General features: G+C 39.3%; 2 protein-coding genes and 3 pseudogenes across 7 annotated transcripts; 1 reads left to right on the forward strand and 4 right to left on the reverse strand.

Moving 5' to 3' along the window:
* Positions 1-17,579: 17,579 nt before the first annotated feature.
* Positions 17,580-64,355, reverse strand: SLC35D2 (solute carrier family 35 member D2). Of its 3 annotated transcripts, XM_080820085.1 has the most exons (12): positions 64,062-64,355; positions 55,222-55,255; positions 52,852-52,938; positions 49,162-49,229; positions 40,937-41,008; positions 39,961-40,029; positions 34,278-34,380; positions 32,883-32,975; positions 27,657-27,724; positions 20,085-20,163; positions 18,968-19,050; positions 17,580-18,276 (listed from the first exon to the last, which is right to left on the reverse strand). In XM_080820085.1, exons 1-12 carry the CDS (start codon positions 64,211-64,213, stop codon positions 18,174-18,176), a joined length of 1,011 nt encoding a protein of 336 aa, XP_080676211.1. In that variant the 5' UTR covers positions 64,214-64,355; the 3' UTR covers positions 17,580-18,173. The 3 variants fall into 3 exon arrangements, with proteins under 3 accessions (XP_080676211.1, XP_080676212.1, XP_080676213.1); XM_080820086.1 differs by lacking the exon at positions 18,968-19,050 and having other exon boundaries at positions 64,062-64,343; XM_080820087.1 differs by lacking the exons at positions 17,580-18,276; positions 18,968-19,050; positions 20,085-20,163 and adding an exon at positions 24,207-24,396 and having other exon boundaries at positions 64,062-64,343.
* Positions 64,356-66,865: 2,510 nt separating this feature from the next.
* ZNF367 (zinc finger protein 367) lies at positions 66,866-90,503 on the reverse strand (the record flags this gene model as incomplete). Its single annotated transcript, XM_080820274.1, has 5 exons — positions 66,866-69,418; positions 72,047-72,185; positions 73,792-73,911; positions 76,418-76,568; positions 90,099-90,503. 5 exons carry the CDS (start codon positions 90,501-90,503, stop codon positions 69,196-69,198), a joined length of 1,038 nt encoding a protein of 345 aa, XP_080676400.1. The 3' UTR covers positions 66,866-69,195.
* Positions 90,504-110,343: 19,840 nt separating this feature from the next.
* Positions 110,344-110,848, reverse strand: LOC308353340 (mitochondrial import inner membrane translocase subunit Tim17-A-like; annotated as a pseudogene). Its single transcript has one exon. The product of its transcript is annotated as a mitochondrial import inner membrane translocase subunit Tim17-A-like (transcript).
* Positions 110,849-111,584: 736 nt separating this feature from the next.
* Positions 111,585-127,055, forward strand: LOC308353341 (chloride intracellular channel protein 1-like; annotated as a pseudogene). The gene is made up of 2 exons: positions 111,585-111,624; positions 126,372-127,055. The product of its transcript is annotated as a chloride intracellular channel protein 1-like (transcript).
* A 7,213-nt stretch (positions 127,056-134,268) lies between these two features.
* On the reverse strand, positions 134,269-134,818 carry LOC308353342 (large ribosomal subunit protein uL6-like; annotated as a pseudogene). The gene has a single exon. The product of its transcript is annotated as a large ribosomal subunit protein uL6-like (transcript).
* Between the last annotated feature and the right edge of the window lie 9,361 nt (positions 134,819-144,179).

Below are 144,179 nucleotides of genomic sequence, written 5' to 3' on the forward strand. Positions count from 1 at the left end.
CTATCCCAAAGCTTAGTCCTTTACTGTCTTCTCTTTCCTATCCACGCTCACTCATTTGGTGGCATTATCCAATCGCTTGACTTCAAGGACTCTCTGTATGCTGAGGACCTACAAATGTATAATTTCAACCGTCACCCAGACAGGGTCATCCAGACTTGCATATCCAGCTGCCCACTTGACACTTCCATTCGAATGCGTAATACGCATCTCAAATTTAGTATGTATAAAACTGGCTTCTGCTACTATCTCTAAACGTCAAAACCTGCTCTTCTTACAGACTTTCCTATCTCAGGGAATAGCAGCTCTAATCTTCTAGTTGTTTAGGTTAGAAACCCTGGACATATCCGTGGCTCCTCTCTTTTGTTCACATACTACAACCAGTCTGTCTCCTATTGGCAGATGACTGGATTTATTTTCAGTTTTAGATTATGCTGACCAACCCGGCTATGGATATTTTTGTATTTCTACTTTGTCATACATATACAAGTTCCTCTCTTTCTCTCTTTCTCTCTCTTTCTGCCTCTGTCTGTCTGTCTCTCTCTTTCACACACACACACACACACACACACACACACAATTGTTGGGTCCTACATGTTATACAACTTCAGTTCTAGTAGTGTTTCAGCCAAGTCCACCCAAAAGACAACAAACCACACAGCAATTTGGACAGGCACTATTAAGTACAAAAATGATTAACTGTTTATAGGGAGTTAGCTACTAACAGACCATAAAAAAGAACTCAAAAGACCCTAGGGTTGAAGGAGGGTATCTAAGGAACAAACAAATGTGGATCCAAGGCTGGGTTTCAGACCTCACTGGAGAGTGTGGGATTGCAGCCAGCTGGTGGTGAAGAGGTTCTCTGGGTTGCCTGAATTAGGAGGATAAGACTAATTAGCAGGGAATTGCTGCCTGGGGCAGGAAAGCCCCACTGGGATGCTGACAAACCTGAGGTGAGCCCTACTGGGACTCAATCTGGGGACTCAGTCCCCTACTGGGACTCAATTGACATTTTTGCAATATTGAGTCTTTTAACTATAAACAGGTCTACGTCTTCTTTTAGGTCTCCTTAATCACTTTCCTAATTTCTCTCAATACATTTTTATAATTTCTCCTAAAATGTTTGTGCTTGTAAAAGTTTATATTAAGAAAAATATCAAAAACATTCAAAAATAGGAGACTAAGTCGATGAACTCCCATTTACCCATATGTTATAGATCACCATAACATTATATAAGTAACTACAACATACTAAATAAATGCCCTTTATTTGGTGTGCTTTGTGTACTGGAAATTAACTGTCCTTTCACTGGCCATTGTTACTCTGCATATGCCCACTTTTCTTACCCTCCCCACCCCATAACAGCAAGGACTCTTTAAAAGAATAACATAAAAACAGTGCTGTTATTATAACCGAACAATTAATAGTAATTCTCTAATGCTATCAAAATTCAGTCAATACTTAAGCATCTCTGATTGTTCATACATATTTTTAAGCTTTGTTTGTTTGTTTGTTTGTTAGAGAGAGAGGAGTATGAGCAGAGGAGGGGCAGAGGGAGAGGAAAGAATAGGCTCCATGCTGAGCCTGACATGGGGATCTATCTCACAACCCTGAGATCATGACCTGAGCTGAAATCAAGTGCTGGACACTTAACCAAATGAGCCACCCAGATGCCCCATTCATACATATTTTTTTTTTTTAGATTTTTTGTTTATTTATTTGACAGAGAGAGAGATCACAAGTAGGCAGAGAGTCAGGCAGAGAGAGAGGGGGAAGCAGGCTCCCCGCTGGGCAGAGAGCCCGACGTGGGGCTCGATCCCAGGACCCTGAGATCATGACCTGAGCTGAAGGCAGAGGCTTAACCCACTGAGCCACCCAGGTGCCCCTCATACATATTTTTAAGTCGACTTTTGAATCAGGATTTTTCTTAAAGTCCTTCACATTGTATTAAGTTGACGTGTCTCTTAAAGTTTCCCTCTCTCTTTTAAAAAAATTCTTTTACTAGCATTTATTTGTTAAAGAAATTAAGTTGTTTACCTTATAGTTTCCCACATTTTGAATTCTGCTGATTACATCGCGATGGTGTCACTCAAAATGTTCTTCTATCTCCTATATTTCTTCTAAACTATTAGATCTAAAGCAAGGGCAGCAAACTTTTTCCTTAAGGAGCCAGATAGTAAAGATTTTAGGCTTAGTGGGCCCTATGGTCTCTGTTGCAAAGACCCTGACCATTGCAATGCAAAAGCAGTCACCGGTACTTAGTCTTAAATACAAGAGAATAGATGGGCCTCGAGGGAATTATGCTAAATGAAATAAGTTAGACAAAAAAAGACAAATACTGTAAGATCTCTCTTCTATGTGGAATATAAATATATATATATTTATAACCCCCCAGAAGTGGGGGTTGAGGGATAGAAGAAAGGGGTAAAATGTTTTTGTTTTTGTTTAGTTTAAATAAATTAAATCTTTTTTAAAAGAAAGTAAAAAAGGGGTGAAGAGAGAGATGTGCAAAAGTGCCAGGAATTATGCGTGATTAAAATGTTCCCATCTTCTACAAACATAGTGATCTGAAGGGACACCTGCACCCCAATATTCGTAGCAGCAGTGTCCACAATAGCCAAACTATGGAAAGAGCCAAGATGTCTACTGACAGATGAAGAGGTAAAAAAGTGTGGTGTATATATACAATGGAATACTACTAGCCATCAGAAAGATGAATACCTACCATTTACATTGACATGGGTGGAACTGGAGAGTATCATCCTGTGTGAAATACATTGGCTAATTGAATTTAAATTTAAAAAAATGTTCCCATCTTCTCCAGCCTTCAGAAGTTACTAATGTCCAAATAACAATAGTCTAAGTCTCTCTTTTACTGCCCTCAAGGAGTTCAGTATTTCATTAGGTTTCCTTCCTCAAGTAATTCTTGGGAACTCCTAAGAAAACCATTCCCCAAATTCTCCCCATCTATCCAGGCAATTTTATATTCTCTGGCTCTGGAACAATACTCCTCTTCTGCTGGTCACTCTGCCATCTTGTTGCTTCTCTAGGCTGTTGTATTTCTGCTCCTTCACAAAGACAAGTAAAAATATTTAGTTATAAAACAACTCAAATCTACATTTAGGGGGAAAAATTAATATAGCAGGTCAATAATTTTTATCCCAAAACAGACCATATAACATCTCAGTCTGAAAAAAAAAAAATCTCAGTCTGAAGCATTTGCATAGATACATGTATATATATACACATATATATTAATAAAATGGGAACCAGAGAGTGATAGATGCATTAGCGTTACCAAAAGGTTCATCAAAATGTTACTTCCAGAATTAAAATACAGTCTGCGCTCTAAAAATATTTCAAAATGACAGTTCATTGTAACCCTCCAAATAACAGTTTTCCAGCTCAAAAAAATTTAAGATTTTGTGTCCACCAGCTATAGAGGAGTCAATGTAAACTTTGTGAATCAAAGAGAAATTCTGTAACAAGTGATGTAATTTCTGGATTTTGCTTACATATACAGAAAGTTATAATCAACATGGCCAAGCTAGAGCAACTTATATACTGAAAAAGCAATCTAAGAGGTCCTTGGTAGAGAAACTGTGGGATAATCTGATGATTGAAACTTCCTATCTTGGGTTCAAATGGCCATACTACCCAAAGCAATCTATAGATTCAATGCAATCCCTATCAAAATACCAACAGCAGTTTTCATAGAACTAGAACAAATAAAACTAAAATTTGTACAGAATCACAAAAGACCCTGAATAGCCAAAGCAATACTGAGAGAGAAAAACACAGCTGAACATGTCACAATTCCAGATTTCAAACTATACTAGAAAGCTATAGTAATCAAAACAATATGGTACTGGCACAAAATAGACACAGGATCGATGGAAGAGAATAGAGAGCCCAGAACTAGTGTTCTGGGCCAATTAGTCTTGTGGTCATCAGTCTTGACAATTAGTGGTCAAGAAAGGAGTTATACAGTCAATTAGCCTATGACAAAGGAGGCAATGATATACAATGGGGAAAAGGCAGTCTCTTCAACAAGTGGTGTCAGTAAAACTGAACAACTACATGCAAAAGAATAACACTGGACCACTTTCCTACACCACATACAAAAATACACTCCAAATGAATTAGAGACCTAAATGTGAAGCCTGAAACCACAAAACTCCTAGAAGAAAACATAAGTAGTAACCTCTTGGATGGTGGCTTTAGTAACATTTTTCTGGATATGACTCCTCCCACAGGGAAACAAAAGCAAAAATAAACTATTTGGATTACATCAAATAAAACAGTTTTGCACAGTAAAAGAAACCATCAAAAAAAACAAAAAGGCAGCCTACTGAATGAGAGAAGGTATTTGCAAATGATACATCCAAAAGAGGCTAATATTCAAAATACATAAAGAACTTATACAACCCAAAATGAAAAAAACCCAAATAATCCAATTTTTAAATGGGCAGAAGATCCGAACAAACATTTTTTCAAGGAAGACATACAGATGGCTAACAGACAATGAAAAGATGCTCACCATCGTTAATCATCAGGGACATGCAAATCAAAGTCACAATGAGATATGAGCTCACAAATGTCAGAATGTCTAAAATCAAAAAGACAAGAACTAACAAGCATTGGTGAGGACATGGAGAAAAAGAAACCCTCTTGCTCTGGTGGTGGGAATATATATTGGTCCAGCTGCTATGGAGGACAGTATGGAAGAGCCTCAAAAAATTAAATATTGAATCACCATATGATCCAATAATTTCACTACTGGATATTTACCCAAAAAACCCCTCACAAAAACACTAATTCAAAAAGATGCATGTACCCCAATATTTACTGCAGCATTATTTACAATAGCCAAAATATGGAAGCAACCTGTGTCCATCAATAGATGAATGGATAAGGAAGATGTGGGATACACACACATGCACATGCACACACAATAGAATAATACGCAGTCGTAAAATTGCCATTTGGGACAATATGGATGACCTAGAGGTTATTATGTTAAGTGAAATGGGTCAGACAAAGAAAGACAAATACTGTATTATTTCACTTATATGTGGAATCTAAAAAAACAAAATGAATAAACAAACAAAAAACAGAAACAAACCCATAAATATAGACAACAAACTGGCGATTGCCGGGGGAGAGGGGTGGGGGGATGGCCAAAATGGGTGAAGGAGAGTGGGAGATACAGGCTTCCAGTTATGGAATGAATAGGTCACAAGGATAAAAGGCACAACATGGGGGATATAGTCAATGGTACTGTAATAGTGTTGTAGGGTGATAGATGGTAGCTACACTTGTGAGCATAGCATACAGTATAGAGTTGTTGAATTACTATATTGTACATTTGAAACTAGTGTAACACTGTATGTCAACTATACTCGAGATAGGAAGGAAGGAAGGAGAAAGGGAAAGAAAGAGAGAGAGAGAAACTTTCTAATTTGAAGGAGCTCTGGAGAAGAGAAAAGACTACGGATAATTTCACACATATATGAATATGAGTATATATATATAACATATATTATAAATACTGAAAGAATCTAAAAGGAAAGACCAACACATAAATAGCAAGATTGTCTTAGCCTGCATTTTTCTTGATATGAAGGCCTTGTGCAGACACTTATATTGGAAAGTGATTCCAGTGAGGACTTAGGTTGGGAACAGGAGATTGAACAGGGAAAGGGGAAAGCACAGACGTGTCCTTGGGCTGGACCTGCTGAGGCTCCGTCCTGGGGAAGGCTCTCAGAAACCGTAGCATGCACAGCAACCTCTTCTGCCTTAAGTACAGAAGTAAAGTGCGTTTGGGCATTTGCCCTCATGCCTATTGATCAAGGTTGTCCCATGGACTATTCCTATAGTCCCATGACTATAGGTTTGCCTATATGTCAGATGACTAGTGAGTTTCTGTGGGTGAAGAGGAGCCCCAGGGAGGAAAGTGAGACATGCCAGCTACTGTCAAGTTCAGCCAACATTCCTTCCTAAACTGTGCCATTTGTTGATCATATCACTTTCAGTTAAGATCTTTATTAGGAGCAGCTTCTCAGTTCAAGGGTCAATTGTTCATAAAGCTATGAGCTGCCCCAAGAAAGCACAAATAGCATGGAGAGTTAAACCAAAGTTAGAGCAAATAAGATGGTCTTTGCTGATAGCAGCTCCCGTTCCTTACCTTTTTTTCAGGCCACCCTATATTTAGTGAGCTTTGTATATCAGATGCTGCATTATGTACTTTACAAGGATTACACATCTTGTTTAATCCTCATTAGGTGAGTGTTATGGAGAAATGGAGAACAAACTTTCCTACAGAGAAAACACAACAAACAAACAATTATGTAAAACTTAGCTCCCTGAGGGTGAATTTCCTGAAAGTGGTAAAATCTAGAAAATCTGAGAGAAAAAAGGAACAAAACAAATTCTCTTGGGCTTGGGGGATGTGGAGGGTGGAGTTGGATGTTAGGTATCCAGCCAGTCGTTGAAGTGGAGCTGTTTGACCAGTGTATCACTTGTTTTCTTGGTCAAAGACGAATTTGTCAGACCTCCAAAGGGTTTGAGGATCGTAAGTGTCCCAGGAAACGTGTGCCTACTCCTCCTTCTTTGTCTTGTAGAGAAAAGACCGAGGACAGCTGCTCCAGGATGGTTCCCGGAGTACAGAATAGCCATGATGGAAAAGCACAGTGTGGGTAAATCTTGGCTTGCACAAACAAGGTGTTCCAGCCTCTATGCTGACTCTCCCAAAATTTTCAGACAGGGCCAGGTCTCCTGAGAGCAGAATGACTGGTGATTACAAATTTTATAAAACTTCACTGGATCACATGGTTACTAGAACCCTGAGTTAGAAATGAATCTGGGTTGAGGAAACACTTTTTTAAAAATATTTTATTTATTTATTTGACAGAGAGCTAGAAAGAGAGCACAAGTAAGCAGAGCGGCAGGGAGAGGGGGAGAGAGAGAAGCAGGCTCTCTGCTGAGCAGGGAGCCCGATGTGGGGCTCAATCCCAAGACCCTGGAATCATGACCCGAGCCAAAGGCAGAGACTTCAACCCACTGAGCCACCCGGGCGCCCCGAGGAAATACTTTTTACCTAGTAGAGATTACATGTATCATTAAACATATTATGAAATCAGTATCATTTATGAGATCAACTTTCTCCCAGCTATCCAGGCTGGAAGTGTTAGAGTCCTCTGAAAATTTCTCTCTCTCCTTTGTAGATAGAAGCCGTCGCCAAATCCAACATTAGAACCAATCCCACCCAGTGATTCTTTTCCTTTCCATGCCCTGCCATCTCCATGGCACAGCTCCTGGTCTGGGAAGCAGGTAGGAGGAAAGCATGGACTCTGAGAAAGGCATTCCAGATGTGCATTTTCGCTTTGTCATGTGACTTGGACAGGCTACACTTTCTGCCCCTGAAGTTATTCTTATAAAATGGGATTGATACTTCTTACTTTGCAAAGCTACTGTGAAGTTTAAATGAAATAACATCTATAGAAGCAGCTATTATTAAAACTCATTGTACTGTACACTTAAAGTCTGTATGATTTACTGCATGTAAATTATACTTCAATTTCAAACAAATTTTATTCTACAATTAATGGATGTAGATAAATTAACCTCCCGTATTACCAAAAAATGGAAGTGGCACCTCACTTGTGTGCTTGATTTTGGACCAAAGTTCCCACCTTTACCTCTCAATATTACAAAATATATTCAGGGGTGCCTGGTTGACTCAGTTGGTTAAGTGGTCAGCTCCTGATTTTGGTTCAGGTCAGGATCTCAGGGTCTTGGGCTGGAGCCCTACATCGGGCTCCATGCTCAGCAAGGAGTCTGCTTGAGGATACTTTCTCTCTCTCCCTCTGCCCTTCCCCCTGCTCCTGCTTGCTTGCTCTCTCTCTTTTAAATAATTAAATAAATCTTTCATACACACACTCACACACATTTATATATTCAACTCCATTTAATAAGATAAAGAATTACATGCCAATATCTGACTGTGGAATCAGAAAAACTTTTAAATTTGTCTTTTACCACTCACGCGAGTACCTCCATGCATTTGAAAACTGAGTTCTTCAGTTGTAGAAATGTTTTTACTAGTCTACATTTGCTGTTGTTATCACCCCCACTCAAGAAATGCAACTAAATGAGTGATGTTATTGTAATAGCAAGCAATAAACATTAAATACAGTGTAAAACTTTTTAACACATTTTGTAGTCTTTTAAAAAATTTTATTATAGGGAGCCTGGGTGGCTCGGTGGGTTGAGGCCTCTGCCTTGGGCTCGGGTCGTGGTCCCGGGGCCCTCGGGTCGAGTCCCACATCGGGCTGTCTGCTCGGCAGCAGGCCTGCTTCCCCCTCTCTCTCTGCCTGCCTCTCTGCCTACTTGTGATCTCTGTCTGTCAAATAAATAAATAAAATCTTTTAAAAAATTGTTTATTATATATATATGTATATATATATATACATATATATATACATATATATATATATTTTTTTTAAACAACTGTATAGGGGAGCCTGGGTAGCTCAGTCGGTTAAGCATCCAATTCATGATTTTGGCTCATGTTGTGATTTCATGGGTCATGATGTGGAGCCCCATGCTGGGCTCTCTGCTCAGTGAGGAGTCTGCTTAGGATTCTCACTGGCCCTCTCCCTCTGCTCCTCCTCACCCTATTGTCTCTCTCTTTCTCTCTCTCTGAAATAAATAATCTTTAAAAAAAAAAAAACAACTCTTTAAGCTGGAAAGCTATCATAAGCATACTTAAATCAGCAAATTTTTTAAATGTTTATTTTTTATTGAGGTATAATTTGCATATAACATTATGTAGTTTTAGGTGTACAACATAATGGTTTGATATTTGTAAACAACCCAAAATGATCACCACAATAAGTTTAGTTAATCCACCTCCATATATAGTTACAAAATGTTTTTCTTTTTTTTTCACATGGTAAGGGCTTTTAGGACCTATACACTTAACAACTTTCCAAAATGCAATACATTATTGCTAACTAGTCACCGTGCTGTACATTATATCCTAGGACTTATTTATTTTATAGCTGGAAGTTTTTACCTTTTGACCCCCTTCATCCATTTCACCCATGCCCCCCACCCCTCTGATAACAACCCATCTGTTCTCTATACAGTATTCTTAAGGCTCAATAAATAATAACGAAAAATTTCCCTGCCATACATGCCTAGCAACTCCACATAGTATGGAGACAAATAGTTTGAGAAGTGGCCTCTGAAACTGGGATCCAAAACACAAAAGCTTAAGGCCTGGCCCAGATATGGGCCCAAAGGAGGCCTCAGATTCAGGACACAAGGTCGAGGCCAAAGGTCAAAAAACATCTTGAGGTGAAAGACTTAAGCAAAGATTAAATACAGAGGAAACACAATGAATATGCAAATGTGTGGAATAATATTTAACCCCCTGCATCATTAGAAATGAAAATTAAGTGAATAAAATACTACATACATGTCAATAAGTAAATTGAACTTGAAGCTGTTACTCAGTACTCCTGAGGGTGCAGTAAACCTCGCACTCTCCCTTCATGCCCTAGTGGTGTCCTGGAATCACTGGCAACTTTTCTTGGCATGCATTCTGAACAAGGCAGGTTAGTGGTTGCCTAGGGCTGGGGGTGGGACTGGAAATTGACTAGAAATGGGATGAGGGCTCTTCATTCTCAAACTGGATTTGGTGATGCTGGCACGACTCTGTACATTTACAAAAAAAAAAAAAAATTAAATTATACGCTTGCAATTGATGAATTTTATGGTATTTAAAAAATACCTCACTAAAATCTTTTTTAATGATTTTTAAATTTATTTGATAAAGAGAGAGAAAGAGAGCAGGAACTGGGGGACAGTGGCAGGGGGAGGAGAAGGGAGAAGAGGCTCCTGGCTGATCAAGGATCCCAATGTAGGGATGGATCCCAGGACCCCAGAATTATAACCTGAGCCAAAGGTAGCTGCTTAACCAACTGAGCCACCCAGGTGCCTTAATAAATGTGTTTTTTTAAATTGACAGAACTAGGACATAAATCCAGACCATCTGATTCCAGAAGCCGCCCTCACACAATTGTTGCCTTCACAACAGGAGAATAAATCACAGTTGGAAAATGCAAGTCGTCCACATGTCACTAATTTTCTCATTTGGCTTCCTAGATAAAATACACAGTACTGGACCATTCTGTTCAAAACTGTACACATGGTAACACTATCTGCCCCCTGCTCCTCAAGCCAATACTGTAAGTTTGAGACCGGAAGGCATGAACAACTCAGTCTAGAAGAGTTGCCCAAAACACAAGTCCCCAATTCCCTGGAAAGTTTCTGAAAAAGAAACTGCCACCCTCAAGTAATTGTCAGTATCCCTTAAAAAGCCAGATTGCACAATAGCATTCCATCCCAAAGCCACAAGCACTAAGAGAGAGCATAGAGTGGAGTCTACCAAATGTGGGATTTCCACTGTTCTCTCTCCATGGAGTCGGGGCACTCGACTTTCCTAGCGTCAGTGTGAGATAATATGCATGGAGTATTGCCAAACCAAGCCTCAGTGTTGAGTTTTACTGGGGCTCCATTACATAGGTATGATTGATTGCCAAGATGACTGATCTCAGTTGCCAGCCTCCCTGGGCCTCACCTACAGCACCCCCCCCAAACCCCATTATTGGTCTTCCCACTGTGGCTAACCTCCATCCTAAATCACACTGTCAGGCTATCCAGTATGACCTGAAGACACCAGGCAAACAATAACCTTTCTATCAGACATAATACTCAAAGGGCATAGAAGTGCCTAGAAGCCCAAAGCAAAGGTCGGACATCTGTTTGTGTAAGGTCACATTCTTTCCTGCACAGACTGCCTTTTCTGGGCACACTCTCTGAGCCACTACTCTGAATGTGAGCCAGGGCAGTAGCCTCTGGTCTTGTCAGCTTCAGTCAAACCTCTGCTCTAAAATCAAGTTGGGGCAAGGGTGACCCAGGATTCTTGGCTTAGCACACCTGGGTAGAGCCTCTGTCCTATGGGTGGGGATTTGTGGACGGAGGCCCTATTCTTCTGCAGCGCTCACTGAGAATTGAGCCTCTCTGACATGGAGAAGATGAGAAACATTGGTGGCCTGCACCTCCTAATCAGATAATTCTTGACTAGGAGCTGGGAGGAGGAGCCCCATCTCCTCGGCCACACCAACTTGGGAATGGAGCTTCCATCAAGCTGAGCTGAGGGAGGGAAGAGGATGGAGGTGGGTCAAGGCTCCAAGGCCACACTCTCCTTACCAAGTATATTAGGTGTTCTTCATTCAATGTTTCTTCATTTGCTACATGCCCCTATGATAATTTCCAGAGTTCTTAAATGGTTGTTTTGTATAATTTTCTCTAGTTTTATATGTTTCCCTGGAGAGTGGGTCTGCAAAGCTCCTCCCACTGCCATCCCACCTCTGCACAGACTTTTAACATTACATTCCAGGCAAGTAGTCACAGAATTTGAAGAATAAGGTTCTGTACTGTGACACAGTTGAGGATCCACATCTCCGTTCTGATCTTCGAATGAGGAAGTTATGGCAGGGAAGCCAGCTGGCTGTTGCCAATCTCCCTCATGGCTCTCTCTTGCCCTCCCTCTTTCTGGCCATGCAGACAGCTGGCCACCACTGGCTGAAGGATGACCCCTCCCCACAAGGGGTAGATGCAAAAAATGCTCCAGGTGCATCCACACCCATTCAGGCAACATACCTCCACAAGGAGATAGGCCAATAATGGAACAACTTTCTGAGGAAAACATTAATCTGGAAATTTCTCTTTCCCTCTAATTCAGGGTTCCTTCCCTTTTTTCATGCCATGGACCCCTGCAGATGGTTACAACTTCCTTCCCTAAATAATGGTTTTAAATGCCTAAAATGAAATACATAAAAATAGGGGAGCCTGGTTTCGCTCAGTGGCTCAGTGGGTCGAGCCTCTGCCTCCAGCTCAGGTCATGATCTCAGGGTTCTGGGATCGAGCCCCACATCAGGCTCTCTGCTTGGCGGGTAGCCTGCCTGCCTCTCTGCCTCTCTGCCTACTTGTGATCTCTCTCTCTCTCTCTCTCTCTCTGACAAATAAATAAAATCTTTTCTTAAAAATACATAAAAATATAAAGGAAACCAATTACCAAAAAAAGCTAACACAGTATTTTCTAAATATGATATACTAAACACCTGCTTCTTTGGGAACATATTAAATAGCAAGAACTAGTGGAAGGTCGAATAATTTAGAATCCTCAGTGGGACATAAATGATTTTTCTGCAGAAACTCTACAGTGATATGAAAATATCTCAATATTTTCTCAATATTCAATATTTATCTCAATATCCTGACTACAAAATCAGAAATACAGCTAATACATGGTTTTGTCTACATTTTCCAGTGAAAAATGCTAAATTTGGTTAGAGAAAATCAAGATGTATTTATTCTTTCCCTATCCCCATTCCCCTGACCCCTAAAGCCTATGAATGCCTGACTAAGACCCAGTACTAGGAGTGTGATCTGGACCAGTCATCTGGTGGGGGTGTTGGCGGGGGGGAGTGCTTCTCAAGCCACCTGGGCGAAAACATAGATTCTGTTTGTGTGCACCGTGATAGTCTACCTCTCTCACAAGTCCCCCCAGGTAATGCTGATATTCTGGTCCAGACTGTGGACACACATCGTGGGGAAAGGCTCTGAAGCTCTTCATGGGAGGAGTGGAGGGAAGAGTCAGAAGGCACATAAACAGTGTGTCCTGAAGCTGAGCATCCCCGGGAAGGGCTTGGGATTTTCTCGCTTTTTCCTAAGGGGCGTGCTTTCTTTGCCCACATGTTTCCGTGTCTGATGACAGAAAGGAAACAGAGATTCTGAGCTGCCGGGACTCTCGGTTTCCTGAAAGCTGCCACAGAGCAGCAACTCCTGGTCAGCTAGGTTGTTGACCCTTGCCAAGTCCCAAAATTCAAAATATATCCCCGAGTACATATATCCATTCGCTGAAAACAAAAATGATCCACAAGGCCACGTAACCAAGACTTTCAAGTTGAAGTGGTCTTCCTCCCTTGTCCCCACCTGGTAAATTCCTAGTCAGCCTTTCAATATGCCTTCTCTGTAGAGTGATGCTGTCTTTAGAGTTCTTCCCCACGATAATTAGAAACAAGAATGATAACAATAATATTATTATTAACAACAGTAACTAACTTTCACTGGTCACTAGGGGCCAAGCAATGCAAAAACACTCTCCACGCGTTATCTCGTTTAATTCTTACAATAACACTTGGAGGAAGGTGCTGTCTTCATCTGATGGATTGCATGGCTGTAGGCTGAGGGAGGAAAAGGCCTGTGGCCTCCATCTCTGTGCCTTCCACACCTGCTCTGTCCTAGCACTTACCACACACCCAAGCGGTCACCATCCATGTGCATCCATGTGTCCCGCACAAGGTTTTGCACACTGGCAAGCTGAGAAGTTATCTTCTGGAACACAGGACAGATTATATTAATGTTTATGGCCACCTCATGCCTGAATGTGGAAGGATGACATATGCAGAAGATCAGATAGACCAGGACACTCAGACATTGGTGAGGATCTAATCAGAGCTAATTCAGCAACGAAGCACACAAGCTCACAGGAGATAATTTCCAGCAAGCACAGGAGTGCTGTTTCGGATTTCACAGAAGATTACTTTAAAACCAAATACAAACTTTACTCAGGACAAAGAGCCACCAGATTTAAGCAAGTGGTGATGAGAAAAAATTATCTAAGTTGGAACCAGAACCAAATACAAAGCCAAGAGAATCCATGTCTTCTGAGAAAGTTCACAGAAACCTTCAAAATTCTCTGAAGGAAAAACCTGTCCCTGAGGAATATCCAAACAAGACTCTGAGCAAAGCACAACCTGAATCCAGCTCCCGGAGAGAGAGCCGAGGGGAAATGAATTATCCCCAGAAGAAATACAAATGTTTGGAAAAGAAAATCAGTGCCTAATCAGTGAAATCAATAGCCTGTTGGATGAAGTGGGGCAAATAAAAGGAAAAGAGGTTGAAATTTCCAGACTCTAATCTAGTCACAGAGAAGGTTTTACAACAAGAAGCCGAGATTGATGGCATTCACCAGTTAGTTGTAGAAGTAACTGAGGATATGAAGGAGGGCGATGAAGAGTGGCTTCTGAGTGTGGGCGCTCTTGTCCCTAGCGATCTGCTCCCTCTCCTCGATCTTGCTCTTCCTCAATCCTTAGGACAGCGTGTCCAGGCAACGTCTGCATCTGCGGCGGGCTATGCCCAGTTACTCCCGGCAGACGATGCGCTGTCCGGGGTCTCACCCAAACCTGTGGTTTTAAGCTTATTTTGTAACTGAAAAACAATGAAGTTGAAAAGAAGGGAGAAAATTAAATTCAAATGATTGTGAAAAAAAAAAAAAAAAGAACTGACTTAACGCTCTGGAATTATTGACATATTATTGACTTCACCATTTTCCTGAGGGACACATACTATAAATATAACAGTGTGTATATGTATATACATACATTATATATATAATATATAACTCTTCTCTAAACTAAGTTCTGTTCTTTAAGGAAACTCAGCTGTCCAAAACTCCAGTGTCCCTGTATTCGAGATACATTTAATATGCAGGGAAAATATTAAAACATCAGGAAAAAGTCCAAGTCAAATGGTGTCACTCTTATTTGCAATAGCCAGAAGTAAGCCAGATATCAACTATATTAAACTAATTTTCTTTGTCCTATCCACGATGGCTTTTACAATATCTTTTAGTAAGAAAAGAAGAAATCTGGAGACTTGAGGCATGAGGCTACATTTCCTCATTAGCTTCCTTGATCTCATGAATCCTTTTCATACCACCTCTCCACACTCAGCTTCCTCAACTACTCTTAATTCAAAAACCAGGTTGGAGCTCCCACCACCATCACAGCGCAGGAAGCTGGGTCTTTAGGGATCTTCTAGAAACTGCAAATGCTGCCAGGCTGCTCTTCACGTGCCCTCTGCTGGCGACACACAGAAGCAGAAGTCTCCACAGAAAGGTAAAAAGAAAGGGTCATGTAAGAAAAGGACAAGAAAAAGATTCAGGGTGATTGCAGAAGAAAAAAAACTAAATAAGAATCCCCAACGAGGCATCCTGGCTATGAAAACAAACAAAGGATTGACCATACTAAGAGTAGAAAAACACAAAATCATCTTCAAGGATTCGGGAAATAAAAACCAGAAAAAAATTGTTGGAAGAAAGCAAAAATGTGCTGCCATTTTGTTTTGTCACTGAGAAAATGAGAAGTGGCTGTTCACAGTTTTCAAATCTTAGCATTTTTGGCCTCTGGGCTTCAGGACTGATGCTCAAGACGCAGGAGGAGGTAGACACAACAGCTCGGGGGCCCCACGGTCACACTCCAGAAGTCTTTCCAAAGTAAGGTTAACCAATGAAGGACTCCTAGAACTCAACAACAAAGCACACAACCCAATTCAAAAATGGGCAAAGGATTTAGAAAGCCATGTATCTAAAGACAAAAAGAATGGTTACCACAAAAACAAAACAAACAAAAACCCCCCAGAAAATAACAAGTCAGCAAGATGTGGAGAAATTGGAACTCTTGCACGAATGTAAAATGATGCAGCTGCTATAGGAAATGGCAAGGATGCCCGGACCATGGGGTTTAGAGAGCTTGGGGCTGGCAAGCTCATCAGGAGGGTGGTGGGCCCAGAGAGGGCATGGAAGCTCCAAGCTCCTTCCCACACACCTCTTCCTATGCATCTCTTCTTTCTGGCTGTTGCAGAGCTGTATTCTTTGTAAGAAACCAGTAACAGAGAGTTAAGTACTCTCCCTGAGTTCTCTGAGCCATTCCAGCAAATTATCCACCCTGAGGGAGAGAGTGTGCAAACCCCTGATTCATGGCCAATTGGTTAGAAACATAGGTCACAACCTGGGACTTGGGATTGGCATCTGAAGTGGGGGAAGTTTTATGGGACTGAGCCCTTCACCTGCAGGGTCTGCACTAACTCCAGGCAGTTAGAATTGAATTGAATTGTTGGACATGTAGTTGGAGTCCAGAGAGTAGAAGAATTCCTTGATAGGAGGGAAAAACTCCACACATTTGATGTCAAAAGTGTTCTGTATATAAAGGAAACAAATTTTAATATCCAAAAGAATTGAAAGCAGGGTCTCAAAGACACATGAGTACACCCATGCTCTTAGCAGAGTTATTCATAAATAGCCAAGTGTCCATTGATAGATAAATGGGTAACCCAAATGTGGTATATCCAACCATATGATGGAATATTATTCAGCCTTCAAAAGGAAGAAAATTCTGACATCTGTTACATGAACCTTGAGGACATTAACCTAAGTAAAGTAAGCTAGGCACAGAAGGACAAACACTGTGCAATTCCACGTAGATATCTAGAGTACTCATATTCATAGAGACAGAAAGTAGAATGATGGTTGCCAGGGGCCGTGGTGAGTTACCGTTTCATGGGTGCAGAGTTTGTTTTGCAAAATGGAAATATTCTAGAGATTGTTTACACAACAATATGAAAATACTTAACACTGCCAAACTATACACTTAGCAATGGTTAAGATAGTAAATTTTATGTTCTGTGTGTTTTACAATTAAAACTAAACTTTTTTGGGAGACAAACCATAAAAGACTCAATCTCAAAAAACAGACCGAGGGTTGCTGGGGGGAGGGGGGACGGGAGAGGGTGGTGGGGATATGGACATTGGGGAGGGTATGTGCTATGATGAGTGCTGTGAAATGTGTAAACCTGGCGATTCACAGACCTGTACCCCTGGGGATAAAAATACATTATATATTTATTAAAATAAATTAATTAATTTAAAAAAAAACCCTAAACTTTTTTTGAAAGATAACTGGAAACAATGCATCAATACAATCACTCCATTTGCTGCTCTGCCCCACATCTGGCTCAGCTTCTAGAAACTTAGAAAGTGAAAGCTAGCAAGGGTTTGGAGATCCAGTTCAACTTTATAGATTAAAACAATGAAGGTCACAATAGCAAGGTAACCTGAGAAAGTATCAGGTGGTTAGTGGTGGAGATGGGATTACAAGGCTCCTGTGGCCGAGACTGGAGCCTCACCCTACACCACAACCCCAACAAGGATGGCCCATTGCTTTATTTTACGTAGGCCCCATACCCAGCATGGGGCTTGAACTCATGACCCTGAGATCGAGAGTCATATGCTCTTCCAACTGAGCCAGCCAGGCACCCCAGTCCATTCCTTGATGGAAATGAAAATAATAATGCTTATCCATTCAGGGGTCCTTCCCACACACCACTGGTCTGGGAGGTCAGATGAGCCTATGATGAAATGTACCTTTGGTTAAAATCGAAGTGATCAGAATTTCAAAGGCCCCTGAACAAACCTGGGGAGATGGGGAGAGAAATATGAGCTACTTAAATGTGAGCAAGGCACATGGAGAGGTGTTTTTGTTGTTGTTGTTGTTGTTTTTTCCCATTGAGTTATTTTGTAGTAGTTTCCAGCATGAGCCTTAAAAGGAATATCACCCTTCAAGCAGAGTCTTTCTGCCTACCTAAATAATGTCACAGTATGGCACCTGCCTGTAAATTATTTTTTATTTTACTTTGATGATCGGGAAAAGATATCAACATGTATGATGAAATCAGAGCTAACAACTAACTTGTAGTTGATGGGCTAATTTTATTAAAATAAGGACATGTTTGTTTAAACTGGCACTCTGCTTTGGCTGGTATCCTTGAAATTAAGGCCGAGGTGCTGATAATAATGACTCTCACACCGTCGGCCATTTCCGTCCTCTTAAACGCACATGGTACTGGCGGACAGCGGCTCAGAGACGCGGCTGGCCGACGAATCAGTTCTCTGCCCACCCAAAATCCTGGATTGCAGTCCCTTTCCTCAATGGTTTCCTCTGAAAGATTCACTTTCAGATGGTAAGGCTTTGCCCAAATACGCTTCTCAGGGCTGGCGATGGCTCGCTGTGCAGCAGCGTGTGAGGTAGATTCTCTTCGCAGTTGGCAGACGTTCCTGCTGTGCTTTCACGAGGGAGGGAGGCGGGGCTGAGTGTTGTCCGCGACGAGAACATCTGGCTTCCGGTTCCTACAGAGGGGATGCCCCGCCCCCAGCCCCGCCCCGCCCCGCCCATTGTCCCGGTCTGCAATCCTGCCTCAGATTCTAACTCTTCAAATCCTGAGGAATGTTTTCCTCGTCCACGGGTTGTTTAGGGTTCAACTGGCCACTCAGAGTTAAAAAGGAGTATCTCAAGCCCCCTGCCATGCTGAAAGGAGAAAAAAAGTGCAAATAAATAAACCTCACAGATAGTATCCCCAGGTCTGTACAAAATATACCTCTTTAGAGATCTAGCCAGAAGGGAGTGATTGAGACCCCTGTTTTTCTCCTAGCTTGTGGCTTGCTTGATGAGAATTACCTCCTCTTAGTTAGAAATCTTTGGAGGCAGAAAAAGAAGAGATCAATCCCATACAAAACTTTGGAGAGAAAATAAATATTTGTTTATTACTGCATAAACTATACTGTTATCCTAAGACAGTGTTCCATAGAATCCCAAAATGCCTTTCAAAAGTGTCTCAGCCCCTCCTCCCAATATCATTAATGTATGGTGTTTTGATGGAGCCGGAGCTCAGGAAGGCCCACTTCACAAAAGGGAGGCAGACAACTTAGACTTTGGTTTTTGTTTTGGTTTTTTTTGTTTGTTTGTTTGTTTGTTTGTTTGTTTCTGAGAAAGACATATGACTTAAATTCAGATCTCAGCCTCCTGAATTGTCATCACACACATCACAATCTACATGAAGGAGCATGTCATAAAAACAGATGAACGGAATGATTTAAGTGAAATTATCTTAGAAACTAAAATGTCAAAACACCTCCCGTTCTTTCACTTGTAACAGATTAATCACACTTTTTAAAATTCATATTTTACTAAAATGAGTTCATTTAGAAATCCCACTCACCAAATATTTAACCCTACAAAGTTTAACATAGAGAAAATATAGTCTCCACCAACTAACATTCCAATGTAGGCAATGGATACATTCTGCAGAAAAAGAGAGAGGATTAGTCATTTTAAAAGGGAAGGATTTAGGGGGAAAATACATATAGATGGTAAAACCTGAGACTAAATATTTTAGTAACTTTGCCCAGAGACTTATACACAGTAGCTGCTCACAGAATGTTGAATGAATGAAGAAAAAACCATTACATATGGCTTTCTGTGGCATGATAATTACGGAACACTGCATCATTCATGCCCCTTACGGTTAATACACAGGAAAAGAAAAAAAAAAAAAAAAGATGTAAGCGTTGAGCTGTAATCAGCTTTCCAGATCCCATCTCCTCAGCATCACTGGCTGGTAAATTTTAATCATACTGGACCCTAAACCTGCATGGATTAGACATCCAGCAAATTCCAAGCAGTGCCCTGCCCTGTGTATTCTAGGAGGGTCTGGGTGGCCAAAAGACAGTCTACTGCTAGAGCGGACAGTCTTTCTCACCCGCTCTATTGGTGTGATTGGAAAATCAAAGCAACTGTGGGACAGAGCACAGAACACCCCACCCTCCTCTTCACTGCTGTGTGTATTAAGACACATAGACACAGACACACCTACACACAGTCCATGAGTTTAGTACCTTATACATTGTGCATATATCTACATTAAAAACAGGTCTTCACAAGGCTTCCCTTTCTTAGTCAACAGGTTCTCCCAGAACCAAGTTTACAAACAAGGCACCTAACAAGGCATCTTGGTGAATACAGAGATTTGGAAATTTTTTTCTGCTTTGTTTACTTCATTTTCCCCGACCCTCCCCTCCGACCACCCTCAAATTAAAGGTCATAATTTGTCTCTCCTTTTTAAATTAGCAAGCCCTCCCTCTGGTTCATGGATTTGGGGATGAGAAGGTCTAAGAAGAGGTGACCCAGGTACAGCTGCGAAGGTCACAAGTCTCCACGCTTTCTCTACCAACCCACCCACCCCCCGCCCCCGTTACAACCATAAAATTGAACCCTGCTCCTCTCGTGAAGACTGGATTCACGGCCAGTTCCCGTTTCCCAAGGCTTCACCTGCTTACCTTGATGGCTCCAACCACTGCTGTTGTGAGGGCCGAATTGTAAAAGCTGCACAGAACTGTGGAGTACATCAACAGAAACCTGGGGCAAGGAGGAAACACTTGGATGCGTGCCTGACTCGCGGGGCAGAACAGATTAAGAAAAGTCTACATATCACCGACCCACAAGTACTTCAAACAAATGGAGACAAACATACCATGAAGAGTTTATAACCTACATCTTCAAACACCCCCATTATAATTCCAGCTTTTTACAGGGAAATGGCCCAGTCGGGCACTGGCCAGATTTTCTGCCTTAGGACTTCTTTTCATTCTGTGCATTTCCCATTATGTTTCCATGTAAAGGCAGGAAGAATGGGGAGTTTCTTTTAATGATCTGAAATCTTTTAACAGCTATGTCACAGCAGTGGTCTTTAATCCTCGGGGTGCATCAGAATCGCCAGGCACACTTTGTAACACACAACGATGCCTGACGGCAGTTCTCCCTCAGCTGGTTTGAAATGGGTCCCTCGGCTGGGCGCAGCATCGAAGCTCCAACAGGTAATACGAATGTGCAGCCACTGAGAACCACTGGTGTTTAGAAGGGAAAATCAGCGAGGGATTGCTGGCTTTGGACAAAAGAGACTGAAATTGATGGATTCCACAGCAATCAGACCACAAAAAGAAAAGGCATCCAGTCTGGTAAGGAAGAAGTCAAACTTCTACTGTTTGCAGATGACACGATACTATATACAGAAGACCTGAAAGACTTCACCAAAAAAACAGCGAGAACTGATAAGCGAATTCAGTAAAGCAGCAGGATACAAAATCAATGTAGAAATCTGTTGCATTCCAATGCACTAATAATGAAGCAGCAGAAAGAGAAATTACAACAACAACCCTATTTACAAGTGCACCAAAAATAATACGAAACCTAAGAATAAACTTAACCAAAGAGGTGAAAGACCTATACTCAGAAAACTATAAAACATTGGTGAAAGAAATTGAAGATGGCACAAAGAAATGGAAAGACACTCCACATTCATAGATTGAAAGAATAAATGTGGTTAAAATGTCCATACAAAGCAATCTACACATTTAATGAAATCCCTATAAAAATACCCATAGCATTTTTCACAGAACTGGAACAAACAATCCTAAAATTTGTATGGAACCACCAGAGACCCTAAGTAGCCAAAGCAATCCCATAAAGCTGGAGATATCACAATTCTAGACTTCAAGTTATATTACAAAGTTGTAGCAATCAAAACAGTATGGTACTGGCACAAAAACAGACATATAGACCAATAGAACAGAAGAGAAAACCCATAAAGAAACCCACAGTTATATGGTCAATTAATTGTCGACAAAGGAACCAAGACTATTCGATGGGAGAAACAGTCTCTTCAACGAACCGTGCTGGGAAAACTAGACAGCAATGTGCAAAAGAATGAAACTGGACCACTTCCTTTCACCATACACAGTAATACTCAAGATGGATGAAGGACCTAAATGTGAGACTTGAAACCGTAAAAATCCTAGAAGAGAACACAGGTAGTAATTGCTTTGACATTGGCCATAATACCATCTTTCCAGATAGGTCTCCTGAGACAAGGGAAATAAAAGCAAAAATGAACTATTGGGACTACATCAAAATAAAGAGCTTCTGCAAAGCAAAACTGTAAGTTTTTTCATTATTAAGTTTTTATAGATTTTGGAGACTAACCCTTTATCAGATCTATCATTTGCAAATACCTTCTCTCATTCAAAAGGCTGCCTTTTAGTTTTGTTAGACAAAGACAAATACCATATTATCTCACTCATATGTGGGATTTAAAAAAACAAAGTAAGTGAGCAAAAGGGGGAGATGGGGGAACCAAACCAAGAAACAGCCTCTTAACAATAGAGAACAAACTGATGGTTACGAGAGGGGAGGTGGGTGTAGGGATGGGTGAAACAGCTGATGGGGATTAAAGAGAAAAGAAAGGAAAAGGAGAAAGAAATTAATGGATTCCACATGCCAATAACACTCCTGTGCCAGATGTCCAAAGTTAATTCACCAGGCATTCAACATTGACCTCTATTTTGACACTTACTGCTAAGAAAATGACTACGGAATTGTGACCAAGCACCAATAAAAAAAAAAATATATATATATATATATATATATATATATATATATATATATGAATACAGAATCCAATCAGAAGAAATATGTTCATTCCAATCAAGAAGTAAAGAAAATTAGCTGCAACCTCAGTGGGGTGCAAAATTCAATCCACCCAAAAAGATACAAAGAGATCATAAGGTGTGTTGGATTTTAAAACTAAATCCCAGTTAGGAAGTATAAGCCTGAATCCCCATTGGCAGAACAGAGGGAATCAGACTCTTAGGAAAGGACTCAGCCTATGTCCCTATGTGTTAGGTAGTCTCTTCCTGAAAAAATTTAGCGCCCAGTCCCCAGTCCAGGCCGGAATCTCTATTAATAACAGAATCCAGATCACAGATCAACACAGTAACCACTTTCGGCCTGAGTGTGTTTCTTACCAGGGATGGTAAAGAAAAAGAAATCTTAAGAGCTAAAGCACACCAAGCTTTTATGATAAGGAAGAAATTCCATTATAAACTTAAATTCTGTAATCTTCAGAATTACTATATGTCTCTGTGATGAACGTAATTACAATAATTTGACAAGTTACAGGCCCCAACATCTTGGCCTCTGTGGTTTGAAAGTGAAATGTACAATGGGATTAGACTTTCAGTTTTCATTGGAAAGAAGTAAGAAAACCTGTGTCAGTCTGAACACAGTATTTGATGTTTAAAAGAAGCTGATTTACCACATTTTTAAGTTGGGTTTACTAGATTTCAAAGAATTGCTTAGGTTTGTGAAGCAACCTGGCTCATAAGCTTTGCAGAGGACCTCATTAGGGCTTGGAGTAGCTGGAGAAAAATCAGGTGAATCATATTTGTAAATGTAGTTTAAAATGCTTACTTTTTTTTTTTTAATTCACTGAGTGGTAAAAAAGACCAACTTACAGTAAATTGTTTAGGAGATTTTCATCAGCTAAACTTGAGTTAATAAGCCATTAATCAAACAGTTAAATGTCCTTATGTTAATACAAAAATTGCTAGCCTCATAAATAGAGCTACAGTATTTATAAATTGAACCTTAAAGCCTTAAAAAAATCAAAGTTTTTTAATGTTTATAATTTTAATAAATTCAACATGAATCCAGAACCCCAGGAATTCATGCATAAAATTCATGCATAAAATAAAAAGATTTAAAAACTCAATGTGACGTTACTGAATGCCTACTCTGTTCAGCCCAGACAGTAAGAGTAGATAACCCACAGCATCTGCCCTGGAAGAGGGAGTCTAATAAAACACTAGAGATTACAGCACAAGGGAGTGGTCTAACCCAACCTAGGGACACAGAAAAGTTTCCTGCGGGCTTCCTAAATGAATGCAGCCTTAAACCCAAGGCAATCATGGATATTATTTTTATTTTTGCTTAAAAATTCCTACTCTGGCATTCCAATCATGCAATGTTTTCTCCATTCTACCTTTTAGTGAAAGCACCTCCACCTGCATTCAGAATTGGCTGACACCTTGGATCCACCCACTATGAGTGTGGGCAAGTAGAACACACACTCACCAGCTGGGCTGAGCACAGAAGGAGCCCCCCACCCCTTCTCTGAGGCCTGGGGGTGTCTGAAATAGCCATGTCTTAAGTAAAAGACGGCCTCTAGACAAAAGGCTGCATTTCTCAGTATAACCAGTAGGTGTCACCAGAGAGGCTAAAATAAAACCGCAAGGATCAAAGTCGTCTATTCCAATTTTCTAACAATCTATTTCTATATGCAAATAGGCACCTATGTAGTCCTTTGGCTAAAACGACCAAGGTTCTAAACTAAAAGAACCTCCATTAACTCAGTACAAAGAAAACCAGACCACTTTTAATGCTAAAAATGTCAACTTCTGCCTGACAGTAGTTTTGATTTTAGCATCTGTGGATTTATAAAATGCAAAGATATTTAAAAATAGCTTCCTGCCATTCTGTATTTCTAAATCAGATATCATCTATGTCTACTTGAAAAAGAATAGCACATATATGTGATTCACATTCAGACAACAGATGCCAGCAGTATGCTTGGGTTTATAGGTCCCCAAGAGGTGGACATGCTCACAGAGAAACCCCTGAAACAGAACTCCTGCTCCAAGGTACTTACTGTTTCTGAAAAGAAACTAACTGATTTACCCAAGTTGTACGGCACACTCATGGTAGTCACAAATAGTACTCGAATGACCTCCTTTGCAATGTGTCCAGGTTATCATTCTGTGAAGGGGCGTTAACATAAACTCAACACAAATGTTCAAATAATAACAGGCCATGTTTACACTCCTCCCATCAACCACAGTGGCACCCTAGCACAGTATTCTAATTTCAGATTTCAAAGAATTTCAAGTTATCTCATCTCACCCACCTCTTGTAAGAACACACTCCTACCCAAGGCCTCTGGTGCGCCAAGGATGCCAAAGTCATGGGGTTTATATGGTCCATCTTCCCAGAGCACCAATTTTACATTAAGATTTGGTTTACTGGGAATGTGGGAATATCGCTCCTGTGCCCCAGCTATCCTCAGAATCCTGTTTTCTTTTATGCACACATTACAGCAGTTCGTAGTGAAGGTTCAAGGAATAAAAGAACATTTATTATCTTGTGATTAAAAAATACTTGGTACTTTTGTGTTTTTACTGAGAAATATATTATGGCTTCAATGGGACCAAAGGGTCTACTACTGGGGCAGAAACAGATTAGGATAATCACTTCCAAAGCCTGAGGGCTGGTGCCAGTTGCTGGTATGAATGAACTAGAGTCCGTAATTTTCCAGCAAGATTAAAAATACTTGCAGAGCTAGCTTTTTTTTTTTTTTAAGATTCATTTATTTTAGAGAGAGAGTATGTGTGTCTACAAGTAGAAGGGGGGCCAGAGGGCGAGAATCCTCCAGCAGACTCCCCGCTGACCACCGAGCCCCACAGGGATTGATCTCACGCCCTGAGATCATGACTTGACCAGAAATCAAGAGCCAAACACTTAACTGAGTCACCCAGATGCCCCAGAGCTAACTTTTTAAAATCTAGTTTGTCAACTTAAATTTCAGTCTAAATTTTACTTTTGCCGGGGCGCCTGGTGGCTCAGTGGGTTAAGCCTCTGCCTTCAGCTCAGGTCATGATCCCAGGGTCCTGGAATCAAGCCCCAAATCGGGATCTCTGCTCAGTGGGGAGCCTGCTTCCTCCCCTCTCTCTGCCTGCCTCTCTGCCTACTTGTGATCTCTGTCAAATAAATAAAATCTTTAAAAAAATTTAAATTTTACTTTCGCCTGCATTAAACTATCTTAGTGCCCACAATCCAGTTTACCTTCCTGACATAATTAAACTCCATCATATGCTTTATCAACAAACTCCTGATTACAAATTGCATTTCTGAAAGCTTAGTCTACCCTAACGCAAAAGACAATTAAAAGTCTGCCCTTTTCGCCATTGCATTCACTTATCATCCATTTTCAAAGTGTTATAATTTTGTAACTGTATATTCAACATGGGACAGGGGTTTGGTGGTTGGAAAACCCAAGTTTGAAATGCAAACTTGAAAGAGTTGAAGAAAGTAAGAAGCTGAGCATCACATTTCTCTGGAATCAAGGGTTGGGATGCCTATGTGTGAGCCATGAGTCATTCCTTGAGCAGGGACCAAAGAAAAGGGGCGAGCCCTGTACCAGTTATCCTCAAAAGGGAGAATGTGCTCAGAAGCTTACAATGGCTTCTCTTACTATGAAGAAGTAAATATCCCAATCCTTTGAAAGAGAAACTTCAAGAAAGGATTCTGAAAAAGCCACCATACCAAAATTGAAACTTCCTTCCAGAGCAGTTTCAGGATTCAAATTTTGACCAGTGAAAGAAAAGTACAGTTGACCCTTGAATGATGCAGGAGCTAGGGGTGCTGACCCCCCTGCCCAGTAAAAAATCCGGAGATAACTTTTGACTTCCCAAAAACTTAACTGCTAATAGTCTACTGTAGACCAGAAGCCTTACTGAGAACATAGGTAATTAACACATATTTTGTATATTATATGCATTATATACTATATTCTAATAATAAAGTAAGCTAAAGAAAATGTTATTGAGAAAATCATAAGAGAAAATGCACTTACAGAGATGTATGTATTCTTTGAAAAAAATCCACACAAAATTGGACCCACATAGTTCAAATATGTATCATTCAAGGGTCAACTATGCATGTAATAGCAAAAAAAAGTTGAAGCCATGAACTGTTGGCAGAACCAATTCTGGCTGGGGTGAAAACACACTGACCTCAAGAAATAGAAATATTAACAATAACAACCACACTTAACATTCCTGAGCATTTTGTGTGTGTCCGGCATGTGCTGAGGGCTCATCACTCTAGCTCATTCAATCCACCTACCCCAATCTATGAATCACATACTTTATCTCATTGTTAAAGATCCCATTTTAAAAATAAGGAAATTGAGGCTCAGAGTGGTTAGATAACTTGTCCAAGGACTCAGAGCTAATAAGTGGCAAACCCAGGGCATCTGATTCTAGAGTTCGGACACCTAGCTGTTGGAATGGTGCCATGATTTTAGCGTCCTTAAAAGCCCCACTTTAAAAACAGACCAACCTAATTTTCATCTTTAAATCTGGGTGAAACCTAAATCTTAAATATTTTATCATTTTTTACTGATTTATTTATAATTGGAATGCCTTTATGGCATTTTCATTTGCAAAGGGACTACTGATGACATAATACATTAAGAACTTCTATCAAGAGTATTTGTTTTCTAAGAAGCACACTATTAAGTGGGGGAAAAATGTATGGGATTATATACAGATAGGGTCAAACCTCTGACAGGCAAGCCCCAGAGAATGGAGGCTCCCCTCTAGGCACCACTTACCACATCACCACTGAGGACAAAGACTTTGCAGGGGTTAGTTCTTGAGTTCCTTCAATAGTGCAAGTAAAACAAACAAGCAAACAAAAGCAGGAACAGCATCTCATCAAGTTTATAGTGAAATGAGAAAATACTTTGAAACTCTGCTCTGTTGTTCATAGGTGAATCTGGGCTTCGTTAGAGAAAGGTATTGTCTAAGTTATGTGATATGGATTGAATTTTTTTTTTAATCAGAGAGAAAAGAAAAGATGGTTTGACAAAGGGTGACTCACAAACACAGCTTAGATTTTTTTCAAGGTCAAATGGGAGACAATAACTGAGAAAACTACAACTATTTCACTTAATTTGTGCTTTCAGAAATTAATAGGCAACATCACATTTTGGAGTAGAATGTGATATCAAGCATTACTTTCAAAAATAAAACTGATTCATGCTTGCTCCTGGTCTTTCAGGCTGTGTTCCCAGGGATCCTGGGTCCCATCCCACTCCTTGCTGCAAGGCTACTTTCCAGAGAAAGGTGGAGAAGCAAAGACAAAGGGATTTTGACAGAGCAGACAGAATGTATATTTTGACTTAATTTGTCAAGACATATCACAGATCAAGCTTCTACTTATGGATGGTTTCTTACCCCAAAAAACAGGAAAGAAGAAACTGTATGATAAAGAGAACATTCTTCCATTCATTGAATTCAGTAGCCTATTATGAAAAAAAAAAAAAAGAAGAAAGAAAACTAATGGTTAGACTATTAATTGCAGTTTAAACCTATGGCTTTTACCAAATTGTGTGTTTCAGTACAGGAAACACTTTCCCAAACAGAAAATACAATTTTTAAAAAACCCTAGGCAATACCAGTTTGTAATGTTGGGCATATTAATTTTACTTCCCAAATCTCAGATTCACTTTACAAAACAAGGATCTTTTTTAAAAACATCCTCAAAAGGTCAACATGAGGATTAAATGAAATTGTTTAGAACCTGGCAGGTGGCACATATACAACATAGCTATTGTTGCTGTGACTATCTCTCTACTAATCTGTGTTCACAAAATCATGGTTGGGTTTACTTTGTATAAATAATCTTAGAAGAAAGCTTATGATAAAATTAATGTTGGCAAGTTCAGAAAACTAAGTCCATGAACTGTTTTCAATAATTTATAAATGCTTGGGGTGCCTCAGTGGCTCAGTCAGTTAAGCGTCTAACTCTTGGTTTGGGCTCAGGTTATAATCTCAAGGTCATAGAATTGAGCCCAGTGTCAAGTTCTGGGCTCAGCACAGAGTCGACTTAAGATTCTCTCCCTCCCCCTCCACTCCTCCCACTGCTTGCTCACATGCACTGTCTCGCTCTCTAAAATAAACAAGCTCTTAAAAAAAAAAAAAAAAGAATTTACATGTGCTTAGTAAGCATTATGAACAAATAAACTACTTTGTGTATTTACAAAGCAAGCAAGTAATCGGGTGGAGGAGCTGGGACAGAAAATTTTACGAGAGAAGTTCAACTCTCCAAGACCTTAGTCTAAGTCTCTTAGCTGAGAAAATGAAATTAACCCTCTTGGAATGATAGGCAACAATAAAATGGAGCATTTTATTTGTGCTTTGTCCTTTGCCTGCACCCAAAAATGATTTTAAGGTGACTCAAGACTATACATTAAGTTTGTACTGAATAACATAATTGAATATCAGTTCTATTCACTTTCTCCTAGGCAAAACTTTATTAGCCAAGTTTTAGTAATTTTATAGATTTAAAGCTATTTAAATCTTTTTCAAGTTTATAGTTCAGAAATTTTAGGCCAATTAGAATGGATTCTTCTCCAATTAATGCATTTTTGCAATACTTGACATTGTTTCATTAGTGAGACTTTGTCCACCTCTCTCAACAAAAAGAAACACATTAAATGTTGATAATTGTTGAACCTGGTCTATGGGCCCATGGGGTTTGTTATTACTATTTGTTCTCCTTATATACATAGATTTGAAAGTTTCCATCATAAAATTATTTTCTTTAAATGCTTACTTATGAAAGAAATAATAATAATAATAATAATAATAATAATAGAAAACATGAATCCATCTTACTGGCAAGCCCAAGCCAATCGAAGGTGCATCCAAGGCAGTCAAAGACCAAAACAAAACTAGAAAACAATCTATATCTAAAATTAAAATAGAACTGGAAATAATAGAAAACCATATGCTCTGAACTTCAAACCAAGGGTAGAAAAACATTTATTGATTCAACAAGTTGGAAGTATTTCTGCAAACAGTAAATTAAAACTATATATTCCTGAACCACTTGAGGGCCATGTAGTCATTTTCATAAAAATATTCGGATTCTTTGCCACTCCAAATTTTAGTAGATTTTAACTTTATTTTGTTCCTTTAATAATGATAAAGCAATGCTGGTGGCATTTTAAAAAATGATGTAGTATGACATTTATTTTAAAACAGAGGGATGCCTGAGTGGCTCAGTCAGTTAAGTATCTGACTTTGGCTCAGGTCATGATCTCGGGGTCCTTGGATGGAGCCCCTTGTCGTGTTCCCTGCTCAGTGGGGTGTCTGCTTCTCCCCGTCCCTGCGTCTCCTGCTCATGCTCTCTTTCTTGCTCTCTCTCTCTCTCACAAACACACAAGGAAATAAATAAAATATTTTTTAAAAAACAGAAATTAAAGATGAATAACAATATAGTACTGCTTCCTTTAGACTTACTATTGTAAAAGTATGGTAGAGTATGAATCTTTTTATTTTGCATTTATGTGGGTTTTTTATCAGAAAAAAAATCTTATTATGTATCCCTATTCATCAACTATAATAAACCATGTACTCTGAACCTATTGCAGCAATTCGAATGACTAAAGAAAGGTCACCCAATCAGTATTATCCAAAGGCCTATACTGTTGACAAGAGGAGCTGGCATTGCTGACTTTGCTAATCAGAGACAGAATCAAGGTGCTGTTACCAGATTTGTTGACTGTATAAGTCCAAGGTCCAGGAGTGAACTCAAGTGCAGTTAGTCATACAAGTCTTACCACAACCTCTGATCTTCTCCAGTCAACCAGGAAAAATGACTCATCAAAGTACTTCTTCTGTTAATAAGTTAGCATTTTACCCTAATTCATCAATCAACTTTTGGTACAATCACCCCAAACTGCAAATAAAATGCAATTTTATAGACTAACAGACCTAATTACATAAGTTCTCTTCTTTATTGTATTTGGTTCACAATCTAAAATGGATTCAACCATAGTTAAAAGTAACCAACTGAAAGAAACTCGCAACAGAGCAGAACAATCTCACTAGTGAAAAATACCAAATATTTTCTACAGGGATTTAAAAATGACTGATTACAGAAACTGTCCCATATCTTTTGGCACTCTTATCATACAACACTTATAAATTAAAATAGAGTTAAAGTTTTAATTTCATGACTTTGTATTTTTTCATTTTTATAGTAGACCTTTCTTACAGCTTTAAACACATTCTATTTTTTCTAAATTATAATTTTCATATAGATTTTTTTTTTTAAACTCTATATTTAGCTCTGGGATTACAGTGACTAGTAACCACAACTGGGGCTCGAAGGTACCTTCTGTTTGAAATCTTCGGAGCCTGGTCAAACAGAAGAGGCTAGCCAAGGGTAAATATTGAGAGAGTTTAGCACCAAAAGCCAGAACAGGAGCATAATATTCTCCTAGAACACCACTATTTAATAAGTTAGAGTGTATGTTCAACCTCTTATACTTTCTAAAGATATAAGCGCTAGGTTCTGGTTTTTCGTGCATGAAGGAAAGAAGCACTTTTCATATACAATGAAGTAACTGGGAGGACAGTGGAAGATGTGTTCCTCGGTCAGACTGCCTGGATGGATCCCCTATATCCCTGGAAATTATTTAAACACTGGGTTCATCTAAAAGATGAACATAACAGCAGTACCCTCTCCTCAGAGGCAGTGAAATAGTTGAAATGTACAATGCTTTGAGCAAAGTCTGATAAGTCCTCAATAATTATTAGCTATTATTTTTATTATTAACTGAGGAAGTATAATTCTGCAATGGTAAGCATTACAAGCAGGTGAAACTTTTTTTTAAAGGCTTATTTATCTTAGAGAGAGAGGGAGTGGGAGGAGGGGCAGGGGGAGAGAAACTTGAAGCAGACTCTCCACTGAGGGCAGAGCCCATTGTGGGGCCCATCCCACGAACCCATGAGATCACGACCAGAGCCAAAACCAAGAGTCAGACGTTCCCACGAGCCACCCAGGGGCCCCACCCAGGCGCCCCACAAGCAGGCGAAACTTCTAAGAGTACCTGTTATAAGTTCATAAAGCAAAGGTTTGGATGTGGGAACCCACATTCCTATGGGAACAATGTTACAAATTATTAACATGATACATCCAGGGGATTTAACTCATAAGGTACCTAAAATTCAGTTTCTACTTACCATGCCATTCATAGCATTGCTGCTAAGTTCTTCTGTCCCCTCTTTTGGAAAGGGATTGTACCAATAAGAAAGTATAGTTTTAAGAAAGAATGAGAAGCCCCAACACCCACCCTAGGAGCCCACAAGCGGCTGCAAACTTCTCGAAGTATTCAAACCCCGGAAAGGCTACAAATGGGATCCACTCAACCTGTGTGCCCCACAGACGCCTGCTGATCAGTACACACAGCAACAGTGTCCTGTGATGAGTGAGCGACCACTGCACAGGGCCCCTCTGAACCCTGAACCCGGGTCCTGCTCTGGGGCTTGGCTCTGTGGGCAGATGCAAGGCTGGATGGTAAGTGCTGCCCTGCAAACTTTCTCGGGTAAACTTAAGCATCTCCCTTAAGACACAGGCAAACTTCTTAGAAGTGTTACGGTTAGCAACTTTCTGAAAAAGCAGAGCTTGGCATGGGCTGGCACACTTCAAAGCGGCTAGTAAGGATGCTGTGGGCTGAATCTTCACCCTTCCTGAGAGATGGCCTTCACTCCCTCCAGCTGGGCCTCCTCTATTCCTAGCCCATTTATTTGTCTCTCAGGTGTGTGCACCAAACAGGTGAGCTGGGCAAATACCAAACAGCACATTCTCAAAATTCCAAAGGTACCTCCCAGAATACTTAGATGCAAAACTCCATGATCTCTGGAATTTGCTTTAAAATATTCCAGGAGGAAAAAAAAGAATGAAAGCAGATGGGGATAGATGAAATAAGAATGGCAAAATGCCAAAAAGTGTTGACACAGGGTGCTGGGTATGTGAGATTCATTGAATTATTCTATTTTGCATATGTTTCAAAATGTCCATTATAAAGGCAGGAGATAAATAAATCCATTTTTTAAACGATCAAAATCCCCTTCTAAGTTAGTTTTCCCAGGATCCCCACATCAGCAAATAGGGATATTAAGACTCAAATTCAGATTTTTACTGTCATTGTTTTCAAAAAAGCTTCAAGTCCAGAGCTCTTGTGACTACTTTCTACTGTTTCCCATGTGTCTGAAGATAAACACCAAAGAAACGATTGTGCCAAAGGCGCTGCTGGGGATATCACAGGCCTCACTTTCAGAGACCCTCCTGTTCATCCTATTTACCACCGTTGCACACTTCCCTGCAGTGAGTGCCAGAAGTTAACTATTAAGATTTTAAGAGAGGCGCCTGGGTGGCTCAGTGGGTTTGGGCCTCTGCCTTCGGCTCAGGTCATGATCCCAGGGTCCTGGGATTAAGTCCCGAGTCGGGCTCTCTGCTTAGCAGCGAGTCTGCTTCCCTCCCCCTCTCTCTGCCTGCTTCTCTGCCTACTTGTGATTTCTGTCTGTCAAATAAATAAATAAAATCTTAAAAAAAAAAAAAAGACTTTAAGTGACTGCTCAGTCGGACTGCGATGACCATCCTCAGCTTACCTGTTGAAGGTCTCCGGTAGAGACACTAATGATAAGAGTCGGTATAATCATGAAGCAGGCATTGTAGAAAAGCACTCCATATTTCCCCAACTCCTACAAAAACAAAGAAAACACTCAATTTTAGAAATACAAAGCATCAGATTTCCTGGAGCCATTTACACAATTATGTATTTATGCAGAGTTAAAAGTCTATTCCAACCAATTCTGTGTTGGAATATTTTCAGCAAATTCCTTTTTTTTTTTTTTTTTAGCAAATTCCTAATGTAAAAGGCTTCACTTCAAGTACATCATGATAGCAAAATAAACATTTATTTTATACAAAAATGACAGATAAAAATAGAGGGCCTCCGAGGTCCCACCCATCTCTACCATTCCGATTTTGTTTCTTTTTTCTAAGTATTGTATTCAGAATGGGAAATCTGGAACAAAATAAAGAACACTGAAAGTGTTAATATAAACAGAACTCCTTAAAAACATCTGCTCTTTCTATCAAGGAGCAGCAGTGTTAAAAAACCAGGTATCTCCTTTTCTAATCTTGCATAAATTTACTTTTCATCAAAGTGGCTACACCCCTTCTCCACCATTTCTCAGAAAGGGTGACCTATTGGGACCCTCAAAAGGCAACAAACCTGTTTTTGTAAAACCGCCACTGGTTAAAAAAAAAAAACAAAGGGCTGTGCAGAAAAAAAACAGCTCATAGAAATAAGTCTGTCCTTCCTCCGAGCAAACTCCCTCACTCAACACAAAGAACTTGAAACAAAGCAACATATGCCTGGCTCATCCTCCAGGGCTCCCGAACAGCTGGGGCGGGGGAAGCAGGAGGGGCCTTGGCAGGGGGGCAGCCCCGAGCAAGCAGGCTCGTCTGCCCACCAGTCCCTGGGGGACTGCTCAACAGATGATCAGGAGAGACACTTCTCGCTGGCCAGGACCAGATACAATGGCCATGCCGCAGAAGAAGGATCTGAAGTCTGGAGGAGTTAAGGGTCCAAGTCACAGAGACCAGGAAGCAGCAAAACTTGTGTCACCCACGTCTTCAGGCTCCCAAACTGGGGTTGCTTCAGAATACCCCAGACTTTGCCTTGCTCACTGAGGAGGATGGCAAAAAACTTTAAAGTTTATTCTGCCTTTCAAAATAATCTCCTCCTTACATATTCTGACTCTGCCTCGAAAATAGTGGTATCTTTTCCCTCCCTATCTGATTTTCACCCAAAACTTTGCAAGGTCAGGGGTAACAAGAACCCATACAGACAGGATAACTGAAAAGAAATCAGTGATTTATAAAGCATACCATGTAAATTAAATTACATGCCAACTTTACAAATTCATTTCTTTTTTCATGCAATTTCAGGGGCCAGATGACAAAGCCTAAACACCACAGGAGCGAAGGTCTGGTACCTTGGGGTCCATTTTCTGTTTGATATAAACTCCATTTGCTGCTGTGAAGATATCATTCAGGAATACAAAAATATAGCCTTCCAAGTTAAAGGCAAGGTCAGAACTGGAAGGCAGAACACAAAAAGGAGGATGATTATTCAGAAACTCACACAGCTTGGCCTTCAAACCTGCCTGTTTTATCTTTCCCCAATCAAATCTACTTGTGATGCTGGTAACTACCTTTTTTTTTCTCTGGCATATTTTCCCCCTCTGTGGTTAATTCCTCTGCTCTGCCTCCAGACAAAACAAAACCAGGCCATCAGGTGGCTTCAATTTAATCATGAATGGCTTAACACCAAAGGGACATTAACCATCTTCCTTCAACGGCAAAGGCCTTTCTTTCGCTAACAATCAACTGGCATAATCATTGGTGATGCCCTTCTCTTCTAAAGGGAGTGATTTGTCCAACGCACCCAGTGGCTTTGTTTATTGTAATAAACAGGGCCATCTCTGGGTACAGCCCTGGGGGACAGCTGGGCAGTTACTGGCGCAAGAGGGGTCGAATGAGGAACTGACACCTCCATCTGGAACCCAGCCGGTCACATCACCCACCGTGATGGCTGGGTACCCGTCACACCCTGTCCAACAATAAAACAAGGCAGGGATCCATTCCTTCTCTGCGACTCCTCTTAAGACTCCTTTCTCCCCATCGTTTTGAACCATCTTCTCTTCAATTTCCATTTTATATAAATAATACTGTATAAAAATGTTCAGGGAGGACATAAAAATGTTCAGGGAGGACTAGTATAAAAATGGCTCAGGGAAGACAGAACAGCTGAGCCCTGAGGTGACTAATCTACCACACTTGATCTTACAGACAGTATGAGAGCCATGTCATAATTCAGAAATACTTAGCATCAAAGGGGCTTCCTTTACACTCTTAGGTTCAGTCACCGGAGCCTGCAAATTTGACTGACAGTAGGTTAACAAGAGAAAAGGAATACAACTTTTATTAAATATTTTACATGTAAAGGAGTTCACAAAAAACGAATCTCAAATAAGTAGTTAGACTCTGGGACTTATATATCATTTTAAAAATGAAGAAGTTTGGATTCCAAGGAACAAATAAATTATGGAAAAAAGACTAGGAAATTTATGGGGGAAACTAATGGAAGAGAAGGGTTATTGTAGTAAGGGTTATTTATGCAGACTCCTCTTGGTACTGATTCTCCATCACCAGTAATAAGAACTGCTTTCCTATTCCTGGTGCAGGGTTCAGGGTGGAGGGAGTAGGGGGGACCACTCTTACAAAAGGAAATTTATGGTCTGCTTTTAGCCAGGAAAGGGGAAGACAGAGAATTCTTTCTACATCTGTTGATTCTCAATTAGTTGCCTTCAGCTCAAAATAATGTTTATGCCTAAGTGGCCTATTTTGGAGTGGCATATCCTGATCCCTGCAAAATTTAAAAAAATAAGTTTTTTAAAGACTATTTCTAACCAAAGAGAAGGGGGGAAAGTGGCAAAAATTTCATCAAAATCTGAATCCAAATTAAACCAGATTTATTCAAGGCTTCTGCTGGTACTATTAACTACAAATATATTTGTGAGAATGCAAATTAATTTTAGATCATCATAAATCAGAATTCTCTGGCTCAATCACAAAAAACAGAATCTCTCGAAATAAGGGTCTTCCAAATCTCACGCCTACCCACATTTGGCTCTGTGTTAAGAAGAGTCTGCTGTTGCATAGAATGGCAAAGAGTTGAATGGATTAAAACAACAACAACAACAACAACAACAACAAAAAACCAGGTTCCTAGGGGAGTGGAAAGGTGTCGCTCACTTCCTCGGAGAGCCTGAGGGAAATTCCCAGAGTTCTCAGGTCTCCTATTCCAGGGGCTACACGTTCCCAACACCACTCATCCAGGCCACTGGTAAAAGCACAGAAGTTTGAAAACAATTTGCTTGCTTTAATACATGAGAGCAGATTCGTGGTTAACCCTTGTAGTTGTCATTTAGGGCTGTTTTCAGACATAACATTTTGACTTTTTCTGGCCATGTGACTTGTCTGGCAGGTAAAATGTAAGAGGAGGTAACACATGGCAGTTCCAAGCAAAAGTCTGAAAAGCCAACACATGATTCCCCACATGCCTTCTTCCCTCCTGGGTGAGGAAGGAAGTCCCTTTTGAGGCAGGGGTTTCATCAGCCTCGGTCCCAAGTAGCTACAATGAGCAGAGCACCCCCCCCACCCCATCCCCGTGTAACTAACTTCGGTCTGAGTATGCACTGTGAGCAGAATATATTCAGTGTGTAAATGTGGGAGCTGTTTGTTACAGCAGCATAAACTGGCCCATCTGACTGAATCAGCTCTACAGTAATTTGCATTTGGATAAGAAGATTTTTTTTTTTAAGATTTTATTTATTTATTTGACAGACAGAGATCACAAGTAGGCAGAGAGTCAGGCAGAGAGAGAGGAGGAAGCAGGCACCCTGCGGAGCAGAGAGCCAGATGCAGGGCTCGATCCCAGGACCCTGGGATCATGACCTGAGCTGAAGACAGAGGCTTTAACCCACTGAGCCACCCAGGCACCCCTAGGATAAGAAGATCTTCATGAGAGGAGAGAAGGGTGGGGTGATGGCCGGCCTTCAGCTAAGGGTGCTTGTCACCCACCCAGAGAGTATGCATTCTCTGGGTGCTAAAGAAGGGAAACGTCGAGAAGTGCTGCTCCAAGCTAGCTCTTGGGGGGAAATGCAATGCTCTGAAAATACTATTTACCCTTTCAGCTCACTAGAATATCATATGTGGTAACTATGAGCTGAATTTCCACTCACTGGGGCTGGAAATATGCCTCCAGAGACAGCATCTGAAGTGCCATTTCTCACCAAAGCCTTCCAGACATTTCTATAAACCATTCTTTTGGAAAAGTGTACAACTGCCTCAAAATCAGTAGTTTCCAAATTGAGCTCAAAGGAACTTAATTAAAGAGAGGCTGCCCAGGGGACACCCCAAGGCACTGTGGGAGGAGGGCGCTTTCAACAGAGCACCTCCCTCTTTTAGCTCCTTTGCTCCTAGGACTTTCTTGGAACAAAACTTCAAGACTACAATAGGCTCTCAGTGCTGCCATTTCCTGTCCATGCTGGCTCCAACCAGAGGCCGGAAATAGCACTCCAACCAGGGGCCAGCTCGCAGGGGGGCTCAACTCAGCCACGCCAGGACCAAGAAGGAGGACATTACCAATGAAACCATAAATAACAAACTGTGGTCTAGCAAGAAATTAACACATGTAAAATTAAAAAAAAAAAATACATCGTCATTATCTGTCACCATCTGCATGCCCTATTTTCTAATCTGTTTCTTTTGCTTACTGTCTGTCCCCACCAACTAGAAAGGAAGCTCCTCGAAAGCAAGGATTCCTGTCTGTTTTGTTAACTGCTGGATTCTCCCCGCCGCACCTAAGCGGACACCTGACAGTAAAAACTCAACATGGTTTTGGCCACGTACTAGTGTATAAACCCCACTTTATTGTTAACCCATTTGATTCACCAAAAAATCCTATTAAGTGGGTCTATTTTTTTAAATTAACATCTAATGTATTATTTGTTTCAGGGGTACAGGTCTGTGATTCATCAGTCTTACACAATTCACAGCACTCACATAGCACATACCCTCCCCAATGTCCATCCCCCAGCCGCCCCATCCCTCCCCTGCCACCCCCCAGCAACCTTCAGTTTGTTTCCTGAGATTAAGAGTCTCTCATGGTTTGTCTCCCTCCCTGGTTTCTCATCTTGTTTCATTTTTCCCTCCCTTCCCCTATGATCCTCCGTCTTGTTTCTCAAATTCCTCATCAGTGTGATCATATCATAATTGTCTTTCTCTGACTGACTTTTTTCGCTTAGCCTAACACCCTCTAGTTCCATCCACATCATTGCAAATGGCAAGATTTCATTTCTCTTGATGGCTGCATAGTATTCCATTGTGTATATGAACCACGTCTTCTTTAGCCATTCATCTGTTGATGGACATCTGGGCTCTTTCCATAGTTTGTGGACATTGCTGCTATAAGCACTGGGGTGCAGGTGCCCCTTCAGATCAATACATTTGTATCTTAAGGGTAAATACCCAGGAGTGTGATTGCTGGGTCGTACGGTAGCTCTATTTTCAGCTTTTTGAGGAACCTCCATAATGTTCTCCAGAGTGGCCACACCAGCTTGCATTCAGGTGGGTCCATTCTAATCTCTATTTTATAGTTGAAATAACTGGGATGCAGGGAAGTTAAATAGCTTGCCCTGCTTATAGACCTAGTAAGTGAAGAGACTAGAAGAGAATATCCACATCCTTATTTATTTTGCAATTAGTGATCCAGAACTTTTATTTTTTTTAAGATTTTATTTATTTATTTATTTATTTGAGAGAGAGAAAGAGAGAGAGAGAGCAGGGGTAGGGAGAGGGACAAGCAGACTCCGTGCTGAGCATGGAGTCAGATGCGGGTCTCAATCTAAGGACCCTGAGATCATGACCTAAGCCAAAATCGAAAGTTGGATGCTTAACCAACTGAGCTGCCCAGGTACCCAGGTGCCCCCAGAGAGTAAGCATCATCCCAATAAATCAGTTAAGGAAACTAGTTTAACTGAAATTCATCCAATCTTTGCATTTTTCCCTTCACTCAGGCAGGTTTTTCTTTTCTATTATATTCTTTACCTTACAGATGAGTAAAATTGAGGCAGAGAAAGACTGAGAAACAGCTGACAAGGGCCAGGCTAAGTTCCAGGCCCACAGAATATAACTGCACACGTGCTTTAACCACTGGGCTATAAAAGCCAGAAGTCTGAGTGTCTGCTTGCAACTGCAAACCTGGAAGTCCACATTCTTGCTCTTGCATATTAATGAATAAGACACGCTAGCTGACCCTGAACAACACAGGTTTGAACTGTGCTGGTCCATTTATCTGTGGATTTCTTTCACTAAGGAAGAGTAAGTGTATTTTCTCTTCCATATAATTTTCTTAACACTTTTCCCCAGCTTCCTTTATTTTAGAAATACAGTATACAATACATAGAACATACAAAATATGTGTTAATCAACTATTTATGTTATCAGTAAGGCTTCCATTCAACAATAGGCTATCAGTACTGAAGTTTTTAGGGAGTGAAAAGTTATACTCAGATTTTCCACTATGTAGGGGGGGAGAGGGTGTTGGTGCCCTTAATCCCCGTGTTTTTCAAGGATCCACTTAGTCATACACTGGTATTGGCTCATGTCCCAAATATACAAATACATTTAATGAGAGCATGCCACCCTTGGAAACAGACTGCTAAGGCATCACAGGTGACAAAACAAATCAGCCTGCAAGGGCTTTATAAAGCTGCTATTCTTGACCAGATGCCCAAGAACTTTTCAAGTGAATTTCTATATTGAAGACAAACATTCAGTAATAATAGCAAATAGTTTACTCCTTTTTAGGGAGAAAAGCTGTATTCATATCTTCTAATGTTCCCTTTACATGTTCTCAGAAATGTTCTGGCCAAGTTGGAACCCAGTCTGACTTTCACAGGAACACATGGGGAACCCACCAACATCAACAGACTTGTCTCTTGGCTGCTCAATTCAACTGCAGCCAGATGGAGAATGGAAAATGAGGGCGGGGCCGAGCCTATTGTCAAAGGCACAAAGAAGTTATTGAGCAGAAACAGTCCAAAGTCTTACCCAGCTGCTATGAAAGCACCAAGCACAATGGTAAAAACACTGATGATGATGCTCAAGGAATACTGTTTCCTGGATGGATAGAGAAGGGAAGGAGTAAGACAGGAAAAAACATGGATTATGACTCTTAAACTGAAAACAGACATTGTTCACAGTCTTATGGCTAAAATCTAATGGACATCACTTTACCTAGAGAAAGCACTGTAAGCACCTGTAAGTGGATTAATAAATTAGATCAAATGTATTTCTTAAGCAGCTGTCTAATCTAATTATAAATGTATTTCTCTGTTCTCATTGGAAAGATGCTGTGACAAAATGCAGAAGAGTCCCTGCTGGCAGTTCTAGTTGGTCTTCTATCAAGCATCCAAAGATTAGGATAAAATTCAACAGTAGGACTTAGAACACTGGGCCATCATCCAAATTTCATTGCTAAATAATCTTCCCAACAAAACCAAGACTCACCTTTTTAGATACCAGCCTAAGTGTCTTTATGAGAGATTTTTAAACCAACATTATAAAATTTAAACCAAAATTATAAAAATTAATTTATTCCTATGTTACATCACAATCACTGTATCAGAATGGATTTCTGTGATTTCCTGCATTTCTATCCTGTATGTATACACGGACAATTTTTCCTCTATGTTCCAAAATCAGTGTACATTCCATCTGATTCAGGAAACATATTTACATCTGTTTTTGAGGTTCTTGCGTTTTTAAAATAATTTTCTATCATAAACACATATTATTAGTCTAATATAAAATTACAGTGTAAAAAAAATCACACATTATGTTCTTAAGGAATCATGGAAACAGGAGATGCTTTTAATTGAATAAAACATAGGGCCCTAAGTTATTGCTACTAGTAATTCAAAACAACTATTTGGAAAAATAACTAGATGTTGAGAATTTGCTACATAAAAATAATGTGGGATGAGGGGAAAGGACACAAGAGGAATAGAGGAAAAACAAGAATCACCCAAGTATGATGGTTTCCAGGAGTAAAGTGAGTGGAATGGTAAATTTCCTGAGCACGGTGAACATCGGCAAGCTGTTGGGAAAAGATTCAAATATAATAACATCAGATGCCAAGTATTTTTTTAACATGTTTTACATTTTTAATTAAGCTCACTAACTTTCCAAATTAAACATAGAAATTAACCTTAATTCTCACCTATACCATTAACAAATCACATTAAATAATAAAAAGAAATGGAGATTTAATAGTTTCATGCCACTTTCACTTATTAGCAATTATTTTCACTTATTAACAATTTTTAAAAATCATGCAACCCAACTACTGAAAAGATTGTGCTAAAACTACAAAGACCATGCTAAAAGATTGTATGCAATGTAAACCAACAACCCTTCAGCAAATCGAGTTGGAACAATGTATCAATAGTCATTAAGTTCTGCTAACCTTGGACCTAATTATTTCTTGTTGGGACACTTACCCTGAAGTAATAATACAAAAGAAAGAAAAAAACCACATGCACAAATGTGTTCACTGTAATAATGTCTTTGGGGAAAACATCAGAAACAACTTAAAAGTCACACAAGACAATGATAAAAATATATATATGATAAATCTACCTGAGGGAACATTATGTGTTAACTCTATAATATAAAACTTTATGTTACTATTAGAAAATTAATATTAAATAAAGAGGGCACAAAACTACATAGAGTCTACTACTAAAACAAGATGCAGTCCACCATATGGGAAAAGACTGAAATCGATGTTTAAAATAGTATGTTGGGTGCCTGGGTGGCTCAGTGGGTTGAGCCTCTGCCTTCGGCTCAGGTCATGGTCTCAGAGTCCTGTGATCGAGGCCCGCATCCAGCTCTCTGCTCAGCAGGGATCCTGCTTCCCCCTCTTTTTCTGCCTGCCTCTCTGCCTACTTGTGATCTCTCTCTCTCTCTCTGTGTCAAATAAATAAATAAAATCTTAAAAAAAAAATAGTATGTTAAGGGTGCCTGGGTGGCTTAGTCAGTTAAGCATCTGCCTTCCACTCAGGTCGTGATCCTGGGGTCCTGGGGTTGAGCCCCACATCAGGCTCTTCACTCAGCGGGGAGTCTGCTTCTCCCTCTCACTCTCCCACTGTGCCTTTCCCCCTCCTCAATAAATAAATAAAATCTTTTTTAAAAATAAACTAAATAGTATGTTAGAGAATAAAATTATGGGTTATTTTTCCCAAAAAAACTTTAGGTAATGAAGATATATTCACTACCTTTTAAAAATACTTAAGAACAGGGACGCCTGAGTGGCTCAGTTGATTAAGCCGCTGCCTTCGCCTCAGGTCATGATCCCGGCGTCCTGGGATCGAGTCCCACATCGGGCTCCTCGCTCGGCAGGGAACCTGCTTCTCCCTCTGCCTGCCACTCTGTCTGCTTGTGCTCACTCTCGCTCCTCTCTCTCTCTCTCTGACAAATAAATAAATAAATAAATCTTTAAAAAAAAAATACTTAAGAACATTTCACTGGCTGTCAAAACCCAGAGATTCTAAGACACAGCTCAGTGCACAGCCAACGAACTGCCTGGGCTGGAACGGCCCACTTTCATCTGCGTCCAGATGTGACTCTGAGAAGATGGCGACCTAGAGAAGGAAAGTCAGAACCAGAGCCACAAGAGCAGTGGCCAGCTCCTCCTGACCAGACCTGAGGAGGGGTTGCATGTGATCAATGATCCCACAAAAAGAGAGCAGGTACAGAAAGAATTTTCAGGAACTTTGTAACTTACGAGACTGGGTAGAACTGCCTTTTTCAAAGTAAGCCAAAAGTCAATTAATTCCAAAAAGTATTTTTACAGGATGTCTTTTAAAAGCAAGTAAGGTATATTTAATGATGAAAAACTGAATGTTTCCCCCCTAAGATCAGTAATAAGACCATAATGCTTGCTCTCAACACCACATCAACTCAACAAGTTCTTGAGATTCTAAAAGGGGCAGTTAAGCTGGGGGGGGGGGGGGAAGGCATACTGTTTGGAAAGGAAGAAATAAAGTTATCTCTATTTTCAGAGGACATATATAGAAAACCCTGAGTAATCCACTAAAAAGTTATCTGGGCTAATAGTTAAGCAAGAGTGCAGGGAAAAAATTGAATATATAAACATCAGTTATACTTCTTTTTTTTTTTTTTAAGATTTTCTTTATTGATTTGACACAGAGAGAGAGAGAGAGAGAACACAAGCAGGCAGAGTGGCAGGCAGAGGGAGAGAAAGAAGCAGGCTCCTCGTTGAACAAGGAGCCCAATGAGGGACTCGATCCCAGGACCCTGGGATCATGACCTGAGCCAAAGGCAGCCACATAACCGACTGAGCCACCCAGGCGTCCCACATCAGTTATACTTCTATACACTAGCAATGAGCAATCCAAAAAGGAAATTAAAAACAATTCTGTTAATGATAACATGAAAAAGAACACAATTCTTAGGAATAAATTTAAGAAAAGAAGTATAAGACTTGTATACTAAAAACTACAAAATATTGTTAGAATATTAAAGAAGCATGAATGGAAAGACACTTCATGTTTCTGGATCAATAGGCTTAATATTATTAAATGGAAATACTCCCCAAAATAGATCTAAAGAGCCAACAGAATCCTTGTCAAAATCTCAATTGGCTTTTCCCCCCAGAAACTGACAAGCTGATTCTAAAATTAATATGGTAATACAAGGAAACCAGAAGGCCAAAACAATCTTGAAAAAGAAGAACAAAGTTTGTGGACCCAATTTCAAAACTTGCTACAAAGCTACCATAACCAGTATAGAAATATAATCAAATGAATAGGATTAAGAATCAAGAAATTTTTTTAAAAATCAAGAAATAAATCCATACAATTATGGTCAATTCATTTTCAAGAAGGGTGCCAAGACAATACAATGGAGAAAGAAATATCTTTTCCAAAAAATGGTACTAGAACAACTGACTATCTACCCACATGCAAAACAAGGAATATGGACCCCTTCCTCAAACCACATACAGGAATTGATCTCACAAGGTATCAAAGACCCAAAGTCTTTGTAGGAGACTTCCAATAGGAACTAAAATTATTAAAATCTTAGAAGGAAACATAGGGGTAAATCCTCATGACCTTGGATTAGGCAAGGTCTTCTAAGGTATAATACCAAAAGCACAAGCAGCAAAAGAAAATTTGATAAATTAGCTCCATCAAAATTTGCAATTTATAAATGGATAATCAAAGGTGATACATACAAACAATAGAATATTATTTAGCTTTAACAAAAAAAAAAAAAAAAGGAACAGAGGTGCCTGGCTGGCTCATTCAGTAGAGCACTCTTGATCTGGGGTTGTGAGTTTGAGTCCCACATTGGACTAAGAGTTTACTTAAAAAAAAAAAAGGGGGAATAAAATTCTAATACATGTTACAACATGGATGAACCTTGATAACAATATGCTCATTGAAAAAAATTCATAATTTAAAAGGACAAAGATTGTATGATTTCACTTGTATGAAATATCTGCAGTAGGCAAATTCATAGAGAAAGAATGTAAAATAGAGGTTACCAGTGGCTGGGAGCCTGGGAAAATGGGGAGTTACTATTTAATGGGTACAGAGCTTCAGTTTAAGATGATGCAAAAGTTCTAGAAATAGTGGAGATGGTTGTCCAACACTGTAATGTAATGAATGCCAATGAAATGTACACATAAAAACGGTTAAAACTGGAGCTGTTGTGTGGCTCAGTGGGTTAAGCCTCTGCCTTCAGCTCAGGTCATGATCTCAGAGTCCTGGGATTGAGCCCCACATCGGGTTCTCTGCTCGGCGGGGAGCCTGCTTTCCTCTTTCTCTCTGCCTGTCTCTCTGCCTACTTGTGATCCCTCTCTCTCTGTCAAAAAAATAAAATCTTTTTAAAAAATAGGTTAAAATGATACATTTTATGTTATGTATATATTTTCCTTTGTTAAATTTTTAAAAACTTAAAACTTTTGCTTCAAAGTATACCATTTAGAGAGTAAAAGCCCACAAAATAAGAGAAAATTTTGCAATCATACAGATAATAAGGCACCTATGTATATAAAATATAAAGAAGACTTAATACTTAAAAAGATCAATAACCTATTAAAATAGGCAGAAGATTTGAATAGATATATATAGATATATAGATAGATACAGATATATATCTATATGTATATATCTCCAATAAGCACATGAAAAGATACTTCACGTCATTAGCCATCAGAGAAATGTAATCAAAACCACAAGATACTACTTTACAACTATTAGAACAACCATAACCAAAATATAGACAATAACAAATTTGGCAAGAATGTAGAGAAGCTGTAGCCTTCTTACACTGCTGGTGGGACTGTAAGTTGGCGTAGCCACCTTGGGAAACAGTTTGACAATTCCTGAAAATATTTAAGCAGAGAACTGCCACATGACCAAAAATCCTCCTAGGCATAGATCCAATCAATGGTAATCCCATTCTTCCAAAAACCATGAAGTCATCTTTGTCGCACATTCCACATGTTAATCATCAGGAAACTCTGTTTGGCTGGTCCTTCACAATATATACAGCACCCAGATTGTGGCCTCAACATAACCTTTAACATTAAATTAACCAGGGGATCCTTGGAGAAATGGCAGGAAAACTCCAAGGTAAGCCTGGGACATCAGGTGCCAAACAGCAAGGAAGTAATCAGATTACTGGGGGCTTAGAACATAAAAGCCTACTCAAAGGGGCTCCCATTGGCCTGAGATGGGATAATGTGACTATCAAAAGAATTATTTATAAAATGACTTGAAATATCAAGTAATGAAATAGATGAAGTGAACAGACTAGAGAGCCCAGAAATAAGCCTACACAAATATAATCAACTCATCTTTGACAAAGGAGCAAACATAATTCAATGGAGAAAGGAAGATCTTTTCAACAAATGATGCTCAAACAACTGGACACCTACATGCAAAAAAACAGAATCCAGATAGACCCTATACCTCTCACAAATAAAATCAAAAGAGGCCATACATTTAAATGTAAAATGCAAACTATTAAATTCCTGGAAGATAGCATAGCATAGGAGAAAATCTAGGTGATGCTGGTTTCAGCAATGAGTTTTTATTTTTATTTTTTGTAAGATTTTTTTAAAGTAATCTTTATTTTTTTTAAGTAATCTCTATACCCAATATGGGGTTCAAACTTACAACCCCAAGTTCAAGAGTCTCACGCTCTACTGACTGAGTCAATGAGGCACCCTTGGCAATGAGCTTTCATTCATATATATATATATATATATATATACACACACACACACACATATATATATATCTATCTATCTCCCCACTTCCCTCTATTAAAAGAAAAAGTTATATATATATATATATATATATATTTATATATTTATATATTTATATAAATATATAGTGGGGAGAGGCAGAGGAAGAGAGAGAATCCCAAGCAGACACCCCTTTGAGCATGGAGCCTGACATAGGGCTCAATCTCAAAACCCTGAGATCATGACCTAAGCCAAAATCAAGAGTCAGACACTTAACCTAGTGAGCCACCCAGGCGCCACTTGGCAACGAGTTCTTAAAACCAATACCAAAAGCACAGGGAACCCGGGTGGCTCAGTTGGTTAAGCCTCTGCCTTCGGCTCGGGTCATGATCCCAGTGTCCTGGGATCGAGTCCCACATCAGGCTCCCTGTTCAGCAGGGAGTCTGCATCTCCTTCTGCCTACCCCTCCCCCTGCTTGTGTGCGCTCTCTCTCTCTCTCTGTTGAATAAATAAATAAAATCTCAAAGAAAACAAACAAAAACAATACCAAAAGCATGATCCATGAGAGAAAAAATTGATATGGAACTTCATTAAAATTTAAAACTTCTGCTCTGAAAGACAGTATTAAGAGAATGAAAAGACCAACTACTGACTGAGAGAAAATATTTGCAAAACACATATCTAACAAAAAATTTCTATCAAATAAATGAAAATTCATGAGTTTATGATGATAGCAAAAAACAAAAATAAACAAAAACTCACTGGTCACCACTGAAGGTGACAGGACGCTAATTTATTATTCTGAACATGTATAAATAAAGCTTAATCCTGCCTTTCTTGTGTGACATGGTGAAAGTTTGTATTTATTAAAGTTTAGACAACACATGCAGATGGGGTGATATAGTTAGAAAATCACCATATTGCAACTTGTAATGAAACAATGGATCGAGGAAATTATCATCAATGAATGCTAAAACCATTAGGTGAAAGACAGATGGGGCACTTTCTAATGAAGGGACCAGACTGATCCCTTAAAATTATTAAAAGGGGAATTGATCAATTTAATATCATTATAAGTAGGACACTTGAGGAAATTTTTCTGGGTGTTGGATATTGTGGTGATGGATTTCACAGATGTATATACATAGGTCAAAATTTATTATAATGTGCATTTTAATTATGTATACTTTACTTTATGCCAATCACACCTCAAAAAGCTATTTTTTAAAAAGTGGGGTGGGGCACCTGGGTGGCTCAGTTGTTAATCATCTGCCTTTGGCTCAGGTCACAATCCCAAGGTTCTGGAATTGAGCCCCGTGTTGGGCTCCCTGCTCAGTGGAAAGCCTGTTTCTCCCTCTCCCACTCCCTCTGTTTGTGTTCCCTCTTGCTGTGTGTGTGTGTGTGTGTGTGTGTGTGTGTGTGTGTGTGTCTCTGTCAAATAAATAAATAAATAATCTTTAAAAAAAAAAAAGTGGGCTAAAACATTTTGTGGTCCCATGGTACAGTAGGAAGCACCCAACATATCAATAGACTGATCTTGCCTGAAAAACTGAACCTGAAGATGATCAAACCAGTAGAACCAACCACCCATTTACGAAAAATATGAGGCACAGGGGAACGCATTACATGATACCCTGCATAAACAATCTTTCTTCCTACTCGGTCTCATTTTCTGGTTCCTTTTCTTTTCCAGAAAGCCCCATGGCACCCAAGGCATGCCCCCTCTTCCCTCTTTCAGATGCACATAGAAAGTGTTTAAGAACACGTGTGGTTAAGATATTTCTAACACTGCTACTTGCTTGCTACTCGAGAAGAGTGCCATATCGGTGAAGAGAAGTTATACCCATTCTGCAATGCATGTAGAGCATTTTAGAACACTTGTAATAAGGGTGTTTCTAAAATCACTTTTTAAAAAAGAAGGAGCAACTCTCATCTAGGAAGCAGAGACCCCCAAAGCCCTTCAGCATGAGGGGCAGCGGCAGGTGCACTCACTCAGAGATAGGCCAACAGGATACATGGTAACACAGGGATAGCACCTACCACAAGACACTTTAACACAAATTTGAGACAAATAAGGAAAACTGATTGTCCCGAGTGAAACAAACAAACAAATAAATAAATAAGGGAAAAAAACAACTAAAATGTATAACTAAAACCAACATTTCACATTTTGTTTTCCATAATCACAACCTGTACTTTCCAAACAAGAGGAAAGATGACAGGTCTGATTTCAGTTGTCTGTTTTATCTGACCTTCTCCTTCTGGTCTACTTTCTACCTGCCCCCAATTGCTCTCACCGAACTAACAAGGTTTTCCTCAATCTCTGCCATCCTTTGCACAAACTTCATTTTCTCATTATTTACACCTGTATTCATATGTGTTAGTTAGGCTACACAGCTCGCATCCAAGTTTTCCAGTGTAGAGAGTGGCTTGGTCTTTCTATACTTCCATTTCCATTTTTATAGTGACTTTTAACAAAAGTAGTTAATCAAAGGAACCTAAAGCACATGGAAATGCAAATTTCAGAAGTATATAACACACTTAAAAATAACATCTGTCCCTTATTTTTCTCTGGACCAAACCTGACCTGCTAAATCTGACAGGATGTTTCTGATTTTACAAAACCATGATAAAACCAGTTACACAGAACCATTCATATAAATGTATTGGATATTGGATACACAATATAAATAAATCCACCTGGATAAGTCAGACATTCTTTGTCTTGATGCCCACAGATCTCACATTCTATGTTCAGACTTGAATAAAAAGGAAAAACATCAGCTTTTTAAGTTTCCTAAAAATATAAGCAAATTAAACTCAAAACTCCACTTAGTTTTCTTAAATTAGTAAATATTATTGTCTTCTGTATGTAGCCCAGGCAGCATATTCAAAATCAAACTTGGTCTTTGTACCACTGGAAATAAATGAGTCAAAAACCTCCCATCAACCATTCTCCTGCACTCTACCTTAATTTACTTGTGCTTGATAATCCACTTATGTGGTTTCCAACGTAGAGGAGAGGCAGAGGAAACAGCTTCCATGAAAAAAAAGAAAGAGTATTTGATTAGAACCCCAATAACGATTTTCTTTCACATAATGGTGATACTTCCTGTCAGTAAGCAAATCATTTGAGTCTATTTCCCTGTAACAACTGTGAATTTCCCACAATCTAAAACACATCATGGGTTTCTCCATGTGACCAAAATAGGTGGGCAATGATATCTATAATCATGGTGGGGTGGAGTGGATCTGCGTTGAAATGGAAACGTTGACCTTATCAACATTGGCAGACTACCTCCCTAAAGGGAGGCTCTGAACAAGCACCTCTCTTAAGTGGAGACCCCTGGCAGCATTGCTGAGTTGAGGAGGGGTATTTATAGTTCATGCCTCAGGTTCAGAGAGCTCCTTGAGAAGGTGTACAAACTTGTTATCTATGCATTATGCACTTTTTTGGATGACAGCAAAGGTTCATATCTCACTGGAATGTCACAAGGCTGGTGACCCTTTCAAAAAGTTGTGTCTACCAGCCACCTTACCGTGGAGTTACTTTATTTGTTTTCAAGGCCTAGAATGATTACATATCTATAAAGGTTAAACAATGTACCAGCAGTACTTGAATTAGGTTTCCTGAGCTCTGAGCTCCTGAACTGTTTTCTGATTGTCAAGAGAAGTATCGTTCAAAACATACTGAACACACAAAATGGAAGACCTAGTCTTCCACGAATTAAAAAAAAAAAAAAATACCCTTTCATAAGGTCACACAATAACTGAGAACTTTTTGACTGATGTGATAATCCATAGCTATCCTGGTGAGTCCAGCATTTCTTCTTCCACTAAAAAGACATTAAGCAGTAACTCAGATAAGATATTCTTTGAAGGATTTTGAAATAGTAAATGTTGTCTATTCCCAAAAGAATTATAAAATTTTATTATCAGGAGATTTGCTCAAGAAAGAAGACACAAAGAAGAGAGGACCTCAGACCCAGGACCTTCCCCTCTTCATTGACAGCATTCTGGTTGGCAGCCTACCCCTGGGTCAACAATAGCACTGCTCAGATGTTACAACTTTAGAAGTTCTTAAGCACTGAAAAGAATCAGTTGCCCCCCTTTCCATACATAATTCAAAATAAAAACAATACTGACTTCCAGTTTTTAGAAACAGTGGGCTAGATTATTTGTGTTAATCTTCCCACTGAAAACAATTAAAAATGCCACATTAAATAATTTAAAACCTTCATAAAAGTATGTGGGGAGATAGTGAGTCCCCAGGCCAAAACTTAAGTGAGAACAGAAACCTAGAGAGAAACAATGGAAGCCAGAAGACAGCAGAATTGCATGCTCCAAGACCTATTAAGTTAGAAGGCAAGAGTATCTTTCAAAAGCAAAGGAAAACCATCGTCTTTTACAGACAAAAACTAAGGGAATTTAAGCTGACCATTAGCACATTCTAAAGAAGGCACTTTAATCAGGAGGAAAGTGGAAAATGGGGGATGCAGAAAGGAAAGAATAACATAACATAATAAAAAAAAAAAAGAAAAACCTCACTGATAACCAAGAAAATACACCCACCAGATTAGCACAATTTAAAATGACTGACATATTGACACACAGTAATTAAAATAGCATAAAGTTAAAAAAAAGTAGAAAAATAAATAAAATGACTGACATATCAAGGATTGGCAAGAATGTGGAGCAACAGGGACTTTCCTGCACTTTCATCAGCAGTGTGAACTGGTACAACCACTTTGGAGAACACTTTGACATTAATTACTCAAGTTGCAGATGTGCATAGGATAGGAGTCAACCATTCCACTTCCCGATATGCCTCCAAGAGAAATTCATGCCGCAACTATCATTCTAGACTAAATTGTCTTTAAAAATCATATTTTGAAGCCCTAACCCCATGTGACTATATTTGGAGATAGGGTTTTTAAGAAGTAGTTAAGGTTATATTATAAGGATGGGGCCTAATCCAAGGTCCGAGGTCCTTCTAAGAAGAGGAGATACCAGGAGTGTGCACATACAAAGTAAAGGCCACATCAGGACACAGAAAGACGACAGCGGTCTACACCAAGGAAAGAACTTTCACCAGAAACCAACTCTGTTGACACCTTGATCTTGGACTTTTTTGCCACCAGAACTGTGAGAAAACTCGTTCCTATTGTTTAAGCCCCCCTGTCTGTGGTATTCTGTTATGGGAGCCCTGGCTGACTTATACATGTGCACTGAGATCCAACCCTAAGGATGTTCAGAACAGTATTCTCTTCCCAGAACATTCAAGAATGGCAAAACTAACTCAGCAAAACATAATTCAGGAATGCATATTAGCGTAATTTCAAAGAAAGCAGGAAAAGTATTATCACAGAAGTCAGAATAGTGGGTAAGGAGAATTGTGATCCCATCTCATGACCTAGGTAATGAATGCAGAGATTATTATTCATGCAACTACACATTCACGAATGATACCTTTTTCCCTACATATAGATCATTTTTCACAATTTTAAAATGTTTAAAATTACAGTATATCATAAACTAAGTATAAGCAAACCCAACGATATTCTGATTTTTCCAATTATGATTGTGTTTAGAGCTTTCATTACACTTCAATATTTTGTTTTTCTCTTTTTGTGAATATCCCTGATTATTGATGCTCTACCCATGTGCTTGGTCAGTCTAACGAAAAAGCTAGTGACAGATGCCAGTCTTTCCAAGCCTTTGAGACGTGGTAGTGAAGAAGCCATGTGAGGTCCTCACCCTCAAGGAACTGACAGGCTGATTTAACATCCCTAAATCCAAAAAATGCCATCATAATCCAGTTAATACCACCTGTTGTATAGGATTGCTCTAAGAATTAAATGCCTGGCTTAAAACAACTGTTTTTGAACTAGCAACTGTTCAAGAAAGGTAGTTCTGTTCCACATTCCAGGAAGGAAAGGCAGGTTTTATGCTTTATCAATCCAAGTTAAAAATGAAAACTTAAACCAAGATCAGAAAAGTAGGGCCAAAGAGTCAAATCTGGCCCATCTTTTGTCTATGGAAATGAAGTTTTATTAGCACATAATCACAGCAATTCATTTATATATCATGATACAGTGGCAGAGCTGAATAGTTCCAACAGAGACGGTCTAGCCCACAAAGCCTAAATATTTACTATCTGGTTTTTTTTTAGCAAAAAAACTTACCAATTCCTGGTAGGGCTTTGCCTTTTCAGAAGACATAAGTATTTATTTAATGTCAGTTGTTAAGCACGTACTTTCACTATTATTACATTACGTTAATGAACAACTGAATGAGTAATATAATATCTCTATTAAGAAGTCTCTACCAGGGACGCCTGGGTGGCTTGGTCATTAGGCGGCTGCCTTCAGCTCAGGTCATGATCCCAGTGTCCTGAAATCGAGCCCCATCGGGCTCCTTGCTCAGCAGGAGGCCTCCTTCTCCCTCTCCCCCTCCCCCTGTTTGTGTTCCCTCTCTCACTGTGTCTCTCTCTGTCAAATAAATAAAATCTTGAAGAAGAAGAAGAAGAAGTAGTTCTCTACCCAGTGTAAGCAGGAAGCACACTGTGTGTGGAAATTGACATGTATTCTTAGATCCATTTAAATTCTATAGCATTTTCACATCTTCCATCAAAGCTATATGTACTTTTCATCACATACCTTCACAGGAATTTTCTTGTCAAAGTCAGGGAAATGAATTAGTTTATTTAGTTTGGATACATAGAGTATCATTATGGTCACTGCCATCTAAAAAAAAAGAGGGAGAGGGAGAAACTTTAGCAAAATACCTGGAAAGACTGAGGTACAACGACATCATCAGAAGAAAACGCATTCATCAAAAAGAAAATATTCAGAAAAATCCATTTTCTAGGTTCCAAATAATAACTATTTCTTAGAGTATTAAAAATTATTTTTCTTGTCAATGTATAAATTCCATCAGAACTATAGGCAAAAAGTATAAAATCAAATAGCTCACACATATACATAGGTGTATGTATACAAGGGGCTCAAGGAACAGTGACAGAGGGGAAAAAAGAAATGGTGTCCCCAAATCTGGCCAGAGTGACTACAGTCAGAGAGGCCACTCCTTGATTCTGGACCATACTTCCTGTGTAGAGCATATGGTCACCTTTCCACATAGAGACTGGGGCTCCCTTGAGGGGGCAAACTCTACATATAAACATACTTTCTGTGATGTCCAATATTCCTATAACACAGAAGACAAATTAAGAGAAAAACAGTTTTAAAAGGGACTTATTTTTCTCTTCAACCTAGCCAGTCCTGTAAAAATGTCTCATTAAAACCCTATTAACCTGGAGTATATCAAGTATATTAGAAATACTCCAGATTATCATTATGAATACAAAATTTTAATTTCATAATAAAAAATTTTAATATCATCTTCCTATGCAAATTTTAGAACTTACTCAATTTTCTCCATATTACGATGCAAAAATTTAAGAACTCCTTCAACATGATTATCATCCTAAACCTTGAGCTTAATGAGTTTACAAATGTAATACTTATGATAGATTAATATAACATGAGCCCATCTTGAATTGTAATTTTAGTTTATATTTATAACTTACTTTGTAATTCGTACAGAAACGTACTAACCCTTATTTGAAATATTCTGCAACTCAGACTTTTTAAATTAGGTCTGCTGCTCTCTTGCCCCACAAATTGCATATCAGAAAGGCTTTACTTTGAGTAAGCCAGTGAGTTTATTTGCCTTGGGGATTACTAAGGGCACATTTTCACATATTCACTGATCTTTTAAAGTACTTTTTTCTACCTATTTCACATTGAAACATTAAGACAATCTATTTTTGACCTTAAGGAAAATACTGATTTTTTATTACTTTTTCCCTAAAATGATGTTGTAAAGAGTGACTTATCATTAAAACATTTAACCAGAATAATGTTTAATCATATAAATGACATCCTTTCCAAGACTCACAATTAAAAATTTAGTTAACAGATACAATTTTCCTAATTTTACATTTTTCTCCCTGTAAATTAAAGCAAAACCAAACAAACACACAAAAAAATGTGCCTTTGGTGCCTGTTTCCAATTGTCTACTAGAAATCACCAGCATATGATCAAGAGAGTAAACAAGCTATGAATTAATATTAATGGGAAATTTCAGAAGGAGCCAAATGAGGTTAGTCTGAAAGCTTATCCAACCTCATCTTTATACTTGAGAACGAAAAAATCACAAACTGCAGGAAGCAAAATGCAAGCATGTTTAGTTAGGCCCATAGAGAGTTTTGTAAAAATTGGAACATGTTGCCAGCATTTACAAATTTGATGTAAAAATTCAAAACCCCTGCCTCTTGAAACACCTCCAGGGTTTTGATAATAAGGGTGTAGTGAACCCAATCTCATCTCCCCAACCCTTTTCCTCTCAGCACAGTGGCTTAAACTGAGTACCAATAGCACACTTCAACTGGAGCAACTGTGCTCCTAGTCCTACCCCAGGCTTCAAACCCATTCATTTGTTGCCCACCAGGCCTTGGAAGCTTTCAGTCTTCTGGCCCCTAGTTTTAGGGTAATTAAATCCAATTAAGGAAGTTGAAACAAGTAGTTATTTGGGGTTTTTTTCTGCAAATACAACATTTCCTAAATTATAGAAAGACATAAGATGTGTCAATATTTCATGCTGTTTCAGGGTGCCTGGGTGGCTCAGTGGGTTAAAGCCTCTGCCTTCGGCTCAGGTCATGATCTCAGGGTCCTGGGATTGAGCCCCAAAGGGCTTTCTGCTCAGCAGGAGCCTGCTCCCCCACTCCCTCTGCCTGCCTCTCTGCCTACTTCTGATCCTTGTCAAATAAATAAATAAAATATTTTTTAAAAAAAATTTCATGCTGTTTCACCAAAACTACCATGATCCTCTGGCTCTCTGCCAGCTGAATGAATCTATAAACCATGGTCTTAAACAAAATAATATTTTGTTTATTATTATATTGCACTAATATTTCATCATGTATGATGACAACTAATTAAGCAGTTAATTTTTCTTTTTCACTTACCTGCCCAATTCCAAGAAAAATTGGTGATGGGAATCTGTTTAAAAACACAGAATAACAATTTTAACAACTGACAAAAGTTTGCAGACTGTCTATAATACATAATGTCAGGAGTTATTAAAAAATCTTAGACTGACCATGATCCTGGGATCGTAGGATTAAGCAGGGAGCCTGCTTCTCTCTCTCCCTCTGCTCCTCCCCGCCCCCCACTCAGGTTCTCTCTCATTCTCAAATAAATAAAATCTTTTAATAATAATAATAATAGTATACCCAGGAACAAATCTAATAAAAGGCTAATTAAAGATTACAATTGATGAGAAGAAAAAACTTGTGATTCTTGCCTGTATGTTCATATATAATCTTTTGAGCTTTTACAAGACATAAAAACAATATATAACCCTGTAAAAACTGTTCATTCTCTGGAGCTCTTTCTTCCCTGCGAAGAGCATGTTTCTCAGGCAGCTATCCTAACTTGGACTCAAATAAAACTCTTTCTTACTTTTAGAGATTCTAAAAGGTTTGAGAACAGAGATGAGGACAGATACACACATATGTGACAAAGAAGATAGTGTAGAGCAGTGTGGGAAAGACAGTCTTTCAACAAATGGCACTTGGTAATTTAGATACACAATCCTGACCCCTGCTTCACACCATTTTTAACAAGGCAGCACTGCGCTGTCTCCCAGCCATTCCTCAGGCTACTACAATAGAGGGAAATACCACCCCCCACACACTTACACCCCCCAATCTGTATGTCACCGATTTCAGCCAGGGCAAGAAGAGAGTAAAGAATGGACTTAACTTATCAAAGGAAATGGAATGAATGGACAGTACCACCAGGAGAATAAAACTAATTCCGAGGGCTGGATGCCATTTTTGCCATCCAGACCCCCTCTGGACTGAGCATTCATTCCCCCAGTCACCCAAGAACATCCTCAGCTGAGGAAAGCTACCTTGTCAACTAGCAAACGCCCTCCCTGTGAATCTCCTGCATTCCGATCTCTGGTCTGTACAAAAAGTCTAAGAGGCCGGGGTCCCCACCCCAATTCAGGATTGGTCTGTTGAGGCATCCCAGCTTCAGAGCCCCTGGGATCAGGCTTTGCTGTGCTTGCACTACAGCCAAATCCTACATCCCTCACTCTTCCTCAGGAGTGGATCGTAAGAGCTCTCCTCAGTATACTTCCTCCACCTCTCAGAGTCGGCTTGCCAGAGAACACAACCTGTCACCGCAAATGAGACCACAAGACAGCAACATAATCGGTGAAACGACAAGAACAGGCTTACAGAAGACAGACAAAGAGACCAGGTTAGAGGAAAATAAAATACAGGAAAAGAAGGAATGCAAGAAAGAAAGAAAACGATTCAAAGATAAAAAGCAAATTTGTTGACGTGAGGAAAATAAATAGACTGAATCTTCACATCTAAAAGCACACTGTTAAAGAATGTTCCACGGCTGCCTTCAGGTCAGGTCATGATCCCAGGGTCCTGGGATCAAGCCCCATATCGGGCTCCCTGCTCTGCCGGAAGCCTGCTTCTCCCTCTCCCACTCCCCCTGCTTGTGTTCCCTCTCTCAAAGTCTCTCTGTCAAATAAATTAAAAAAAAAAAAATTAAAAATAAATAAATAAATAAATAAAGACTGTTCAACCTAAGTAAAGCAGCAGCCATGAAATCCATTAAAAAAACAAAACAAAACAAAAAACAAAAAACAAAACAAAAAAAAAACCTACATGACAATGGAATCCACCAATTAGGAATGAAATCAAAACATTAAATTTAGGAATGGAGACATTGTGGTAAAAAGGCTATTGCTGATTACTATCTCCATTTAAATATAGAACAGATTCAAACAGCTGTGGGATTATAATTACACAACAGTTTGCTTCATATAAAACAAGATGTGGAGAGGAGGAGGGGAGACAGGAAGAGCCACGCGAGTATCTTCATCCTTCATAGCAGGGAAGTCTTAAACTGAAACGTGTTTACAACCGAAACGTGTTTACAAAATAAACATGGTGAGATCAACTCTTTTTTTTAAGATTTTATTTATTTATTTGAGAGAGAGAGAAAGAGCAGAGGCAGAGGGAGGGGCAGCGGGAGAGAGACAAGCAGACTCCCCGTTGAGTGGGAAGCTGATGTGGGGCCCCAGCCCATCATGACTGGAGCTGGAGGCAGACACGGAACCAAGTAAGCCACCCAGATGTGCTGATGAGATCAACTTCTTAATGTTTTTCATGACCTCTTCATCTCAGAGGGATCTTTTAAGAAATACCAGCACTTTTAGATTTAGGTATAGATTTAGAAATCTATATCTGAAATTCAGTTAAAACTAAATTTCATGGGGCACCTGGGTGGCTCAGTGGGTTAAAGCCTCTGTCTTCAGCTCAGGTCATGATCCCAGTGTCCTGGGATCGAGCCCCGCATCAGGCTCTCTGCTCCTCGGGGAGCCTGCTTCCCACCCCCCTCTCTCTCCGCCTGCCTCTCTGCCTACTTGTGATCTCTGTCAGATAAATAAATTTTTAAAATCTTAAAAAAAAAAAAACTAAATTTCATGCATATGTGCAACTTGCAATCCCCACTTAAATAAGCCTTCAAAAGCAGCCAACATGACAAATAGTGGCACAGCCCCGAAATGATACAATAAGAGTTCACAGGGTCAGCAATGCAGCACCCTTGCCAAAAAGGTTTAATCTGGATGTAATCAAGCTCCTAGATCTAAAGTTCAGTTGGGAAATAAGCTAAGCAAGCCTTCAAAACATAAATCAGACAATCCATAATGTGGGACATTTTATAAAATACCTGGCCTAGGCTTTTCAAAAAGTCAGTATCATGGGGAAGAAATGGGATGAGGAGCTTTTCTAGATTAAAATAAACTATAAAGACACAGCTCAATGCATTTCATGAACCCTGATTGGATCTTGATTTAAATGTCTAAAACAACCATAAAAATATCTTGGGAAAACTGGGATGATTACATATATTTGGTATTAGATTACTTTAGGAAATCAGTACAATTTGTTAAAAGCAAAAATGATACTATGCAGGAGACTATTTCAGGAGACACATGTTAAAATATATGCACCCCAAAAATTGGAGTGCAGAATCATGATGTTTGCAACTTACTTTCAATGGCTGGGGGGAAACGAATATAATAAAATGTTCATTACTGCATTTCAGTGATGTCTGCTTTCCATTTCTCTGTATGCTTGAAACTTTTCACCATGAAAAGTGCTGGGGGGGCACCTAGGTGATACTTGAAAAAATAATTACATTAAAGCCCTTCTTTCCAATGTCCATAATAGCCAAAATATGGAAAGAGCCCAGATGTCCACTGACAGATGAATGGATAAATATATATATATATATATATGTGTGTGTGTGTGTGTGTGTATATGATATATGCCTATATATCTATATATGATATATATATATTTAAAAAGTAATCTATACATCTTCATAGCATTTCTTTTTTTAAAAAAATATTTTATTTCTTTCTTTGACAGAGACAGGGAGAGAGGGAACACAAGCAGGGGGAGCAGGAGAGGGAGAAGCAGGCTTCCCGCCGAACAGGGAGCCCCATGAGGGGCTGGATCCTAGGATCCTGGGAACATGGCCTGAGCAAAAGGCAGACGCTTAATGACTGAACCACCTTAATATTAGTATATATTTCTTAGTATTTCTAAAATACTAAGTATTTAGTAGCATTTCTTAAAATTTCACCTTAATATTTTTCTTTTGTTTGAATTCTTTGTAATGATCATGCCAGAATGACTTTTCTTGGGGGGAAAAAAAAGGAGAGAGAGAAGCATGTAGCTAGCTCAGTCAGTGGATGATGTGACTCTTGATCTCGGATTCATGAGTTCAAGCCTCACACTGGCCACAGAGCTTACTTTCAGAAAAATTGTTTTTAATAGATATTTCAAGATATTGATTCTAGGTAGGTGGGAATATAATTATTATTATCTTCTTTGTACATTTCTGTATTTAAATTTTTAAAGATTTTATTTATTTCTTTGACAGAGAGAGACACGGCGAAAGATGGAACACAAGCAGGGGAGTGGGAGAGGGAGAAGCAGGCTTCCCGCAGAGCAGGGAGCCCGATGCAGGGCTTGATCCCAGGACTCTGGGATCATGATCTGAGCCGAAGGCAGTCGCTTAATGACTGAGCTACCCAGGCACCCCAATAACCCCCAATTTTTTAAATGAATTCTTTTTTTTTTAAGATTTTTTATTTTTTTATTTATTTGACAGAAAGAGATCACAAGTAGGCAGAGAGGGAGGCAGAGAGAGAGAAGGAAGCAGGCTCCCTGCTGAGCAGAGAGCCCGATGTGGGGCTCGATCCCAGGACCCCAGGATCATGACCTGAGCCGAAGGCAGAGGCTTTAACCCACTGAGCCACCCAGGTGCCCCTTAAATGAATTCTTATACTAGTGAATGTGAGGAAGTAAAGACCATGGCTATACAACTTCTCAAGAGTCAGACTCTGAAAGGAACAGAGATATGAGGGTCCATGAGGGATCAAGTATGGGTTATTTTCTCTTGAGAAACCTGAACATGTTTCCAAGGGCTAGAGGTTACTGAAGCAGAACAGAGGAGGAGACAGAAGGAGCTGGAGCAGCAGACCTGCAGAAGAGGAGAGCTGGACCTTCCACAGGGACAAAAGAGTCCCTATATCCTACCAGCAAGGGCAAGGTGGGGGCCTCTTTGATGGCCTCTACTTTCTCAATAGTAGCAGAGATGGGGAGTGGAGGGTGGGGTGTGTGGGAAGTTTTAGGACGAAGGAGAAAGCGTGAAGGAGTCGCTTCTGAGATGAGGAAAGCAAGCCCCCAGAAGAAACGACAGGGTAGGAAGGAGAGCCAGTTGAGCTTCATGACCATCCTTTTGAAGTCAACCCAGTCAGCTCAGAAGTGGTTTTCCTCCCACAACAGTCTGCGCTGCTCCATGCTGAAGGAGAGAGGCAGGTGGTAGGCTGTGCTGGACCAATGCCACCCCAGTGGGCCTGAGGAAGGACTTGCAGGGTGGGATGTGCAGACACCAGCTGGAGGCGGGGTGGGGTGTGGACACCTGGCAGGTCACGCCAAGCACATGGCCCTGGGAGTGACTGCAGGAAGCAGGGCCGCACCGGCTGAGAGGGTTCGTCCGTGGATCCTGAAGTCCCCAAGGTTGACACCAGTCCAGGGGGAGAGGAAGACCAGGACACTTTATACGTGAATGACAGGAGCTCAAGAGCCACTGTAGAGGACCACGAGGAGTGGTCCCTCTACTTTCTGGAGCATATGGAGCCTGGCCAGCGGGGAAGCATGAGGACCCAACCTCACCTCCTGGCCAGACCCAGGGTGAGACCAAGATCCAGCTGCTTCCAGGGGCCAAGGGAGCTGCATCTTCAGGAGAGAGCAGGTTTTCATCAGAGTAAGAGAAAATTTCAAGTTGTTTTTGTTTTTAATATGAATTTCCTTGTTCCCACCACTGGAGACTCAATTCAATAGCTTTTATAAAAACTTCTCCAAGTAATTCACACTCCCGGGCAGGTTTGGAAACCACTGTGTTAAATGATCCCCAAAGTCCTGGGATGCATAAAGAAGTAGACATACAGCAAATGTTTGTCGAACTAAATACAACTAAGCTCTATATTTTTATTAAGCTCCATTATAAATTCTTGCATGTCATAGAGAACAGTATATTACAATGACAATCAAAAAAGCTGACTCCAGACCACCTGCACAACCCTCATGAATCTGATTCCAAAGACCCACTGGTGTAACCAACTGGCCACAGACTCTTAGATGACCTTGCTTTTCCCCTCTCACCTTAACAGGGTCTGAGAGTTCACATCCTTCCAAGACCTCTCTGTGCAATCAGATAAATCTAGCATTACAATGAACCAAAGAAGTCTAACAAAACAAAGAACAAAGACCACCCATCAGTCTTATACCCCAAAACAGAAACAATCTGTTCAAAATGGAAAAGAAAAAACATCCCTTGAGCTACATTCTCACGACCCTGTGGATTAGGTAATTATTGAAATGTCCTTCCTTCTATTCCACAACACAACATTCTATCTTCAAACAGCTAGTGTTTGGATCAGATTTCTATGGTTTATTGTTGTAACAAAATTAACCCAACCCTCTTCCCCTCAAAAATGTGCTCCTAAAGAATTTTGATATGAGAGAACAAACAATGTTATTGGAACAGGGTTCTCCGATTGTATATTACATTACGGAAATGTGAAATGTTCACTTCTAAGGATTGAAAGAGTTTCGCCTTGCAGAGACAAAAACTCCATTTCCTCCTTCAATCATGGAACTCGAAATTTTAAAGATGGAAAGACTAGAGCATGAGATGTCTCATATAATAATAATTCTTTCCAGTTGGATACTGCCCTTCATCTTCAAAGCACTTAACCAGTGTTTACTGGTCCCTGCTTCTAACAAGACACATGTTTTTGGAGGCAGTGAATGGCCATGGCCAGAGAGCACACAGCTCATTCAAGGGCAGAAAATCAAGACTGACCTTCAAACTTCATCCAACATAATTGTCAACCACTCCCAAACAACCCTCTTAATACTATCCTCTTGTTTTTCTTACCATAGATGTCTTAAGTTTTCTTTTTCTTCATTTAGCTTGCATTGTATGTGTTAAATGATACAGGTTTAGGTATATGTTCATTTTAATTTCTTTGAGGCAGCATTTGGGTTTTCCATGGACACCAGCAAGCATACTTGCAACACAGTGGTTGAGACCTAGTAGGTCTGTAGGATCACCAAAAAAATATCCCAAATCTCTCTCTTCCTCCATTTCTGCTGCTACCCCTCACCCCACTCCCAAGCCATCTCTTAGAATTATCTAGAAAATGGCAATTGCTTCCTAGCTCCTCTCCCTGATTCCAATGCCATCAGTTCTCCAACCACCCACCAGCCAAAGAAATCTTTTTAATTCCACAAATTATGTCATGTCACTCCTTATGCTAAAACCTTCTAAGGGACTCCCAAATGCATTTAAACTAAAATTATTTATTAAAAAATTATTCATTAAAAAACTAATTATTTATCCTAGTTTCCTTGCTTCCTCCCTGGTCCCCCAATATCTCCTCCCAACACAGCAGCCAGAGGGATTTAGTTCATGTTACTCCTCCAATCAGCACCTTCTAGTGGCTTGCACGGCTGCTTCATAGGCCCCATACGATATAGCAATCCATTACCCTGGGACCTCACCTAGTACCACCCCCACCCAAACACCTTTCTCTTTCATTTTGCAATGTTCTTCTCTCATTTCCCTCACCTCACTCCACTCTTGGCTGGCATGTCACCTCCTCAGCAAAGCTTCACTGATCACATGAGACGGCAAACTCTTTCCCATGCCCACGCTCCCTAACTCCCTTTCCTGCCTTACTTTTTTCTCCTGACCCCACAACTGCATCTGATGTAACATAAATTCTACCAGTTTATTTACTGATTCACTAGAAAGCTCCATGTAAACTCTAGGAGGATGGATATTTGCTCCATCACATTTGGGATTTTGATCTGCTTTATTCACTCCTATATCCCAGGTGCCTAGAACAGTGCCTGGCGCATAACAGGTGCTTAATAATTATTATTGAATGAAGGAAGGATCTGATCCTGCCTTCCCTGCCTCCCTCCCCCCTCATTTCTCTCTCACCTTCTTCCATGTTCTCACTCATTTCCTCCAGCAGACCAAACTCATGCCCCCTTCTTCACATTCCCTTCAGCTTGGAAGGCTCTCATGCCAACCACTCCACCCCAAGCACTCTCATAACACACCTGAAATCACCCTGATTATTCATGAACCCACTTCTTTCCTTTCTCTACCACTAGTATAGAATCTCCAGGGATGGGGGTGGGGTGGGGGGTTTCCTGTGCTGATCACAGCTGCTTCCGTGGTGCCTGCAATGGGTTTGGCACATAGTAGGTGCTCAGGAGGCAACTGTTGGAGGTGTAACCAGCCAAGCTCCTGTGGGTCTCAGCTGTCTCAAGTATAAAAAAAGCCGAAGATATTCTCTGAGGTCTCTTTTAGGCTCTTTATAAAACTATGATTTCACGGTTTTGCAGCGCAGTATGGTTTACAAAGGCCCTCTCACTTATGGCAGCTCCTGCAAAGCTCTGGGAGGTAATTAACAGGCTTGTAATTATCCAGCTTTGGCTTCTAAGAAAACTGCTGACTATGAGTGTAGCCCAAGAGACACAGCTATTAGATGGTTTAGCTGGATCTAAATCCACAGTGCTTTCAGTGCTGCTATAAGGATAGCAGAATTAAACAGGAATTTCTAGTCCTTATAAATAGGCTCAAGGAACCACAAATCTGGCTTAGGGCACACTAATCCAAAAAAGTACATCATGTGAACTTCTAATTGTTTCCCCGCAACGCACTGGTAATTTGAGAATGAAAGACCAAACAAGGCACGTCCCAGCTCAGGACTCGTCTGCTGGTGGAACATGTAGATCTGCGTAGAGATCCTTTAAGGTTCGCATTCAGATCACTTGTTCCAGCTCGCCGGTACCCTGGAAAGTTTTGGGGTGTAGCTCTGCAAGCACAGCCATGCAGTGTCTTACAGCAGCGGTAAGCAGTGGAGACGGCGGCAAATGACTGTTAGGTTGGGGTTTGGATTTTAGAAACCTGCGAAGGTCCCAGCTGACGCCGTTGGCACTGGAGTCAGCAGGGAGACTCCGCGCTCTCCGTCCCGGCCAGCCCGGGCGCGGCCGAAGTGCTCGGAGGGCAGGGGCAGTCCGGCCGCGCCCTCACCCCGGGACCTCGCGCGGCACCGGGAGCCGGAAGGTCCCGGGACCGGGCGCCCCGCGGCCCCCGCCCGGCCCCCTGAGGTCCTCCTCACCGGTAGGTGGTCAGCAGTGCCTTGTTGACCAGCACGATGAGGAAGGAGCAAGTCCCGTAGAAAAGCGCCGACAGCAGCTTGGCCAGCCGGGAGGGCAGCCGCGCGGAGGCGGGGTCCAGGTCCGCGCCCTCGGCCTGGCGGCCGGCCGTCATGTCCCGCGGCCGCCCGCCCGCCGCCCGCCGCCCGCCTCCCGGAGCCCGAAGCCCGAAGCCCGAAGCCCGAAGGCCGAAGCCCGAAGCCCGCAACCCTCCGCCGCCCTCCGCGGCGCTCCGGCCCGGCCCGGCCCGCCCCAGTTCCGTCCCCGCCTGAGGCCGGCCCGCCAGAGGGCGCGGCCGAAACAGGAAGGGCTGCGGCCGCCAGGAGTGCGCGCCCCCGGAGAGCTCCCCGCGGCTGCGGCGCGGACCTCCCGCTCACCGACGGACTGCAGGAATGGGCTTGGGAGAGTTGAGCCGCCCTTCCCCGTCCCCAGCTGCCCTCCTGGGAAGCAAGGCTTCCGTTTAGCCTGAGCGTTTTGCCTTTTTTCTTCCCCCTACACTTTTTAACGTATAATTTACGTAAAGAAAAATGCAGGTTTCACGAGCCCACCGTTCTCGTTGTTTGATGTGTACACCCTTGTAACTACCCAAATCAACACCTTTCCAATCACCTCAAATAGTGCCCTTCGTGCCCACTGAAGGCAATCCCATCTCATTCAGATTTCTGTTGCCGAGTTAGATTGGCCTCTTCTAGAATTTCATTTCATATTAATAAGTACTTTCAACGCTTTTACCATTTATGTCTTTTGCCACCGCCCTTGTAGTTTCTTTAAATTGCAGAGTAGGACCACAGTTTATCCATTCACCAGTTGATGGGCATGTAGGTTGTTCCTATTTAGGGCTTTTTTTACAAAATGTTTCCATGAACCTTGATGTACAAGTTCTTGTGTGAACGTCTGTGTTCATTTCTCTCCAGTAAATATGTAGGAGTAACAGGGGTTGAGGCGGGTGCAAAGTCTCAAGTCTTTTCTTGCCTCTGGCTGCTCTATGCTTGGTTCCCTCCTTAACTTCAGGGCCCACTGCTTTCCTAAGCGAATAGCAACCTGCTTCAGTGTTCCTTGAAGGAGAGCTTCCCAAAACTGCCTACTTGGACCACACCCTACCTGACATAGCATTTTTTCAAATAAGTGTACCATATTTTCATTCCCAATAATCAACTTTAGAAATCTGAAATTTTAGCTTTTTAGAAAAGCTAAAAATTTCAAATGAAAGAAATGTTTGCACCAACAGTTGATGCCATACAATTGTTTTTCTGTTGTAGGCACTGAACAACCAGGAACATTTTCAGCACTTACAAGAACTAAAGCAGAAGTTGTAACAAATAACTAGCTCTAAGAAAGGCAGGAAGTAAGAGTCCACATTACCTAAAATAAAAAAGCAAACACAGGTTAAGACCATTTTAAAATAGAAAACGGGGTGCCTGGGGAGCGCCTGGGTGGCTCAGTGGGTTAAAGCCTCTGCCTTCAGGTCGGGTCATGATCCTAGAGTCCTGGGATGGAGCGCCACATCGGGCTCTCTGCTGGACAGGGAGACTGCTTCCTCCTCTCTTTCTCTGCCCGCCTCTCTGCCTACTTGTGATCTCTATCTGTCAAATAAACAAAATCTTAAAAAAAAAAAAAAAAAAAAAAGGGTGCCTGGGTGCCTCCATTGGTTCAGCAGGTAATTTTTTTTTTTTTAAGATTTTATGTATTTATTCGACAGACAAAGATCACAAGTAGGCAGAGAGGCAGGCAGAGAGAGGAGGAAGCAGGCTCCCTGCAGAGTGGAGAGCCCGATGCGGGGCTCGATCCCAGGACCCTGGGATCATGACCTGAGCCGAAAGCAGAGGCTTTAACCCACTGAGCCACCCAGGCGCCCCCCACAGCAGGTGATTCTTGATCTCAGCTCAGGTCTTGATCTCAGTCTTGAGTTCAAGCCCTGCCCAGCATGGAGCCTCCTTAAAAATAAATGGATGAAATGAAATAGAAAATAAAATCATATTCCAGCCGAAACAAAATCTCTGAACTTAACGTCATTTTGGATAATTTCCTTTAAAAAGATCAATTTAGTTTCCAGTGAGTCTCCAAATAACTTTTGGCTGCAAAACAGTAAACTCACTTCTAGTAACAGCCCTAATCATATTTCCATTTAATTTGCTTCTACAACATACATACTTCCAGGATCTGAAGTGACTGTCAAAATCTCATCCTAACTCTGTTTAAATCACAACTCACACTGAAGAGCTGTGTGTGGAATTCTTTTGCTTAAAGCCTAGACAGGCTGAACCTTGCCTATTGTAAGTATATAACTAAAGATAACTTAGGACAAAATTAAACCAACTTGCTTGACTCTTTAGAAAGTAAACAGGCCCCCGAGTGGCTTCTCAGGGAGGTGACCACATTCAACACATCCTGAATATAAGTGAAATAAAATCGCAGTCCCTGATCACCCTTACCGTAAGGCCTAGAATGGAGCCGGCAATACTTATCCCTACCAGTGTATTTTTAACACTGTGACAATGAACCAAATGAGGAAGTTAAATTAATATGTACACTCTAAAAGGCCATAATTTTAAAGTAGGAAAAAGCAATTCATACTATGATTTCACTATGCTAAGCAGATGCCTAAAAGGAGACTGGAAATGAAATATAAAACACACCAAATAACAATATGGGAGGATATAGAATTGTAGATGACATTTCTACTTTTTAAACTTTTTTATATTACGGTCATCATACTGTTGACAGGAAGACAAAGTATAAAGGGTTCAAGAATGAAAATGTACTTTAAACTATAAATTAAAATAAATTTTTATTCAAAGCATCTTTTAAAATTACAGCATGTTTATTCTTATGCTGTTATCTCTGCCAAACTACAACTGAGCCATATGAAGCATAAAACACTTCAAAAATTTGAATGTAAACCACATTTTTAAAACAAAAAGCAGTCTTAACACACCTCAAATTTTAGATGCCAATGTATTTTGTCCAAGTATATAGCTTATATCAAAAAAGAACATTTTAAATATTTCTATAGTAAGTAGTTATAATTTCTTAAACTTCCAATTATACAAATAAAAAATGTTTGTGAATATAACTTTTATAGTTGACAAAAGCTGACCAGAAAAACAAACAAAACCCCTTACTTTTGAAGGCCTTAAATTTTATTATTCATGAATTGGGAAGTATTTGTATTTTTTAATACAATTTTACTGCCCTTTCTTCTTTAGGTAAGTTCATCAAATTTTAAATTTCCCAAGACTGATGAGTGTTGCTTTTCATAGTTCATTTAAGTTATATTTGAGAGAAAAAATTCTAGAGAAAATGCTGAAACCTAACCCATGAAAATTCTGATGCTACAGTCTCTCTTACTGTGCTTATAAGTGCTCCAAGTTAAAATTCTATATACCAGATTACAAACAAAATTCTTAGACCATTACAAATATAAATTCTCTTATTACAAAAAAAAAATCCCTCAAGATTTGTAATTTACTGTACAGAGGAATTACATTTTTAAAGTATGTCCTCATTCATACACATTATTTGTTACTATCATCTTTCACACTTTTGCTTCTTTCCAAGACATTTACATACCACCCCTTCCCCATGGCTATGTATTTTAAACTACCTGTGTACTGCAACACACTGGAATTTTTGGATAAAGAAGCCTACATTTTAGATAATGTTTAAACTACATCCATAGGCTACTACTTCAAAAAAGAAAAAAAAAAAGGCGCTGGAGAGCCCATATTACCCTCTATTACTGTGAGATTTACTCCAATTAAGCAATCTATCAAATTATCATGCTATGCATGTCATTTAGTTTCTGCTTAAACAAAAGCTTAAATAATGGAGGTTTATGCCTATACATAAAGGAGGTGAACTGCTCAGGTCTTAATTTTTCTGTTTATGCTTCAGTACATAAAGTGGTATTTAAAAACTTCATCCATTTGGAAAAATGGCTTAAAACCACCACACAAGTTAACACACTTGCAGTTGAAACTATTCCAGAAACCTACTTATTTGAGTAGCTACTATTTTCTGCAGTGTTTAACTGATAACTAAATTTAGTGAACACAAAATAGCTTGGCATGTTATTCTGAAGTAAAGCAAGAAGGTGGCTTTATGCACTGAAAATATAAATAGGAGGCTTCCATTTGCTAATAATTCTAAACAAGCAGTACAATTAAAATTTAGTGTTTGCTAACAAAAGATCTAAAACAGTTCACTACAGAACCACCCTGTAGATGTCCCTTTTATTAATAAAATCCAAGTGCCAAATCTCATTACAGGGCCCATAATATTTAAAAAATAAAAAAAAAAATTACCAAGTTATCTAGACTTTGCAAGATTAATCACTCAATTTCAGCAAATGAGAAATATGCAATGTGCAAAAGTTCCCAAGTTAACATAATAGGGATGCCAAGTGCTTTTCAAACCTAAATATCATAGTGAATTGTTAAGCCTCAGAAAGATAGAATAAGACTGATAGGACTCCAATTCTGAAAATTCGTAACTACTGTGCATCTTACCAAGATCCTCAAAAATCTCTTTTCTTCCAAAGTCCATAACTTAGAACATCTTCCAAAATAGTCAGTTTTCCACTTCTCATTAGGCACACTATTTTGCAATTTAAAAATACATATCTTACACACATATCTTATACTTTCTGGCTTGCTTCAGTGTTTACAGTATTGTTAAACATACTAATATACATCGTTAAAAATGATCTTATAAATAATCTATTTCAACGTTCTTTGGCTACATGTACCATTCTGTTTTTTCATACAAGTGTCTTATTCAGAAAGTGCTTCCTGTGAGAACTGCTTCCAATGAATGCATTAAACTTGCAAAATCTAGCTTCCCACAATATGTCCTTTTCTACCCTGTACTAGAAGTCCCATATTTACAAAATATTTTAAACTTTACAACAAATCCATTACCATATAAAAAAAGTGCAATTCTCTCTCACCCCATATTATGGGGCGATGACATTCTTCATAAATTTCTACAGAATAGCAGCCTATGATAAGCAAATAAGGTGCTTAGCTTATGCCCAAGGATCTACTTTTTAAGTACGCTGGGCAGTACTTTTGTACAGTGGAAGAGTCAGTGTTCAGGCTACTGGCGGAGTGGCGCTCCAGTCAGGTTGGCGAGCTCTATGAGAGCAAGGGCGCCGTGCAGGCGCTCCCGCTGCTCCTGCAGCCGGCGCTGGGCACCACGCTTCTCGTCGTCCTCCTCATCAGACTGAAGGTACTCCAGAGGGTCCTGCTGCTCCTGATCGGCCTTCTGAACGAGCTTTGCTTTCAGGGTGGGGGCACGCTGCTCTCTCGTTTCCCAATACCTGTATGAAACGCATGCACATTAGCTGTATGTCTACACGACCTTTTCAAATGTTTTTCTTTTTGAAAACAGATTCTTTACCACAGTATTATTTTCTGTGTTTTAGTTTACAAGGCTATAAAGGAATTTCACACGTACTACATGTATTTCCCATTATAGAGGGAAAAGTTCAGGATCCAGAAACTGAGGACTTGCTCAGATTTCCAAAAATCAAAAATGTGCAGTTCTGGGTCTTCTACTCCATTCCCTAGTCATGGGTTTTTGCCAATAAAGGATAGCTGCCTTTAAGATCATATGTGAAGTGGACTACAGTAAAATACACAATAGTAGAACAAATGTTATTTGTCACTTACACCTCAATAAAGAAATAAACTTTAAAAAAAAGTAGACTAATCATTAGAAACCTATTTATCCTATTACAGTGGGATGGTGACTTCTGAAGAGGTAAGTATGAGAAACTTGAAACCCACAGAATATGATAGATTAGTATCTGTAACACATAGAACTAATTCAAAAATTTAAGATACATCACCATTTTTCTATTACATAGCCAACTGATAATTCCCTAGAAAAAATGTTCCACCTTGAAGTAACTGAAGAAAGGTATATTTAAGGAACAGTAGCATCATACAAAAATGTCCCATACAAAGACCTGTATATTTACACAGCTTTATTTGTAATAGATAAAAACAACCCAAATGCCCAGCCACAGGTGAATGAATAAATAAGTTGAGGTGTATTCACACAATGGATTACTACTCAACAGTAAGAAGGAATGAACCTCAAGTTGTAGGGTGACAGATGGTAGTACACTTGAGGAGAGCAAACATAATGCATAGACTTGTCGAATCACTATGTTGTACACCTGAAACTAATGTAACATTGAGTGTCAACTATACTTCAAGAAAGAAAAAAAAAACTAAACTGAAAAAAAAAAAAACTACAGATACAGTCCACAACGTGGATGAATTCCAAAATAATTACATTGAGTAAAAGAAGCCAGACAACAGAAGTACATACTGTATGACTCCATATGTATAAAAATTTAGAAAATGCAAACTAGTATACAGTAACAGAAAGCAGATCACTGTTGTCTGGGGAGCAAGAAAGCAGAGAAGAGCAGGAGTGATGAATTACAAAGAGGCATGAGGGAACTTTTGGAAGTGACCGATATGTTCACCATCTTGACTGTGATGATGGTTTTGCAGGTGTACACATATGTCAAAACATATCAAATTGTACACTTTAAATGTATACAATCTATCATGTGTCAATTGTACCTCAGTAAAACAGTTTCTAAAATCATACACACAAAATTAATACAACTACTAGATTTCAGGAAATCCAGATATCTCAAACTGGAAAAATGTGGTCAATACTCAAAGGCATAAAAAAGACATGCAAACAGTTCAGTATGACTTGAAGGACAACCAGGAACAGAGAACGGCAAAGAAGCTTAGCCAGGTCGGCAGGGACCAGGCAATCAAGGACTTCAAATGCCATAATAAAGGGTTTAGACTTTACACTGAGTAGAATCCATCAGTCTGTCACTGAGTAGATGGGAGAAGGATAAAGGCAAAATGGCCAAGAGGTTTCTGACTTGGACAAAATTAGAATTAATGGGGTGGCAGAGGCCAGGCAGGAGGAAGGAGGGAGGAAGTGATGCAGTAAATAAGACAAAGGTAATGCTTCCCCAAGTGGAGCTTCCGGTCCAGCAGGGAGGATAGACACTGAACAAATAAATGTGTGATGAAGGTGTCGAAAGAGAAAACACAGTATGTTGTAAAAACATCTATTAAGTTGGTCTAACCTTGTTTGTTCTCGGGGTTATTGAGCGGGTTAGGGAAGAACTTCCTGAAGCGATGTTTGACCCCAGTAAGAAAAGAAGAAAGAGCAGAGTGGCTAAATAAAGAGGAAAGCGGCATCCTGGGCAGAGGGAGCGGCATCCTGGGCAGAGGGAGCGGGGAGCAGAGGCCTGGGAGCCACAGTGTGAGTGGTGCTGACACACAGGAGGGTGACGTAGCTGAGGACAGGTACGTTGCCAGGGGAAGGCAGAGCTACAGCAGAGGGATTCCAGACTTTATCCTAAGCGCAGAGGAATCCGAAGAAGTAGGAGGGTCCCAAACAGCTCATGCTGGTTTGTACACAAAAAATGACTTCTCAAATCAAAATACCTTTGGAGAAATTTTTTTTTTATACTGGCCCCTTGTTGCCATTCAAAAAAATATTAAGCTGGGTGCTTCGTAGAACTTTACTTTAGAAGAACCTCTAGCCTGTATCCCAGTAATAATCAGCACATATGTGATACAAAGAAAAGGAAGACAGGCTGCACTGTGGAATACAATACACATAAAACATTCTTAGGAAATGAAGAAAATTCTTGCTTTTATAATAAATTGCGGGCTGGGCGCTCAGACTAATTAGTATCATATATTTGTTGTCTATCACACACCAGATCCTCGTGCCCCTTCTAGCAATTCTGCAGTTTAAGGAAATAAAGCACTATTTCACGTTATTTTATAAAATGTGTACAAAAGCAACTTATTTAAAATGAGAGAACTGTCGAAGCTCCCCACATCAACCCACGTGCTGGGCGGTATTCTGCAGTGGAGTGCAGAGAGAACCTTACTTGGCCAACCACTCGGCGGCAGCCTGGTTGTCCACAGCCTGGTGCTTACTGAGAGCGTCTGTGGGCTCCTCCCGTTTCAGCCTGGCATAAGGGTGCTTCGGACAGTGGCGGTTTGCATGGGTGAATCTGCTTAGGCAGCCTTCAAAACATAGAGGGAAACACCAATCAGAATCTGGATATCCAGCAGACATGGAAAATGTTCAGTTTCCCTGGTATCCAAGAAAAGTAAATTAAGACCATGGGATTTAGCATTCTATAACTTGGAGGAGGGAAAAAAAAAGAAAAACCACCCTAAGGGGAAGCAATTCCTTCACCTCTTAGTCATGGCGACATAAATGCATCAACCCCACCAGAAAGTGATTTATTAACAAAAATGGTCAAAACCTCTGACTTAAGAATTCCATTCTTGGAATCTATTGTAAGGAAACATCCCATAACATGAACAAAGCTGTATTGAGCTTTATTTTAGCTGAGGAAGCCGTGCCTCTCAGCTTTTTGTCAATAAACAAATTTTGAAAACAAACACTCAAGGGCGCCTGGATGGCTCAGTGGGTTGAAGCCTCTGCCTTCGGCTCAGGTCATGATCTCGGGGTCCTGGGATCGAGCCCCGCATCAGGTTCTCTGCTCAGCAGGGAGCCTGCTTCCCCCTCTCTCTCTGCCTGACTCTCTGCCTACTTGTGATCTCTGTCTGTCAAATAAATAAATAAAATCTTAAAAAAAAAAAAACACCAAACACTCAATATCCAACACTGAGGCCATCATTGTGTATGTGCTTAAGCAAATGGAAGTGTGTAAACACCTGTTTTGGTTTTTTTTTCCTTTTAGGTTAAATTTTAGTTAGTTAACATACAGTGCAATACTGGTTTCTGGAGAAGAGTGTAGACATTTGTAACAACCGACAATCAAGAGAACCACAGAACCACAGCACAAAACTATACTGAATTTCAGGTATAACTATGTAAAAATATGCATAAGGAAAACATCTCAAGAAATTGTGATGTGAGGGGCGCCTGGGTGGCTCAGTCAGTTGAGCGGCTGCCTTCGGCTCAGGTCATGATCCCAGGGTCCTGGGACTGAGCCCCGCATCTGGCTCCCTGCTCTGTGGGGAGAGCCTGCTTCTCCCTCTCCTTCAGCCTACCACTCTGTCTACTTGTACTGTCTATCTCTCTGTCAAATAAATAAATAAAAATCTTAAAAAAAAAAAAAGAAATTGTGATGTGATTTAGAAAATCACTTATGAAAAGTGATAAGAAATTACTAACAGTGGTACTAAGGTGGTAAAACATCCCCCTTTATTGAAAATTTAGACAATGATGTGTTTCCTTCAATTTAATTAGTTACAAAGTTTAAAACCAAAATAAAACCCTACCATAAAGACTGTATTTACTTTTATAGATCTTTCTACCACCTCTAACTAAATATAATATTATTTTTTTAAGTAATCTCTCTGCCCATCATGGGGCTCAAACTCCCAAAGCCAAGAGCAAGAGTCACATGCTCTGCTGACCGAGCCACCCAGGTGCCTTTTTAACTGGCCTTGAAGATTTTCATCTTAAAAGAGTATTTTATTTATAAATCAATCATTTCACAGAAAATGAGCATGGAACACAATTTAGAAAGAGAGCTTATGATGTTTTATAAAATTTACATCAAAATCTCTCCTCCCAAAAAAACCTCAAGTAAAAGATAATTTCACTTTTAACTCAAAACCAGTTATTACATAAACCTTACTCTTAATACCATACCATTTTCTGAACAAACGAAAGGTTTCTCTCCGGTGTGAAGACGCTGATGTGTTTTGAGCTGTCCACTTTGAACAAAGGCTTTTCCACAGTCTGGATAGTCACACAGATAGGGTCTCTCACCTAAGTAGACAAATATCATGTATTATTTCTGAGACAATAAAGTGAGAAGAGAAAGGGACAGAGAATCAACCTCTGTATAGGTCATGACTCCAAACAACCACCAAACCTGTCACAGCCTCTACAAAGCTGCAAGGGTTAATGCTAACAGCAGCACTTCCATGCTACCAAGCAGCTTTCCACAGGGAAGCACAGAAAGAATGTCCTTGGACCTTGAGCTTTTAGGTTCCCATGTGGAAAGCCCTGAGGTTATCTTTGGCTTATCCGGTCATTTTTCTCCCCATGATCCAAATCGCTACATCGCCCACCCCCACTTAGCCCTCTCACCCGGAAGGAACCCTAGATGACCTCTACTCCTTGCACAGCACTTCTGGAGGGATGCCATGGAACACTTGCTTTTTTCATATGAACTACCCTCTAAATCACTGCAAACCCTAATGCACCCCTTGAACAAGTGAAAATGATCTGCTTTCAGTGGTCCCCTAATAACTGCACTATAGCTACTGGGTTAGAGGGCCAAGTTTATCTTTACTTCACTCCTGCCATTCTTTCATTCCATAAGGCTGTTTGTCATCTCATTCTACTTGAAAATCCAATCTTCTCTGCCCATTCAAATCTTCCCAGTGCTGTAGGCTCTCAGTGACTTTCCTCCTACTCCCTGTCACCTCCAAATAACTGAACTATGTTTCCCTTTGCGAACTTAGTATCCACTGTTGTTTATGTATCCCGGCACTCTCCTGATACAAAGACGTATACTACTTTGTACTCCATCGCAATTCATACATACAACACAGTGCTAGGCTTGAGAAAGTAGCTTGAAAATCTTGTTCAACCGTAATTAAACTTATTTTTTTTAAATCTTTCTTTGATTAACAATTATGCACTGGTCCTTCCCAAATGATCCAAAGAACACTAACAAGTCCTCCCTAGTTTCTCATTATTTAGAAATGTAGTAAATGATTATGATAGTTAAACACAAATTAATAAAACACAGGATACAGGGAGTTATTTAAAATAGTTAAGAGAAAAGTCTCTTACAAAGCGTTTACATACTGGGGCTTAGCCATACCATGCAGATCTTGGGCTCAGTTCTTTCGTATACAGCATAGCAGGCCAAGGCCTAAAAGTACTGGGGTGACATTGTAGATTGACGGTAGATCAGGCCTGAGACTCAGAGGTCTTATCGTTATGCCACAGGGTCCTGAACCTTAACTGCACAAGCAACACATACTTTATGGCCTGTGAACCAGTTATTTGGGGATATTTCAGACTAATTAGTTTTAAAAAAAATCTGAAAAATTCTCAAATTCCCAAAACCAGATATTTCATTTAGTAATGGTTTTACTGAATTGTACCTAAAGTCCAAACCTCTTGGTCACCTTAGTTTTAAAATGATTCAAAATTAAAACTTTACCCTTTTTCAGGGATTTGGCTAAGAAAACTATATTCTAGCATATTATTAAAATGCATCTTTTCAAAAACAAAAAGCAAAACCAGGTGGTGACCATAAACACAGTGAAAAAAAAAAAAAAGGCAACTAAGCCTTAAAAGCCCATCTAGACTAGTACTGCCCAATGGAAATATAATGTGAACCACTTCTAGTAACCACATTACAAAAGCAAAAAGGAACAGGTGAAATTAATTCTGATAATATATTTTATTTACCCCAATATATCTGAAATATTATAATTTCAATATGTAAACAATATCAAAGTCATCAAAGTTTATTCTTTTTCGTACTAAGCACATTTTATACATGCTGCCCATCTCAATTAGAAAAGCTAAATTTCAAGTGCTCAAGAGCCACATGTGCTACTGTATTGGCAGCTGTCACCCTAGACCCAAGAATGTGGGAGGTTGTAAGGCAGTGGTCATTGCTTTTTTTGGTGCCTCAGTTAACTCATCTGTAAATTATTAAATGCCATTATTAGAACCAAAAGCCTCCTTCTCGGGGGCCAACTTTCTCTATGGAAAGAACAAGGGCCCTATCTGTTATTTCCTGACCCCATCCAGTATTTAAAATATAAGTACAGTTTGTCAGCACAAAGAGAGATAAGTGATAGTCCTGGGATAGTTACCTACAGCACATTTAATTCTGAAAAATTGTATTTCACCTTAGATTAGATGGCTAGGCCAAACATTCTGATGGCACATTGAAGATTCTAGAAATTCTGCTAGACACTTGACACATGGTGTTTTAGTATTTGGCCTACAAGTCAGTTTTAACAATTATACAGACAGCTGAAGGGCATATCAAGTAAAATTCAGATAGGTAGAACGACAGAACTAAATTTAGCAGTAACATTCCTATGACAACTAGATTAATTACCATGATACCTTTAGAAGTCACATGGTACCAGCGTTGAGAAAACCATTTCTTCCTACCAAAAAAGAAATGGACTATACAATGCCTGCTTGAAAAAACTTCACAATAAGGAAATATAAGGCAACTAAAATACTAATTTATAGGCCCAAACTTCAAAAAAAGTATTACTTTTACTCAACTTACCTGTGTGAGTCCTTTTGTGAGCCTGGAGCGATTTCTCCCGTGGAAACACCCTATTACAGATGTTACAACGGATTCTGCTGGATGAATGCTCTCCTTCATTTATTAGATCCCGGACAGTATCTGCTCTGGGTCTGCCACGTCGGATTCCATCCTATTAACAATTTGTATAAACATTAATGTAATTTCCTGGGTCCATTCATTAAAGTAAAATAGCACAATAAATCATTTTTAAAATTGTTGAGTGACATCAGTGAAAATGGTAAAGTAGGTAGTTCCAAAGCCCCGTCCCACCACAGATCACTGAAAAATCGAACAAACTGTCAAAATCACCTTTATCACAACTCCAGAAAATAGTTAGAGATTTACAGCAACTCAGTCGACACTGAATTGAGAAGCAGGCAACGTGAAACAGTAGGAAAACTTTGCAGCATTTTTACTGCTTGCCCTTGCCTCTCCCTGGGGCCCACAGTGGGCTTAAAGAGCCTTCATTCTCAATATGAGAACTTAGTCCCTGACTACAGGGAAAGCAAAGCAGACCTGATTCTAAAAGTATTTGGTTTGTCTGTCTTGACCTGTCTGACAGCCACTTAAAGAACCGACACAAAGTCTTTTGTCTTTGCTTTAGCTAACATAGAACTCTCTTAGGTCAGAAAAGCAGTTAAACAGAGAGCATTGCTCAAAAACCTTATAAGGTTGGGGCGCCTGGGTGGCTCAGTGGGTTAAAGCTTCTGCCTTCGGCTCAGGTCATGATCTCAGGGTCCTGGGATGGAGCCCTCCATCTGGCTCTCCGCTCAGTGGGGAGCCTGTTTCCCTCGCCCCCTCTGCCTGCCTCTCTGCCTGCTTGTGATCTCTGCCTGTCAAATAAATAAATAAAATCATTAAAAAAAAAAAAAAAAGGAATATGCACTACAGAAAAACAAAAACAAAAACCTTATAAGGTCAATAATAACTTGCTGTCCCCTGGGGCAAAAGATTTCAATTGAGGGACACCTGGGTGGCTCAGTTGGTTGAGCGGCTGCCTTCGGCTCAGGTCATGATCCTAGCGTCCTGGGATCGAGTCCCGCATCGGGCTCCTTGCTCGGCAGGGAGCCTGCTTCTCCCTCTGCCTCTGCCTGTGCTCGCTCACTCTCTCTCCCCCTCTCTCTCCGACAAATAAATAATATCTTAAAAAAAAAAAAAAGATTTCAATTGAGACAAAAGGACACATCAAAAGCCTGGGAGGAAAAGCTGGAGAGAGAGTTTCTTTGGGAAATTAGGGCATTGAAAACTGCCCTGGTATCCTAAAGACAAAAATTAAGAAAGCCACACACTTAGGGCAAGAAGCATGCTCAGAAAAGACCTGATAAGACCGTAAGTTTTCACCTCTGACTGATCCTCTGCTAGGCACAAGCAGGAAATGAAGGCTAAGGCAGAGGTGTAATGAGTCTAAGCACTGAAGGAGAGCTATAACACAGAGCCATTTCTGCAAAGTCAAGAGTTTCTTCCCTTTCAATTTTTGGCTCCAGGCATTCAAAAAAATCTCTAGCAATGTTGAGCTGACTACAAGCTAATGAAACAGAAATTTAGATAACAGACACAACAAAGAATAGAGTTTACAAAAATAGTTTAGAAAATTCACAAAACAAATATTTACAACCCACAGGACACAAAAAAGACAAACTTTGAGGGAGAAGAATCTGTTTTCCAGAGTCACCACATTACAATAATCAAAACATCCCATTTTCAATAAAATGTTACTAAACATGTAAAGAAATACAAGTATGGTCCATACATAGGAGAAATTAATAGAAACACACCATGGGGAAGTAGACACTGGTCTTACTAGACAAAGACTATGGTCTTCAATATGCTGATAGAGGTAATGAAAACCATGGACAAAGGACAAAGGAAAAACAGGAGAACACTTTCAACAAACAGAAAATAATAATAAGGAAACAAGTTAAAAGGGGTCCCTGGGTGACTCAATCGGTTGAGCATCCAACTCGTGATTTTGGCTCAGGTCATGATCTCACCATCTTGAGATCAAGCCCCACATCAGGTTCTGCACTTAGCAAGGAGTCTTCTTGAGATTCTTTCCCTTTGCCCCTTCCCCTGCTCACTTGCTCTCTGTCTAAAATAAATAAAACTTTTTTTTTTTTTAAAGAAACAAATTATAAAAAGAAACCAAACAGAAATTCTGGAGCTAAAAATTACAATAAATGGAATGGAAAAAATTCACTAGAGAATTTGAATGGCAGATTTGACTGTCAGGAAGAATCAGCAAACTTGAAGACAGGTCAATTGAAAATATCCAGCCTGAGGAACTGAAAGAGAAAAGAATGGAAAGAGCCCAAGACACCTCTAGGAAATCAAGTGTCTACTAAAACAAAAGACTACAGACTGGGTAACTGGAACTTATAACAGCAGAAATGTATTTCTCACAATTCTGGATACTGGAAAGGCCAGGATCAAGGCACCGGTGTAGACAGGTGAGGCCCTCTTCCTGACTTATAGCTGGCACCCTCCAGCTGTGTGTTCACATTGGAGCTCTCTGGAGCCTTTTTCATAAAAGCTCTAATCCCCTTCAAGAGGGCTCCACCCTCATGACATAAGACCTCCCAAAGGCTCTAACTCCTAACACCATCATCTTTGTGAGTCAGGATTTTATCAAACACATTTTGGGGTACACAAACAATGAGACCATAGCATCAAGCATACCAACATACACATAATTGGAGACCCAGAAAGCACAAAAAAAACGGGCAGAAAGAATGTTTGAAGGAATAATGGATGAAAACTTCCCAAATTTGGTAAGATGTAAGTCTAGACATCCAAGAAGCTCAATGAACTTCAAGAATAAACACAAAGAAAGAGATCCACTGAGACACATTAGGTCAAAATGTCAAAAGACAAAAGGCAGAGAATCTTGAAAACAGGAGAAGCAATTCATCAGGTACAAGGAGTCCTCACTAAGATTAACAGCTGATTTCTCAGTAGAAACTATAGAAAGCAGTAGGATGACATGTTTAAAGTACTGAAAGGAAAAAAAAGTCAACCAATAATCTTACATCCAACAAAATTATCCTTCAAAAATGAAAAAGAAATTAAGACATTATCAGATAAACATAAGCGAAGAGTGTTCATGGCTAGCAGACCTGCCATACAATAAATGTAAAAGGAGTTCTTCAGGCAGAAACAAAAGGACACTAGAGAGAAACTCAAAGCCATACAAAGAAATAAAGAACACTGGTAAGGGTAATTACATAAGTAAACACAAATGCTAAAAGTGTTGTATTTTTGGCTCATAACTCCTCTTTTTCTCCTATATAATTTAAAAGACAAATAAATGCCAGGTGCACCTGACTAGCTCAATCAGAGGAGCCTGTGACTCATAATCCTCAGGGTCATGAGTTCAAGCCCCACACTGGGGTAGAGATTGCTTAAATAAATAAATAGATAAACTTTTTAAAACAAGACAAATGTGAAACATATTTTAAAAATTACAAATCCATGTTAATGGGAACATAATATAAGAAGATGTAATTTGCAATTATAACAGAGGGAGAGACAGAGCTGGATAGGAGCAGAGTTTTTGTACACTATTGTAGCTAAGGTGGTACTAATTCAAAATAGATTGTTTTAAGTCTAAGAGATTAATTGAAATTCCCAGGGTGATCACTTAAAAAAAAAAAAACACCTAAAAAATCAAAAAAAGGAAACAAGAATGAAAATAGTATGCTACAAAGAATAAAATAAAATAAACACAAAGAAGGCAGTAAGAAAGGAATTGAGAAACCAAACAGGTATAAGACATATAGGAAACAAATAACAAAATACCAAAAGTAAGTTCTTCCTTAACAGTAATCAGTTTAAATGCAAATAGCTTAAATTTGCCTATTAAAAAGTAGAAATTAGCAAAATTGATTTTTAAAAAATGATCCAACTATATGCTGCCTACAACAGACTTCTTTAAATCCAAAAACACAAAAAGAGAAAGGATGGAGGGGCTCCTGGATGGCTCAGTACAGCATGCAATTCGTGATCTCAGGGTGGTGAGTTCAAGCCCTACCTTGGGCCTAGAACTTATTTTAAGAGAGAGAGGGAGAGAAAAGATGGATAAACAATAAAAAATAACAATTACAAACACTCACTCACCTAACAATAGAGCCCCCAAAATATGAAGCAAAAATGGACAGAAACTAAAGGAGAAGGTGTTCAAAATAACTGGAGACTTTCACTTTTAATAATAGATAGGATGACTAGACAGGTCAACAGAGATACAGAAGACTTGAACAACACCCTAAGCCAACTAGACCTAACACATATATAGAACACTCCACACAAAAACAGCAAAATATGCATTTTTCTCAAGTGCACATGGAATATTCCCCAGGAAAAACCATTTGTTAGGCCACAGAACCAGTACTGATAAATTTTAAAAGACTGAAATCATCCAGTATCTTCTGGAACAAACATGGAATGAAACTATAAATAAAAAACTGAAAGAAAAATGGAAAATTCACAAATAGGTGAAAATTAAACACAGTCTAAACAGCCAGTGGGTCAAAGAAGAAATCATAAGGGAAATTAGAAAAATACCTTGACACACATGAAAACAGAAACACAACATATCAAAACTTAGGGGATACAGTTCTTGGATTGGAGGACTTAACAGATGATAACAATGCTACCCAAAGTGATGTACAGAGTTAGTGCGATCCCTATTAAAATTCCAAAGCCTTTTTTTTTTCAGAAATGGAGAAAGTGATCCTCCAATTCATATAAAACTACAAGAGGCTCCAAATAACCAAACAACATTTAAAAAGAGCAAAGTAGATATGTCCCTATTTCAAAACTTACTACACAGCAGCAACAATCAAGACAGTGTGGCTCTGGCAGAAGGAAAGTCACATAGACCAATGAAAGAGAATTGAGAGGCAAGAAAGAAACCCTCATCTACGGCAAACTTATTTTCAACAAGGGCGCCAGGAACATTCAATGGGTAAAGAACTGTCTCTTCAACAAATGATTCTGAGATAACTACACTTCTACATACAAAAGAACGAAGTTGTATCCATGCCTCACATGATATTAAAAAAATTAACTCAAGGGGTGCCCGGCTGGCTCAGTCAGAAGAACATGCAACTCTTGATCTCAGGATAATGAGTTTGAGTCCCACACTGGTACAGAGTTTAATTAAATGAATAAATAAACTTTAAAAATTAACTCGGGGCACCTGGGTGGCTCAGTCAGCTGAGCAGTCAGCTCTTGGTTTTGGCTCAGGTCCTGATCTCCTGCTTAAAGAGTCTCTCTCCCTTTGCCCCTCTCCCCACTCACGTGCACTCTCTCTCTAAAATAAATAAATCTTTAAAAAGAATTAACTCAAAGTGCATCATGAACCAAAATGTGCTAAAACTCTAAAACTCTTCAAAGAAAACAAGGATTAATGTTCATGAGCTTGAATGGGGCAATGGATTCTTAAATATGGCATCAAAAACATAAGCATCAAGAAAAAATAAGCTGGCCTTAAAGTTATAAAATATTTGCATATCAAAGGGCTTTCTCCAGAAAGTGAGAAGACAACCTTACAGAACAGGGGATTAATATTTGCAAATTATATATCTTATAAGGGTCTAGTACCTAGGATATATAAAGAACTCTTAAAATTTAACAACAAAAAGACAAAAAAAATTTAAAAATGGGTAAAGATCAGGGTGCCTCTGTCAATTAACCATCGGACTCTTCATTTCAGCTCAGGTCCTGATCTCAGGGCGGTGGGAGTAACCCCCATGTCGGGCTCCGCACTCAGCTGGGAGCTGCTTAAGATTTTCTTCCTCAGCCCTTCCCCCCCTCAAAATAAATAAATAAAACTTTTTTAAAAAAATGGGTAAAGATCTTAAATAGGAATTTCTCCAAAGGAGTTATAGAAATGGGCAGCAAGCTCATGAAAAGATGCCCAAAATCATTAGGGAAAAACAAATCAAAATCAATGAGGTCAATTATATCTCAATAAAGCTTGACAAAAAAAAAAAATTTATTTTTTTTTTAAAGCACAGTTAAGATTACTACTTCACACCAACTAGATTATACTCAAAAAGAGAAATAGGAAATAAAACTGGTTTTTGGCAGAAAGATAGAGGAATTGGAGCCCTCAAAAATTGCTAGTGAGAATGTAAAGTGGTTCAGCCACTATAGAGAAAAAAAAATTTGAGTATGATATAATGTCATATACATACACATAGCCAATGGCATGTTATTCCTCAACAGAAATGATACATGCCACAGGGTAGCTAAACCTCAAAAACAATATGCTAAGTGAAAGAAGCCAGGCCAAAAAAGCCATATATTGTATAATTCCATTTAATGAAATATCCAGGATAGTTAAGTACATAGAGACAGAAAACAGATTGGTTTCCAGAGACTGCCTGTGGTGGGGAATGGGGACTAACTGCTTAATGAGTACAGAGCTTTCTTTTGAGGTAATGAAAATGTTTTGAAACATGATATGTAGGTGGTGGTTGCACAATATTGTGAATTACTACATTTCACTTAATTACACCTTAATTTTACATTATATGAATTTCACCTCAATTTTGCTTAAAAACTAAGGAAATCTGAATATACTATGGATGTTAGTTAATAACAATGTATCAATCTGGTTCATTAATTGAAACACATATTCTCTGCTAATGTAAGACGTTAGCAATGGGAAAACAGGATATGTGATTTATGGGAACACCCTGTACTATCTTAACTTACCCATATATCTAGAACTAATCTAAAATAAACATTCACGGGATGCCTGGGTGGCTCAGTAGGTTGGGCCGCTGCCTTCGGCTCAGGTCATGATCCCAGGGTCCTGGGATCGAGTCCCGCATCGGGCTCCTTGTCCAGCGGGGAGCCTGCTTCTCTCTCTGCCTCTGCCTGCCACTCTGCCTGCTTGTGCTCTCTGTATGACAAATAAATAAATAAAATCTTTAAAAAATAATAAGATAAAATAAACATTCACTTGGAAAAAAATCTTTCTCATTTCCCAGGTTAGGTTAAATTTTACACATACAAGTTATATGAAAAATGATAAAAGGATTATGTACAACTACATTCAAAATGAAGATGCTTTTACTGCCTGCAATATAAAAAACCTAAAGCCTTCCAAATGTTTCCAAACAATAGGCCAAAACCTTGATGGATAATAATAAGCTCCAGGAAAAATTCCATTCAATCAATTTTCACTTTGAAAGAAAAGGCCAATCTCAACATGGATGAGTTATCTTATAGGATAAGTCATTTTTTAAAAATTTTTAGATATTAAAATCTATCTCCATAGCAGTCAACAGATGGAAGCAATCTAAATGTCTATTGGAAGATGGATGAAGAAAAGGTAGCATATACAAAACAATGGAAAATTATTCAGCCTTAAAGAAAGAATCCTGCCAATGCACTATAACTTGATGAACCTTAAAGACAACATGCTAAGTGAAAGAAGCCATTACAAACACACACACCACAAATTCTATACAATTCCATTTATATAAGGTATCTAATTAATCAAACTCTTAGAAAATAGAATGGTGGTTGCTAGGGACTGTGGGGAGAAAGAAAAGGGGCATTCAATGGATACAGAGTTTCAGTTTTACAAGATTAATAAGTTCCTGAGATCTGTTACACAACAATGTGCATATAGTTAACACCAAAAAATGATTAAGATGCTAAATTTTGGTTTTTTGGTGGTTTTTTTTTTTTTTTTTTTTTTTTTTTTTGCCACCAAAGAAAAAAAAGGAACGTGGAAAGGTACTACAGCAGATAAAAATATTCACTGCCCCTCTCTCACTATGTGTGGGTACCAATGAGGCCAACTTGGCCACATGACTTCCTTTGGCCAATAAAATGTGAGAGGAAATTATATATATATAAGTAAAAGCCTTAAAAAGCCATCACATCACATCACATATCAGCAAGTGATATATCTAATAAGTGGTTACTATCCAAACTCAACACCCAAAAAAACTATCTGGTTAAAAATGGGCAGAGGACCTGATCAGACATTTTTCCAAAGACATACAAATGGCCAAGAGACAAATGAAAAGACACTCAACATTACTATTCATCAGGAAAATACAAATTAAAACTACAATGAGATATCATTTTACCCTCATCAGAATGGCTAAAATCAAACAGACAAGAAATAACAAGTGTTGGCATGGATGAAGAAAAAAAAGGAACACTACTGGTGGGAATGCAAACTGGTGGAGCTACTGTGGAAAACAGTACAGAGGTTCCTCAAAAAATTAAAAATAGAATTATTATCTGATCCAAGAATTCCACTATTAAGATATTTACCCAAAGAAAACAAAAACACTAATTCAAAAAGATACATACAATCAATGTGTATTGCAGCATTATTTACAACAGCCAAGATATGGAAGCAACCCAAGTGTCTATCCATAGATGAATGGATAAAGATGGTTTATGAGCGCGTGCACGCACACGCATGCACACACACACACACACACACAGGAACATAACTCAGCCATGAAAAAGAATGAAATCTTGCCATCTGCAACAACATGGATGGACCCAGAGGGCATAATGTTATATGAAACAAATGAGAGAAAGACAAATACCATACAATTTCACTCATATGTGAAATTTATGAAACATAACAAAGAAGAAAAAGAGGCAAAAAACCAGATTCTTAAATATAGAAAATGAACTCATGCTTGCCAGAGGGGAGGTAGATAGGATGGGTGAAAGAGATAAAAGGGATTAAGACTGCACTTATCTTGATGAGCAATGAGAAATGTACAGAATTGTTGAATCATTATAGTGCACACCTGAAACTATAATACTGTATGTTATTTATATTTTAATTTTTAAAAAACCTTAGTGGTACAACTCCTGTGCTAAGAAAGATCTTTTCCCAGTATTTTTTTTTTAAGATTTTATTTATTTTCTTGAGAGGGGAGAGAAAGAGCAGGGAGGGGAAGAGGGAAAGAATCCTAAGCAGACTCCTCACAGAGCATGGAGCCAACCTGGGGCTCGATCTCGTGACTGTGAGATCATGACCTGAGCTGAAACCAAGAACCTGATGATAAACCAACTGAACTACCCAGCCACCCCTTCCAGTATTTTTAAATACATAAAAACATACTGTTGCCTCTATTATACTTTGAAATAACTGATTGGTTAATATCAAAATTTTTAGGTTATACATTACTGTTTTCTGTTCCTAGTTAAAATATATTTTTTCAAGCATGTTTAATGGGGGGCCGGGGGGGGAGGGTTTGAGTATTTTAAAAGTTAACAATTTGACTGCTTCCCAGCTCAAATCATGTATTTGCACTGAGAAATAGAGAGCTAAAAAAAATACAGTATAATACAACATCCTAGCCATAAACAGGTAAGGCTTCACTGAGTGTATCATTTCAACTGAGAAAATTAAGTAAGGCAAGTAATCATCTGATGCCCTAAATAAATGATTAAAGAGCATCTTTTAACTATACATACAAAAATAAGCTGTGATACTTAGAGAAGGTCCTTTTCATTTTGGCCTTAGCAATAAAACCATGTTTCTACGTACATTTTAACAATAACAGAGTGTTAACTAACTCATCAGCAATCAAGTATACCTTTGGTCTAATAGACTAATCTTGTCAGGACTGCTTGATGGTTCATAAAACAAAGTAAAGCTAACAAGAAATGCAACACAGGGATGCCTGGGTGGCTCAGTTGGTTAAGCATTTGCCTTTGGCTCAGGTCATGATCCCAGAGTCCTTGGATCGAGTCCTGCATCAGCCTGCTGCTCCCCCTGCTTGGGCCCGCTCTCCCTCTCTCTCTCACTCTCTGACAAATAAATACATGAAATATTAAAAAAAAAAAAAAAAAAGCAACACATTCTATTTATTATGTGGCAACTCCTGTGAAATAAGCTACTAGAAAGAAGCAAAATGATTAAATTGCCAAAAATATTGGCATACTTAGCTAAATTTAATTTTTAAGAGAACTTCAGTACCACTGGAAGGTAGATTAGTGATTTCAAAGTGTTTTCTGAAATAATACATGATAAATGTTTTGAGTTTTCAACGTCAATCACTATCTTTAAAAAGTTATTTAATAAAATTTGTGTCATTTCTCAAGCCACTTAGAATAACATACACATTTACTGAGATTTTAGAAAAAGTTATATTCCAACTGGGTATTCATGTGACGATGGAAAAAACAAAGTCCTTGACACATTTTTACACAAAGTAAAATTCTTTTTTTTTTTTTTTTTTTTTTTTAAAAGTAATTTTATTATTATTTTTTTTTTTTTATTATTATTTTATTTGACAGAGAGAGAGAGAGAGATCACAAGTAGGCAGAGAGGCAGGCAGAGAGAGAGAGAGGAGGAAGCAGGCTCCCCGCTGAGCGGAGAGCCCGATGCGGGGCTCGATCCCAGGACCCCGGGATCATGACCTGAGCCGAAGGCAGAGGCCCTAACCCACTGAGCCACCCAGGCGCCCCCACAAAGTAAAATTCAAATAAAATGCACAAATGCAACCTAGAAAGAAAAGAAAAATAGGTCTCAGAGGAAGGCATATAGAAAGAAAATGAAAAAAATGTAATTCATCACTTTTCCCCTTTCAAATTCAGGTTTAGATCCAAATACCTTTTGACTTTATATCTGCTTCCTCATTCTATTCCCCACCTTGACCTATCTGCACAACTTTCTGAGTCTTAATTTTCATTTGTCTGCTGTATTTTGTGTACCCTCATAAAGCATTTCAGTTGAGATACAATAGGTGTAAATAGCGTGTACTTCTTAAATCTGCTTTCATCAGCTTGATACTAAAAAAAGAATAAACCCCTAAAGCCAATTCACGCATGATATATACAGGAACAATATCACATAGGGATTGAGAACAAGGGCTTTGGAAGCTTCCAATCAGTTCTGCCACTTACCATATGATGTTAACTAAATTTAATCTTGGGGACTCTCTAATTCCTCCAAGTTCATATGGTAAACAAGATAATTAAAGAATTCAAAACACTCAACACAGAGCCCAGCAGTTTGCTATGCCAGGCAAAAAATGGTAGTGACTATATTAACATGTTTAACATGGTGCTGATCAAAATTATCTGTATGAATCTGCTATTTGTAAGACTATGTGCAGTGTACAAGGGACAGAAGGGGTTGGTGGGATAGGCAGCTGTCAAGTCCTGAAAAGCGAATGGTATCTGAGGCTATGCATAGAGAAGCCGAACTACACAGGTTCCACAGTGAAAAAGTAACCTTCTGAACATAGTCTGAGTAGAGGGTACAAGGTGCAGAGGCTTGGAAATAACCTATGGCAGAAATTAGACTTGCTCCCTTCCCTCCCCTCCTGGAATTCTACAAACAAAGAGAAGATAGTGCTAATAATTATACCCCAACAGTGCTAAGCAATCTTTTGATGAGGGGCCTAAATAAGTTGGTGGATGACGGATGTTCTCCCCACAGGCAGGGGAGGCAGTGTAGGGCAGGAACAAACAAGAGAGCAAGCAAGAGCTCACACTTGGTTGTGAGGGTCTCAGATGTTAACACCTCCCCTGGTAGCAGTGGCAACAAATAGACAATAAATAAACACAAATGTTGTCCTTAAACTCACAGCTGTTATTGCCTCTAACCTGTATACTGAGAGAAGGGGCTAGGGGGAAACAGGTTACTGGTCACCCATCTTTCCATAAAATAAAGATTCAGACAGCACCATTCACCCATGATGCATGTAAAGATAAAGAACTATAACTACTTTAGAGAAACAAAACAAAGTAAAGCAGGATAGAACTCTCTATCTTTAGAGTGTGCTGATCACAAATGAAACTGGTTAACATCCTTAAATAAAGGTATACTCCAGACCTTTCCCCTCAAGATGGGAAAGCTGAATGAATGAATTTTTAGAGCTGTAGCTGGATTTCTTGTATTAACTAGATGACAAGTTAAAATCAATTTATCCGGTAATTCTTAAATATGACTGTGAGGAGAAAAAAAGTGAAATATAAACCAAACTTTTTGAATTTCTGGTATATTTTACCTCTGAAAAGAGGCAGACAACAAAGAATTAAAATTCAAACCCATGCAGTATGTGAGCAACTTTTATGCAAGGTGTATGAAATTAAGTTTTTTAGGCCAAAAAGAACATACTTATAAATTTCACTTATCTATTACATATAATCCAAAATTAATTATTATTTATAAAATAGTAAACGCAAAATCTTCCACAATTATTTGTGCATGTATGTTTTTATGGTTCTTAATGATAAAACCTAATTTTTTTAAAAGCTAAATATCTCAACACAGGAAAATATCTAGACTACCCAGCAATCTTACTAAACCATCTTGCTACCTAGTGACAGCAACAGTGATTGTTTCCTTCACAAACTCACTCTGCTCTGTTAGAACCAGAAGTACACTGCTTGTTCTTTCAAATTTGTTTCAAATTTTTACTGAAGTGCCCCTTCAAGAGTTGAAAGGGTGTCAAAGAACAGTTTAATAACTTTGTAGTTCTTTAACATTATGCCACTAGTAACAAAGTGTATATCAATTTCCTCAGGGTTCAAAACACATGGAGTTTCAAGATCTTTGCTACTGCAGGTAAACTTGTTTCGATTTACAGATACAATATTTACCAATATAGGCACTTATCCACTGATTATCTTTAGTCAACTACTTATCTGACACAGCCATTTATCAAATAGAACGTGAATATTAATCTTATATTTGCACAATTCATTCATTACACAAATATTTACCAAGCACTTTTATTCAGTATTTAGAGTTCGCATTATTAAAGCTCAACAGTCTTCCAGAAAAAATGATTCCCTCCCTCTAGGAGCTCACGGTCTATAGAGATAACTAAGCAGAGAAGCACTCTGAATACATGCTTCAGGATCAGGAGCCACAAACAATCGACCATAGCCCCAGCTTTCCCACTACCTAGCTGTACGACCTTGGGGAGGTCCCTTCACCAATCCCTCTAATGCTTAGTTGTCTGATTCGTAAAGTACAGACTTGAACCAGAACCAGGTAGTCACATCTCTCCCAGTTCTAAACAATGTGAGAGTGCGGGCAATTCCAGGTTAACGACAACAGCGTCCCAGTCCACTGGGTGCTCTCAGCAACTAGCCAAGCAGTACGATGGATGAACGAACGGCAGAGAATGCCCAGCTTCTGCTGAAGATTCCCCTAAGCCCCTTCTCGCTCTTCGGCCATCTCTGCAGGGCGTCTTTAGTAAGGCCGGGGTATCTGCGCTGATACAGCCGAATCTAAGCAAACCCCTCCCTTGCTGCACCCAGAGGAACAGCTGAAGGCTCGCAGCCCCTCCAATCCTTCTCCGGCCAGACAGGACTCAGCGGTCAGACGAGCGTTGGTACAACAGAAGACCTGCCTCCACCGCGACCCCAGACTGAGCGGCAGCTCACTGCACCTGCTGCCTAGGGGCCTCCGGTCAGCCCGTCTCCCCTCCGCTCGCGTCACGTGACCGCTGCCCCGCCTCCCCCCGCGGGGACCCGATTTTGGCGCGCGGCAGTGACGTAAGCGTCCTGTCACCCGCCTCCGCCCCCGCCACGGCCGAAGCGACCTCACGTTTTAAACTCGGCCCCGCCCCACCCGCCGCGTCCGCTGCCGGCTCCCGGGCCGCGCCGTTAACGGGCCCTGGCTGCCCCGCGCCCCGCCCGCGCCGCTCACCTTGAGGTGGCCGCTGTCTGGGCTGCTCGCTTCCTCCTCGTCCTCACCTCCCGAAGCGGCGGCGGAGGCTGCGGGCGGGGGCGCGCCCCGGCCTCGGAGCCCCGGGTGCTCGGCGGCGGCGGGCAAGGCGGCCGAAGAGGCGCCCCCCGCGGCCCCGGGGCTGAGCGTCACATTGTGCGCGTTCTCGCCCCAGCGCCACGGATACACCATGAAGTCGCTGAAGCCGGGGCTGGTGGGGATGAGCGGCGGCGGCGGCTCCGGCTCCCCCCCGCCGCCGCACGTGGGCTTGATCGGGGTCGTCCTGATGACCGACACCAGCACCCGCTTTGGGGAGTCGTGGCAGAAGATGACGGGCGGCGGCTGCGGCGGGTTGTCCGCCATCGGCCCCTCCATGCCTCGGATCATCGCCCGATCAGCAGCTCCGGCAGCCGCACTCCCTTAGCCCCGGTCTCGCCCTTCGCTCCGCTCTGCCGCGCTGCTCCCGAGTCGCCGGCGCTCAGTCCCGCCGGCTCATGGCTGGCGGACGTTTCCCGGAATCCTCTTGCGCGGCGGCCCACGAAGGAGCGGCGCGGCTCGGCCGGCCCTCGGCGGCCAGCGCCAGACCCCAACCCTGGGTCAGGCCCGCCCTCCGCTCTTTGTACTCCCCAACGCAACTGCAGCGGCGGGAAGCTGCGGGCGGCCTGCCTTTCGGTGACAGGAAAGCAGGACGTGCTGCGCCGAGCCCCCGAAAATAACAACCTGCCGCCTGGGTCACTGCTTCGGCTTTTCCCGCGTTACATTTCGCGCCTGGGCGGAACCAATCACCGCGAGGCCCCTGCCCGCTGGCCGCAGTGGCGAGTGACAGGTCGCGCGAGCCAATGGCCGGGCCTGGACTTCTTTCTAGCCGAGGGAGGCGGAGCCGAGCCTGCGCGCGGGTCCTTTCTGCCACGCCATTGGTCGCCGTTCTTATATTTTTTTCTGCCTCGAGGGCCAACTGCGTTCGAAACTCCGGGGGAGCGCGCGACAACGGCAGTCGCCCAGACACACCCTCCAGGAGCCCCGCCTCCACCGTCCTTCTGCGCGGGTTGTCAGTGTCGGGGGTGCCGGCAGGGGCGGGAGGCGAGAGAGTCGCTGATTGGAGGGGCGTCGGCGAGGGGGCGAGGCCGGGTGGGTGGGGGAAGGGGAGAAGGTCGTTGGCCGGCGGGGGGCGCGCGCCCGGCGGCCCCGCCCGTCAGCCCCGCCCGCCAGTGGCTGTTGGGCAGCTGTTCCCGCGCGCCTAGAGTTTAAAGGGCTTGGGCCCCTCGCCGCCCGCCCCGCCCCCGGCTCCCGCCACCAGTTCTGCGGGACCCAGGCCTGCCTTCTGCGTGTTTCTAGTAGACGCCCAAAGGTGCCTAGTTTCCTAGCCGGTTCCATCTGCCCAGCCGTTGACTTCGCTGATACTGTCCGCGCCCCGCAGCGTCCCCCCGACCCCAGACTGAGGTGGGCATTTGCCCTCGCCTTCGCCCTCCCGGTCTTCGGTTCCCCCTCAATAAATGGCGTAATTAAAGAAGTGGTTTCCGGAGTCCCCAGGTGCTGTCCACAGTGCGGAGAGGACATGAATGCAGCATGCCTCCGCTCTCACACCCGGGACTGACGCCCCGAGGACCCCTGCCCTCTTCTGAGGCTGTTTTCACGTCATCCCGGAGCCTGCCTTCATTCTTGCGTCTGGATGGGCGTGGAGCTCCGGGCGCCCGGGAGTTTTCCAGTCATTCCAGACTCCTCCGTCTGCCCGCCCGCTCTCGCTCTGGGATCCCACCCCCAACCGGAGGGATGCTGGAAGACTGGGTTAGTCTGACCCACTGAGCGCCGGTGGGGCTCAGAAGTACCACGCAGCAAAGGATGGGGCAAAATGGAATGTCCGGCCTCATATTCACTAGAATGAGAAAGAAGTGACAGTGTCTGTTTTGTTCTTTGATGCATTGCCAGGGCCCAACCTGACTCACGGTGAGCCTTCAATAAATATTTGTCGAATGAATGAATGAATGAATATCCAGTAGTTAGGGTTACAGCTGGCAATTAAATTGGAACATGCCTATATAATAGATGGCTGTGCAGTGCGTGTGGGAGAGAGACACACGAATACACAGCTATGTCTAAATTAATTTAGCCAAACTGTTTAAAAACAAATTTAACCTATATGAACAACTTCTAAGATGATTTCAAGTGATAACAAAGAAAACATGGAATTGTGTAATTTCATTCGTGCAATAAAAAAAAAAAGTGGGGAAAGAATATAAATTCTTGCTTGTAAATATACAAAATGTCTCTAGCACGATACACAAGAAACTGATACATCAGTTGACTCCAAGAAGGGATATTATGTGACTAAGAAGAAGAAGTGAGAAGATTTCAAAAGTGACATGTACTTCTTTGTATCTTTTACACTTTGAAGCAAGTGAAAGTATCTTTTCAATAAATTGTATTTAGCTACCATTTCCTGGAGGCCTACTATAATATATAGCCTATGTCTACTGATAAACATATATAATAATATGGATGGATGATTTACTTACATTCTACTACTCTCAACAATTCTGTGATGTAGATATTACTATTCCCATTTTACAGATGAGGAAGTTTGTCCGAGGTCACATAATGCAACTGAAATATAGAGGCCAGGTTTTTTTTGTTTTGTTTTGTTTTGTTTTTGTTGTTTTTTTTTGTTTGTTTGTTTTTTTGTCTGCTGAACAAAAGGAAGAAGGCACTGAAAAATGGGACCCCCACATTTCTGAGAACTGTTTCTCATATTTAAAACCTTCCAACTTTAGGGGTCAAATCTAATTTGATATTTTAATAGTTGATGTGGAAAACAAAGTTATTTTCTCATTCACTTAATTTAATAAATTTTGTTTTATCGTTAAAATGATGATGCTGCCAGAGCAGTCTTTACTTTCAACTCCATCCCAATCAAAATATCAATGGCATTTTTCAAAATGCTGGAACCAACAATCCTAAAATTCGCATGGAAGCAGAAAAGACCCTGAATCACCAAGAAAATGTTAAAAAAAAAAAAGAAAGAAAGAAAAAGAAAGCTGGGGGAATCACATTGCCTGATTTCAAGCTATGTTACAAAGCTGTGATCACCAAAACAGCATGGTACTGGCACCAAAACAGACACATAGACCAATGGAACAGAGTAGAGAGCCCAGATATGGACTCTCAACTCTATGGTCAACTAATCTTCGACAAAGCAGGAAACAATATCCAGTGGAAGAAAAGACAGTCTCTTCAATAAATGGTGCTGGGAAAATTGGACAACTATATACAGAATAATGAAGTGGACCATTCTATTACACCATATACAAAGATAAACTCTAAATGGATGAAAAACCTCAATGTGAGACAGGAATCCATCAAAATCCTAGAAGAGAACATGGGCAGTAACCTCTTCAACATCAGCTACAGAACCTTCTTTAAAGACATGTCTCCAAAGGCAAGGGAAAAAAGATTTTTGAAAACGAACTTTTGGGACTTCAAGATAGAAGCCTTCTGCACAGCAAAGGAAACAGTCAACTAAACAAAGAGGCAACCCAACGAATAGGAGAAAATATTTGCAAACGACACTACAGACAATGGGCTGATATCCAAGATCTATAAAGAACTTCTCAAACTCACCACCCAAAAAACAGATAATCAAGTCCAAAAATGGGCATAAGACATGAGCAGACTCTTCTCCAAAAAAACCATACAAATGGCTAACAGACACATGAAAAAGTGTTCATCATCATTAGTCATCAGGGAAATTCAAATGAAAACCACATTTTTGCCAGTTAGAATGCCAAATTCTGACCCACTGGTCTCGACAAGGCAAGAAACAACAAATGTTGGAGAAGTTGTGGAGAAAGGGGAACCCTCTTACACTGTTGGTGGGAATGCAGATTGGTGCAGCCACTTTGGAAAACAGTTTGGAGGTTCCTCAAAAAATGTAAAATAGAGCTATCCTATGGCCCAGCAATTGCACTTCTGGGTATTTACCCCAGAGATACAGATGTAGTGAAAAGAAGAGCCATATGCACCCAATGTTCATAGCAGCAATGTCCACAATAGCCAAAATGTAGAAAGAGCCAAGATGCCCTTCAACAGATGAATGGATAAAGAAGATGTGGTCCATATACACAATGGAATATTACTCAGCTGTCAGAAAGGATGAATACCCAACTTTTCCATCAACATGGATGGGACTGGAGGAGATTATGCTGAGTGAAATAAGTCAAGCAAAGTCAATTATAGTATGGTATCACTTATTTGTGGAACAAAGAATAGCATGGAAGACAGTAGGAGAAGGGAAAAATGAAGGGGGAGAAATCAGAGTGGGAGATGCACCATGAGACTACAGACTCCAGCAAACAAACTGAGGGTTTTAGAAGGGAGAGGGCTGAGGGAATGGGTGAGCCTGGTGGTGGGTATTGAGGGCACGGATTGCATGGAGCACTGGGTGTTATATATACAAACAATGAATCATGGAACACTACATCAAAAACTAATGATGTATGATGACTAACATAACATAATAAAAAAAATTAACAGCCAAAAAAATAAAATAATAATAAATTTTGTTTTTATGATTTAATGCCAAATGACTATACCATGTACTACTCGAAGGGAAATACAGCACATCCATTTTATACTTGAAAAATAGTAAAAAGAAAAAGTGATATATCCATCATAGACACTCAAATTATGGATTGGGTGAGATCCTACAGACTTAGCACCAACCAATAGTTATTATTTAACATGCTCCAGCAAGCAAGATAAATTATTCAGAACCAGGACACTGACTTTCTGTTTCTAAAAACTACTCTTCATCAACAGTAACCTGGCAACTCCACTTGCTCTCTGCCACAAGAGAATGAAAGACATGCCAGGAATGTGTGAAGTGAACAGAGGGTGATTCCAGGAACAGAGCTGAGGTCATGCAAGATCTGCTTGTTTCGCTCCCTTTTCCTGCACCTAGGAAGACGAAGTGTGTAGATCACATTCTTGATGTCTTTGTCCTGCCCCAGGCATAGTCAACACCCCTCAGTGCATGTTAACTCTGAAGAACACTAAAACTCATTTCAGGATACTTACTATATCTTTCCAATTTTTAAAAATGTAGGCCTCTTCTTTTTTTTTTTTTTTTTTAAGATTTTATTTATTTATTTGACAGACAGATCACAAGTAGGCAGAGAGGCAGAGAGAGAGAAGGGAGGAAGCAGGCTCCCCGCTGAGCAGAGAGCCCGATGCAGGGCTTGATCCCAGGACTCTGGGATCATGACCTGAGCCGAAGGCAGAGGCTTTAATCCACTGAGCCACCCAGGCGCCCTAAAAATGTAGGCCTCTTCTGATAGAGATTTTGTTTTTAAAAATTCATCTGAGTAAATTTTAAAGATCTTATGGGCTTTATTCAGTGATTCATGACTCGGGTAGCATCCCATCTGGCAGATAGAAAGGAATTCCGAAGAGCTGTACAAAATGAAAGACTTATAGGTAGATGGGGGAGTTATTAGCCAGGAGTGGATTGTTTGTAACAAGGTCACCTCCTTGAGGGGACCTCAGGAGGGTTATCTCACTGGAGCTCACCAGGTAATTCTAGATTCCCCTCCTAGGAGAGGTTGAACTTGTAATTAAGTTAGATATTAAGTCTGTTTGGTGACATGGAGCTTGGCACCCATTTGGAGCCTGTGGTCTCTTTTCTTAACAATAGCCCCATTTTAATCAGGCTTTCAGCCTGAGAGATGTGACCAAAATTTAAGGCATTGGTGCCACTTGCAGCTACCACTCTGAGCTTCTTGCCTTTTTTGCCACTCTGTGGTAGTCATAAGTTGTGATGTCTTTTTGCCGAATCACTATGGTATTCACGCATCACAACTTCAGGTTCACATTGGTTAAGTTGGTCATTCTCTTTATTCCATTCATGTTCTGAAGATCTAATCTCAGGGAGATTATTTGCATGGTGATTTGCAACTGTGAACATGCATTTAAAACTTTTGAGAGAATATAGCACACAAGGAGACAATTCTGATCATTATGAACAGAATAATTCCCAATATCTGGATTGTACTTCAAAGCCATGGTCTCCATTGCCTAAATCAATCAAAATCAAATAAGTCAAATAGGGGTGCCTGAGTGACTCAGTCAGTTAAGCATCTGCCTCTTCATTTTGGCTCAGGTCCTGATCTCGGGGTCATGAGATTGAATCCCATTTGGGGCTCTACACTCAGCTCAGAGTCCTCCTTCTGCCTCCCCCTCTATCCCTCCCCGTGATAATAGCCTCATTCATACTCACCCCTAGTCAGGAAAGTAAGTGAAATCTTGCCAAAATAAGCAAATCCTGAATTGTGAATGCCTCCTGGTAGGTCTTTTCTAACTTGACAATGTAAATTTAAGGGAACTCACCAATGAGATGTCCCAGTTTGTGAACATTTAAAGGAATAATTAGTCAACCTAAGACATTGCCCAGTTGTGTACCCACCATAGAAGTATTCATAGGCTCAAAACCACCACAGACAAAGACAAACCCTGTCAGGGCACAAACCATTCCACCAAGGTGGGACTGTTAATGGAATCATTCATGGGAATTGTTGCATTTGCCCATTCAAGCCAGGGGGCCAATTAGGTTTTAAGTGCATTTGAGAAGTAAATCTCCTAGCCTGAAATAAAAAGTTGTTCTGGGGACACCTGGGTGACTCAGTTGATTAAGCATCTGCCTTCAGCTCAGGTCATGATTTCAGAGTCCTTGGGTGGAGCCCAGAGTTGTGAGTTGGGCTCCCTACTCAGCAGGGAGTCTGTCTCTCCCTCTGCCCCTCCTCCTCCTTCCCACTTGCACGCTCTCTCTCTCACTTTCACACACACTCTCTCTCAAATGAATAAAATCTTTTTTTTTTTTTAAGTTGTTCTAAATTCATTGCCAAGATGGGTGCTGATGGTCAGCTCTTTCAACAATTAAGGGCATATCTGATTTGGATAATCGTATGGGGGTGCAAATATATTATGATTTACAAAGATATTTCTGTCTTATTGGGCAAGTACAGGGGCACCTGGGTGGCTCAAGTCAGTTAAGCATCTGACTCTTGATTTTAGTTCAGGTCATGATCTCAGGATCATGAGATCAAGCCCCAAGTTGGTCTCCATGCTGGTAATGGGGCCTGCTTAAGATGCTCTCTCTCCCTCTCCTTCTGCCTCTCCCCCTCCTCTCTCTCTCTCTCTCTCTTTCTTAAAAAATAAAAAAAATTGGGCAATTATAGTTATAATCAGAGAAAAGTAAAAACGAGGTATTGGATATTCTGGCGTTAAAAGTCTGTAAGTGATTGTAGTTTATGGTAAGATTGGAAATAGGCAAAAAAATTGGTCACAGGAAGAACTAGGAGATCTTTAGCATCATGGATGTTTTTGATGAAAAATCCAACATTCAAAATGTTGCTCCCAATTACAATGACCTGATAGAAATGATAGTGTTACCTTTCCAGGCCAATGCCAGAGTAAAGGGAAAAAAGAGAATAAGAAAAGGTTTTGTTTTAGGTAAAGCATTAAATTTTTCATTCAGGGTCTTAGGTGGAAGCAGTCTACTTCAGGGTCAGCTAGTTCTCTTCTTAGTCAATGTGATTTGGAGGGTCTCCAGTGTTTGCCTAGGAACAGAAGTCAGGTTGAGCCTTCTTCAGTTATGAAATATGCACTCAAGGTTTAATACCTTGGCATTTGGCAGCAGAGCCTATATCAAGAGTTCTTGTTAGGGTCCTTTCCATGAGTCTCACTTTTGCAACAACATTACAGTCATAACTGTCTGTAAATGATGAAAGACTTAAAAATGATCGTGATTAAGGGTCTGATGAGAGTTCATTTTAATGGAACAGACAAGGAAATTTGGTTACTTCTGTAATATCTTAATATGTGGTATATATGTGACTGACAACATTATATCAGGACATACCAGATTTCTAGGAATTTTGTACAATTTCCAGAACACTTATAACATACCTACACAAATACAACAGAAAGAAGGCTTAGCATTATTTCTTACCTGACAATGCTTGCCACATATTTTAACATATCAAATAAGCCTAATTGGTCTAAATCTGTCTTTTCATAAGAAGAGAGAACAAAGTTTTTGATATGTCCCAGTGACTCTCAGGAAAATCCTGAAGCTTCATTCAAGGTCAAAAAAACTTAATTTAGAGTTTGAATTTGGAGAAGTTTGTCAAAAATATCAAAACGGTTTTAAAATCCTTGATTAGATATGATCATAGGTCACTGTGGAATAATACTTAGTTACCCATTTAACCAAAGTGACAATAGAAGATGTTAAAGAAAGATTGGGCTCACTTAAATCATCAAAGACCTGATGTAAGGATAACATAAACACAGTAAATTATTTTGGTAAGACACAAACCCGTTGCTGTCCAGGCAGATTACTTTAAAATAAGGAAAAACATTTCACAATATCTTATCAAGAGCAGCCTAAGAGTCCAAGAAAACTTTGTTCTTTTAACCGCTAAATTCTAATTTTATACCAGTTTACATGTGATATTAAATTTCATTCATTTTTAAAAACTTAATTAAAGTAATTCCAACTTTAGCCAAATGACCACAAATAAAATTCTTTTCCAAAGTTCCTTTTCCACAAACCTTCTACAAACTTTTCAAATATCCCTTCAGATTTTGTCCTGTGTTTTTCTTCTTTCTCATTATAGAATAATGAATCATTTTACTTTCCTTACCTACCTTTTATACATAGTTGTTTCCTTATACCCTTATTATTCCCAGCTAGCTTAATTATATATTTTAATTAGCGTTCTTAATGCTTAGTTGGGCCACCTGGATGGTTCAGTCAGTAGAGCATGCAACTATTGATCTCAAGGTTGTAAATTCGAGTCCTATGTTGGGGGTAGAGATTATTCTTAAAAAATAAAAATTTAAAAATCCTAAAGGAAAAGAATTTTTAACCATTGCAGTGCTGAATTCCTCATAAAAACTGAGAAGTAAGCAATTGTGTACTGTCCTTACATTAGCATTCTATGGATTGGCAAATTTATAAATTCATAATTTCTAGAAGGATATTCTTCCTCAGAGTAATATTTCCAAAGTGGCACAAAACATGTTTACTAATAGACCAAAATATCTTTATTTCTTTTGTGAAAGGAAACAAAAAATGGATACAGTTATGTTCAGTGATTAATGTTTCAGTATTTTTATTTATAAAATGATTTATTTATAAAATAAAATGAATCATTTATAAATGATTCTAATATTTAATGACTAGTCATCATGTAACTTATTTCAGGATAACTTTAAGGTTTCAAGTAACCAAAACAATTTTGGAAACTAGTTAGGTAGACATACCATAAAACATCATTATTGCTAAAGAGTTCACCTAGAAACACTTATCCCACTACTCTATTTAAATCCTTTGTTCTTAACAATTATGTTTAGACCACCTGTGAAAAGAGAAGTCAGCCATCACCCCAAGCTATTTTTCTTGCTGACAAGTTTTTAAAGAGATGACATGAATTTAATTGGCCTTTACTAAACCTAGATAGGATAAATGTATTACACTTAACACTGATTACTCTAAAGATATGCCTGTTTTAATTAAACCAACAAACTTGAACCTTTTATTTACTAATAATTAAATGTAGATTACATAAAGTTGAAAAACATTTGGGTTAGTTTCTATATTTCTCAGAGTTTGGGGAATCTTTAATTCTCTTTAAACCAATTAAATAGAGTTCTTTTACAAATTAACTTTGGCTATACCATCTCTAGGTAGAAAAATACCACAAATCTACCACAAATATATATAGACACACATAAACATACAGACACAAACTGAGACTTTTCTAAGTAACTACCATCCTAAAATTTTAGCCATGAATCAGGTAAATAATACAAAACTTACTAGTTACAGAAGAAGTTGCATCCAAATCGTTTTTGGCAGATGGAATAAGTTAGGGTTACCTGCTCAGACAGCAAAAGCTTTTTACTAACATTTGTGGAGAAGACCCCTAAGATTTTTTTATTTGCCTAAATTTCAAATAACATTCCCAACCCACTTTGTTTTTCTTTTGATAATGACCTACTTAAAGTTTGTATTTCAAAGAGATGACTTGGAAGGGCTCCTGGAGGAGACCAGGTAGGACATTTACATCTCAAAACAACTGGGAAAGAAAGCAAGTTCCTCTAAGAAGCACTTTTATTTCTTTAGGCTAGAAATTTTACAATACTTGCAAGTTTGTTGGTTATTGGTGGGTTTTTTGTTGTTGTTATTTTAGATAAACAGGGAGGTTTTAGGGGTTGGTAAAAAGGATAGACACTTGCTCTGTTACCATAATTTGGCTATTATAAACAATGGTGCTATAAACAGCAGGGTATGTGTATCCCTTTGCATTGGTATTTTTGTACTCTTTGGGAAATACTTAGTAGTAAGTTTGCCAGATCACAGGGTAGCTCTATTTTTAACTTTTTGAGGAAACACCATACTGTTTTTCAGAGTGGCTGCACCAGTTTGCATTCCCACCAACAGTGTAAGAAAGTTCCCCTTTCTTCACATCCTCACCAACATCTGTTCTTTCTTGTGTTTTTTATTTTAGCCATTCTGACTGGTGTGAGCTGATATCTCATTGTGGGTTTTGATTTGTATTTCCTTAATGATGAATGATGTTGAGCATCTTTTCATGTGCCTATTCGCAATCACTATATCTCCTTTGGAAAAATATCTATTCATGTCTTCTGCCCATTTTTAAATTGAATTATTTGGGTTTTTTAAAAAAGATTTTATTTATTTATTTGACACAGAGAGAGAGACAGAGACAGTGAGAGAGGGAATACAAGCAGAGAGAGTGGGAAAGGGAGAAGCAGGCTTCCCATTGAGCAGGGAGCCCCATGCGGGCTTGATCCCAGGACGCTGGGATCGAGCCAAAAGTGGACGCTTAACGACTGAGCCAACCCAGGTGCCCCTGAATTATTTGTTTTTTGACAAAGACAAATTTGAATTATTTGAATTATTTGTTTATTGTTATTTTGTTTTGAGTTTTATAAGTTCTTTATATATTTTGGATCCTAACCCTTTATCAGATATGTCATTTGCAAATATCTTCTCCCATTCCATAGGTTGCCTTTTAGTTCTGTTGATTGTTTCCTTCTCTACGCAGTTTTTATTTTGATGTACTCTCAGTTTATTTTCTTTTTATTTCCCTTGCTTCAGGAGACATATCTAGAAAGAAGTTGCTGTAACCAATATTAGAGGAATTGCTGTCTGTGCTTTCCTCTATGGTTTTTATGGTCTCACATTTAGGTCTCACATTTAGGTCTTTAATCCATTTTTAGTTTATTTTCATGTATGGTGAAAAAGAATTGTTCTGTTTTATTCCTTTGCATATTGGTGTCCAGTTTTCCCAACACCATCTGTTGAAGAGACAGTCTTTTTCCCATTGGATATTCATTCCTGCCTTGCCAAAGATTAGCTGATCATATAATTGTGGGTTCATTTCTGAGTTTTCTTTTCTGTTCCATTGATACATATGTCTATTTCTGCGCCAGTACCATACTGTTTTGATCATTACAGCTTTATAACATAACTTGAAATCTAGAATTGTGATACTTCAGCTTTGTTTTTCTTTTTCAAGATTGCTTTGGCTATTTGGGTTTTTTTGTGGTTCCATACAAATTTTTGTATTATTTGTTCTAGCACTCTGAAAAATGCTATTGGTATTTTGATTGGGATTGGATTGAATGTGTAGATTTCTTTGTGTAGAACAATATTTGTTCTTCCAATGCATGAGCATGGAATGTCTTTCCATTTTTTTATGTCATCTTCAATTTTCTTCACCAGTGAAAGAGGTCTTTCATCTCTTCGGTTAGGTTTATTCCTGGGTATCTTATGGTTTTTGGTGCAATCATAAATGGGATCGATTCCTTAATTTCTATTTGATGCTTCATTATTGGTGTATAAAAATGCAACTGATTTCTGTACATTGATTTTGTATCCTGCAACTATACTGAATTCTTTTATCAGTTCTAGCAGTTCTTGGTAGAGTCTTTCAAGTCTTCTATTTATTGTATCAAGTCATCTGTAAATAGGGTGAAGGTTTTACTTTTTCCTTGCCAATTTGGATGCCTTTTATTTCTTTTTGCTGTCCGATTGTTGTGGCTAGGACTTCTAGTACTGTGTTAAATAATAGTGGTGAGAGTGAACATCTCTGTCTTGATCCTGACTGTAGAAGGAAAGCTTTCAGTTTTTCCCCATTTAGGATGATGTTCACTGCGGGTTTTTCATATATGGCCTTTTATTTTATTGAGGTATGTTCCCTCTTGGGGAACATGGAAAAAAAAAAACGTGTTTCTTTGTTGTGGGTTTTTATCATGAATAGACTGCTAAACTTTTTCAAAAGCTTTTCTGGCATCTATTGAAATGATTGTATGGCTCTTCTCCTTTATTCTATTAATGTGATGTGTCATGTTGATTAATTTGTGAATATTGAACCATACTCACAACCCAGGAATAAATCCCACTTGATCGTGGTGAATGATTTTTTAAATGTATTTTTGGATTTGGTTTGCTAGTATTTTGTTAAGAATTTTTGCAATTTTTGCATCTATGTTCATCAGAGATATTGGCCTGTACTTCTCTTTTTTTGTGGTGTCTTTATCTGCTTTTGGTATCATGGTAATGCTGTACTCACAGAATGAATTTAGAAGTTTTCCTGCCTTTTCCATTTTTTTGGAACAGTTTAAATAGAAGAGGTATTAACTGTTCTTTAAATGTGTGGTAGAATTTGGCTGTGAAGCCATCTGGTTCTGGACATTTGTTTTTTGAGAGTTTTTTGATTACTGATTCAATTTCTTTGCTGGTTATTGGTCTGTTCAGATTTTCTATTTCTTCCTGTTTCAATTTTGGTAATTTATATGATCCTAGGAATTACCCATTTCTTCTTTTTTTGGGCATATATTTTTTTCATAATAATTTTAAATTTTTTTCAATAATTTCAAAAATTCAAAAAATTTCAATTTGGGGGCATATATTTGTTCATAATAATCTCTTACAATTGTTTGTATTTTTGTGGTATTTGTTGTTATGTATCCTTTCTCATTTCTGATTTTATTTATTTGGATCCTTTCTCTTTTCTTTTTGATAAACTTGGCTAAAGGTTTATCAGTTTTATTGATCTTTTCAAAGAGCCAGTTCCTGGTTTCAGTTGAATAGTTCTATTCTTTTTTTAGCTTATGTATCATTTATTTCTCCTCTAATCTTTTTTATTTCCTTCCTTTTGGCCTTAGGCTTCATTTGTTCTTTTTCTAGCTTTTTTAGGTATAAAGTTAAGTTTTTTGTTTCTGTTTTTGTTCTTTTTTAAGTTAGGTTGTTTACTTGCAATTTTTCTTGCTTCTTGAGGTAAACCTGTATTGCTATACATGTCCCTGTTAGAACTACTTTTGCTCCACCCCAAAGATTTTGGACCATTGTGTTTCATTTTCATTTGTTTCCAAGTATTTTTTATTTCCTTTTTTATTTCCAGGTTGACCCATTCATTGTTTAGTAGTATTTATTTAGCCTCCATGTGTTTGGAGAATTTCTTGTGGTCAGAAAAGGTGAATGGTATGACATATTTTCTTGAATTTGTTGAGCCCTGTTTTGTGAGCTAATATGTGATCTAGTCTGGAGAAGTTTTGTGTGCACTTGAAAAGATTGTGCATTCTGCTAATTTTGGATGGGATGTTCTGAATATATCTGTTACATCTATCTAGACCAATGTATCATTCAAAGCCACTGTTTCTTTGTTGATTTTCTGTTTAGATGATCTGTCCCTTGATGTAAGTGGGGTGTTAAAGTCCCCTACTATTATAGTTTATTATCAATTAGTTCCTTTATGTTTGTTACTAACTGTTTAATGTATTTGGGCACTCTCATGTTGAGTACATAAATATTTATAATTATCATACCTTTTTGTTGGATTGTTTCCTTTATTATTATATAGGTCTGTCTCTGTTACAGTCTTTGTTTTAAAGATGAGTTTGTCTGATATAAGTATTGCTACCCTGGCTTTTCTTTGAAATCCATTTGCATGATAAATATTTGTCCATCCCCCTCAGTCTTAATATGCAGGTGTCTTTATATCTAAAATGAGTCTCTTATAGGCAACATATAGTCGGTCCTGTTTTTTTATCCATTCTGATACCCTATGTCCTTTGATTGGGGCATTCAGTCCATTTCCATTCAAAGTAATTATTGATAGATATGTATTTATTGCCATTTTATGACTTGTGGGTTTTTCTGGAGATGTTCTCTGATCCTTTCTTATCTTTCTCTTATGATTTCCTGGTTTTCTCTAGTGATACATTTGGATTTCTTTCTCTTTATTCTTTGCATATTTACAAATATTTTATGATTTGTGGTTACCATTAGGTTTGTGTATAACGTCTTCTTCATATAGCAGTCTGTAATTAAGTTGATGGTCATTTAAGTTTGAACCCATTTTTTTACTCCTGTCCTCCCCACATTTTAGGTATATGTTGTCATATTTTATATCTTTTTATTCTGTGAGTTCCTTGACTATTTTTTAATAGAAATATTCATTTTTACAACTTTTGTGTTTCCTACCCTCATGTTGTCACTTTTGGTCTTTTTTTCCACTCAGAGTCCCCTTTAGTATTTCTCCCAGGGCTGATTTTGTGCTGATGCACTCCTTTAGTTTTTGTTTGTGCAACTCCTTATTTCTCCTTCCATTTTGAATGTTAGCCTTGCTAGATAGAGTATTCTTGGCTGCAGATTTTTCCCACTCAGTACTTTGAATATATCATGCCAGTACATTCTGGTTTGGAGAGTTTCCACTGAAAAATTTGACAGCCTTATGGGTTTTCCCTTATAAGTAACTGTCTTCTTTTTTCTTGCTGCTTTTAGGATTTTTTTCCCTCATTGCTACATTTGCCAGTTTAATTATAATATATCTTGGTGTGGATCTATTTTTGCTGATTTTGTTGGGGGTTCTCTATACCTCCTGGATCTGGATATTTGTTTCTTTCCCCAGATTAGGGAAGTTTTCAGCTACTAATTCTTCAGATAAGTTTTCTGCCTCTTTTTTTCCCTCTGTTATTCTGGGACTCCTATAATAGGAATGTTACTATGATAGAGTCCCTGAGTTCCCTAAAAACTATTCTCTTTTGCATAATTCTTTATTTTGTTCAGCTTCATTGCTTTCCATTACTCTGTCTTCTAGCACATTAATTCATTCCTCTTCTTCCAACCTGTTGTTTATTGCATCAAGTGTGTTTCTAATCTCAGTTATTATGCTCTTCATCTGTTTCTTTTTTAAGTCTTTTATCTTTGTCATAAGGGTCTCACTGATAGTCTTCTTTTCTCAAGTCCAGTGAGTATCCTTATGATCATTGCTTTAAATTCTCCATGAGGCATGTTGTTTATACTATTTTGCTTAGATCTCTGACTGGGCTCTTATCTTGTTCTTTGACGTGGGGTATATTCCTGTCTTCCCATTTTGTCTAAGTCTTTGTCTGCATCTGTGTGTTAGAGAAGCCAGTTATGTCTCCTACTTCTGAAAGTAATGGCCTTATGAAGAAGTGGTCAGGGCCTAGTGCATCAGGGATTATCTCCAGTGTGTGCTGCCTGCACGCTGCTCTTGTGTTCTGGTTATTCTATCCTTCAGGCCAGTCATGTGGAAACTCTCTTTGCTATCTGTGGGCAGTGCTTAGTCCCTGGCCTGAATATTACAAGTTTTAACTAGGTGTCCTCTGGTCTCCTTGTGAAATGAGGGAACCAAGGCCATGTAAATTTTTCTGGTCAGGAGACATGGTAGGGGTAGGTTTTTGTGCTGGTCTTCTAGGGGAGGGGACCCACTGACCAGGACTGAGGTAAGCTTGACTGAGAAGGACAGTTCCACAAGAGTGCAGAGGGTAGAGCTTAGTGTAAGTAACTTCAGGCTTTAAGACTCTCTGGTTTCAAGAACTTACAAAATTCAGCCCCTCTCACTTTCCAAGCCAATAGTTATGGGGAAACATTCTTTTAGTATGTTTAGCTCTGTGCTCCTCTCTCTCCTCTTCTCCATGACTTTGGCTCCCTCCCCTCCACAGCACCTGTGATCCATTTCTCCTCTAAACCAGGTCTCCACACTTCTTACCTTCTTTTGAGCTTCTCTAGCTTTAGTTATGAACTTTGTTTTGCCAGTCTTCAGGTCAATTTCTGGGGTATTTAGGATGATTGGTACCTATCTAGTTGTATTTGCAACACCAAGCAAGCCTAGAGCCCTCTTACTCTGCCACCATCTTCCTCTCCTCTCCCTCTGGTAAGAATTGATTGGCTTTTGCCAGTTTTCTCAGGATCTCATCTGTAGGCTTTGGTATCTATCAAAATTTGGCAAAGTTTCCATTAATTTTAATTTTTATTTCCTCTTGGCTGTTTAAAGAACTATCATGGTAGTGTATCAGAAAATTCCTCAAGAGTACCATCAATACTAGGAGGGACCCTATGGAGTCCTCCTTCAAGGATAGATATGGAGGGCCAGTAACTTGGTGGACTTTTATGATCTTGTAGTGTCTTCAGAGTGGATAGACAACTCAGGATTACTAGAATAAGTGCTTTTTTAAAAAGGAAGAACAGGGGCACCTGGGTGGCTCAGTAGGTTAGGGCCTCTGCCTTTGGCTCAGGTCATGATCCCGGGGTCCTGGGATCGAGCCCCACATCAGGCTCTCTGCTTGGCGGGGAGCCTGCTTCCTCCCCCCACTCCCCACCTGCCTCTCTGCCTATTTGTGATCTTTGTCTATCAAATAAATAAATAAAATCCTTTAAAAATTTTAAAAAAAAAAGGAAGAACAAGGGGAATCATAGGAGTTAATGTCAGTCCTTTATTTTAGATTCTTTTTATATCTTTAATTTTTCATTAGCCATTTGCAATGAAACTTCCAATAAAGCTATTTTGGAATTTTGAAGCATTTTGGAAGCTTCTGCATGCCAATTAAAATAGGTATCCCATTCTACTTGTTGATTTGGGAGCTCTTGCTTTGAAGTTCACTTCTTAAATGAATGATCTTGTCTAACTGAATCATTTCTCATACTGGCCATTGTAATTTTACATTGAGGGATGGCAGGTTGGCAGGACCCTAGCTACAAATGGAGTTTAACCCATATTTCTGTCCAGTCACATATTGGGGCCCCCATCCTGACAGTTACCAAGCCAAGTTCTCAGGACTCAAATTTTAGTAAGATTTTGCTATTTTTATAGATATTTACAGCTTCCAAGACTACAATTCTTAGATATAAAATAAACAGTTGTACTGGAAGGTGGCGTGTTCAACTCTTTGGAATAAAGGGTCTCATTTCTTTAGCTAAGCCTTGGGTCTCTCAGAGCCAAATTAATGCCTAAGAGGAGCATGCCACCGAGCTGGGGATTGTGTGGTGTTTTACAGTATACCTTACTGCATGGAAATTTTCTTGAGGTTGGCGGGTGACCTGGTGTCAAGCTAAAGTAGTCAATGACCAAGTTATCTTAACACAGAAGTCTTTTAGTTAAATGGTTAGCACTCTAACAGCTTTTAAGTCTCGAACCATGCCCACTAATTTTATTTACACAAAACAAGATGAACATGAGCACATCAACACAGCAATAACCAAAGAGATGTTACTGTGGACTGGCCAGTAGAGGCCTTGAGTGTAACACTAGCAATTGTCAAAATGGAACTAGGGACTGAAGAAAATATTGAACCAGCAAACCCAAACAAATGGGGACTGCAAACTGAACCACCAATAATTCCTAATGTGGAATCTGGGGACTGAACAAAGAGTTGACGTTTCCAATCAAATGGGGAACTACAGACTTAATCTTGGGTTAGGTTCCAGGTAGAAACATCTGCCAGCATAAGCTGACATGCTAAGCCCTGGACTGGAAAGCCAACTAGATTGTGAGCTCTAACAATAGGAAAGTATCTTCACAAACCAGGTACATTTTTCATTCAAAAGAACATTCCCCAAAATGTTTTTTTTAAAAACTTTGGCCATGAGAGTTTCATCAAGTCAAGAGTATAAGGAAACAATTTTTAGCATCATCTTGTCCTCTATACTGTCACAAATGCCCAGATACCTCCTATTAGCAATGATGGTATTCCTAATATTCTTAGAAATTACTCTTGGTTTCAAATAGGAGATCCAATTTGGGTTGCAAGTAACCAGTAAGCCTGTCAGACCAGCTTAGAGAACAAAGAGAATTACTAAAAGGAAATGGGGGGTAATGGACTCCAAAGTCAGAGTTAGAACCTAGAACTAGTCATCAGAACCTTCTGAAAACACATGGTTTCTGTCCTCAGTTCCCCTCTTTATAGATGTCATCATTCTTTTCTCTCTGTAGATACACTTCTCTGTTTCCCCATATGTGTAGATAAATATACATCACTGTAAACCAGCATGTGAATTAGCCATGCAGTATTCAAGGCACCAACAGAAAGATATTAGCATTTGTAAATTTCAATTTCAAATTACTAAAAGGCAGAATTTGATTGCCCAACTTGGGCCAGGTGATCCAATCAGCAGACACAAGTCACTGGTAAAAAACTGAAATGGGGTCTCTATGATCCAAAGGACAGTTCTCAGAGAACAGGGAGATAGCTTATAGATAGCACTGACAATGCAAAAATTACATCTTTGTCAGTAAGATATATGTTTTCCATGTAACAAGAAATCATGAGTGTGCATTATATGTTGTAAGTATCCTTTCACAGTCATCTAGATGACATTGCGTTCATTTGTATGGGAGCACCATAATTTCTGGAGAAATTCCCTATTATTGAAATGGCAGTTTTTTAGTTTGCTGTTTTTAATAATCAATACTTTAATGACCATGCATATAATTAACTCTTTCCATATGCTCATGATAATTTCCTCAGGTTGTATCTTTCTGACTAGATTTGACAGATCTGAAAGTTTGGAAAGCTTTTAAGTCTTTCTTTTTTTTTTGAAAGATTTTTATTTATTTATTTGACAGACAGAGATCACAGTAGGCATAGAGGCAGGCAGAGAGAGAGGAGGAAGCAGGCTCTCTGCAGAGCAGAGAGCCCGATGCAGGACTCGATCCCAGGACCCTGGGATCATGACCGGAGCCAAAGGCAGAGGCTTTAACCCACTGAGCCACCCAGGCGCCCCAAGCTTTTAAGTCTTTTGATATATATTAGAATATTATTTGATCTTATGTATTCAACCTAATAGCCCCTGAATTCAAGGTCCTTGTATTCTGTCTTTTTTTCATTTTCTCCAGCAAGTTTCAAGCTGTAGAGCACATTGTAGAGATTAAATTAACATTTGTTAATTAACTGACAAACTTCACAAGTGAATATGTGTGATGTGGTTGGGGAAACACCAGATTGAAGTATATGAAATTTGTTTAACACACAAATAGGGATATTAATTGTTAATAACTTAGACATTGTAAATTGGAATTTGTTGCTTGGAAAAGGACACACACTAAAAATATTTGAAATTTTTGCACTTACCCAATTCATTTGATTGACCAGAGGGAATAAAGTACCCAATGTGTCATCTTGAACCATTATTACCCTGATATGTAGCAAGAAGCTACATGTTCCTCCTTTCTATATTTAGAATGACACTGTGGCACTATGCAACTACCCAAATATCTATTCTCCCCTTCTTTTTTTTTTTTTTTCCAGGAGTTTTTTATTGTTTGACTGACAGAACACATAAAACCAGACCGAGAAGTCCTCAAGGAAATGAGTGTCACGTTTCATTGTTGTTCTAAGCATTTATTAGATTTTCTTTTAAAAGATAGTAGACATTTATTTTTATCACAAATGCAATCCAGATGTGAATAAATGTATTATCTTTTAACATCTTCCTTCGCCCATGTTCCTTAATTTTTTAATAAACTTTTTTTTCAAGATTTTTATTTATTTATTTGACAGGGAAAGAGAGAGAGAGCACAAGCAGGGAGAGCAGCAGGCAGAGGGAGAGGGAAAAGCAGGCTCCCTGCACAGCAGGGAGCCCGAATGGGGCTCGATCTGAGGACCCTGGGATCATGATCTGAGCTGAAGACAGACGCTTAATTGACGGAGCCACCCAGGTGCCCCATCCCCCACTTTCCTTTAAATAGAAAAAAGAGTGAGTGTCTCTTCAAAGCCTGTTTGGCGTAGCTGTTCCACTTGTGGTTTTAAAAACAGACTGTAACTTACCTTCTGAAATTCTTTCTTGAACTATAGCTCATTCTGTTTAAAAAATCTTGGGGAAGAAGTCCTATTGATATTGTCAATGATCTCCAGATAGTGAGGATGGTGACTGGGCTGAAGGCAACTAAGAGGGGCCTTCAGCAAACTGAGGACCACTGGGAAATTGTGATGAGGCAAATCTTGTCAATAAGATACCAGCACCTTCAATTAAAGCTAGGAGAATGCTACCCATTGCGGCTGACCCAGCCATAGCCACTGGTCCATTTCTTGCTGCCAGTGTGTGTGCTGATAAGGCACCACTTGTGATGGAGTTCCAGGGATCTTCTTTCCCTCTAACTTGAACCATACTGCAGTCAGTCATGGAAAATAAACCTCCCCAAACTGCAAAGCTACCTCCCGACCACAGAGCCCTAGTTTTAGAATATGTCAAACTCCCTCACAGTCTGTGGTTTACTCCCACTGGAGAATTGCAAAAATCCTTGATTGTCTGAGAGGTCCCACCACCTATGTTGCCCATCGTAAAGGACTCCACCACAATCATCCACAATTCGCCAAGGGCAAGGCTCTCAGGTGTACTCCTCCATGTTGACCTCCCCTTCTTTCTTCATGATAAAAGCCCTATATTGTTGGTGTATCATTGTGTCTAGGAAACTTCTTTTAAAAATACTCTTGTATTTTCACCCTTCTTCCTTCTTCAAGCCTGAAATGTGAATGCAATATCTAGAGATCTAGCAGCCATTTTGAAAAAACACAAGCTAAGAGTTAAGGATGGTAATGCAGAAAGGTAGAAGGAACTGAGTTTTTGATGACTAAATGGAACAGCCCTATCTATTAAGATTCCCCAGTTCTGCATGTTTTATGCGAGAAACAAATAAACTCTCATCTTGTTTAAGTCATTCTTATTTCTGAAATATATTACTAACGGGTCCAAAGCTATTCTAACTGGTAGAACACCTATATCCAAGTGGGCTTTTGACTGGATGATTCTAATGATGGGGTTTGCTGGTGTGGCCTACAGCTAGATGGCCACCAAATATTTGTGCTTCCCTTCCACAGTTTGGAGTTTTGCCACAAAGGGATTACTCAGGTAGAGCCTAATGTTTTGTCACTCCTTACATCTGGGTATGGTCATGTGACCTATTCTCAGTAATAAAATGTGAGCTGAAGCGAAGTGTGTTGTTTCCAGACTGCTAATGTTAAGAAGAGGATTTGCCTAACCCACAGTCTCTTCTGACTGTAAGCTAGATGCAAAGAATCAATCCAAGGACACTGAGGCCCTAGGAGATAGCAGAGCCCCAGTCAGGCTCTATCACTACAAAGATGGAAGATGCCAGCAATTACAAACCTTCTGGAACTGCACGTGAGTGAGAAATAAGTGTGTATCATGACTGAAATACTACGTGTTTTGGTTAATTTGTTATAACAGCCAGATTTACCTTAAGTAATACAGAAATTAGTATTAGAAATAGGATAATGATGTGACAAAAATCCAAAATACGTGAAGCTCCATTAGTGATCGGGGGAAGCAGTTGAAGAAGCTAATATCCAAAGCTGAATAAACACAGATTCAGTTCATGCAGCCACGAGACATTTGGCAAAACTGTCTAACTTAAGAGCTGGAAAGAAGACCAGAGTCTATGAGTCAGAAGCTTTAGTGGAAATGGTTGGTAAGTTGGCATGATAGTGTATACTGACATTTACTTTCTGCTTTTAACAAGTTATTATTAAAAAAAAAAAAAAGGGAAGAGCTGGCCAGCTTGTAAGCAGAAATGAAAGGTAATTGAGAAAATCCAAACATTTGGGGCTTCTTAGGGTTGCAGAAACTGCCTGCAGACCCCACCAACAAGAGACAAGACTGAAAGAGGTCTTAGGTACCAAAACTTATGCCTAAAGCAACAATCCTTCAAGAATGCAGCATTATGGGGCACCTGGGTGGCTCAGTTGGTTAACTGTCTGCCTTCAGCTTGGGTCATGAGACTAGGCTCAGCAGAGATACTGTTTCTTCCTCTGCCTCCCCTTCCCCAATTTGTGCTCTCTCCCTCCCTCACTCTCTTTCTCAAATAGGTAAATAAATAAAGTCTTTAAAAAAAATAAAAAGAATGCAGCATTCTCATCTACTGTTTCAAACGGCCTCAATGTAGTCCCCACTAAGAGAGCAATAGGGGGCAAAGAAATAGAGAAAAAGATTTAGGCTTCAGAATTCTGCCCTGCGTGCAGTTATAAGCACATTGAACTACTGGGATGCAAATAGATCAGAAGCCTACTAAGCGTCACAGTGAATTCATAACCACAAGGGTCATAGAGATTATCGCCAAAAGGAAATCTTTCTAGACAGCATGCTTGGCATCCACTAAGTGGACTGCTCTCCCACCACTGTCAGTATCAGCCCTGTAGGATTTTTGCCATCGCTATAGACAAATTGCTATGACTGCTGTGTTTCTCCACTTTTCTTGTTTAAGTGGACATTTTATCCTGTCCCTGTTCTACCATTATATATTGTAGAGCAGATAATTTTTGGGTTTATAGGATATAAACCATGAGGAGTCACTTTTGGGTTTTGTAAAGAGGACTATGTACCACCTGGATGCAGTAAATTAGATGGGTCTTGGGAGGAATTGAGTATGTTCTATGTGTGGGAAGATGGGTGCTCTTGGAGTTTTGTTTGTTATGTGATAGGCTAGAGAGATGTGGATAGCTGTCCACTAAGTTTCATTTTCTACAAAAATTATTTTTCAGTCAAAGGGATAAGATTTCCTAGCTCTCTATGTATCATAGGTGGGGGTCAATCTGTTGATAAGCTATTTTTACAGCTTTTATATTTATAAGAAATTTTTAGGGATAAGACTTAGCAACCTATGGTTTTGCAAAACATCCAGGTGATTCTGGTGACTGCTCAAACGTGGGGGTCATTGCTTTAAGAGATAATGGAGTTCAGTTTCTAAAAAGCTGGAGTCCTTCCTTCCCCAAGGAAGAAAACCATACGTTAATCAGGAACACTTATTTTGGGCTTAACCTGAGTGAAAAGTAAAGTTCTTTCACACTTGAGCCATCATACATTTGGGAATGTATCTGTTTCAACAGTTTAACTCACTTGGAGAGAGTGGAGGGGGACTAAGAACTGAAACCATCTATATCCCACCTACCCCAGACGTTGAGAACTGAAACTACTTCACTTACCTTATTCTTCACATTAACCTTTTTTTTTTTTAAATTCCTCTGTCTTCATTACTGTTCTGGAAGTTGTTTTCCCCAGGAAGCTTTGAGAGGTCATCACAGAACTTTCCAAAATAAAGTCTCCAATGGAAGACATCAAAAGGCAATTTGTACCCTACCATTCTTTGAAGCCCTCATCTCAAAACCCATTCCTTATTGTTTCCACCAATCCTGACTGTTTTATTTGATCTTTACCCAATTCTAACCAAACCCTGTATTGAAAGACCTATCTTAAGACAAACTTCAAATTCTCACTAAATTCTGACCCGACCTTCCCCTCTTTGAGACCCTGCCAAAGCTCTGAGGAGGTGTGGTGCTTGCTTACCAATTCAAGCTAGAAACTCAGCTTTAGCTTATCAACAGATTATGTTGGTGGTATTTGGAAACCATCGCTGAACAGGACTAACATAATACCACTATATCCATGAGTTGCTTAGTAAATAAGGTAAGTAGAATTCATGTAGATTAAGAGCATATAATAATTTATGTGCTTATAACTAGGAGAATGAAATCATGACCTCTCATCCTCCCTAGACAGAGCATGACCTTGGCCAAGAATTTAATCAAGAACTTACAAGTACTGATTTTTTAGCCTCAGCCAGGTCTAATACAGCTAAGGGAGCAGCTGTAAAAGGTACAGTTTATGAGCTAATGATAGGTTTTCTTTGTCTTCCTAGAAAACCTGAGAGGTCATAATTTGAAAGCAGAGAGTAGAGAAGGGGGGATAAGGGAAAATAACCAATACTGCTTGTATTATATTTGTGTAGTAAATAATGCACAAGACAGATTTTATTGATTGATAAGTGGCTTATAAATTATGACTCAGCAGGAAAATACTTCCCTTCCTCCTCACGGATTTACTGCACTACTTCTGATAATTAAAATTTGTCCTTGGGAGATGGTATGAGGAACATGATAATGTATTTGTGTATTTTATTCAGTAGTTAGCCTGGACAGTCCAGCGATTAAGATATGTTCAACTTCCACTGGAGGAGAGACATCAAGAGAACTTGATTTTAAGTGACCCACAGCTCCTCTGGCACGCTTCCTGAGGTTGGAGTACAGACTTCCCTCACACCTATGCCCACCTGTTCTGACAGTTGGAGAGCCGCCACCAACTTTGGTTCTCAGGCCCTCTTCTCTGGAGTATAATTCCAATCTGGATGAAGTACTTCATACTTGAGTACTTAGACTGCTGAGAGAGAGAGATGTGGATCTCCAGAAGACCAGTCTTTATGTGTTGAGACTAGAGTTTCTTGGAAAGTGGCAGGGGTGGGGGACACCTATGTATGACAGGGTTTAGAAGGAGGTACTTTCATAGGCTTAATAACAGAGAAGCAAGAGATTCAAACAGGAAAGAGGAGTCGTCCCTGGAGAGGGTTTAACTCCTTCAACACTTACACCTAGGACTGTGTGAACCCTCTCCTGTCTGATAATTCCAAACATTTGGTGAGCATGGTGTATCCTCAGAGGCATGGGTAGTAGTCATAAAAAAAAATACGGGACAAGGCAGGAAGCAAAGTCTGGCTGTCTCCTCATTCATGCTCCCTGGGCCTGTGTGGACAAAGCAGCATCTTTATTCTAGAGCCTATGAGTTCCAGATGGTGACTGGCAGAAAAAAGGGCAGAGCTGATGGGGCAGGGGGCAGCAGCAGATGGGGGCCAGTTCAGGAGAACTTAAAAATGAGATCACTCCCCATAAATACATACTTACATACTTTATTGGCATATATAACTTTGAATGTAGAGTAGAAAAAACAGGCTAGTGAATGAACTACATATTTTGATGAAGATCAAATAAGAAATTATTATCCCTCACACATTAAATTGAACATTATTTGTATATGATGATATGGAGGGCTCCACAAAGTCTACAAAAGTTTTTATAAAATTGTCCTTTTTACAAATTCATGGAAACTGAAAATAAATTAGTGGTTGCCTTGGGCTAAAGGTAGAAATGGAATTAGGCAGAGGGGTCTTCTGTGGGTGAAGAGAAAGCTCTAAAATGAGATTGTAGTGATGGACGCACTACTTCGTAAACTTACTTAACTGAATTTACACTTACAATAGGAGAATTTTGTAGAAAGTAAATTATACTTCAATGAAACTGTTTTTAACAAAACCCAAATTACCCTTTTCAGTGGAAAAGAATACTTACTTAAGGCACCTGGGGTGGTTCCATTGGTTAAGTATCTGCCTACGGCTCAAGTCATGATCTCGGGGTCCTGGGATCAAGCCCTGCTTGGCTAGGAGCCTTCTTCTCCCTCTCCCTCTGCTCCTCCTCCCCATTTGTGCGCTCTCTCTCCCCAGTAAATAAATAAAATATTTTTAAAGGAATATTTACTTAAAATCATCATTCAAAAAAACTCTCCCAAGAATGTGCATCTTAAGTGCTGCCTGGTTTTCTATCAGAGAATGAATTAAGAAAAAATGAGTCCAGAGCATTCCATCTGAAGTGCCAAGTTGATGACTTCACTGAAAATATGGTACATGTCAACTTTTTAATTAATTAATTAAACCACACCTACTTTTGCAATTGATGGTGAAATATCTAATAATGCAGAAAATTGTTTTCAACTGAATATGTACAATGGGTTGGTAAAGTTCCTCTACAATAAACTGTTATTATCATTATGATTTTTTCATGCCTTGGAAAACAGCTAAAGCTGATGATATCTTTCTGTCTCAAAATTTTGCAGAGCAAATGATCTGAATTAGTTCTCATTTATATTGCCTGACCTGAATCCCCTGGCTAAAGCTGACCAAAACATGAGCAGAATTTGGAAATGGGTCTGAGAGAACTAGCCTGTTTGTGGGCAGCTGTCATGTCAGCGGGTGGGTTGAGGAGCTGTGGGGCAGCAATTGGCCAGGAGGATGGAGAAGTGAAAAAAGATAATCTAAGAAAAGAGAAAATCTGACCCACAGAGCCCACAGAGCTCACAGAGAAGAGATCAGAACAGGGCATACTGCCTGACCTCTCAGTGACCCTTCAGCTCCCAGAGGCCTTGGCCCTTTTCTGAGGCCCAGCTGCATTTCTGCCCATGGTCTTTCAAAGACACCCGTCTTTCTGTTTTATGTTACTACACTAAGTCGGAAACATAATTACAAGTACAGGAACACAACTGGGAAGATACTCACCAAAATGGCAACACCCGTTCCATTTGGGTAGTGGGATTGCTGGTGATGTTTATCTCCTTCTTGGGTTTGTATTTAATTTAAAATTATCATTTTGTAATGAGGTTAGTTTTTTGGGTTTTTTTAAGATTTTATTTATTTATTTAATTGATGGGGAGAGAGAGAGACACAGCGAGAGAGGGACTACAAGCAGGGGGAGCGAGAGAGGGAGAAGCAGGCTTCCCGCTAATGAGGGAGCCCAATGTGGGGCTCAATCCCAGGACCATGGGAATCTGACCTGAGCCCAAGGCAGACACTTAATGACTGAGCCACCCAGGTGCCCCAGGTTAGTTTTTTATTTTAGTGAAATACATATAACATAAACTGTTCTGTTTCAACCATGTGACAGTGAGAATTCAGTGGCATTTGGTTCATTAACCATGTCGGGCAACCATCATGGCCATCTAGCTCCAGAACATTTGCATCACTCTAAAAGGAAACTCTGTACTCAGGGAGCAGCTACTCCCCATCCCCCTCTCCCTAGGCCGTGGCAACTGCTAATCTGCTTTCTGTCTCTATGGATTTGCCCATTCTTGAAGGTTACAGTCATTTTTTTTTTTTTTTAAAGTTTAACATGAGTAAAACAATAGCAGACCTCCTAAAGGTCTGTGGCTCCCTTTCTAACCTGCCCTGGAATGCCTCTGACATTTGCAATCACTGCTGTGGAAGTATCTGATCTCTTATAACACTAAATTTGTATTAGGCAATAAACTTTAAATTTCTCTAATTAAAAGTCATAAAGTGAATGAATGTTATAAATAAGTTAGTTTGAGCACTCATATGTTTTCTTTTTTTTTTTTTTAAGATTTTATTTATTTATTTGTCAGAGAGAGAGCACATGCACAAGTTGGGGGAGGAGCAGAGACAGAGGCAGAAATAGGCTCACTGCTAAGCAGGCAGAGCTCAGTCCCAGACCCCAGGATCATGACCTTAGCCAAAGGCAGATGCTTAACCAACTGAGCCACCCAGGTGCCCTTTTTTTTTTTTTAAAGTAGGCTCCCTGCCCAGCATGGAGCCCAGTGCAGAACTTGAACTCATGACCCTGAGATCAAGACCTGAGCTGCGATCAAGAGTCAGAGGCTTAACCGACTGAGCCACTCAGGCACTCCAAAGCACTAATATTTCAAATGTGTACATGCCAAAGTAAGAAAAATTATTTCCTTTTTCTGGCTCTTTTTGAATGGTCTTTGTCCTTACTGCCAATATTTGTGTGGCTTTCACGGAGCAGAAGTGTGATGATTAATAGGCCTAATGACATTGTCTTTTTTTCTGTGTCTAGACTTAACTATATGATAACATTTTTACTCTTATTTGGAGATTCTAAGAATTTTCTCCAGTTTAGTGGATTAAGTGAAAGGAATATGTAGGGCAACATATAAATTTCAAGAGTAAGAAAATAAAATTATTTCACAAAATTTACAAGAAGAAAAACAAACCAAAGCTTTTTTTTTTAAAAAGATTTTATTTATTTATTTGACAGAGAGAGAGAGCACAAGCAGGGTTAGTGGCAGGCAGAGGGAGAGGGAAGAGCAGGCTCTCCACTGAGTGAAGAGCCCAATGCACAGCTGGATCCCAGGAGCCCAGGATCCTGGGATCATGACCTGAGCGGAAGGCAGACGCATAACCAACTGAGCAACTCAGGCACCCCTAAACAAACCAAAACTTTAAAATAAAAATTAAACCAAAGAACATCATAAAGAAACATTATATGACACTAATTCTTCTACTTGGAAAGAGAATTTATAGATGTAAGTAGACACTACCACTAATTTAACTTTGAAATATGGTCTTCATGCTAGAAACTCTCAAAATTCTGATTAGCTACATAAAGATGCAGTACACAATTACTGGTTTTGAAAAAAGACTCAGTAGCTTTGCACAATAATTTGTAATGACAAATCAGAAAAATGTTGATTTATTTTAAAACAATCCAGCTTTAAAAAAACATTTATAAATGAAACTAGTACCTCCCTCATGATTGTATGAGGAGTAAATGAGATGGAGTGAAATTTGATGCTCAATGAATAGGTTTTTTTAAAGTGAAATTTACCCTCTTAGCAAGTCATTTCCCCACATTCTGTATAGCACTCAATACAGTTGACCCTTGAACAAGATGGAGGTTTGAAAACCTGCATATAACATTTGGCTCCCTCAAAACCTTAACTGCTAATAGCCTAATGTGGACAGAAGCCTTACCAATAACATAGTCAATTAATACATATTTTGTGTATGTATTAATATTGTATTCTTACAATAAGGTCAGCTAGAGAAAAAAAGTTATTAAGAAAATGATAAGGACGGGGCACCTGGGTGGCTCAGTGGATTAAGCCTCTGCCTTCAGCTCAGGTCATGATCTCAGAGACCTGGGATCGAGCCCCACATCGGGCTCCCTGCTCAGCAGAGAAACTGCTCCCCATCTCTCTCTCTCTGCCTGTTTCTCTGCCTACTATGTGACCTCTATCTGTCAAATAAATAAATAAAATCTTTAAAAGAAAAAAAAAAGAAAATGATAAGGAAAAAAACCCACAATACTGTATTGTATTTACTGAAAAACATCTACACATTAGTGGACCCATGCTGTTCAAACCCATGTCGTCCAAGCAACTGAACAATACTCCTCAGTGAACACGTGTGAGTTAATTATATAAAACATGCCAGGAAAGTATGTAGTAATATACAATGTGTCATATAATTGAATTCTTTATGATAATACATTCTGCAATTAGGAATGATTCTGATGTGTAAAAAAAAATTGCTGATTGTCTATCAAAAATATATTCTTTCACTTGTTTTTTTTTAAGTTTTTATTGTGCTAAAATATACATAACATAAAATTTACTATTTTAATCATTTTCAAAATTCTGTCTTTTTTAAAAGACTATATTTATTTATCTTATAGAAGGAGAGAGAGAGAAAGCACAAGCAAGGGGAGCAGCAGCGACAGAGGGAGAAACAGGCTCCCCACTGAGCAGGGAGCCCAATGTAGAGCCTGATTTCAAGAACTTGGGATCATGACCCGAGCCAAAGGCAGACACTTAACTGACTGAGCCACACAAGTGCCCCTATTTTAATCATTTTTAAGTGTATAATTCAAGGGCATTAAGTACACTCACAATTTTGTGCAGTCATCAATACTATCCATGTCCAGAACTTTCTCATCAACCCAGACAGGAACTGTGAATTCCATTCCCTCCTCCCCCTCCCCTGGTAACCTCTATTCCGCTTACTGTCTTTAAGAATTTAAGAATATACCTATTCTAGGTATATTCTCGTGTAAGCAGAATCAACCTTTTATTTGCTTTTAACTAGAGGGGGATAAAATAACCACTGTCTTCAACTTTGACTCCACTTCCTTACCCAATGAATTGCCAAATTCTGTAGATCCTATCTCCAGCATGTCTTCTGAATTTATTTCCTCCTTTCCATTCCTGCCGCCACTGTCCTTGCTTGTGGCAAGCAAGAAACTTGCTTGTTTCTTCCCACACCATTATAAAACCCTCTTCCCCAGGCTCGCTTCCTTCAGTTTCCTCCCTCAGTCCTTTCCAATTTCCTGGAAGTGAGCTTCCTTAAGAATGAAACCAAGAGCTAAGGATATATATATCTTTGGGTCCCTAGCATTTTACAGTGTGTCCAGTACGTGGCTGGTTCTCAACAAATGTTTATTAAATCAAATGAAGCCAAGTTGAGTAAACTAATTGCCCTTGAGGAGATGATAGTCTAGCAGGGAAAACCAGAACATCAAAAACTTAAATCCAATGGAAAGTCTGGTGCAAACAGCACTAGAACAGATAAGGGATTGATTAATTCCACTTATAAAGATGGACAACCAGAAAGCCTCAAAGAAGAAAGGATATTTTAGCTGCTACTAGAAGGATATCATAGAACACACTTTTGTATTAAGGGTTATTCACACTCAGCTGCATCCTCAGTAGACTGCAAACTCTGAGGATTTTATTGACCTTTGTGTCAATTACAAATGCAATTACTTGTAACTTTAAAGCTTTGAGGATTTTTGTTTACTGTCTTCCTCCTAGAGGATAAACTACATAAGGGTGAGGAATGCGTCTTAGGCACTACTGTCATCCCAGTGCTTGGCACATAGTAAGTGGTCAATATTTACTGAATAAATAAATGAATTTTGCAAGCCTCACAGAAACTAACAAGTGTCTTTTGTAACTTCATCTTCAGTTGGAGGACTTTCTGATGCTCAAAAGGTAAATTAAATTGCTTTGATCCTCCAATTTCACACATTGTAGGAGTTTACAGTCTCCCCTGAGTTCCTGAGATTGAGGCAGGACTGGGACTCCTCCTTCTCTTGGCTGTCTCCGTCACCCACGTTCTGGCTTCCTCATGTGCAACACCACCACACTGGCTGGTGCTAACATACACCTCTTCCCCTTTTTCAGTTTATCACAACTCAAAAATCACTCACAGAGTAGTAAAGGATACTGGAGTTGGGGAAGAGAGAACGGGGAGTTATAGTTGAATGGGTACGGAGTTATCCATTGGGATAATGGGATATCCAGGGAGATAATGGAAGAGTTCAGCAGATGGATAGTGGTGAGGGCTGCACATGTCCCAGTATTAGCTCTTTCACTAGAAGGGATTCTAGAGCCACATGATAAAGTAATAACATTTCTTTCTTTAAAAATCATATTGAAGTATAATTCACATACAGTGTTATGCTAGTTTCAGGTATACAACATAGTAATACAGAATTCTATACATTACTCAATGCTCACCATCCGTTACCATATAAGTAATAACATTTTCCTAACTTGGTTACATAGTATGTATTACTTTGAATTTTTTAATTTGTTTTTATTGATATTTTACTTGCTGTTTTGTTTCTTCTGTTGCTATTGTTTTATTATTACCAGCAATATTTTATTTTAAAATCAACTTTAATGAGATATAATTGCATGCAATAAAATTCAGATTTGTGGCTTTTTTTTTTAAGATTTTATTTATGGGGCACCTGGGTGGTTCAGTGGGTTAAGCCTCTGCCTTTGGCTCAGGTCAGACAGAGATCACAAGTAGGCAGAGAGGCAGGCAGAGAGAGATGGGGGAAGCAGGCTCCCCGCTGAGCAGAGAGTCCGATGTGGGGCTCGATCCCAGAATCCTGGGATCATGATCTGAGCCAAAGGCAGAGGCTTTAACCCTCTCAGCTACACAAGTACCCCCAGATTTGTTACTTTTGACAGTAGTATACATCTGCCTAACTACAAACCCAGTGAACACAGATCATTTCCATTCTTCCAGAAAGTTTCCTTGTGTCCCTTAGCTAAAGAGTTTCTAAATTCAAAGTAGTACACCTTTGCTGTGTACTACTTTGAATTTAGAAACTCTCTAGCTGAAGAGAAAAGAGCCCAAAGATTTCTTACCAAGAGTTTTTGCCGTATCTTCAGCAATTCCCAAGCTTTCACTCTCCAGAGAACATCCTGCCTGGAAGATTTGGCGAGTGTCTGACCCATCCATCTTTGTGTCACATGGTTGACTTGCTGCAACAGGTGGGAAAATTATCTAACATACTCCAGTGGCAAAAACAAAGAACAACAAAACAAAACAAAAAAAAGCACATCAAAAAAACCAAAGCAAAAAAGAAGGAAGAAGGGAGGGAGAGAAGGAGAGAGTAGAAATAACAAAACAAAACAAAAAACATGGCTTAGAAATTTGCAAATTGGTTATTAATAACACATCCAAATACTTTCTTCTAAAACCTAACTCCAATGAAACATCATAAGTTCTGCAATTATTACTATTTTAATATTGAACTTTTTGTTTCCTGTAAGCAAGAATATATATGTCCGAGAATCAATATCACCAGGATAATGTAATATAAAATGCTGTAACTTCATGTAATATTCATGAATGCATGAATGTAATATTCATATTCACTTCATGTAGTGAAAATTTAAACTAAGTTAGCATTATCATGATAGCCTTAATGAAAATTACTTTGACAAAGAATTTCTCTATTAGAATCATAGAAAACCCAATGCCATTCTTGAAGTGTCCAATTGGGACCAACCTTCTAGCCACACATAAAGGATTAATCTGTATATCCAAATTGATGCTTTGAGTGGAAATATTTCAGATAAATATAGATTGAGATCTAAATACAACTCAATATCAATCTATCGATCCACATCTTATATATGCACAATACGTGTAGTATATGTTATCAGTGTCCTGCCTATTTTCCCTCACACTTAACATTTCAGCACATACTCACTGGACTTCCAGCTGCCAGAACTTGCAGCTCTTTGCCTGAGAATTTACTCTCAACCCTAGAATCTCCTTTTTGTCAGGGCTGCACATCAGAAGTCCTGGGGAATTAATACTACCGCCTCCTCCCAGCACCTCTCCAACAATGGAGACAGTTGGTATTTACATATTCAGCTCCCCTCAGGTGTGATGTCTCAGGTACATGATCTACTTTGGCTCCCAGAATTTCCCCAGTGAGATTTGGTTTCAGTTGCCCACAGTGGTCATTCGCTTGGTTGAAAAGGCAGATTTTACTGACTGCTTTCCCTTCCTTGTTTCACTTCCCTACCCTCCAGCCAGTGGTTTCCTGTCTTCCTAAATAAACCTGTCATACTCAAATCCTTGTCTCCGGATCTGCTCTGGTAAACCAGAGATGATACGCTGTGATGTCATTTATTTATATGTATATGTATGCATAGAAGACAATGTGAAAGATTGTGTACTAGGGGGAAGGAATTAGAATATTGGTTTCCTTCTTTTTTGCTTATCTCCATTCTCTAATTTTCCTTTAATGATCACATTATTTATATCATTTATTTTTTATTGAAATAAAATTCACACAACATAAAATTTATCATTTTAACCATTTGAAAATATACAATGCAGGATTTTTCATTGATTCACAATGTTGTGCAATCAGTGCCACTATCTGTGTTCAGAACAGTTCCGTCATCCCGAGGGAAACCCTACAGTTTCCGAGTCTCTTCCCCAATCCCTTGGGAATCACTAATCTACTTTCTCTATGGGTTTGCCTATTCTAGGTATTTCATATAAATGGAATCATACTACATGTGACTTACTGTGTCTGAATCTTTCACTTAACATGTTTTCAAGGCTCATCCATTAAGCAGTTGAATATTTAGGTTGCTTCTACTTTTGGGCTATTATTAGTAATGCTGCTGTGAACATTCATGTAATAAGTTTTTGTGTCTATACATGTTTTCAATTCTCTGGGTAAATACCTAATGGTGGACTTGCTGGGTCATATGGTAACTCATATTTAACTTTTTTGAGGAAGTGCCAAGTGCTTACCCTCAGTGGCTACATCATTTTACATTCCCACTAACAATGTATGAGGGTTCCAATTTCTTCACATCCTCCCAACACACTTGTTATTTTCCTTTAAAAATTATGGCCATTTTAGTGGGTGTGATGTGATAGCTCATTGTGGTTTTCATTTGTACTTCCCTAATGATTAATAATATTAACCATCTCTTTATGTGTTTATTGCCTATTTGTATTTCTTCTTGAAAGAAATGTCTGTTGAAATACCTCGCCTAGGGGTGCCTGGGTGGCTCAGTCCGTTGGGTGGCTGCCTTTGGCTCAGGTCATGATCCCAGGGACTTGGGATTGAGCCCCACATTGGGCTCCCTGCTCAGTGGAGAGCCTGCTTTCCCTCTCCCTCTGCCTGCCACTCTGCCTGCTTGTGCTCTCTGTCAAATAAATAAATAAAATCTTAAAAAAAAAAAAAGAAATACTTTACCTAGTTTTACCTGGGTTGTTTATCTTTTTGTTGGTGAGTTGTAAGAGTTCTTTATATATTCTGAATACTAGACCCTTCAGCTATATGACTGGCAAATATTTTCTCCCATTCTGTGCATCCTTTCACTCTCCTTAGAGTGTCTTTTGATGCACAAGTGTTTAATTTTGATGAAGTCCATTTACTTGTTTCTTTGATGTTATATTCAAGAAACTGCTCAATAACCACTGCTTTTTATTTCATTTTTAAAAGTATTTTACACATCTAGTTCTTAGATACTGGCTTCTAATATAAATTGTCAATATTGAGAACCAAGTTTCCTTGGAGAAATATGATACTAAGAAATGCTGACAATGAGCCTGAAGCATCTTGTAGTGCCAGAAAGTAAGAAAAGTGCTTAAAAATAAATAAATAAATAAATAAATCCCTACATTGACATGAGTATGTCAAAGGGACAGAAGAGTAAATGGAAAGAGCTTTCAAATAGTCAAAACTGAAGTAATCTGAATAACAAAATATAGTATAGGATTATAACATATAGTATAAAATACATATTCATGAGTCCATATTATATAAATAAATGATTGATTAAATTAATGGGGGAAAAGAGACAAATCTCCCATGCAGAAGAATTCCAAATAAGAATACAGTATGGGAAGGGAGGAATCATAGAGTAACTTTACACTGGAGAAACATGAGAAACACTGTTCCAGCCAGGGGATAAAGGTAAATATGAACAGTAAATAAATAACGTTGATAGTATGTATTCTGATGATGTGATGAAAACGGTATTTTGACTCTGTGATCTTCCTCCTACAAATCCATATCCCTATCTAACCATGGGGAAAATATCAGACAAATTCCAACAGAAGGACATCCTATAATACATATCCAGAATTCCTCAAAAGTGTCAGTCATAAAAACAAAACAAAACAAAAACAAAACAACAAGGAAAATCTGATGAACTGTCACAGCCAAGAAGAGCCAAGTTTCCCCGGTATAACAATGAAGTGTAATGTAGTATCCCAGGTAGAATCCTGGAAAGAAAAGGACATTATATAAAAACTAAGGAAATCTGGGGGCGCCTGGGTGGCTCAGTGGGTTAAAGCCTCTGCCTTCGGCTCAGGTCATGATCCCAGGGTCCTGGGATCGAGCCCCGCATCGGGCTCTCCGCTCCGTGGAGAGCCTGCTTTCTCCTCTCTCTCTGCCTGCCTCTCTGCCTACTTGTGAGCTCTGTCAAATAAATAAATAAAATCTTTAAAAAAAAAAAAAAAACTAAGGAAATCTGAATAAACTATATACTTTATTCAATAATAATGTATCAATACTAGTTTATTAATTGTAACAAACATCATATTTGTAGAAGGTGTTAATAATAGGGAGAATTGTGTGCAGGGAATATGTGGAAATTCTCTGTACTATCTGCTTAATTTTCCAGTAAATGTAAAACTGTTCTAAAAATTAAAATCTAGAGGCACCTGGGTGGCTCAGTGGGTTAAGCCTCTGCCTTCGGCCCAGGTCATGATCTCAGGATCCTAGGATCAAGCCCCGAATTGGGCTCTCTGCTCAGCAGGGCGCCTGCTTCCCCCTCTCTCTCTGCCTGCCTCTCTGCCTACTTGGGATCTCTCTCTCTGTCAAAATAATTAATTAACTAATTAATTAAAATTAAAATCTATAAAGACTACTATTTATAACAGCATCAGAAATATGAAACCATTAGGCTAAATTTGACAAAATGTGTGAAAGACCTATACAATGATAACTATAAGACATTGTTTATTAACATTTTGAAGTTTTGACATTTTAAAAAGAACCTTTAAAAACGAGAAATGGAGGGGCAGGGAGTGGGGTATGCTGGGCTGGTGGGGAAGCCGTGTCTTGTTTGAGCAGGTCTCCTCTGGCTTGTGTTGTGCTGAAGGAACAGCCCTAGGTCTGGGGGAGAGAGTCTTTGCATGTGAGACCTGCCTTCCCAAGCCCAGGCCCCTCCCAGTTCCCTTAGCACTGGCTGCTTCCTGGTCCTGGTGGAAACCATGGCTGAAGAACAACCTTAGGTTTGATCATTCCTGAAGGCTGGCAGGGATGGGTCCAAAACTAGGAACTGCCTCTTCTCCCACAGACTGTTCATGGTACTCTGGCTCAAGGACGTCACCTTCAATGTCACCACTGTTGACACCAAGACAGCACAGAAGCTGTGCCCAGGAGGGCAGCTCCCATTCCTGCTGTACAGCACCAAAGTGTGCACAGACACCAAGAAGATGGAGAAGTTTCTGGAGGCAGTGCTGTGCCCTCTCAGGTACCCCAAGCTGGCAGCTCTGAATCCTGAATCCAACGTGGTTGGGCTGGACATACTCGCCAAATTTTCTGCTTACATCAAGAATTCAAACTCGGCACTCCATGATAATTGAAAGAAGGGACTCCTGAAAGCCCTGAAAGTTTTAGACAATTCCTTAACATCCCTCCCTCCCAGAAGAAGTGGATGAGACCAGTGCTGAGGATGAGGGCATCTCTCATAGGAAATTTCTGGATGGCAATGAGCTTACTCTGGCTAACAGCAACCTGTTGCCAAAGCTCCACATTGTACAGGTGGTATGTGAGAAATACAGGGGATTCTCCATTCCAGAGGTGTTCTGCCATACTTGTGAATTGCCCAGGCTCTGAAAGAGTCCAGATGATGAGGAGATCGAGCTGACTTAGGAGCAAGTGGCCAAGGCCCTCAAATAAGCCCCTCCTGAGGCTCTGTCTCCCCTTTCCATTTTCTTCAGAAAGGTGCCAGTCAGTTTCCATGGGCTATCCAAGGGACACACTCCAAAATGGCCAGTGGGCAGAGAATCCTAGAGCACTTTGTGCAGGGCTGGCTAGGGCCCTGAGGGGAAAGATGGGAAATCTAGGTAAGATTTTTATTGTGGCTGGTGCTGGTAGAGCAATGTATTTCAGTAATAAAACATGGAATGAAAAAAATAAAAAATAAAAACAAGAAATGGAGAGATACACTGAGAAAAGCAAAACAATGCTTTATGTTTATTTTAGGCAGTTTCAAAGTAATCAAATTTTAGCTAAGACATAAAAATTGTTTTTCAAGCATCAAAATGAAGTGGCGGAAGGTAAAAAGAATATTGATCTACATATAATTACTTTCTGTTTGTGGGTTATTTTTTCAATAAAGATGATTTTTAAAGCTTCTCTAAAAAGCTATTAAAAATAGAAACAACAGATTGTGATTATTTTATCTTCCCAAGATACTAGTATAATACTTTTGGGGACCTACCAAAAAGTTATGTCAATGGAGTGTTTGTCATGATCTCAGGGTTGCGAATTTGAGCCCCACACTGGGTGTAGAGATTACTTAAAAAAACAAACAAATAAATCTAAAAACAATGAATTAACTATCAACAAAATAAAATCCAGGACCAGATGGATTCACAGGTGAATTCTACCAAACATTTCTCTTCAAACTATTCCAAAAAATAGAAGAGGAAGGACAACTTCCAAATACATTCTACAAGGCCAGAATAGCCTTCATACCAAAACCAGATGAAGACACCACACACACAAAAAGAAAACTATAGGCCAATATCCCTGATGAACATAGATGCAAAAGTCCTTAACAAAATATTAGGAAATTGCATTCAACCATGCATTAAAAGAATCATTCACTGTGATCAATTGGGAATTATACCAGGGATGCAAGAACAGTTCAGTATTCACAAATCGGTCAACATGATACATCATCTCAATAGATACAGAAAAGGCATTTGACAAAATTCAACATCCATTCACGATAAAAATTCTCAACAAAGTGAATGTAGAGGGAATATACCTCAACATAATAAATGCCATATATGAAAAATCCGTCATTAACATCATAGTTAATGGTGAAAACTTGAGAGCTTTCCCTCTAAGATCGGGAACAAGATAAACATATCCATTCTCACCACTTTTACTCAACATAGTACTGGAAGTCCTAGCCAAAGCAATCAGACAAGAAAAAATAAGAGCCATCCATACTGGTAAGGAAAAAGTTAAAATGTTACTATTTGCAGATGAGATGATACTATACATAAAAAAACTCTAATGACTCATCAGAGAACAGAGGTAACAAATGAATTCAGTAAAGCTCCAGGATATAAAAGTAATACCCAGGAATCAGTAGTGTTTCTGTACACTAATAATTTAAAGCAACAGAAAGAGAAATTAAGAAAACAATGCCATTTACAATTTCACCAAAAGAATAAAATACCTAGGAATAAACTTAACCAAGGAGGTGAAAGATCTGTATTTTGAAAACTATAAAATATTGATAAAAGAAATAATGACACAAAAAAATGGAAAGATATTCCATGTTCATGGCTTGGAAGAAGTAATATTTTTTAAATGTCCACACTACCCAAAGCATTCTACAGATTCAATGCAATCCTTATCAAAATACCAAAAGCATTTTTCACAGAACTAGAACAAATAATACTAAAATTTGTATGGGACCACAAAAGACTCTGAATAATCAAAGCAATTATGAGAAAGAAGAACAAAGCCAGAGGTATCACAATTCCGTATTTCAAGATATACTACAAAGCTGTAGTAATCAAAACAGTATGGTACTGACACAAAAAAATAGACACATAGGTCAATAGAATAAATTGAGCCCAGAAATAAACCTATACTTCCTGGTTAATTAATCTATGACAAAGGAGGCAAGAATATTTAATGAGGAAAAGGCAGTCTCTTCAATAAGTGGAGGTGGGGGGGACTGGACAGCTACATGCAAAAAAATAAAACTGGGCTACTTTCTCACACCAAAATACACAAAATACAAAAAAAAAATTCTCAAAATAAATTATAGGCCTAATACACAAAATACAAAAAAAAAATTCTCAAAATAAATTATAGGCCTAAATTCTCAAAATAAATTATGAGACCTGAAACCATAAAATTCCTAGGAAAACATATAGGCAACTAAAAAGATATTTTTCTAGACATGTGTCCTAAGGCAAGGGAAACAAAAGCAAAATTAAACTGTTGGGACTACCTCAAAATACAAAGCTTTTGTACAATGAAGGAAACTATCAACAAAACAAAAAGACAACCTACTGAATGGGAGAAGATATTTGCAAATAGCACATCCAATAAGGGGTTAATATCACTATATAAAGAATTCATACAACTCAACAACAAAAAGCCAAATACTCCAATTAAAAATGGACAGAAGGGGTGCCTGGGTGGCTCAGTGGGTTAAAGCCTCTGCCTTCAGCGCAGGTCATGATCCCAGGGTCCTGGGATCGAGCATCAGGCTCTCTGCTCAGCGTGGATCCTGCTTCCTCCTCTCTCTCTGCCTGCCTCTCTGCCTACTTGTGATCTCTGTCTGTCAAATAAATAAATAAAATCTTTTAAAAAAATGGACAGAAGACAAGAAATAACAAATGTTGGGACTGATGTGGAGAAAAAGGAACACTCATGCACTGTGGGTGGGAATGTAAACTGGTACAGCCATTATGGAAAACAAATACGGGTATTCCTCAAAAAATTAAAAGAAGAACTACTGTATAATCCAGTAATTTCATTACTGGTTATTTACCCAAAGAAAACAAAAACACTAATTTAAAAAGATACGTGCCCATATGTTTATTGCAAAATTATTTACAATAGCCAAGATATAAAAGCAATTCAAGTGTCTATCAATAAATGAATAAACAAAGAAGATGTGGTATATATGTAAAGTGGAATATCACTCAGTCATAGTGAGAAAGAAATTTTGCCATTTGCAACAACACGGATAGACAAAGAGGGTACAATGCTTAGTGAAATAAGTCAGGGGAAGACAAATACTTTATGATTTTCCTCATATGTGAAATTTAAGAAACAAAGCAAAACAAGAGACAAATAGAATCTCAAATACAGAAAACAAACTGGTTGTTGCCAGAGAAGAGTTGGGTGGGGGATGGGTGAAGTAGGTGAAGGAGATTACGAGTACATTTATCGTGATAAGCACTGAGTAGTGTATAGAATTGCTGAATTGCTGTATTGTATACCTGAAACTAATATAACACTGAACGTTAATTATACTTCAGTTAAAAAGTGTAGAACCCAAGTAGTAATTTCTCTGACTTTAGCCATAGAAACATTTTTCTAGATATGTTTCCTCAGGCAAGGGAAACAAAAGCAAAAATAAACAAGTGGGACTACATCAAAATAAGAAGCTTTTGCACAGTGAAAGAAACTGTCAACAAAACAAAAGGCAACATACTGAATGGAAGAAGATATCTGCAAATGATATACTTGATAAGAGGTTAATATCTAAAATATATAAAGAATTTATACAATTCAACATGAAAAAAACCCCAAACAATCCAATTTAAAAAATAGGCAGAAAACCTGCCTAGACATTTTGCAAAAGAAGATGTATAGATGGCCAACAGACACAGCAGTGTCATTAGGAAAATGCAAATCAAAACCACAATGAGATACCCCTCACATTATCAGAATAGCTAAAATCAAAAAGACAAAAAATAACAAATGCTGGCAAAGATGCAGAGAAAAAGGAACACTTGTGCACTGTTGGTGGGAATGTAAATTGGTACAGCCGCTGTGGAGACCATATGGAGATCCCTCAAAAAATTAAATAGGAGAAATATCATATGATCCAGTAATTTCACTATTGGTTATAATTCAAAGAAAATGAAAACACTAATTTGAAAAGATTTTTGCACCCCTATGTTTATTGTAGCATTATTACCAGTAGCCAAGATATGGAAGCAACTTAAGTGTCCATTGATAGATGAATGGATAAAAAAGCTTGGTATGCATATACAATGGAATATTACACAGCCATAAAAGAATGAAAGCTTGCCATCTGGGACAGTATGGACAGACATAGAGAGTATTGCGCTAACCAAAATAAGTCAGACTGAGAAAATAAGTACCATATGATTTCACTCATATGTGGAATATAAAAAGAACAAACCAAATGAAAAAACAAACAAATGGAAAACAGAATTAAACCTATAAATACAGAGAACAAATGGTTGCCAGAGAGAAGTGGTTTGGGGCATAGGCAAAATGGATGAAGTGAAAAGGAGTGGGAGATACAAGCTTCTAGTTATAGAATGAATAAGTCACAGGAATAAATGGCACATCATAGGGAGTATGGTCAGTGATATTTTAATAGCACCATGTAAGAGATGGTAGCTACATTTGTGGTGAGCATAGCATAACATATAGAGAAGTTGAATCACTATATTGTACATTGGGTGTCAACTATACTCAAATTAAAAATTTTTTAATATTTTATTTATCCATTTGAGACAGAAATACAGAGAATGTAGAGAGAGAGTATGAGCAGGGGGAACAGCAGAGGGAGAGGGAGAAGCAGACTTCTTGCTGAGTCAGGAACCAGACATGGGGTTTGATCCCAGGACCCTGGGTTCATGACCTGAGCAAAACACAGACACTTAACCATCTGAGCCACCCAGAGGTGCCTCAAATTAAAAATTTTTAATAAAAAAAAATTCTTCCAAAATGAAAAAAGAGAATCTTGAAAATAGCAAGAGAAGCAAATCATCATGTACATGTAATCCTCAATAATATCAATGGCTGATTTCTCGTCAGAAACCATGGAAACCAGAGGCAGTGGGATGATGTATTCATAGCAATAAGATTTTAAAAAATTGTCTACTGCTGGGCAGTTTTCCAATGCAGTTATATAATTTTACATTCCCACCATCAGTTTATTAGAGTTGTGGTTTCTTCACCATCTTGCCATCCTGACATATAGTCCGTCCTTTTCATTTTTGTCAGCTATTTTACTGCATGCATCAATGGTATCCCACTATGATTTTAATGTGCATTTTCTTAAAGACTGTTGGTGCTGAGCATCTTTTCATGTGCTTATTTGATCCACAGATCTTCTTTGGTGAAGTGTCTTCACATCTTTTGCATAATTTGTCATTAGTTTTCTTATTATTTAGTTTTGAGCGTTCTTTATGTATACGGTATACAAGTCCATTATCACAAGTGTGATATGTAATATATTCTTCCTATCTTTTTTTAATTGAAGTATAATTGACATATAACATTATATTAGTTTCAGGTATATAATATAATGATTCAATATTTCTATATATTGCAAAATGATCACCACAATAAGTCTATTATCTGTCACCATACAGTGTTACAAATTTTTTCATGTGATGAGAACTTTTAAGATCTACTTTCCTAGCAACTTTTAAATATGCGAAACAGTATTATTAACTATAGTCACCATGCTGTACATTACATCCCCATGACTTATTTATTTTATAACTATAAGTTTGTACGTTTTGACCACCTTCACCCATTTCACCTATCCTCTACTTCCTTCTCTGGCAACCACCAGTCTGTTCACTTTATCTATGAACTTGGATTTTGTTTTGTTTTGTTTTGGGGGGAGTGTTTTGGGGATGTTTTAGTTTTTATTCGGGATTTCACATGTAAGTGAGATCATGCAGTATTTGTCCTTCTCTGCCTGACTTATTTCACTTAGCATAATGCCCTCAACATCCATCCATGCTGTCACAAATGGCAGGATTTCTTTTCTTTTGTGTGTGTGTGGCTGTTCTATTGCATATAATAATGTTCTGTTGCATATGTTAGCACATCTTCTTTATCCATTGATCCATCAGCGGACAATTAGGTTGTTTCCATTATCTTGGTTATTGTAAATAATGCTTCAGTGAGCATGAAGATGCAGATATTTCTTCAAGTTAGTGCTCTCATTTTCTTCAGATAAATAGCCAGAAACAGAATTGGTGGATTATATGCTAGTTCTTCTAATTCTTTGAGGAACATCTATACTGTTTTCCGTAGTGGCTGTATTAATTTACATTCCCACCAACAGTGCATGAGGGTTTCTTTCTCTTTACATCCTTCACAACGCTTGATATTTCTTGTCTTTTTGATAATAGCCATTCTAACAGATGTGAGGTGATATCTCATTGTAGTTTTGATTTGCATTTTACCAATGATTAATGACATTGAGCACCTTTTCATGTACATTTTGGCCATCTGTATGTCTTCTTTGGGAAAATGTCTATTCAGGTCTTCTGCCCATTTTTAACTGGATTACTTGCCTTTCTGTTGTTGAGTTGTATAAGTTCTTTTATTTGTTCAGATCTGAACGGGAATGACTCACTTCTGTATTTCTCCTTTACTGTCACACTACTACACAGTCACAACACTTCTGACACTAGATGTGGTTTTTCCCCCCAAACCAAGCAATTCCACGCACCAGCTGAGTGTTCTAAAATTTAAAACAATTCTGATACTATCTACATAGAGATAGCATCAGACCCCACAGGTTAAGGGCCTATAAGACTGCCCCACCCAGCCCCCTACTAAAGATGCCAACATCAAGCCTGGGTTTTAACCCATTTTTTGACTGGTCAGCTATAAATCAGAGGTTACTGTGAGCCCTTCCTAAGGTTCAATTAAGTTGCTAAAGCAGCTCACATAACTTAGGAATAACAGTTTGCTTACCGTTTACCAATTTATTATAAAAGCATATGATAAAGGATACAGATGAACATCCAGGTGAAAGAGAAGTGCAGGGCAAGGTATATGAGAAGGGGCATGGAGCGTCCATGCCTTCTGCAAGTACGCTACTCTTCTAGCACCTCTACATGCTCACCAACCTGGAGGCCCCCCAAACCCCACTGGAATTTTTATGGAGGCTTCATCACATAGACATGATCAATCTTCAACTCCATTTCCAGCCCCTCCCCTCTTCCTGGAGAATGAGGAGCAGAGCTGAAAATTCCAAGCTCCTTATCATGGCTTGGTCTTTCTGGTGACCAGCCCCCATCCAGGAGCATACCAAGTCACCTCATCAGAACAAAAGACACTGCTATCTCCCAGGAAATCCAAAAGAAACATAGACACCATCCCAAATGTCCTAGTATCCTTATATTTAACTATTGTGGCTTGCTTAATCTAAGCAGCTGAATTTGATACAAGTTCAATGTCATTTCCTTCAATATTTAACTCCTCTTTCTGGGCCCAAACTATCGAACAAGGAATGCCTGGCCTCATCCAAACTCTGCAGATGTATTTTTCATCTAAGAATTTTTGGATTTCAATACGAGAACCATTCTCCTGAATAACAATGTTGATGGGGAAGTAAGCATTCACAGACTGGAAGCCCAACCCTTGACCATGTTCTGTACATAACTACAAATGGTGTGAACAGTAATGAGTTCCTCCCATTTCCCTACCACTTGTCAACTCTTTTTCTTTCCCAGGAGACTGAGTTCTACGTTGATGTGATTGAAGTCCCTTCACAGGGTTCCTCTGGGCCTCTTCACAGTAATAGTGCATCCTTTCACAGTGAGGTCCACATTTTCTGGAATGTCAACTGTCTGATTGCAGAGAATGGTCTTCATTCTCACAGTAGATGTGGCAAAGCCCACTAATTTTCTTTAACAGCAAGGTGAAGTCAACAGAAGACTTCCTGCCATTCCTCCTCAATTCCAATCAGCAACATCCCAACACACAGCCAAACTCTGAGCCCAAAATACTCCCCAAATTCATCATGAAATCTGGCTGCAATCTGGTTCACAAGTCCCTCTGGCTTCAGACATCACCATCTGGTGTCCTGAGCTCATCCACACCACCACACCATTCCTTTTGTGTTCATTGTACATTTCTGTTCCATTTTCTCTGGAACTTTGTGTGTTGCTTCTCTCTATGCTCACTTCCCCTGTCCACCTTCCTCCATTCTTTACTCCTTCACTATTGTTTCTGGTTTCACAACTTCCACGAGGTTTGATCTTCAGAAGTCATCAATGATTTCCCAATATCAAAACCCAATGGCTTCTTTTAAATTCAGTTTCTATGTTCATCCTCAGACGTAACCTTTGTTGTGGGTTTAGTAGTATCTTTCCAGACTCCTTAAAATGCACTTGTAAACATGTGCATATAAAAATGCAGAGTATATCTTGACTTTTCTTAAAAACCTCACTGAGATTAAGCTGTTCCTATTGCTTTGTAACTTGCTTTTTCACTTAGAAAAACATGTCCTAGAGATTCCTCCATGCCACACATTCAGCTTCATCTTATCTTTTTTATTCACTGCATAGCATAGAATTTCCATGGCATGTATTAATAGCATAGGTTGACAATATTATTCCCAATTATTCTTCTACTGATGGACATTTAGACTGTTTAAATTTTTTCTAATATTTTAAACAATAATGCAATGAACAGTCTTAGTTATGCTACCTTATGCACAGGGGAAAATGTTGCTGTATTGAATAATTACTAGGTTGAAAGCTATAGAAATTTTAATTGATATAGTCAAATTGCCCTTCAAAACACTGTGATAACTTACATTTCTCCCAAGAGTATAAAAGAGGACACATTTCCTTACATGCACTTTAATACTGAACATGATAAAAAATGTTTTATTGTTGCCAAATGGATGGGCAAAGTCATTTATTATTTAAATGTGCATTTCCTTGATTATGTTGCTTTTGAGCAGCATTTCATGTGTTTGCTAGCTATTTGCTTTTTTTTCTTCAGAAAATTCCTATTCAAATATTTGGTGTATTTTTTCCATTGAGTTGTCTTCTCAATGATTTGCATAAGTGTTTGCATATTCTACATATTTATCTATTGTCAGTAATATATACATTGTAAATATTTTCTTCTGATATCATACTTCTTTTACATTGTTTACAGCATCCTTGGTTGTTCAGATATTTTTAGTTTACATACAATTAAATATGCCAGTCTTTTCCTTTGTAGTTTTTGGGTTCTGTAATTTGCTTAAGGTCTTTCCAGCCCCAAAACCATAAAAAAAATATTTTTTGTAATACTTTCATAGTTGAGTTTGGTTTAGCTTATTTTTTTAGGTGTTAGCTTACTAGTCTATCTTAAGTTTGTTATTGTGGGTATGACATGAAGTACAAATCTAGTTTATTTTTTAAACCCAAATGGACGGCTATGGTAGAAAACTCTAGATGCTCAGCAAACCATTTCTTCTTCCTGGGTGTACATTAAACTATCTTTCTAAGCTTTTGCAGTTAAGTATGGCCATGTGACTAAGCTCCAGGGAACAAATGTGGCAGGGATTTTAGACCCTGTTTTGGCCTGGCCTATTAAAACTTCCCCCACTCATCCTTGACTTTCTTTCCCCTTGTGGCTGAGGCAGCCAAACATGCACCCTTGGAAACTATGTTTTGAAAGACGAAATATCCTAAGATGGGAAAAGTCTTGATCCCAGAATCACTGCTTGGAGAAAGGTCACTGCCAATCAGGAACACCCACTGTAGAAGTGACAGAGAAATAATCTTTTATGTTATTAAACCACTGAGGTTACAGCAGCAAATACTACCCTCACTAATTTTAGAGCCAATTTTTCCAGTATTATTTACTGGAAATTCTGTCCCTTCACTACTGAATTGAGATGCTTTTAGCTTTATTGTAGAATAGTATTGCAGTCAAGAGCATAGCCATGGCATTGTTTTGTGCACATGCGCCTTTTAAATAATCTAAGTTTCCACGTAGGTAAAATAGGGCCAATGAGAGTATGGTACATGGTGAGCTTTCAGTAAATGTTAGTAGTTTTTGATGTTATAAGCTAACTCCCATTAAGCATGTGTCTATTCCATTCTATGATATATCTGTCTATGCTTTTTTTGTTTATTGTGCCCTATGTCTTTCCTTGGGATTAAACTTTCATTTTGCTGGACTTGGTACTACCCCTAGACCTGGGCAACTGGGCCTCTGCCATGGGCCCCAAGGCTTATAGAGCACCAAGCTCCTTGGCTGGTGAAGAGTAGGTGAAGTGTGTAAAGAGTCCATAAGGACTACCCAGACCCCATGTCCATACCCTCAAGATCATGTTCTGAGTACCTGGGATTTCAGAATGTCCTGTTCATATGGTCCCACTTCCAGGACTGGTACAGATCTCTTCCTTGACCTTACCCCCTGTGTGTAGATTACACTTCAAACTAGACCTGAGAGCTGGCAAGGGGGGGGCTGCTTAAGGCAGGGTAGGATGGAACTTGGACTTGCAGGTTAGGGTTCTGTATGCATGATGTGGTTTCCCCTGCAGAAAAAGACGGAGCTAGTGGTAGGAAGAAAGAGACGGAAACATCACAATTTAGAAGTCCTCATCTGTACTCCTGCCTAAGTTCTGCAAAGGTTAAGGAAGCACTTGGCTGAATTATATCCTCTGGCATTTTTCTTTCAATGAGCAACTGTGGGAAGAAAATTTATGAGTCCTTACATTAAACAAGGCTTATTTTTGGCATTCCATTGGACTGCTAATTTAGCTGGGACTAAATATTTGTCTATCTATACATATTTTTAAAAATCAACTTTGAAAGGGGTGCCTGGGTGGCTCAGTGGGTTAAAGCCTCTGCCTTCGGCTCACTCGGGTCATGATTCCGGGGTCCTGGGATTGAGCCCCACATCGGGCTCTCTGCTCGGTGGGCAGCCTGCTTCCCCCCTTCTCTGCCTGCCTCTCTACCTACTTGTGATCCCTGCCTGTCAAATAAATAAATAAAATCTTTGAAAAAAAAATCAACTTTGAAAGTGTTGCTTTGGTATTTTTCAGTATTTAATCTTATTGATGAAAGGTACAATGCAAATTGATTCTTACCCCTCCTCGCTCCCCAGAAGGTTTTTTGAATTTTCCCTTTACCCTTCATATTCTGAAAATTCACCATGATATATCCAGGTATGCGTCTTTTTTCGTATACCTTGCTCTTCACTTGTGGACATTTTAAATCTGAAGACTCTTATCTTTTTTGTGCCAGGAAATTTTAAATTTCCTCTGGAAAGTGTCATTCTCATTTTCATGAATGCCAGTTATAACACTTTGACCTCCTAGACTGATTCAATTTTTCTCTCCCCCTATTGTCAATGAGGGACATGAAGAACAAGTCATGCCCTTGGCTAATGTGTACCACAAAGTCTTCGTACATCTTTGCAGTCAAACTGATATGTGTACCAGTTAGCTATAGCCACATAACAAATAACCAGAAAACTTCAGGGGCATTAAAAAAACAAAACAAAACGTTCCTCATGCATCTGTAGGTTGATTGGGAGCTGTGCCCTTGGCTGGGCCAGTTCTGTCCTACAAGTTACTCATCCCCCTGGGACTAGATGGCTAGCCCTAATATGTCTTCCTGGGGATGCTGGAAACACAAGAGTATGCAGGCCTAATGGTGTATTCATGGCAGGTTGCTTCATTTCCGCTAACATCCCATTGGCCAAAGCGAGACACAAGGCAAGACACAGGGTAGGGAATTACACTCTGGTGCTGTGTGAGAGGGCACTGCAAAGTTACATAGCATAATGTGTGGGTATAGGGATGGATAAAGAATAAGACCATGAGCATCATCATAGTCTGAGTGCTTCTGAGTGCTTAAGTGCACTATGGTACAGGTGGTCAGCTCCATTGCCCTGTGTTGAAAAATACTGATGGAAATATTTCCAGTGCACAGTTGCAACTTTGTACCTACACAGGCCCTGATATGTAACTTAAACCCACAAAGGACCTTCTGTAACAAAAGGACTACAATATCATATAAACACAATGGTTTTGTAAATTTAGGACTCATGTAAATGACATAGAAAAGGTAGCCTTAACCTCATGGGAGCACAGTAAAATTCTTGGCTGACAATGTAATGTGAGTAACCAGATATAAATCATTGTTACTAGCCTAACAATACTGCGGATAACCTGATAAACATCCTCAACTTTTGACTGCCATATTCATAGTAATATAGAAATGAGAGGGATACAGAATTCTCACATGAGATGGTTGAGGAGGGCAGTCCTGTTGGAAGGCAGTGCCAAGAGACTTGCCTTGAGGCTCTCTCTCATAGCAACCCTGATGTTTTTATGTAAAATAGTGTATATTACATATCAGTAAAAAACAGCAAACACTTTTACAAAATTTGCACAAGATTGAGGCAGTTTCAATTATTCATGCAAATAGGTTTCACTACTATTACTTGCATCTGGAAATGTTTTTGTTGATATAGGTGGTGATTTGGGGAAGCTAAACCATCTCCTAAGTCCTCCTCAAGACCCCCTCCCCCCCATCAGCAAGCATAAAACACTGGGCCTGTGGGTCGCTAGCTTAAAGGACAGTTTTGTTCATTGGTCAGAGCCCAAGGTCTTCAGCACCCACATTGTGTGACTAAAAGAAGAGGGATGAGGGTGGAGGGGAATCAGCCTGTCTCAGCTGGCAGGAGGTAAAAAGGGTCAGTCGACTCTTAAAGCAGGTGCTTTGGGGAGAAGATATATAGCTTTTAATGCAAAAGGAAGATCCAGAAAATTATAGTGAACCTATTAAGTGTTCAGTATTGAAAGTGACTGAGTTACTATGAAGTAATCATATTGACTCTCTTATGTTCCACAAAAGACATTAAATTTCATTATTTTAGACACACAAAGATTAATAATCAGCTTGATTTGGAACCAAGTTTAAAATGGAATATATAATAATATATATTATTATAAATAATATTATAATTTGGCAGGGAGCCTGGCTGGCTCAGTTCATAGAGTGCTGGACTCTTGATCTCAGGGTTATGAGTTTGAGCTCCACATTGGAATAGAGATTACATAGAAAAATAAAATCTTTAAAAAATTATATAATTTGTCTTTTAGAATAAAATCCAAAATAGACTAAAATGAAGCAATTTCATTAAATAACTGATTAATAATACCTTCAACAAGCACTTAAATCTTGTAAGAGGTCATTAAGCTGACTGTTGGGATGGCTTCCTTCTTTATTACACTTAAGATCTGTAGGTATGTTGGGGGCTTCTGCCAAAGGTAGTCAGTACATTTTGTATCTATGGAAACTTTCTGCTGTGGTGTTTCATCTTAATTATTGTCATTAAAGTAAGTAAGGACAAATACATCTTTAGTTTTAGTTGTATTCCTCCTTACTTCTGGTGTCAGATTAATTTTGGAGAATGGTGTCAGTACAATTTTGTTGATATTCTTTTTTGTGCTTTTTATTCAGAACTGATTTTGGATTTATAGGAAAGTTGCAAAAACAGCACAAAGAGTTTTCATCTATCCCTCATACCACTCCCTCTAATGTATAACCACAGGCAATGATCAAAACCAGAATATTAACATTAGTACAATGTTAATTTAGTATAATGTTACTACAACTGTAGTAAACTACTGTTCTTATTCAAATTTTACCATTTTGTGGTGCCTAGCTGGCTTGGTCAGTAGAGCATGTGGCTCTTAATCTCAGGGTCGTGAGCTTGAGCACCACATTGGGGGTAGAGATTACTTATATAAATAAACTTGAAAATTTTTTTCACCAATTTATTCAGTAATGCCTTTTTTTTTCTTCCAAGATCCTATCTGGGATCTCACAGAACATTAAGTTACCATTCACCCTTACTTCCCTCCAGCCAATAATAGTTTCTTAGTATTCCTTTTTCTTTCATGATCTTGACAGTTTGAAAAAAATTGATTAGTTATTTAGTTGGACATCCTCAACTTGGATTTGTGGCTGGCTTTTTTCACTTAGCATGTTTTAAATGTTTATCTGTGTTGTAATGTAAAAGTTTGTTCCCTTTTAATGGCTGAGTAATATTCTATTCCAAGGCTATATTGTGTGTGTGTATTTATATATACACATCATATTTTGTTTATCATTCATCAGTTCAAAGACATTTGGGATGTTTCCATTTTTTGACTATTATGAAGAGTGGCACTATGAACATTTATGTAAAAGTTTTTGTGTGGATATATTTTTTATTTCTTTTGGATAATACCTAGGATAGGAATTGCTGGGTCATATGGCAACTACATGTTTTACTTTTTAAAGAACTGCTGAATTGTCTTCTAAAGCTACCCCACCATTTTACATTCCCACCAGCAGTGTATGAAGATTCCAATTTTTTCAGCAACACTTGCTTTTATCTGTCTTTTTCATTATGAATATCATGTCCCATAATTTTTTGAGAGTTCTATATATTTCAAAATATTATTCTCTTGTCTGTGGTATATTTTCTGAACATTTTCTCCCTGGTTGTCAATTGTCTTTTGATTCGATTCATGGAATTTATGTTGAACAAATTTATTAGTAATTTCATTTTTACCTTAGTGTTTTGAGATGTCACTTTTGTTACAAACTGTTTCCATATGTACTTGGGTCTAATTCTAAATTTCTGTTGTATTCCACTGATGCACTTGCACATTCATGCACCAGTACCACACTGTTTTGATTATAATGTGTTAATACCTGGTAAAGCTAGCCCCAAACAGCTTTTCTTTTTCAGTGTTTTCTTGGCTATTCCTGTATTTTTGCTTTTCTATATGAGCTTTAGTATCAACTTGTCTGACTTATAAAATGGTTTACTGATAGTTTTCTTGGAACTGCATTAACTATACAAATTAACTTAGGAAGAGCTTACATCTTTGAAATGTTCAGTCATTCTATCCAGGAACAGGGGATACTTTTCTATTTTTTCAAGCCTATTTTATTGTCCTTCAGTGGTGCTTTAAGATTTTTCTCATATAGCTCTTATACATTAGTTGTTAAATTTAATTCTAAGTACTTAATCTTGTTTGTTGCTATAGTAAACAGTGTTGTCTCTAACATTGTCTTCTGTTTATTGTACGTGTATCTAAAGGCTATTGATTTTTATATGTTAATGTTATATCCTACTACTTCACTGAATTCTTTTATTGTTTAACTTAAATTTATCATTGGTTTTTCTGGGGTTTCCAGGTATAGTATCATATCATCTGCAAATATAAATAGTTTTACTTCTTCTTTATCCATTCTAATGCCTCTAGTTGATTTCTCATATCTAATTGTATTGGCTAATACCTTACTACAATGTTGGACAGTAGTAGGTAGTGTGCATTCTTCTCTTGTTTCCAGCCCTAAAAGCATTGCTGGTAGCATTTGACCACTAAGTAAGAAATTATCTTTAGGAGAAGGTGTTCATGTGTGTCTGTGTGTTAAGAAAGTATTCTTTAATGAAAATACTAATTCAAAAGGATGCACGCAGGCAATGTTTTTTATAGAAGCATTATCTATAATAGCCAAATTATGGAAATAGCCCAAGTGTCCCTCAATTGATGAATGGATAAAGAAAATACTATATATAGAGTGCAGGCAAGATGGTGGAGGAGTAGGGGACTGAAATGTCATCAGGTCCCAGGAGTTCAGCTAGATAGTTATCAAACCATTCCAAACACCTACAAATTAAACAGGAGATAGAAGAGAAGAGGAGCAGCAATTCTAGGAACAGAAAATCAACCACTTTCTGGGAGGTAAGACGTGAGGAGAAGTGAATCCGAAGAGATGGGAAGTTGGACTTCAGGGGGAGGGGCCAGCTGCCGCCAAGTGGAGGAGCAGCAGAGCACTAAATCTGAACATTTAGAAGTCTGCTCCACTGAGGGACATCACTCCAGAGGCTAAGTGAGGGTGGAGCCCTCACTGGGACAGTGTGGTCTCAGGACCCATGGGGTCACAGGAAGATTGGGGGTGTCTGAGTGTGGCAGAGCTCCCCAGTATCGGAGCAGGGAAGCCAGCTGCAGAGACAGAGCCAAGGAGTGAGCTCTCAGCTTGGGGTTACCTTAAACCATGATCCAAGGCACAGTCAGGCCACTGCTCTTCCAGCAGGGAAGCCACAAGTGGCAGATCCAGAGAGAACCCCCCCATTCCTCCTCCAGGGGAGCAGTGGGAGTGCCCAGCAGGAGTCTGCTGGGTTTGGAGACTCCAAACAGGGCTGTGTGCCAGAGACAGAAATGCTGTGTCACAGGTTGGGTGAGCTTAGAGTGCGGCCAGAGACCAGGGAGATGGAAGGGATTGAATGCTTTTCTCTGAGGGCACACTAAGAAGTGGGGACCCGAGCTCTCGGCTCCTATGAGCCAGAGATTGGGAGGCCACCATTTTCATTTCCGTCCTCCAGAGCTGTATGGCAAGCTTTCAGGGTAAAAAAGCTCCCAAGAGCAAACTGGAGCAGATTACTTAGACCAGCCCCTGGCAAGGGTGCTGCAATTCCACATCGGGCAAAGACATTTGAGAATCACTACAACAGGCCCTTCCCCCAGAAGATCACCAAGAACGTCCAGCCAAGCCCAAGTTCACAAATCATTGAGAGTAGTGGAACTCCAGAGCTAGGGGAAAACAATGCATAGAATTCATGGCTTTCCCCCATGATCCTTTAGTCTTGCAAAGTTAAATTTTTTTTTAATTTTATTTTTTTTCTCTTTCTATTTTTTTAACTTTTCCTCTTCCTTCTTTTAATGTTTTTAAGCTAGTTTTTCTTAACAACACATTTTTAAAAAATCTTTTAAAATCTTCATTGTTATAGTCATATTTTATCCCCCTTATTGTATTTAACCTTATTTTTTGTGTACATAGGTTGCTTTCTTTAAAATTGTGGGATACAATTTCTTCTAATAGATCAAAATATACCCTAAATCTAGCACATGGCTTTGTTCTAGTCTCCAGCCTGATCACATTCTTTCCACTTTTCTTTTCTTTTTCCAACCAACTTATCTTATCACTTCCTTTTTTAGAATTTTCTTTAATTTTCATCTTTACAATCATATTCCATCCCTTCATTATGTTTACCCTTATTTTGTGTGTGTGTGTGTGTGTGTGTATATATATATATATATATATATATATATATATTTTCTGCCTTTAAAATTTTGGGAGGTAGTTTCTTCTAAAACACCAGAATACACCCCAAATCAACCAAATGGGTGGCTCTGTTCTATTCATTAGTCTGATATATATATATATCTAT

This window comes from Martes martes, assembly GCF_963455335.1.
Source record: "Martes martes genome assembly, chromosome: 12".
NCBI classification, from domain to species: domain Eukaryota; kingdom Metazoa; phylum Chordata; class Mammalia; order Carnivora; family Mustelidae; genus Martes; species Martes martes.

Coding starts and splice junctions, on each gene's coding strand:
- SLC35D2 (XM_080820085.1), bottom strand. CDS start 64,213: ATGACGGCCGGCCGCCAGGCCGAGGGCGCGGACCTGGACCCCGCCTCC. Junction 55,256..64,061: donor GCACTGCTGACCACCTACCG/GTGAGGAGGACC, acceptor GTTTTTAAACAG/ATTCCCATCACCAATTTTTC. Junction 49,230..52,851: donor ACAAGAAAATTCCTGTGAAG/GTATGTGATGAA, acceptor TTTTCATGGAAG/CTGTTTCCTCTGCCTCTCCT.